This window comes from Oncorhynchus keta, chromosome 2 (assembly GCF_023373465.1).
Source record: "Oncorhynchus keta strain PuntledgeMale-10-30-2019 chromosome 2, Oket_V2, whole genome shotgun sequence".
NCBI lineage: Eukaryota > Metazoa > Chordata > Actinopteri > Salmoniformes > Salmonidae > Oncorhynchus > Oncorhynchus keta.
In genome coordinates, this window is record NC_068422.1 from 2369704 (window position 1) to 2513882 (window position 144179).

At 43.9% G+C, this 144179-nt stretch overlaps 2 protein-coding genes across 5 annotated transcripts; both read left to right on the forward strand.

Annotated features, from left to right (window-relative positions):
* The first annotated feature begins 800 nt into the window (after positions 1-800).
* On the forward strand, positions 801-47813 carry LOC118371530 (forkhead box protein N2-like). 2 transcript variants are annotated; one of them, XM_035756996.2, is made up of 5 exons: positions 801-1017; positions 31421-32013; positions 37919-38108; positions 41198-41269; positions 43474-47813. In XM_035756996.2, exons 2-5 carry the CDS (start codon positions 31435-31437, stop codon positions 43938-43940), a joined length of 1308 nt encoding a protein of 435 aa, XP_035612889.1. In that variant the 5' UTR covers positions 801-1017; positions 31421-31434; the 3' UTR covers positions 43941-47813. The 2 variants fall into 2 exon arrangements, with proteins under 2 accessions (XP_035612889.1, XP_035612891.1); XM_035756998.2 differs by lacking the exon at positions 801-1017 and adding an exon at positions 1042-1224.
* Positions 47814-60780: 12967 nt separating this feature from the next.
* On the forward strand, positions 60781-110794 carry LOC118371531 (F-box only protein 11-like). 3 transcript variants are annotated; one of them, XR_008071057.1, is made up of 21 exons: positions 60781-61112; positions 74501-74631; positions 76871-76952; positions 77271-77415; positions 80797-80926; positions 81270-81353; positions 81978-82110; positions 88470-88576; positions 92258-92369; positions 93185-93291; positions 93394-93531; positions 97726-97943; positions 98140-98320; positions 98546-98668; positions 99018-99103; positions 99678-99754; positions 100029-100283; positions 102807-102914; positions 103086-103136; positions 108592-108690; positions 108987-109136. XR_008071057.1 is itself a non-coding variant. In XM_052470746.1 (21 exons), the coding sequence occupies exons 1-21, from the start codon at positions 61025-61027 to the stop codon at positions 109114-109116; spliced, it is 2643 nt and encodes an 880-aa protein (XP_052326706.1). In that variant the 5' UTR covers positions 60782-61024; the 3' UTR covers positions 109117-110794. The 3 variants fall into 3 exon arrangements, 2 of the variants coding, with proteins under 2 accessions (XP_052326706.1, XP_052326707.1); XM_052470746.1 differs by having other exon boundaries at positions 60782-61112; positions 103086-103194; positions 108987-110794; XM_052470747.1 differs by having other exon boundaries at positions 60783-61112; positions 77274-77415; positions 103086-103194; positions 108987-110794.
* The last annotated feature ends 33385 nt before the right edge of the window (positions 110795-144179 follow it).

Below are 144179 nucleotides of genomic sequence, written 5' to 3' on the forward strand. Positions count from 1 at the left end.
CATGAGGATGGCTGGGGGGTTGTCCAGAGGGGGCTCGGTCTTCCGACCATAAATTGGCGATTTTTGCATTTTTTAAAACACCTTTTTCCTGCAACCTAGAGACATAATCATTATACTTAATTATATGTAAAAATAAAAAAAGTATATTTATCTGCATATCTAAGCATACCTCTTCAACTGTCCGTTCCTCCTGCTTATTTTTTTAGAGAAACAAAATATGTTTCTCTGCTCAAATTTGGGTAAAAGATTAAAAGGAATGTGAGTCTTATTCAGTACATTACAGAAACCTGGCCAACAGACATGTCAGCTAAGATAAAGAAAAGTTAACTACTCTAACTTGATTGACAGCCTGAAAAGGCTTCTTGGTAGCTAGTTATGATGTTGGGAAGCTATCTGAGCTAACTTCATAAAATTGCAAGGTGTCTAGTCATATTACAGAAAAAAACATTTAAAAAAAGGAACATTCTGAAGGGGCACATGCCCCTATTTCCCCTATGGGCATGAGGCCTCTGGCTGGAGTCCCCCGCCAAAGTGAAGCAGAAGCCTTTTCTTTTCCTTTAATCCCCACTTTCACTACCAAATGCTGTGCAGTTTATTCTAACAGTTGGAATTAACTGTATTATTTGGATACATAAACAACTGGTACTGTGCGCTTGTTCAATCTAATTGCGTTTACAATACGCCATATTCTAGTTAGGCTACATAATGAACTCCTGTGAATAAAAAATAAATACAAATTGTGTAGCGGCGACCGCGTGCACAAATCAACGCTGTTCTTCCGAGCTGCGGCCAGATGCCAGAGGGTATGGAAGGGAGGGGTTATGATTGGCTGAAGTGGGTTTGTTGCCTTGGCGACGGAGAGGGGTTTGATAGCGTTGCTGTGCGGCGTGATCTGCGCGTTGCGTGTATGAGGAAGCAGCTGCGGATGTGATCTCCGACACTGTGAGAAACTGAGACAGACACCTGAACACACGATTCCAGCCATACTGCTATTTTACAGGAACCGCGTGCATGATTGTAAGTAGTTGAAAATATATGCTTATTTCATTTCATGGTGTGAGATATCACGGAATGCGTTGTGTTTTCCATGACCGGTGAAAGGCAGCGCGAAGTAAACGAGAGCAGTAACTGATAGCTCGAGCAGCCAGCATGGCAGTTCTATAGCGGACAAACATGTAACGTTACTTCCCCCATTTGTTATCCGAACTCTAGCTTTGCGTTATGGTAAGCTACATAAACAATGTTATATGGAAACGTTTCAATTATTTAGTATGTGTTTTATTATTTTTTTTACTTGAATTGCTCAACTCCACAATATATACTATACTAGAGCTAGAGCCTTGTGCTAAGAAGTTGTTTTGGCGTCTTGTCGTCCATGTGGCATTAGCTATCGAGCTAACTTGTAGCAAACTTCTTTTGTGACCGAGCAGTAGCCAACAAGATACAATTGACCGTGCAATGTTTTTATTCCGATTTGAGCATGCATTAAACACCTTTACAGACGTATATATCAATTGCAACAATGTGTAGCGACGGTGGAAGTAGCTTCACTACTTTCCTAACAGTTTAAGGGTCATATAAAAAATGGCAAGTTTTCGCATGCAGTCATTCGATGAACACGTATCGTTGTCGTTTCTTGAATGTGTTATGTTTACTCCCCGGTTTCATTCGACGTTAGATTGCCATGAGTCATGACACGAGTCTGCCTGCAAATTCAACCATTTGTCAGACACCACATCGATAACTGCCTGAACTTTATTCATGTATTAAATGAGGTCATGCCATCTGTGTAATTTGCAGCATGGAGATTTTTAAAGTAATCTGACATAGTATTTTAAACCTTAGCAAGAACGCTTTTTCATTTGAGGAGAAAATGTAGGACAACTTTGTTGGGCGACAGTTGCAGGGGGTGTTACCATGTTTGACTCTGTAGCCCATTTGCGGTGTTGTCGGTCTATCAAACGGCGATAGTCGCTTTGATAACTTCTTTTTTTTGTGTGAAAATGATGAGTGGATTATTTCTCTGTTATTGATTCCTCATTGAGTGAATTTTCCCGTGACACGTGGTCCAGGGGATATCGAAGAGCTGATCAAGCGAAAGATTGGTTGCTAACCTTTAATTTCTTCAGCTCAACCTCTCTAATGTCCCATGAGTTGGCCTGCACCCAATGCAATATATATCTGGATGGACGTTGAGTCAAATCTTCAATCACTCACATGCATATTGTCCCACGTTGCAATCTTGTCAGTTGAAATGGAGCGTGGTCTTTGACAATGCATTATGGGACAGCGACACAGCTCACTGATGATGGAAGAAGTCAGCACAGCAACTCTGAAGAAGACCCTCCTCATATATTGGAACATATCAGCACATCCCTGGACATTCAATGGATTTAGTGTCAAATTGCCTTTGGAGTAGCTACATGTAACTGCCAAAATAAAGGGAACACCAACGTGGTGTTAAAGGAAAGATTTGGACTGTTGTTTTTGTGCATCTCTAAGCAATGTTCTATCGATTCCTGGTGTCATTTCATGTGTATCTGAGCTATTCAAGTCAAGATATGTGTAATTTAAGAGGTGTCACCTCTTCAGTCTAGGGTGCATTGCTTGGTACCGTTGTGAATGTCAGACTCAACACTCGAGGCACATTGATCTGCAGGTTGAACATGGTGAAATTTCCTGAATTTGTTTGCCGGATTTTTACAGCCATTGTATTGTGGGTTTTGTAGTTGACTTGAGCTGCAACAGATTTCCACAACAATTTTCACATGTTGCTACCAACCTTATTAAAACTATAAAATTAATGATTTGTTGACAAATATTATTCTCATATATAAGTGTTATATAACATGGTAAATTATAGGAATGAGTGGTTCTGGGTGGATTATTCCAATTAATAGGGCATTGGGCCACCATGAGCATCCAGCACATCTTCGTTGCGCCTTGGCATAGATCAGGGATGGGCAACTGTCCCCCCCCCCCTTCAAAAAAAAATACATATATATACACACACACACACTGGGGCTGTGGGTTGCAAAATTCCGGGAACTTACAACTAATTCTGTAATCCTCCAACCAGGAATTCTGGGAATTTATTGAAATTTCCTGGAATTTTGCTACCCACACATTTTTTGGGAACTTAGTCTGGGTCTCACCTTATTGTTGATAGTTATAATAGTAGAATACACAGGGTGACATTTCTATATTTGGTTATCCATCAGTATTTATTTTCTTATCAGTCACTCAATTAGCCGTGTCAGCAAAAAAAAAGTAGATTGGTAAATTATAGATTTTTTTTTAGCATATACATAGCATATCCACAAGATGTTGCTTAGGGCCCCCAACACATTGTTGCTGATGGCCCCCAAAAGGCTAGGGCTGGCTCTGACTGCATGTGTGAGAATGGTTGTGCGTAGCTGATCTGCGAGCCACCACAGCTCCTTATGAGTTCACATTTTGTGGCCCACAACCCTGTCCATGTTGCTGATCCCTGGCATAGATTCTAGAAGTATCTGGGACTCTTGGAGGGATGTGACACCATTCTTCCACAATAAATTCCATTATTGGATGTTTTGTTGATGGTGGTGGAAAGCGCTGTCTCAGTCGCCACTCTAGAAACAACCTTAAGTGTTCAATTGAGTTGAGATCTGGTGATTGAGACACTTACACACACACACACTTTAAACCCCCTATGCTCCTTTGAGACCACTATTTCAAAGTCACTGAGATCTCGTCTACTATGGTAGCCAGAATAATGGCCAACTGGGCATTTTTATACATGAACCTAAGCATGGTGGGATGTTAATTGCTTAATTAACCCAGGAACCACACCTGTATGGAAGCACCTGCTTCCAATACACTTTGTATCCCTCATTTCCTGAAGTGTTTCCTTTATTTCGACAGTGGGACTCTGAATTTGTGAGGGGGGCACTGCCTTGTGCTTGACCTCAACGGTTGATGAAACCAGTTTTTTAAAATGTCTGTAGCAAATTGAGTTATAAAACTATGATTTAACAGCAAAAATCAACCATCTTTCTGAGGACTAAGGTGTCACATTTTTGGGCAAGTGCCATATTTTAAATGGTACATTTTCACCCCAAAGTTATAGTATGGAGTACGCACTAACACTGTGTCTGTGGACATGTCTCATTACGTAACTCTTTCAAGTTCCTGTAAAAACTCGTCAGTTTTTAAATAACGTTTTATTTACCCATCATCTAGATGAGTAGTCTTTAGATGAGCTCAAGTTAAGTTAATTTATTTGCTTATATGCCTTCAGAATGAAGTTATATTCTCAAACACCCCCTTGGCCTTCTCATTATCAAACAGCTTAAATTGTGGAAAAGTCAGATTATTAAAATTGTATTATTATTGATAACTTCATTTGAAATATTTTTTTTTGTTTTCGGCATTGTTTGTTTGACCCAGTCCTTTTCATTAGGGGTAGCGTTGTTTAAAAAAAAAAACATTTAAATATTAATTTGTAATTTTATGGGATTTATGTTAATGAAATTTGGAATGTTTTTAAAATGCGTAATATCTGACCGCAAAACATAATATTTCTGAAATAGATAAGTACATATCCTAATCTCAGAGATTCCAGAGGGCATTTTGAAAGTTGATTATTTATTTTATTTTACCTTTTATTTAACTAGGCAAGTCAGTTAAGAACCAATTCTTATTTTCAATGACTGCCTAGGTACAGTGGGTTAGCTGCCTGTTTTCTGAGAATGACTGCTACACTAAATCCATGAGGTAATGGATTATCACAAGATTGTCTGACTGTTGGTGGCCAATTAATTTTTTTTTGTTCTCCATAGGTGTGGCAGTTGGTGTGATAACATACAATAATAGTATCCCCTCTTGTGTCTGTGTGATCATGTCTCCCCCTTTCTCTTACAAAACAGGATGATGATTTGGATTGAAACGTGTTGCCTACTGTAGTTGTCTTGTTACGCAGGCAAGTGCGTGTGTGAGATTAGGGTGGGGAGGGGCAGTGTTCCTGTTTTGTCAAACAGATGCTGTTTGCTGACAAATGTGCCACAGATAAACAGGCCTGAGACAAAAGTAGGTAAACAGAAGTGATCAACCTGTCATTAGTTTACTGCCAGGAATTCAGGCCCATTGTGTGTGAGCACACTGTACATGATTGGTTTTCTTTGAACCATATGCTCTTAAAAAAGTTTCTACCCTGTACGTTTGCAAGGGAAAAAAATGTATGTACCATAATGTGCACAAGTATACATACTTCTAGAGGAGGGCTGCAGTCAGACGGGTAAGTATCTTAGCTGCCTGAAGTAGTTTGAGACGTTCTCTCTTTCATGGCATTCATGACTATAAATATGCCCTGCCCATAACCCTAGTAATGCTGCTGCTAACCCTGCTATGTAATGGCTATCTCTCAGCACAGGCACGTGGTGGAAAGATTGTCACAAGTGTGTGTGTGCATGCGTGTAGGGGTGTATGTGATGTTGATCATCTTTGCTGCTCAACATAATAAGGTTATTTCAATCGCCGGCATTAGATTCTAGAATCGAAATCCCCCCCCCTTAGTTGCACTCAGCACTATGTTGACAACAACACACTAACCATATTCCACAGTGAAAGAAGACATGCCATTTTAATCAAGAAGTGCAATAGAAAGAGCCCGGTGCTTCCATTTTGGTGAATATTCTGTCCTTGTCTTCTGGGACATGTTGAAGTGTACCAGACTGACATTATCCATCTCACTCTAGAGACTAGGGAATGTACCACTAATGGTTCTGAGACATGTAGGAGGCTATAGGTGCTTTGTTACTCTTAATACATTCATCATGCCTTGCCTATAGGCGATAGTTCTATCATAAACACGTGTTTCACAAGGTAATATGCCAGTTATTCCACTTTCCAAGAAGTAAATACTGTTAGATTGCATGTTCCTCACGTGCATTACATTTACATTTAAGTCATTTAGCAGACGCTCTTATCCAGAGCGACTTACAAATTGGTGCATTCACCTTATGACATCCAGTAGAATAGTCACTTTACAATAGTGCATCTAAATCTTAAGGGGGGGGGGGGGGTGAGAAGGATTACTTATCCTATCCTAGGTATTCCTTAAAGAGGTGGGGTTTCAGGTGTCTCCGGAAGGTGGTGATTAGTGGCATTAGTGTTAAGGACTTATAAGGCTTGTATGTCTGTTACTTTAAGGCCTACCAGTCTGTGAATACAAAGCATTCCCTATTACGTTAACAACAATGCCATGTTATCACAGTGTGATGGACTTCGACCCAGAAAGGTTAGCCTATACCTCTTCAGAACTATAGTAGTGGTCTGTATAGGGGATTGTGTTTTAGCTGGGGCTGTTTAATGGAGGCCATTAGGATTAGCAGCAGTCCTTAAATAAGTTGACATGTCTGGAAGTCTGTTATGGAGACCGAAATAGTTAACTAACCTCTGTCACTCCTATTATTCTATTGACTCCGGTGTGCTAAGGTGCTGCACTCAACACCCTTTATACCCAATTAACATTCAAGGTGTGAAAATAACTGGTGGTCTGATGATGTGTGTAGCGACTGGGCCTATCTGAACATTCTGGAGTAGCGTTTGGGGTTTGAGATGGTGTTAGAATTAGAAAACACACTACCTGTAGGAACAAAAACGGGTGAGTTTTGTGCAGTTCATGTAGTTAACTAAAGTACCAGTCTGATCAACAGCCAGTCTTGAAAAGGTCTGTGATTTAACAATGACCTTCAAACATTGTGTTCTCTATGCGTGGTTGGTTGGTTTATTTTTGTAATTAAACTCGTAATATCATCAACCACGTGTAGTGATCCAACTTCTCCTGCGTTGCATTTAATTGATGCGGTGCCGGTTAATTTCTCATCGAATCACAGCCTACTTCTCCAAATGTGTGAAGATTTCTCAAATCGTTGCACCAATGTGTACCTTGCCATAAACATCAGTACACAAGTATATATTTTTGAACCTGCATATTTAGTTAATATTGCCTGCTACAATTAATTTATTTTAACCTCTCTTGGGTAGTGGGCAGTATTTTCACGTCCGGATGAAAAGCGTGCCCAGAGTAAACTGCCTGTTATTCAGGCCCAGAAGCTGGGATATGCATATAATTGGTAGATTTCGATAGAAAACACTCTAAAGTTTCTAACACTGTTAAAATTATGTCTGAGTATAACAGAACTGACATGGCAGGCAAAACCCTGAGGACAAACCATCCCAAAAATATATAATTTCAGCCTTCCACCGTTTCCAATGGCTTTCATGTTTATTATGAGAAATCCTCCCAGATTGCAGTTCCTAGGGCTTCCACTAGACGTCAACAGTCTTTAGAAAGAGTTAGAAAAATGGAGCAATAGGTTGTAGTTTTTCTAAGTGGCTCCCATTTTGGCTGTAGTGTTTCCATGCGCGTGGGTGAAAGTGCATTCTTTATTTATCTCCAGGTAATGAACATACTATTATCCGCCTTAAATTTTATAGTTAATTTACGTATTAGGGTACCTGAGGTTTGATTATAAACATTGTTTGACTTGTTTGGATAAGTTTATTGGTAACGTTTGGGATTCATTTTGAAGGAGGGAAACCAGTGGACGATTGAATGAACCGTGCCAGCTAAACTGAGTTTTTATGGATATAAAGAAGGACATTGTCGAACAAAAGGACAATTTGTGATGTAACTGAGGCCTTTTGGAGTGCCAACAGAAGAAGATCAAAGGTAAGGCATTTATTATACCGCTATTTCTGACTTTCGTGTCACACCTGCCTGGTTGAATAATGTTTAATGTTTTTTGTATGCGGGGTGCTGTCCTCAGATAATCACATGGCGTGCTTTCGCCGTAAAGCCTTTTTGAATCTGACACAGCGGCTGGATTAACAAGAAGTTAAGCTTTAGTTTGATGTATAATACGTGTATTTTCATGAATGTTAAATATTTATATTTCTGTAATTTGAAATTTGCGCTCTGCAATTTCACCGGATGTTGGCCAGGTGGGACGCTTTTTTTGGTCCTCCAATAACCGGTATCTGCGTTGAAAAATCATAATCGGTCGACCTCTACTTCTGACCCACTGGAATTGTGATACAGTGAAATAGTCTGTCTGTAGACAATTGTTAGAATGCACAAAGTAGATGTCCTAACCGATTTGCCAAAACTATTTTTTTTGTTAACCAGAAATTTGTGAAGTGGTTAAAAAATGTGTTTTAATGACTCCATCCTAAGTGTATGCAAACTTCCGACTTCAACTGTAGACGTAGAGTAATTGATGTGCATATAGGACGTAGAGTAATTGTTTATTGATGGTCTCAGCATGACTCCGTGGCTAAAGGGTTAACTAGTGATTATTTTAAGATTGATAGTTTTTTACAAGGTAACTTTAATGCTAGCTAGCAACTTACCTTGGCTTCTTGCTGCACTCGCGTAACAGGTAGTCAGCCTGCCACGCAGTCTCCTCGCGGAGTGCAATGTAATCGGCCACAATCGTTGTCCAAAAATGCTGATTACCGATTGTTATGAGAACTTGAAATAGGCCTTAATTACTCGGCCATTCCGATTAATCGGTCAACCTCTAGTCAGAAGTTTACATACACTAAAGGTATCCTATCAGAAGCTTCTAAAGCCAATTTACATAATTTGAGTCAATTGGAGGTGTACCTGTGGATGTATTTCAAGGCCTACCTTCAAACTCAGTGCATCTTTACTTGACATCATGGGAAGTTCAAAAGAAATCAGGCAAGACCCCAGAGAACAAATTGTGGACCTCCACAAGTCTGGTTCATCCTTGGGAGTAATTACCAAACGCCTGAAGGTACCATGTTCATCTGTACAAACAATAGTACGTATGTATTTACACAATGGGACCACGCAGCCGTCATACCGCTCAGGAAGGCGACCCGTTCTGTCTCCTAGAGACGAACGTACTTTGGTGCTAAAAGTGCTAATCAAATCAAATGTATATAGCCCTTCGTACATCAGCTGATATCTCAAAGTGCTGTACAGAAACCCAGCCTAAAACCCCAAACAGCAAACAATGCAGGTGTAGAAGCACGGTGGCTAGGAAAAACTCCCTAGAAAGCCCAAAACCTAGGAAGAAACCTAGAGAGGAACCAGGCTATGTGGGGTGGCCAGTCCTCTTCTGGCTGTGCCGGGTGGAGATTATAACAGAACATGGCCAAGATGTTCAAATGTTCATAAATGACCAGCATGGTCCAATAATAATAATCACAGGCAGAACAGTTGAAACTGGAGCAGTAGCACGGCCAGGTGGACTGGGGACAGCAAGGAGTCATCATGCCAGGTAGTCCTGAGGCATGGTCCTAGGGCTCAGGTCCTCCGAGAGAGAGAAAGAAAGAGCGAATTAGAGAGAGCACATTTAAATTCACACAGGACACCGAATAGGACAGGAGAAGTACTCCAGATATAACAAACTGACCCTAGCCCCCCGACACAAACTACTGCAGCATAAATACTGGAGGCTGAGACCGGAGGGGTCAGGAGACACTGTGGCCCCATCCGATGACACCCCCGGACAGGGCCAAACAGGAAGGATATAACCCCACCCACTTTGTCAAAGCACAGCCCCCACCCTATTTCATTGTGGAGATTTTTTACTAGGATTAAATGTCAGGAATTGTGAAACTGAGTTTAAATGTATTTGGTTAAGGTATATGTACTTCTGAATTCAACTGTTTATACACATCAATTAGTCTTCAGTGGAAGAAAGATTACTAAGACAACACTCAATCACATGAAGGCACAGATGACTGGTTTTCATGGACAGACACAGTAGCAAGATGTTCACCACTCTGTTTACTGTTTCTCAGGCGGTCTAGACTTAACCGTTCATGTAGCTTTCGTATTCTGATCTTAGAGTTTTGATCATGGAATTCCCAGTGCGTCATGCATCTGCAACTGCATGTAAATGTGTCCACAGTGTGTCCAGATTACCTTTTCCCGGGCTGTATTCAAATGGAATTGGCCGGTCCGCAAACGAGCAGGCAATGTTAAAGGGATTGCAAATGGGTTAGCTTAACTCTTGGATTTCTAAATATTAGTTAGCTTGCTAGCATTTGAGGCCAGCACACACGTTCCTCACACGCTGGGAATGAATTTCCTCCAACATTATTATGCCTCTGGAGAATTGTGGGAAAAGTGCTGATGATTTCACCCACTGTATGTGCTTTTGGTAGCCTGATTGCGTTCAGACTGAGGAGAAATCCGCACACGATGCATCCCTGACTACCCCCTGATGTGTCAGCTAGATCTGAACACAATCGGACCATAAAGCGACTTGTGCGTTTAGACCCATATTTTCAATGTGATCTTTGTATTAGGATAGCAGAAGTCCCATGTAAGTGTCAAGTATAGACACCACCTCAGTGTTGCATGAAAAAGTGTAACAATTCAACCTGTATTCAACTCAGGCTGTGTGATTTAAAGGTGCGGTATGTGGAAATCGCAGCGCTATTTCCTGGTCGCAAAATTATAATAGTTCGCCAAATTTCAGTTTGTGACAAAAGAAGTATAGAGAATCATTGTCCCTTGTATCTAATCTGCTGTGAAGTATCTTTTAAATAACCAAAAATATGTATAAAACTGAAAGTATGACACAAACAAAACGAAGAACGGGAAGTATAGAACAGATCTAACGCTTCTTAGACTTGCTTTCAATGAGAGAGACAGATCTACTGTCTAAATCACATTTCTATGTGAATTTGGTCAGTCAGCCCAAAAAGTTACATATTGCAGCTTTAAAGGAAGTGAAAGAAGAGCAGAAAAACAACAGCGGTGTGCTGTCTTGGTTCTTTATTTTAGTCTTCCTGATTCATGTCAGGACCAGATCTCCTTCTTGTCTTCTCTGAGAGTTGTCCCCTTTGGGTTAGTAAGCTCTCCTCTTCTCCTGCTCCTCTCTGGCCATATCTGGTGGTTTCTGGTTTATCCCACTGAAGCAGCCAATTTGTCTGTTGCCGCTGCCTCCTCCTCTATCAACCCATCAAGGCTCTTGTCTGTCTGCTGATATGATCTGGCCTTTGTTTGGAGGTTACTGCTTTTAATGACTGCAGCTGCTCACATATTTCATCTCCTGACACACACACACACACACTGCTCAGAGCCACGGACCAGACGTTGTGTACCTTCTGAATGCTTCTCTGATCCTGTCTATTTAAGACTAGTGTGACTTTACTAGTAGTGGAGGAAAAATTGATACAGTTACATACCGTGATATTGTACTGTATAATATTGACAATATCGTAATATTTTTGTGCTAGTTGGCTGTACCTGCACCAAAAATCCAGTTTATTTCATAGCTTAACCGAGTTTATAATGGTGTAGGCCTATGTTCAAAGAATGCACAACGACTCACATTGGTGTCAAATTATTACATTGGTGTCAAGTTATTACATTGGTGTCAAGTTATGACATTGCAATCTATGTCAAGAAAAAAGCTGAGACGAGAGGGTTTCTAGATGAAATAATTATTCTGTTACGTCATTGATTTGAATAGACTAGTATTAACAAGCGTTGCTGAAATTCTCCACGTTTCACCCACATCTTCTGGAATGAGCACATGCATTTTAATTTGTTTCCGAAAGTTGCGTAGTACTACCCTTTTTAATAAATGATTCTGCAGCTTGTGAGTGTTCTGCCACGTAGCTCTGTGTTAGCTGGGGCAATGTTTGCACATCGACTGACTGAACTCTAAATCACATGACCCTTAAGAGAGCCATCGCTGAACACTGATAGTCTGAGTTGTACTTTGGAAGGCCAGAGCTGGCAAGTGTCTTCGCTGACATTTTCAACCTCTCCCTGACCCAGTCTGTAATATGTACATGTTTCAAGCAGACCACCGTAGTCCCTGTGCCCAAGAACGCCAAGGTAACCTGTCTAAAGGACTATTACCCCGTAAAACACTCATCTGTAGTCATGAATTGCTTTGAAATGCTGGTCATGGCTCACATTTTATTTAACCTTTATTTAACTAGGCAAGTCAGTTAAGAAAAAATTCTTATTTTCAATGACTGCCTAGGAACAGTGGGTTAACTGCCTGTTCAGAACGACAGATTTGTACCTTGTCAGCTCGGGGGTTTGAACTTGCAACCTTCCTGTTACTAGTCCAACGCTCTAACCACTAGGCTACCCTGCCGCCCCACATCAACACCATCATCCCAGACACCCTGGACCCACTCCAACTTGCATACTGCCCTAACAGATCCACAGATGACGTAATCTCTATTGCACTCAACACTGCCCTTTCCCACCTGGACAAAAGGAACACCTACGTGAGAATGCTGTTCAGACTACAGCTCAGCGTTCAACAGTATAGTGCCTTCCGAGCTGACAAGGTAAAAATCTGTTGTCTGCCCCTGAGCAAGGCAGTTAACCCACTGTTTCCCACGCGTCGACAATCCCTTTCCTCCTAGCTCATCACTAAGCTCAGGACCCTGGGACTAAACACCTCCCTCTGCAACTGGATCCTGGACTTCCTGACGGGCCATCCCCAGGTGGTGAGGATAGACAACAACACGTGCCATGCTGGATGTGATTTTTACATGTAGAATCACATGAAAATGTCAGCAATCAGACATCAACAGTGCTCTGAACAATCGGTAGACAAATGGAGATCCACATTCCACTGCAACACTTTAGTTTAGCCTACTTTATTCATTTCAAAAAAAAATTTGACCCCCCCCTCTCCCCAATTTCGATCTTGGCTCATCGCTGCAACTCCTTAACTGGCTCGGGAGGCGAAGGTCGAGTCGTGCATCCTCCGAAACGTGACCCTCCAAACCGCACTTCTTAACACCCACTTAACCCGGAGGCCAGTGCACCAATGCGTCGGAGGAAACGCCAACCGATGTCAGCCTGCAAGTGCCCGGCCCGCCACAAGGAGTCGCTAGAGTGCGATGAGCCAAGTAAACCCTCCCCTAACCCGGATGACGCTGGGCCAATTGTGCGCCGACCAATGGGACTCCCGATCATGGCCTGTTGTGATACATCCCGGGATCAAACCCGGGTCTGTTGATGCAGTACCTTAGACTGCTGCACCACTGGGGAGGCCTAGGTTAGGCTATCCATCTCACTCTCTCCACTAGTATGTGAGCTAAAGGACCGTGTTTGTCCTCACCACATACTTTCCCTAACGGACTCGCGCTATATATACCCTGCTCAAAAAAACAAAGGGAACACTAAAATAACACATCCTAGATCTGAATGAATGAAATATTCTTATTAAATACTTTTTTTCTTTACATCGTTGAATGTGCTGACAACAAAATCACAAGAAAATTATCAATGGAGATCAAATTTATCAACCCATGGAGGTCTGGATTTGGAGTCACACTCAAAATTAAAGTGGATAACCACACTACAGGCTGATCCAACTTTGATGTAATGTCCTTAAAACAAGTCAAAATGAGGCTGTGGTGTGTGTGGCCTCCACGTGCCTGTATATAATAATATATGCCATTTAGCAGACGCTTTTATCCAAAGCGACTTACAGTCATGTGTGCATACATTCTACGTATGGGTGGTCCCGGGAATCGAACCCACTACCCTGGCGTTACAAGCGCCATGCTCTACCAACTGAGCTACAGAAGGACCTGTATGACCTCCCAACAACGCCTAGGCATGCTCCTGATGAGGTGGCAGATGGTCTCCTGAGGGATCTCCTCCCAGACCTGGACTAAAGCATCCGCCAACTCCTGGACAGTCTGTGGTGCAACGTGGCGTTGGTGGATGGAGCGAGACATGATGTCCCAGATGTGCTCAATTGGATTCCGGTCTGGGAAACGGGCAGGCCAGTCCATAGCATCAATGCCTTCCTCTTGCAGGAACTGCTGACACACTCCAGCCACATGAGGTCTAGCATTGTCTTGCATTAGGAGGAACCCAGGGCCAACCGCACCAGCATATGGTCTCACAAGGGATCTGAGGATCTCATCTCGGTACCTAATGGCAGTCAGGCTACCTCTGGCGAGCACATGGAGGGCTGTGCGGCCCCCCAAAGAAATGCCACCCTACACCATGACTGACCCACCATCAAACCGGTCATGCTGGAGGATGTTGCAGGCAGCAGAATGTTCTCCACGGCATCTCCAGACTGTCAATTCTGTCACGTGCTCAGTGTGAACCTGCTTGAATCTGTGGAGAGCACAGGGCACCAGTGGCGAATTTGCCAATCTTGGTGTTCTCTGGCAAATGAAAAACGTCCTGCACGGTGTTGGGCTGTAAGCACAACCCCCACCTGTGGACGTCGGGCCCTCATACCACCCTCATGGAGTCTGTTTCTGACCGTTTGAGCAGACACATGCACATTTGTGGCCTGCTGGAGGTCATTTTGCAGGGCTCTGGAAGTGCTCCTCCTGCTCCTCCTTGCACAAAGCCGGAGGTAGCGGTCCTGCTGCTGGGTTGTTGCCCTCCTACGGCCTCCTCCACGTCTCCTGATGTACTGGCCTGTCTCCTGGTAGCGCCTCCATGCTCTGGACACTACGCTGACAGACACAGCAAACCTTCTTGCTCGCATTGATGTGCCATCCTGGATGAGCTGCACTACCTGAGCCACTTGTGTGGGTTGTAAACTCCGTCTCATGCTACCACTAGAGTGAAAGCACCGCCAGCATTCAAAAGTGACCAAAACATCAGCCAGGAAGCATAGGAACTGAGAAGTGGTCTGTGGTCCCCACCTGCAGAACCACCCCTTTATTGGGGGTGTCTTGCTAATTGCCTATAATTTCCACCTGTTGTCTATTCCATTTGCACAATAGCATGTAATTTATTGTCAATCAGTGTTGCTTCCTAAGTGGACAGTTTGATTTCACAGAAGTGTGATTGACTTGGAGTCACATTGTGTTGTTAAGTGTTCCCTTTATTTGTGTGTGTATATATATCTCTCTCTCTCAGTACCAGTCCTACTCATTCCAGGGTTTTTTATTTTTTACTTATATTCTACATTGTGTAATAATAATGACATCAAAATGATGAAATAACACATGGAATCACGTAGTAACCAAAAAAGTGTTAAATCGAAATATATTTAGATTCTTCAAAGTTGCCACCCTTCGCCTTGATGACCGCTTTGCACACTTGGCGTTCTCTCTGGTGCTCATCCTTGTTCTGTCATTTTGTTCTCATCCTCAACTGTGTTTGTATTTCCCCATATGCTTACCATGTGGGGACTGTTTGTCTGACAGTGCATGCTGTGGTAATGGGTACATTCTGTAGACACACACACATAGAGCTTTTGAAAGGGTTATTCTCCTTGAAGTAGGGAACTCCACCTAACCTCCACTCCTGTCACTGGTCAAGTCCACAGTCCCATAGAGGTGTCTCTCTGTGAGTTACTCTGTGTGAGTTGGTCTGTCTTTGTAAATGAACTTCCTCACCAGGCCTGAGGCGTTTCCCCCTTGCTCAGTTCTCTGTTTAGAATACTGTTGGGCTTGTGAAATGTCGCCAGAGCAAAAACAACCGCTCCTTTGTATGAGGAGAAAGCGAGGCTGAATCTAACATCTTTGTTTCAACTCAACTCTGTTTGCTTTCACCTCTAGCACACATTCAACCCCATCCATTTCTCAGTGTCAGAAAATATTCAACCTCAATGAGGAATACTGTAGCATCTCTGACCTCTCATCAGTGGACCTGCCGGTCTACTGCACTCCGACAGACTAGACACACAAACCAGTTTGACCAACAGAGTAAGACACACACTACTCTCTCTTACTACTTGTTTGAATGACAGACCAGGTTGTAAAGTAACCCCCACTCTGACAAGTATCAGCTGAAATCTAACCAACCCTTTGTCATAATGTGTGCTTCAGTATTGTGACACACAGTATCTATTACAGAGGTGTTAGAGGTTTGAGTCAATCGCTTTGATACAGTGTGTGTCTGTTCCTTTATCCACTTCTATCAACTCAAAATGGCATGTTTAGATTTCAATGCATTTGAATTGTAGTGTGGGGGTCATTTAAATTGTTTTAAGGGAGGATCTCATGCTTTCACTGCATTCTCAAATAATGTTTTTTTTCTCTGACAGCTGGGCTGATGTCTCTCTTTCTCTGTCAGTGTATCGTCGTCTTTGTGAGGGAGCTTTGAGGAGAATGCTGGCCTCAGCACTTTGAGTGGAGCGTGTATTGATTTCTCCACATTAGCCTTTCTCCTCATGCCTCGCTCCGCCATAGAGTACAGCACAATCACTTCCCTTTACAGCTAGGCCCTGCTGCCACGGCAACCACTGCAGATCGGGAGATGGAGCAGAAGCCAGTCTCCTCTTCTGTTGTCACTGAGGAAATCGCTCCATAACCTGGGTGGTGTTTAAAGGCACCAAAGCTAAGAAAACCACTGCTTCGACTGTACCCACTAAGGCATCACATTTTTCTGTACATATCTAAAGAGTCATTAAGAGACCACAAACCTAATGCCGCTGTATGTTCTTTTGTCTTTTAAATCAGTGCATTAGTAGGATAAAGTTTCCAAGGGAAATTAGCCTAATATGCCTCTGCACCTGTCTTTTGTCTGTCTGTTACCACATTTATAATGGAGGGGCTGGCCCGATGGAGAGGGTGGTAGTTTTAACTTGCAGGTGAACGATAGGCTACCATCCGGGCCAGCTTCGGTAGCAATTTGCTTAGCGCTGAGAAGTCAACAAGCGAATATCTCTCATTAGCTCTCACTCACACGTGGCCCATTAACCAGCTAGCGGACCCCTCGCTCGCCTTGCCGCATCCCACTTTGATGCCTTTTGATAAGAGCAAGGATAATGATGATACTCAAAACAGCGATGATAATTCACTTCGCAGCGGGGATGTGATAATCAGCTAAGAACACTTCCTTTGTTATTTGGGATGGGTTCCCTTCAGCGGGTGTTTTGGTCTGTTTTATCTAGCATAAATAACACACACACTGCATTCAGAAAGTATTCTGACCCCTTCACCTTTTCCACAATTTAGGTTAAAGCCTTATTCTAAAATGGATAAAATTCATTTGACCCCTGCCCCTCCCATCAATCTACACACACTACCCCATAATGATAAAGCAAAAACAGGTTTTTGCAAATTTAGAAATAAATAGAAATCTGAATCACATTCACATTTTACTCGTTACTTTGAAGCACATTTGGCAGCAACTACAGACTCAAGTCTTGGATTTGATGCAACAAGCATGGCACACCTGTATTTGGAGTTTCTTCCATTCTCTGTAGTTCTTCTCAAGCTCTGTCAGGTTGACTAGGGACCGTCGCTGCACAGCTATTTTCAGGTCTCTCCAGAGATGTTCGATCGGGTTCAAGTCTGGGCTCTGGCTAGGCCACTCAAGGACATTGAGAGACTTGTCCCAAAGCCACTCCTGCATTGTCTTGACTGTGTGCTTTGGGTTGTTGTCCTGTTGAAAGGTGAACCTTTGCCTCAGTTTGAGGTCTTGAGCACTCTGAGCAGGTTTTCATCAAGAATCTCTCTGTGCTTTGCTTCGTTCATCTTTCCCTCGACTGGTCTCCCAGTCCCTGCCGCTCCCAGATGTGACACTTGGAATTCAGGTCAAAGAGTTCAATCTTGGTGTCATCAGACCAGAGAATCTGATTTTTATGTTGGCTAACTCCAAGTGGGCTGTCCTGTGCCTTTTTTACTGAGTGGCGGCAGAGATGGTTGTCCTTTTGGAAGATTCTCCCATCTCCACAGAGGGGCTCGGTCGGAGTGACCATCTGGTTCTTGGTCACCTCCCTGACCAAGGCCCTTCTCCCTGATTGCTCAGTTTGGCTGGCTGGCAAGCTCTAGGAAGAGTCTTGGGGTTCCAAACTTCGTTCATTTAAGAATGATGGAGGCTACTGTATTCTTGGTGACCTTCAATGCTGCAGAAATGTTTTAGTACCCTTCCTCAGATCTGTGCCTCGACACAATCCTGTCGCTGAGCTCTACGGACAATTCCTTCCACCTCATGGCTTGGTTTTTGCACTGACATTCACTGTCAACTATGGAACCATATATAGACAGGTGTGTGCCTTTCCAAATCATCTCCAATCTTACCACAGGTGGGCTCATCAAGTTGAAAAACATCTCAAGGATGATTAATAGAAACAGGATACATCTGAACTCAATTTCTTGTCTCATAGGAAAGGGTCTGAATACTTAATGTAAATAAGGTATTTCTAAAAACCTGTTTTCACTTTGTCATTTTGAGGTATTGTGTGAAGATTGATCAGAAAAAAATGTGTTTAGTCAATTTTATAACTAGGTTGTAATGTGAAAGTCAAGAGGTCTAATACTTTCTGAATACACTATACACAAATAAATTGACCAAAAATATAACAGCGGCTTGCTGATCATGTTGTGAACAATGCCCCATGGTGGCGGTTGGGTTATGGTATGGGCAGGCATAAGCTAAGGACAATGAACACAATTACATTTTATTGATGGAAATTTGAATGCACAGAGATACTGTGATGAGATGCGGAGGCCCATTGTCGTGCCATTCATCCACCGCCACAACCTCATGTGAATTCCATAGATTAGGGCCTAATGGATTTATTTCAATTGAACTGTAACTCAGTGAAATCTTTGAAATGGTTGCCTGTTGCATTTTATATTTTTGTTCAGTATATGTACATGCCCACTAGAACACCATGCACATTAAAAAACACAGACTGTTGATATTTAAATGTGGGGTTTTACCTGAAGGATGTTGGGGGCGTGGGCCCTGGTGGAGCAGAGAGGAGAGGAGGATCTTTGTGCTACTAATTGAGGTTAATCACCACCCGGCCTGTTTGTTGTCCCAGACCTCCACATCATAACACAGAGTGGTTCTAATTGTTGAGTAGCAGCAGCAGATATGCCTCATCAGCCAGCTAGAAGAACTGCATTAGAAGTGAAACATGGGATCAACACTTTACATCATGCGGTTAGATTTAAGTTCAGTGTATTTTTGTTGATTGTCAGTTTTCAAATAACTTATTTAAAGATCGAGCTATATACTTTTCAGATTTTAGTCCTTTACGTTTACACTGAATATTTGACCATCCCCAAAATAATAAATACACATGATGGATTTTTTTCCCCCCAGAGTGGTGGCAATGAATATATATAATATAGAGGAAACACTTCCATCTCTCTCTGTGGCTCGGTCTCTCTCTGTGGCTCGGTCTCTCTCTGTGGCTCGGTCTCTCTCTGTGGCTCGGTCTCTCTCTGTGGCTCGGTCTCCTCTGTGGCTCGGTCTCTCCCTGTGGCTCGGTCTCGCTCCGGTCTCTCTCTCTTGCGCTCTGTTGCTCTCTTTCTCTCTTGCGCTCTGTCGCTCTCTCTCTTGCGCGCGCTCTGTCGCTCTCTCTCTTGCGCGCGCTCTGTCGCTCTCTCTCTCTTGCGCTCTCTCTCTCTCTTGCGTTTTCTGTCGCTCTCTCTCGCTCTGTCGCTCTCTCTCGCACTCACTGTCTCTCGCGCTCTCTGTCTCTCTCGCGCTCTCTGTCTCTCTCTCGCTCTCTGTCTCTCTCTCGCTCTCTGTCTCTCTCGCGCTCTCTCTCTCTCGCGCTCTCTGTCTCTCTCGCGCTCTCTGTTTTCTGCTCTCTGTCTCTCTCTCGCTCTCTGTCTCTCTCGCTCTCTGTCTCTCGCGCGCTCTGTGCTCTCTCGCGCTCTCTCTGTCTCTCTCTCACGCTCTCTCGCGCTCTCTCTCTCTCTCTGCGCTCTCTCGCTCTCTGTCTCTCTCTCGCGCTCTCTGTCTCTCGCTCTCTGCGCTCTCTGCTCTCTCTCGCGCTCTCTGTCGCTCTCTCTCGCTCTCTGTCGCTCTCTCTCTCTCTGTGCTCTCTCTGTCTCTCTCGCTCTCTGTCGCTCTCTCTCGCTCTCTGTCGCTCTCTCTCGCGCTCTCTGTCGCTCTCTCTCGCGCTCTCTGTCGCTCTCTCTGTCGCTCTCTCTGTCGCTCTCTCTGTCGCTCTCTCTGTCGCTCTCTCTCGCGCTCTCTGTCGCTCTCTCTGTCGCTCTCTCTCGCGCTCTCTCGCGCTCTCTGTCGCTCTCTCTCGCGCTCTCTCTCGCGCTCTCTGTCGCTCTCTCTCGCGCTCTCTGTCGCTCTCTCTCGCGCTCTCTGTCGCTCTCTCTCGCGCTCTCTGTCGCTCTCTGTCTCTCTCTCTCGCGCTCTCTGTCGCGCTCTCTCTGTCTGTCGCTCTCTCTCTCTCTCTGTCTGTCGCTCTCTCTCTCTCTGTCTGTCGCTCTCTCTCTCTCTCTCTCTCTCTCTCTCTCTCTCTCTCTCTCTCTCTCTCTCTCTCTCTCTCTCTCTGCGCTTCTCTCTCTGTCGCTCTCTCTCTCTCTGTCTGTCGCTCTGTCTCTCTCTCTGTCTGTCGCTCTCTCTCTCTCTCTCTGTCTGTCTGTCTCTCTCTCTCTCTGTCTGTCGCTCTCTCTCTCTCTCTCTCTCTCTCTCTCTGTCTCTCTCTGTCGCTCTCTCTCTCTCTGTCTGTCGCTCTCTCTCTCTGTCTGTCGCTCTCTCTCTGTCTGTCTCTCTCTCTGTCTGTCTGTCGCTCTCTCTGTCTGCTCTCTCTCTCTGTCTGTCGCTCTCTCTCTCTCTGTCTGTCGCTCTCTCTCTCTCTCTCTCTCTCTCTGTCTGTCGCTCTCTCTCTCTCTCTCTCTCTCTCGCTCTCTCTCGCGCTCTCTCTGTCGCTCTCTCTCTCTGTCTGTCGCTCTCTCTCTCTGTCTGTCGTCTCTCTCTCTGTCTGTCGCTCTCTCTCTCTCTGTCTGTCGCTCTCTCTCTCTCTCTGTCTGTCGCTCTCTCTCTCTCTGTCTGTGCTGTCTCTCTCTCTCTGTCTGTCGCTCTCTCTGTCTGTCGCTCTCTCTCTCTCTCTGTCTGTCGCTCTCTCTGTCTGTCGCTCTCTCTCTCTGTCTGTCGCTCTCTCTCTCTGTCTGTCGCTCTCTCTCTCTGTCTGTCTCTCTCTCTGTCTGTCGCTCTCTCTCTCTGTCTGTCGCTCTCTGTCTGTCGCTCTCTCTCTGTCTGTCTCTGTCGCTCTCTCTCTCTCTGTCGTCTGTCTGTCTGTCGCTCTCTCTCTCTCTGTCTGTCGCTCTCTCTCTCTCTGTCTGTCGCTCTCTCTCTCTCTCTGTCTGTCGCTCTCTCTCTCTCTCTGTCTGTCGCTCTCTCTCTCTCTCTGTCTGTCGCTCTCTCTCTCTCTCTGTCTGTCTGTCGCTCTCTCTCTCTCTCTCTGTCTGTCGCTCTCTCTCTCTCTCTCTGTCTGTCGCTCTCTCTCTCTCTGTCTGTCTGTCTCTCTCTCTGTCGCTCTCTCTCTCTCTCTCTCTGTCTGTCGCTCTCTCTCTCTCTCTGTCTGTCTCTCTCTCTGTCTGTCGCTCTCTCTCTCTCTGTCTGTCGCTCTCTCTCTCTCTGTCTGTCGCCGCTTCTCTCTGTCTGTCGCTCTCTCTCTCTCTCTGTCTGTCGCTCTCTCTCTCTCTCTGTCTGTCGCTCTCTCTCTCTCTCTGTCTGTCGCTCTCTCTCTCTCTCTCTGTCTGTCGCTCTCTCTCTCTCTCTGTCTGTCGCTCTCTCTCTCTCTCTCTCTGTCTCTCTCTCTCTCTCTCGGTCTGTCTCTCTCTCTCTCTCTCGGTCTGTCGCTCTCTCTCTCTCTCTCTCTCGGTCTGTCGCTCTCTCTCTCGGTCTGTCGCTCTCTCTCTCTCTGTCGCTCTCTCTCTCTCTCTCTCTCTCTCTCTCTCTGCTCTCTCTCTCTCTCGCTCTCTCTCTCTGTCTCTCTCTCTCTCTCTCTCTCTCTCTCTCTCTCTCTCTCTCTCGCTCTCTCTCTCTGTCGCTCTCTCTCTCTGTCGCTCTCTCTCTCTCTGCTCTCTCTCTCTCTCTGTCGCTCTCTCTCTCTCTCTCTGTCGCTCTCTCGCGCTCTCTCTCTCTCCGCGCCTCTCTCTCTCTGCCGCGCTCTCGCTTCTCTCTCTCTGTCGCCCTCTCTCTCTCTCTCCTCTCTCTCTCTGTCGCGCTCTCTCTCTCTCTGTCGCTCTCTCTCTCTCTCTGTCGCCTCTCTCTCTCTGTCGCTCCTCTCTCTCTGTCGCCCTCTCTCTCTGTCGCCTCTCTCTCTCTGTCGCCCCTCTCTCTCTCTGTCGCCCTCTCTCTCTCTCTCTCTGTCGCGCTCTCTCTCTGTCTCTCTCTGTCACGCTCTCTCTCTCTCTCTGTCGCGCTCTGTCGCGCTCTCTCTCTCTCTGTCACTCTCTCTCTCTGTCGCTCTCTCTCTGTCGCGCTCTCTCTCTGTCACGCTCTCTCGCTCTCTCTCTCGCGCTCTCTCTCTCTCTGTCGCGCTCTCTCTCTCTGTCGTGCTCTCTCTCTCGCGCTCTCTCTCTCTCTCTCTCGCGCTCTCTCTGGCTGGCTCGCTCTGTGGCTGGCTGGCTGGCTCGCTCTCTGGCTGGCTCGGTCGCTCTCTGGCTGGCTGGCTGGCTTGCTCTCTCAACCCTTTTCTTTCTACTACACTCTGTTTGTAAGGACACTTGCTGTTAGGCTATGTACAAATGTTTTCCTCTTCCTTTGAAAAAAAATCTCTACAGGAGGTTGCCTGTGGCTGACTCCCCCTGTAAACCCTGAAAGTGAATACCCAACTCCAGACCTAGACTGATCCTCTCTCTCTGAGATGTGAGATGCATGTCTAGGGCTGAGGGGTATACTGGTGCACATCACATCCCTGCCCTCTTTTCTGCTCCCTCCATCTCATCACCAGGTCCCCAGAGCCTGCTCTCTCTCTCTCCCACTCTATGCCCTCACTCTCCCGTCTCCCCCCTTTCTCCTGCTTTCTCTGTCAAGAGCAGAGCTTGACCCAATTCCTCTTCAACGACGGCGAAAGGATGGGCCCAGCCATCCTCTATCCCTCTGTGTCCCTCAACCCCCACCCCAAGCATCAGGCTCAGCCCAGACATAACCCAAACAACCCTAGCCCAGCACCAGTCTAGTCACAACCCACCCCAGCATCACTCCAGCACCACCCCAGCCTATACCGGGAAGTTTGGTGGTTCCCCACAGACACTACCCGGTCACTGTAGGGTTTCCTCAAGCTGAATGCTGATTGGTTGTTGGCTACAGTTGACAGACACAGCCCAGCGTAGATGGATTACTTATTTTCCCACTTTCTCTCGTTGGGAGGATTTGTGCCCTTAATTGAAGTTACCGCAGCAGGGTTGTCATGGTGACATGGGACAAAGACTAAAGTTTGTTGTGAGCAGGGAGGAGGAGAGAGGGGGTGTCTCTTGCTGGCTGCGTTCTGTGCTCTTGCTTGATTGTACTATATTTTCCGCTAGTCTTATAAAGTAGCTACTGAATGTGTACAAACATTCCAGAGGAGGAAGTAAATTCCATGTACTGTGAGACTATTTCCTGTGTGTTCTCCTTTAGGCTACTGTGTGAGTCAATGTATTGCTGTTTTGTGGTTCATTCATTGTAAACACACAAAAAGAAATGTATTTCACCTTTTATTTAACCAGGTTAGCTGGGACGCATTTGCAACTGCGACCTGGCCAAGATAAAGCAAAGCAGTTCGACACATACAACGACACAGTTACACATGGGAGTAAAACAAAAATATAAACACAGTCAATAATACAGTAGAAAAATAAGTCTATATACAATGTGAGCAAATGAGGTGAGAAGGGAGATAAGGCAATAAAATAGGCCATAGTGGCGAGGTAATTATGATATAGCAATTAAACACTGGAGTGATAGAAGTGCAGAAGATGGTAGGTGGATGGGCTATTTACAGATGGGTTATGTACAGGTGCTCTGACAGCTGGTGCTTGAAGTTAGTGAGGGAAATATAAGACTCCAGCGATTTTTGCAGTTTGTTCCAGTCATTGGCAGCAGAGAACTGTGAGGAAAGGCGGCCAAAGGAGGAACTGGGGGGGACCAGTGAAGTATACCTGCTGGAGCGCATGCTGCGGGTGGGTGCTGCTATGGTGACCAGTGAACTGAGGTAAGGCGGGGCTTTACCTAGCAAAGACTTGTAGATGACCTGGAGCCAGTGGGTTTGGTGACGAGTATGAAGCAAGGGCCAGCCAACTAGAGTGTACAGGTCGCAGTGGTGGGTAGTATATGGGGCTTTGGTGACAAAATGGATGACACTGTGATAGACTGCATCCAATTTGCTGAGTAGAGTGTTGGAGGGTATTTTGTAAATGCCATCGCCAAAGTAGAGGATCGGTAGGATGGTCAGTTTTACGAGGGTATGTTTGGCATCACTACTCTGGACGGTTCTGACTTAAAATATGTGGACAACTACAAATACCTAGGTGTCTGGTTAGACTGTAAACTCCCCTTCCAGACCCACATTAACTTCTTGCGTCGAGCCAACCCGGATCCGGGATCATGACTACAGCCTCAAGCTCATTACCATAACGCAACGTTAACTATTCATGAAAATCGCAAATGAAGTGAAATCAATATGCTAGCTCTCAAGCTTAGCCTTTTGTTAACACTGTCATCTCAGATTTTCAAAAATATGCTTCTCAACCATAGCAAACTAGCATTTAGCATTAGCATTTAGCGTTAGCATTAGCAGGCAACATTTTCACAAAAACCAGCAAAAACATTCAATAAATCATTTACCTTTGAAGAACTTCGGATGTTTTCAATGAGGAGACTCTCAGTTAGATAGCAAATGTTCAGTTTTCCTGAAAGATTATTTGTGCAGGAGTAATCGGTCCGTTTTCTGCGTCATGTTTGGCTACCAAAGAAACCCGAAAATTCAGTTATAAAAACGCCAAACTTTTTTCAAAATAACTCCATAATATCGGCTGAAACATGGCAAACGTTGTTTAGAATCAATCCTCAAGGTGTTTTTCTACATATCTCTTCAATGTGGTATCGTTCCTGGAAGTGTGCTTCTCCCTCTGTATCGCATGGTAAAATTATTGAGAATTGCGCACCAATTTAGACAAAGGACACCGGGCGGACACCTGGCAAATGTAGTCTCTTATGGCCAATCTTCCAATGATATGCCTACAAATACGTCACAATGCTGCAGACATCTTGGACGAACGGCAGCACGTTCACAGCACATTCACAGCCATATAAGGAGACGATAGTAAAACAGAGCTTCAAAAATTCAGCTCATTTCCTGTTTGAGGTTTCGCCTGTAGCATCAGTTCTGGGGCACTCACAGATAATATCTTTGCAGTTTTGAAAACGTCAGTGTTTTCTTTCCAAAGCTGCCAATTATATGCATAGTCGAGCATCTTTTCGTGACAAAATATTGCGCTTAAAACGGGCATGTTTTTTTAATGCAATAATGACATAGTGCCCCCATAGGTTGAAGAGGTTAAGCATCTCCAATCCAAAATGAAATCTAGAATCGGCTTCATATTTCGCAACATGAAGCCGATTCTAGAGGGAGGTCTAGAACTTAGGGAATTATTTGTACCAAATACAATGCTCTTCAGTTTGAGATTTTCAGGACCTGTTTATAACTGGACACCCATTCCAAAACAGACTGCAAATCTTTTAAGGGTTTCAGTGACTTCATTAGCTGTGGTTGATGATGCGTATATGGTTGAATCATCAGCATACATGGTTTGTTTAATGCCAGTGGAAACGAGTAGAGGGCCTAGAACTGCCCTGCGGTACGGTACACCCCACTTGACTTATTTTGACATTAGAGAAGAAAATAAATGCCCGAGTTCTATTAGATATATAGCTCTGAATCCACAACATGGCAGAGGTTGAAAAGCCATAACACCCACATTTATTTCAACAACAGGTTATGGTCAATAATATTAAAGGCTGCACGGAAATCTAACAGTACAGCTCCCACAATATTCTTATTATCAATATCTTTGTCAGTCATTTGTGTCAGTACGGTGTATGTTGAGTGCCCTTCTCTATAACCATGCCCAAGGTCTGTTGTTAATTTGTTTACAGAGAATTAGCATATTTGGTCAAACACTTTTTTACAACTGTTTGCTAGGAGCTGGCAGAAAGCTGATAGGTCTGCTGTTAGGACTTGGGTAGCGGAATTACTTTGGCCTCCCTCCAGGCCTGAGGATGAAGACTTTCCACGAAGCTCAGATTTAAACATATGACAGATAGCAGTGGCTACAGAGTCGGCTATCATCCTAATTAGCTTTTCATCTAAGTTGTCAGTGCCCGGAGGTTTGTCATTATTGATCGATAACAATTTTTCCACCTCACACACAAACTTCACAAAATTCACAGTTGCAATGCTTTTCTTTCATTATTAGTTTTTTTTTTGTGCATGAATACGATGGCTCACTGTTCATTGTTGGGATTTTCTGCTTAAGTTTGACCACTTTGCTAATGAAGTAATCATTAAAATAATTAACATCAAATGGTTTGTGATGAATAAGTCATTTGATTCGATGAAGGATGGAGTTGAATGTCTTTCTGCCTATACTTTTATTTAAGGTACTCTAAAGGTTTCCCCCCACCATTGACCGCAGCTTCATAATGGTTTATTGTTGTTGAGTTTAGTCACATACTTTCTCAATTTTCAGTAAGTCAATCAGTCAAATGTGCAGCCAGACTTATTAGCCACTCCTTTTGCCCCATGTCTTTCAACCATACTTGTTCAATTCCTCGTTAATCCACAGATCCTTAACAGTCAGATTGCATGTTTAATCAATCATTTGAAGAAGCAATTTCATAAATGCATCAAGTGCAGCGTCTGGATGCTCCTCATTAATCACACCAGACCAACAAATATCATCCACATAAGAATCAAAGCAACATCTTTTGTATGATTTCTTATACACTATTTTAGGCCCAGCGTTGGCTGGCTTTCCTGGATATAGCCACTATATTGTGATCACTGCATCCAATGGGTAAGGATACAGCTTTAGAACAAAGTTCTACAGTGTTAGTAAAAATGTCATCAATGCATGTGGTGATCTTGTTCCTGTAGTGTTTGTAAACAGCCTGGTACATTGATTAAATCATTTGAACCAGATTACAGGCACTGTTTACAGTAAGAAGCTTCCTCTTGAGCGGACAACTTGATGAAAACCAGTCAATATTCAGGTTCCCAAGAAAGTAGACCTCTGTTTACATCACATACAATTTCAAGCATTTCACACATCATTTAGATACTGACTGTTAGCACTTGGTGGCCTATAGCTACACCCCAAAAGAAAAGGCTTTAGATGTGCGAAGTGAACCTGCAACCACAACACTTCAATAACACTTGACATAAGATCTTCTCTAAGCGTTACAGGAACATGGCTCTGAATTTATACAGCAACGCCTCCCCTTAAGCATTTCTGTCTCTTCTATTGAAGAGAGAGCCTTGTTTTGCTACTGCTGTATCATCAAATGAATTATCGGAGTCTCAGAAATGGCTAATATATGAAGGTTATCTGCAAGTTAGCAAGTTAAAGATTTCTTTAACCTGATTTCTAAGACTACGTATTAATATGGGCTGTTTCAGCCCTTTCCTGGGAACTCATCAGAAAGACATAATACTGAACAGAGCAAACAGTCAATAGGTGAGTGCTGCGGGGTTGAAGCTGCTAACCAATAGGCTTGGCTCGCTCATCCCTTAGGCTTCTGGGAGGTTGGACGATGAGCCCGTCACAGCAGATGTAAGTAATGTCCCCACGCGCTCTCTGCCAACTTTCATGGCTGTGTATAAGTTCTTTCCTCTTCTGTCACACAACTTCAGGATAGTCCTTATTGAGGAAGATATACATTCCTCTCAAGTTCTTGGCTCTTTCCAGACCAGCTACCTTGTCCTTGAACCTCTGGAACTTGACAACTATGGGCCTTGGCCTGTCACCTGGGTTTTCCAGTCCTGTGGGTGCGCTCCACCTCAATCTTCCTGTGGTCCATCTTCAATTTCTCAGAAATAATTTCCCTCACTTTGTCCTCAGACTCCGTCCAGGTCTCGTGGAGATTCTGAAATTCCGTCCATGTTCCGCCTTGATTGTCCATCAAGTTGATTTATCTGTCATTGTTATCATGGATTCCCCCACACAATTGATGTCCTCTTTCATTGACTTCCAGATTGCTGTCATCTTGCGGTTCTCCTGTTTCAACTCATCGAGCTGATCCTGGGAGAACAGCAAACTGTTATTCAGGTCCTGGACCACTCTGGTCAGGTTGTCTATTCTTTTATTAGTTGAATCCACCAGTAATTTGGACAAAACACTTGATGCTATTTTCTTGTTGTAACAACTGCTTTGTAAAACAATTTTAGTTTTAAAACATCCTTCACCTGTTATAGAAACACCACTGTCCTCAACGGTACTCTCGACAGCGTTGGTCTTTGTCATGGTAGCTCCTCGCAGTTCCAGACATGGCAGGTAACCGGGAAGATTGAAAACGACAAACAGCAGGGATCGAGACAACCACAAACCCGGGACAATCCGTGGTCCCAGCCGCAATGGCTAATCGCGTCGAGCCCTCAAGAAAACCCTGCCAGCTTACGTGCAGCTAGCTGCATCACCAAATTACTCCTCAGACCCATCTTTGGTCTGAGTACTTATGTAAATTTGATATTTAAACGTTTTTTTGTTTTGTCATTATGGGGTATTGTGTGTAGATTGAGGTGAAAATAACTAATACATTTTAGAATAAGGCTGTAACGTAACAAAATGTGTAAAAAGTGAAGGGGTCTGAATACTTTCTCTGTTTGTACACAGTGGCAAGAAAATGTATGTGAACCCTTTGGAATTACTTAATTACTTCAGATCAAATTTGATCTGCTCTGCATCTAAGTCACAACAATAAACAAACAGTGTTCTTATACTATGAAGTTGAAAAAGTATGTGAACCCACTAGGCTACTGACTTCTCCAAAAGCTAATTGGAGTCAGGAGTCAGCTAACTTGGGGTCTCATCAATGAAATGAGTTTGGAGATGTTGGTTAGAGCTGCCTTGCACAAGAAGCATTGCCTGGTGTGAACCATGTCTCGAACAAACGAGATCTCAGAAGACCTAAAAGGAAGAATTGTTGACTTGCATAAAGCTGGAAAGGGTAACAAAGGTATCCCTAAAAGCCTTGATGTTCGTCAGTCATAAGACAAGATTGTCTAGAAATTGAGAGTTCAGCACTGTTTCTACTCTCCCAACAAGTGGCTGTCCTGCAAAGATCACTGCAAGAGCACAGTGCAGAATGCTCAATGAGGTTAAGAAGAATCCTAGAGTGTCAGTTAAAGACTTACAGAAATCTCTGGAACATGCTAACATCTCTGTTGACGAGTCTACGACACGTAAAACACTAAACAAGAATGGTGTTCATAGGCAAAATATTCTGTGGACAGATGAAACTAAAGCTGAGTTGTTTGGAAGGAACACAACATCGTGTGGAGAAAAAAAGGCACAGCACAGCACACCAACATCAAAACCTCATCCCAACTGTAAAGTATGGGATGGTTTGGGGCTGCTTTGCTGCCTCAGAGCCTGGACAGCTTGCTATCATCGACGGAAAAATGAGTTCCTGTGTTAATCAAGACATTTTGCAGGAGAATTTAAGGCTATCTGTCCGCCATTTGAAGCTCAACAGAAGTTGGGTGATGCAACAGGACAACGACCCAAAACACAGAAGTAAATCAACAACAGAATGGCTTCAACAAAAGAAAATATGCCTTCTGGAGTGGCCCAGTCAGAGTCCTGACCTCAACCTGTTTTGAGATGCTGTGGCATGACCTCAGGAGAGCAATTCACACCAGGCATGCCAAGAATATTGCTAAACTGAAACCGTTTTGTAAAGGGGAATGGTCCAAAATGACTCCTGACCGTTGTGCAGGTCTGATACGCAACTACAGAAAACATTTGGTTATTATTGTTGCCAAAAGGAGGGCAAACCAGTTATTAAATCCAAGGGTTCACATACTTTTTCTACCCTGGACTGTGAATGTTTACACAATGTGTTAAATAAATACATGAAAACATATTTTTTGTGTGTTATTAGTTTTAAGCAGACTGTGTTTGTCTTGTTGTGACCTAAAATGTTATGACCAATTCATGCAGAAATCCCAGTATTTCCAAAGGGTTCACATATTTCTTCTTGCCACTGTATATGCAGGAAGTTCGCTGTTTCCCCCCAAAGAAATCTTTCCCCGTCCCCCAAAATAAATATTTTAATATGGAGGGGGCATACACCCCCCCATATACCCCTCGAGAGGCATAGTAAGTAGTGTCAAACTGTGTAGAAATGCATTTTAAAAGGAAAAAAAAAATAAGGACCCCCGTCTACCGTTCTCCCACCCAGTATCACCCTTGATATATCGACACCAAACTGGATGCCATCTCTCAGCCCAAGCAAAACTTGGCAGCTGCCTAGATGACATCACGTCATGGATGAAAGAGAACTTACTCCAGCTGAACAACTGCAAGATTACGTCAACGCCCTGTTCGTGGGCCTTCCAGTCAAAATCACTGAAGAGGCTGCAACTTCTCCAGAATTATACTTCCAGAGTCCTAATCAGCAAGTCAGTCCACACCACCCCCACCCCTGCAGAACTCCACTGGCTACCGGTTAACTATAGGATTTACTTTAAATTCCTCCTAGTGTTTAAAGGCTTGAATGGATTGAGTCCCACCTACATCAGGGACCTAATTCCTATCACTGCTCTAGCCAATCCCTACTGCGTCAAGTCCCCAAGACACGTCTCCCTGGGGGACTGAGCCTTCTGCTCCCTTGCCCCTCACCTATGGAATGCTCTCCCTGACCATCTGAAAGCCACTCCATGATTATTAACTTTTAAAACGGGACTTAAACCCCATTTCTACAGAATGTCGGTCTTTTCTAGTCCTAATCTTGGAAGTCCCTTTAGAATGTATTATTGCTGTCTCCTACCTTGATTCTAAATGATGCTTATATTGTATTTCTAATCTCCAGTCAAGTGGTATCAGTTGGGTTGTGCCAAGATAAGTGGTAGTCCTGACTCCTAGATGATTGCAGGGCAGGCAGCTCTGTATTTGAGAGCTGTCTACTTAAGGCAGTGTAAGAGGGAAGGATCCTTTCTCTGTCAGCTCTCTCTCATCGTGACAGGGATGGTTTAATGCTCATTGGCATCTAACAAGCAGGTGCGTCTGGTCAGACGAGGTGGGCGGAGAGGAGAGCAGGCTGGAGATTGGAGTTGTCTCAGACTCTTCAGAGGTCCTCATCAAAGGCTCTTGGCTGGAGAGTGAGAGAGGAGGGGAGGGTAGTCTACATGTCAGCCTGCATGTGAAGGAGAGTGGGCAGAGGGAAGGAGGGGAGGGTAGCCCTGCCTGCCCTCGGGGCAACCTTAGTAAAACACATTGAGTGCTTGGTAGAGCACATAATTTCAAATTGTCACATCCATGTATTTCATGTTTCCAGTCGTGTTGGGAAAGCTGCTCTCTGCTGTGATTGTGCATCTGTGTGAAGGAAAGTTCAATGCTACCAACCCTGTTTTTATCTAGCTACTAGTATCCAACTGTTCTAGCCTATGCAACTCCTTTCTCTGTGTAGCCCCCCTGTCAGTTATTTTGGAACCAACTCTAAACCTTTCTTCTCTTCTTTCTCCAGACCTCCCTGGTTTAATGGGTCCAATCATCGGGATGTCGCCGGATAAGAAAGCGGAAACGCCGGGGATGCAGGGGGAAAGGGTGGGACTTAGGGGTTTGTGTGGGGGGGCGGGGACTCTCCCAGAGGCAGAGTGCGGTGCAGCCAGCCCATTGGCCACCAGTCTGGACAGGGGTTCCGTTGGTTCCGGGGGCTCTGAGGATGACGAGCTCACCAACCTCAACTGGCTCCATGAGAACCTGCTCCAGAACTTTACGCTAGGGGGGGCCGGCGAGGCCGGGGCCCAACACAGTGCCAGCCCCCTCTTTGACATTGAGGGCAACACCGGAGCCCCACAGAACCCCCCCTCTTCATCCTCTTCCTCCTTGTCACAGAGGGACTCGTTGAAGTCCAAGCCTCCCTTCTCATTCTCTCTGTTGATCTACATGGCCATAGAGCAGAGCCCCAGTAAGAGCTTGCCAGTGAAGGACATCTATGGTTGGATCGTACAGCACTTCCCATACTTCTCCTCGGCCCCCACTGGCTGGAAGAACAGCGTCAGACACAACCTGTCACTCAACAAGTGTTTCCGTAAGGTGGAGAGGAGCCTGGGAAAGGTAAGGGAACTTTGAGATGCACGTGCACACACACACACACTTTGTTTGTTTACCCTGCAAAGAGTTGGCAGTGCCTAGGTTGTGGGTTCGATTCCTTGCAAGGATAACCAGTTCTCATCTGACTAGGGGTGGCTGTTAGTAATCCAGTACTCGAACGGATGTCAATGCTTGATCTTTAACCATAGATTAAAAATGTAATTCAAATACTGTAATACCATTTGGTGAAATGTGCTTTGTGACAGCCAGAATGGGCAAATAAAATATCTAAATGTTTTGTTTGTCTTGAAGATGACCATTAATTTGCTAGTGTTGTATTTGTATAGTGCATTCGGAAATTATTCAGACCCCTCGACTTTTTACACATTTTGTTACGTTACAGCCTTAGATTAAATATTTTTTTTTGCCCTCAATCTACACACAATGCCACATATCGTCAAATAAAGTTTTTTTCCCCCTGACTATTCTACTGAGGATCCCGAATGGCGCAGTGGTCTAAGGCACTGCATCTCAGTACAAGCGGCGTCACTACAGGCCCTGGTTAGATTCCAGGCTGTATCACATCCGGCTGTGATTGGGAGTCCCATAGGGCAGCGCACAATTGTCCCAGCATCGTCCTGGATTGGCCGGGGTAGGCCAGCATTGTAAATAAGAATTTGTTCTTAACTGACTTGCCTAGTTAAATAAAGGTTAAATAAAGGTGAAATAAATAAAAGTACCAGTCCTTGCCACTGAAAAACATCCCCACAGCATGATGCTGCCACCACCATGCTTCACCGTAGGGATGGTGCCAGGTTTCCTCCAGATGTGATGCTTGTCATTCAGGCCAAAGCATTCAACCTTGGTTTCATCAGACCAGAGAATCTTGTTTCGCATGGTCTGAGATTCTTTAGGTTCCCTTTGGCAATCTCCAAGAGGGTTGTCATGTGCCTTACTGAGGAGTGGCTTCTGTCTGGCCACTCAACAATAAAGGCCTGATTGGTGTGGTGGAGTGCTGCAGAGATGGTTGTCCTTCTGGAAGGTTCTCCCATCTCCACAGAGGACCTTTGGAACTCTGTCAGAGTGACCATCTGGTTCTTGGTTACCTCCCTGACTAAGGCCCATCTCCCCGATTGCTTAGCTTGGCCATGCGGCCGGCTCTGGGAAGAGTCTTGGTGGTTCCAAATGTCTTCCATTTAAGAATGATGGAGGCCGCTGTGTTCTTGGACCTTAAATGGTGCAGTCATTTTTTGGTACCCTTCCCCAGATCTGTGCCTCGACACAGTCCTGTCTCGGAGCTCTACGGACAATTCCTTCAACCTCATGGCGTGGTTTTTGCTCTGACATGCACTGTCAACTGTGGGACCATATATAGGCAGGTGTGGGCCTTTCCAAATCATGTCCAATCAATTGAATTTACCACAGGTAAATCAAGTTGTAGAAACATCTCAAGGATGATCAATGGAAACAATATGCACCTGAGCTCAATTTTGAGTGTCATAGCAAAGGGTCTGAATATTTATGTAAGTAAGGTTGTTTTTATTTTTATTACATTTGAAAACATTTAGGCCTATGGATAAATGCTCACATTTCTTTCCAGTATTGGGTTGAGGTCTGGGCTTTGACTAGGCCATTCCAAGACATGTAAATGTATCCCCTTAAACCACTTGAGTGTTGCTTTAGCAATATGCTTAGGGTCATTCTCCTGCTGGAAGGTGGACCTCTGACCAGTTTCCCAGTTCCCGCCGATGAAAAACGTCCCCACAGCATGATGCTGCCACCACCCTGCTTCACTGGATGGTATTCTCAGGGTGTTGGTGTTGGGTTTGAGCCAGACATAGCGTTTTCCTTGATGGCCAAAAAGCTCAATTTTAGTCTCATCTGACCAGAGTAGCTTCTTCCATGTGTTTGGGGAGTCTCCCACATGCCTTTTGGCGAACACCACATGTATTTGCTTATTTTTTTCTTTAAGCAATGGCTTTTTTCTGGCCACTCTTCTGTAAAGCCCTGCTCTGTGGAGTGTACTGCTTAAAGTGGTTCTATGGACAGATACTCCAATCTCTGCTGTGGAGCTTAGAAGCTCCTTCAGGGTTATCTTTTGTCTCTTTGTTGCCTCTCTGATTAATGCCCTCCTTGCCTGGTCTGTGAGTTTTGGTGGGCGGCCCTCTCTTGGCAGGTTTGTTGTGGTGCCATATTCTTAAAATGTTTTAATAATGGGTTAGAGGTCGACCGATTAATTGGCATGGCCATTTAATTAGGGACGATTTTCATAGCAATCGTTCATCTGCCTTTTTGGACACTGATTATGGCTGATTACATTGCAATCCATGAGGAGACTGTGTGGCAGGCTGACCAACTGTTACGCGAGTGCAGCATCAAAAGGAACTTGTGGCTGCAAGGAGCCAAGGTAAGTTGCTAGCTAGCATTAAACTTATCTTATAAATAAACAATCAATCTTCAGATAATCACTAGTTAACTACACATGTTTTTTTAAATATAAGTTAACTATCTTGTTCTGCGTTGCATATAATCAATGCGGTGCCTGTTAATTTATCATAGAATCACAGCCTACTTCAACTTTGCCAAGCGGGTGATGATTTAACAAATGCGCATTTGCAAAAATCACAATTGTTGCAATAATGTACCTAACGATAAACATCAATCCCTTTCTTAAAATCAATGCACAGTATATATATATTTTTTAACCTGCATATATAGTTAAAAGAAATTCATGTTAGAAGGCAATATTAACTAGGGAAATTGTTACTTCTCTTGCGTTCTGTGCAAGCAGAGTCAGGTTATATGCAGCAGTTTGGGCCACCTGGCTCTTTGTGAACTGTTGAAAGGCCATTTATTCCTAACGAAGACCGTAATTAAATTGCCAGAATTTTACATAACTGACATAACATTGAAGGTTGTACAATGTATTACAGCAATATTTAGACTTACGATTGCCACCCCTTCGATAAAATATAGAAAGGTTCTGTATTTCACTGAAAGAATAAACATTTTCTTTTTGAAATGATAGTTTCTGGATTTGACCATATTAATGACCAAAGGCTCATATTTGTGTGTTTATTATAATTAAGTCTATGATTTGATATTTGATAGAGCAGTCTGACTGAGCAGTGGTAGGCAGCAGCAGGCTCGTAAGCATTCATTCAAACAGCAGCTCTTAGCAATGCTTGCAGCACAGCGCTGTTTATGACTTCAAGCCTATCAACTCCTGAGATTAGGCTGGCAATACTAAAGTAAATATGAAATACAAATGGTATAGAGGGAAATAGTCCTCTAATAACTATAACCTAAAACTTCTTAACTGGGAATATTAAAGACTCGTGTGAAAAGGAACCACCAGCTTTCATATGTTCTGAACAAGGAACTTAAACGTTAGCTTTTTTTACATGGCACATATTGCACTTTTACATTCTTCTCCAACACTTTGTTTTTGCATTTTTAAACCAAATTGAACATGTTTCATTATTTATTTGAGACTAAATAGATTTTATTTATGTATTATATTAAGTTAAAAAGTGTTCATTCAGTATTGTTGTAATTGTCATTTATTGCAAATATATTTATATATATTTATTTATTTATTATTTATTTGGTCCTCCAATAATCGGTATCTGCATTGAAAAATCATAATCGGTCGACCTCCATAATGGATTTAATGGTGCTCCGTGGGATGTTCAAAGTTTCTGATATTGTTTTATAACCCAACCCTGATCAGTACTTCTCCACAACTTTGTCCCTGACCTGTTTGGAGAGCTCCTTGGTCTTCATGGTGCCGCTTGCTTGGTGGTGTTGCAGACTCTGGGGTCTTTCGAACCAAATGTATATATACTGTGATCATGTGACAATTAGATTGCACACAGGTGGACAATATTTAACTAATTATGTGACTTCTGAAGGTAATTGGTTGCACCAGATCTTATTTAGGGGCTTCAAAGTAAAGGGGTTGAATACATATGCACGCACCACTTTTCCATTTTAAATTCTTTCATTTTTTTAAATTTCACTTCACCAATTTGGACTATTTTGTGCCTGTCCATTACATGAAAATTCATTTAAATTACAGGCTGTAATGCAACAAAATGTGAAAAACGCCAAGGGGGGTGAATACTTTTGCAAAGTACTGTATATACCTTATTACATTTGTATACTAAAATAAATCATGTGAGGTACTCGAACTGTCAAAAAACATAAAATGTCAATCTCTAATGCTGAGATTGAGACTATGGACGTCATTCAGTGGGTTTAAAGTTGTCCCTTGTGGCTCAGTTGAGCATGGCTAAGCATGGCGCTGGCAACGCCAGGGTTGTGGGTGCGATTCCCACAGGGGGCCAGTACTGTAAGTCACTCTGGATAAGAGGATCTGCTAAATGTCAAAATATTCAAATATTGTTCAAATTAGCTGATAGTATCCTACCGTGGCTGTGTGAAAGTGTCATGAAGAATCATTGGAGCGCTATACTGATATTCTGCAGTGGCAGAGGCAGTAGTGTAACATTGATAATGTGCTCACTGTATTTGCAGCTCTGTGTTTCACAGCATCAACAGTACTGTGGCACGGTGCATCAACAGTACTGTGGCACGGTGCATCAACAGTACTGTGGCACGGTGCATCAACAGTACTGTGGCACGGTGCATCAACAGTACTGTGGCACGGTGCACCAACAGTACTGTGGCACGGTGCATCAACAGTACTGTGGCACGGTGCACCAACAGTACTGTGGCACGGTGCACCAACAGTACTGTGGCACGGTGCATCAACAGTACTGTGGCACGGTGCATCAACAGTACTGTGGCACGGTGCATCAACAGTACTGTGGCACGGTGCACCAACAGTACTGTGGCACGGTGCATCAACAGTACTGTGGCACGGTGCACCAACAGTACTGTGGCACGGTGCACCAACAGTGCAGGCAGGCTCTCTGGGCTCAATATGCAGGTGCTCAGTGTGAGCACACCTGTCGGCTGAACTGAGCGATCAGCACTGGTTTGAGATGACACACTACCTGGTGGTTTGCGTTGCCATGGTGACATTTCCTCCTTCCTGCCTGTGTGCCGGCTAGTAATCTGAGTCAAGGTTACATCCCTCCTCCCTCCCTTCCTTCTCCTCTCTTCCTCCTCATCTGGGCTGAAAAAGAACACCAGATATAGATGAGAGAACCGTTTACACACTTTCTCTCACAAACACACAAACAGATGTACAAATGTGAACATATTGTTTTACATCATGGAGATGTGTGTTATCTCAGTGGTAGTTAATGAACCTGCATATAGGATATATAACAACATCTTGTCTACAATAGGGAGGTTCTACAAATGCAAGTCGTATGAAAAGGACTTTCCCAGTGCGTATAAAAAGCTAAACTCAGTCCAACCCTGTAATAAGCCATTTAAGGACTGCATGGAATGTTTATCGACAGTTTTCCTCCCATCATGCAGTTCACCCAGCAGGGCCTGGAATGGTAATCACATGCTCAGGTGACTGCATTATGAGTTATTATGGCAGCTAGAGAAACTAAAGCCCTGGTAAGGCTACAGTGAGAGTCAGCCATGCAGGCAAAACAGCTGTCTGCTGCTGCCTATCAAGAGGTCCTGTAAGGCTTAGTTTATAGAGCATGGCACTAGCAACGTCAGGATTGTGGGTTTTTATTCCCGGGCCACCCATACATAAAATGTATGCATGCATGACTAAGTCGCTTTGAATAAAAGCATCTGCAAAATGGTATTTATTATTAGTGTTAAGCTTAGTCATGAAAGCTTTGCCAGAGTCTTGTGGTACTACAATGAGATACTATATGAATGTATCCACTAAGAAATGCTCAGTTGAAACTTTTAGCTACAGTGTTCTCCAACTGAACACCACCCAGGTCACTCTTATTGTATTTTGTAATGTAGTGTGTGATGTTTATTTCAGCTGAATGGTAAGGGTTCTCTGTGGTGTGTGGACCCAGAGTACAGGCCCAACCTGATCCAGGCGCTCAAGAAGCAGCACTTCCCTGCAGCACATGCCTTCTGCACACCGCCTGCCTCCCCACCGCCTGACTCCTCACCGCCTGCCACCTCACCCCATAGACATCTCTTCCTGCCGGGCTGCTCTCTCAAAGGTGAGTCCTACTTAACTTGCAAGAACACTTTTAGCACTCATCTGTTGTTCTTGTGAGGCACCAGTGTGACAGTGGACAAGGAGTAGCTGCAGCGAAAACCAGCGACCCTTTACACAACAACTCTTCAAAAAAACAGGTAGCGAAAACCAGTGACCCTTTACACAACAACTCTTCAAAAAAACAGGTAGCGAAAACCAGTGACCCTTTACACAACAACTCTTCAAAAAAACAGGTAGCGAAAACCAGCGACCCTTTACACAACAACTCTTCAAAAAAACAGGTAGCGAACACCAGTGACCCTTTACACAACAACTCTTCCAAAAAACAGGTAGCGAAAACCAATGACCCTTTACACAACAACTCTTCCAAAAAACAGGTAGCGAACACCAGTGACCCTTTACACAACAACTCTTCAAAAAAACAGGTAGCGAAAACCAATGACCCTTTACACAACAACTCTTCCAAAAACAGGTAGCGAAAACCAGTGACCCTTTACACAACAACTCTTCCAAAAAACAGGTAGCGAACACCAGCGACCCTTTACACAACAACTCTTCAAAAAAACAGGTAGCGAAAACCAGCGACCCTTTACACAACAACTTTTCAAAAAAACAGGTAGCGAAAACCAGTGACCCTTCACACAACAACTCTTCAAAAAAACAGGTAGCGAAAACCAGCGACCCTTTACACAACAACTTTTCAAAAAACAGGTAGCGAAAACCAGCGACCCTTTACACAACAACTTTTCAAAAAAACAGGTAGCGAAAACCAGCGACCCTTTACACAACAACTCTTCAAAAAAACAGGTAGCGAAAACCAGTGACCCTTCACACAACAACTCTTCAAAAAAACAGGTAGCGAAAACCAGCGACCCTTTACACAACAACTCTTCAAAAAAACAGGTAGCGAAAACCAGCGACCCTTTACACAACAACTCTTCAAAAAAACAGGTAGCGAAAACCAGCGACCCTTTACACAACAACTCTTCAAAAAAACAGGTAGCGAAAACCAGCGACCCTTTACACAACAACTCTTCAAAAAAACAGGTAGCGAAAACCAGCGACCCTTTACACAACAACTCTTCAAAAAAACAGGTAGCGAAAACCAGCGACCCTTTACACAACAACTCTTCAAAAAAACAGGTAGCGAAAACCAGCGACCCTTTACACAACAACTCTTCAAAAAAACAGGTAGCGAAAACCAGCGACCCTTTACACAACAACTCTTCAAAAAAACAGGTAGCGAAAACCAGCGACCCTTTACACAACAACTCTTCAAAAAAACAGGTAGCGAAAACCAGCGACCCTTTACACAACAACTCTTCAAAAAAACTGCGCCCTGGCCAAGAAAGTGAAGCAGTGCGACAAAAATAAACAGTTACACATAATCTCTGCTGATGATCACACCTCAGATTCTCTAGAAATGTGATTCATATTAAATTAGATCCAGTTTCAGCTGTCTCGCTGCATGTCATTTCAAATTCACATGGTTGTTGCCTCTGCACATTTTCGTCATGCAACTTTGGCCGACAAGACATTCAACATAACCATCCTCTCATCTTTAATAATTAGAATCCATAGCGACCAGCGAAGGCCTTTAGGTTACTATAGCGACCAGCGAAGTCCTTTAGGTTACTATAGCGGCCGTGAATAGTCTTGTTTTTCGAACAATATTATCTGTGTGAATATCGCAAAATGTACTGCGAACAACCTGTTGTATTTGCGTGGCTTGACAAGGTGAGTGAAATAAGTCAACGACAGATATATATGTATATGTTTGGTGCTGTGAAAGTCCTGTCGTGTCATTGTAACTTGGTTGGTACAGGTGAGCACATCAGCGGTGAAGCTCGAATGATTGCTCTCTGTCTCATGGATAGTTGCAGTGTTTAGCTGTATATATTCTGCTAACTAGTTGGTTGTCTTGATGTGATTCATATGGAAACAGCCCAAGCTGCTTGCTATAGCTAGCTAACTAGTTAGTCTTGTCAGACAAGAAAAGTTGTTTAGTGGTACATTTTGGCAGCGCTCACAAAGCGTCAACCTCAGCTGTCATTTTCACGAGCTAGCGATACAGACAACCAGCTGAAATGAAGGCTAGAGTAATTTGTGTTTATCTATTGGGTTTAGGTTATGGTTTGTTAGGTTGACATTGCCTCATTTTCCTATTATTTGACAGCTTAGCGGTCGTGTTAGGGTAGTGGATGCCGGCGCAGTGGAGCTCATTTGATGAGTTGTATATACGTTTACATAGCCAGCTAACAAGTTGCTTCTTTTGTCCTGTTTTCCTGATGCAATTCATTTGGAAACTAATCAGCTAACATTAGAGAAAGAGATGAACGATCTGAGACACAAGGCAAGAAGGGCATTCTGCCATCAAAAGGAACATAAAATTCAACATACCAATTAGGATCTGGCTAAAAATACTTGAATCAGCTATAGAACCCATTGACCTTTACGGTTGTGAGGTCTGGGGTCCACTCACTAACCAAGAATTCACAAAATGGGACAAACACTAAATTGAGACTGCATGCAGAATTCTGCAAAAGTATCCTCTGTGTACAACGTAAAACACCAAATAATGCATGCAGAGCAGAATTAGGCCGATACCTGCTAATTATCAAAATCCAGAAAAGAGACGTTAAATTCTACAACCACCTAGAGAGAGAAGTAGTTGTAGAATTTTGATAATTAGCAGGTATCGGCCTAATTCTGCTCCGCATGCATTATTTGGTGTTTTGCGTTGCTTTATCTTGAACTCAGTAATCTACAGCAGCATTCTAGAATTCTATTGGGGTCTGAAGGGTTAATTGTCATTTTAGTAATTTGTTTTATTTCAAACCATAGAGGCCTCAATGTAGATTATTCTGATCTGAATCCTCTCCTTTCTCCCCCTACCTTCTTGTTTGGTAACCTTGACTACAGAGGCCCTGCTGATAATTCTCCAATCCTCTCGGTGATTAGAAATCATTTAGAGAACCTGAAGTGTGGTATGGCGAGAATTAGGAGACCTCCCTCTAGCCCCTCCTTGACTGGCCACACACACACACTGGCTATTTCACTGACCACCATGCATGTTCTCTCCTCTTGCAGAGTCTGACATAGATGCTGCCACTGCCATGATGCTCTTAAACGCCGCCCCTGGCCATCACCATGCCAATCCATGTAAGAGACTCCACCCCACACCATGCCCACACCACTTCTCTCTACACCTTCTAACTACTCTCTCTTTCTCAATTTAAGGGCTTTATTGGCATGGTTAACATCGTCAAAGCAAGTGAAGTAGATCATGTTTGTTTATTTCACTTTTGTTTATTAACAGTAAACATTACACTCACAGAAGTTCCAAAAGAATAAAGACATTTCAAATTTCATTATGTCCATTGTCCTATTTGCACATCGTTACAACGCTGTGTTGTAACGATGTGCAAATGGGACAAAAGGGAAAATAAATAAGCATAAATATGGGTTGAATTTACAATGGTGTTTCTTCTTCACTGGTTGCCCTTTTTATTGTGGCAACAGGTCACAAATCTTACTGCTGTGATGGCACATTCTGGTATCTCTCTGGGTCACCCACCCGTTTTCACACTTTCATCTTTCTTTATTGCTTTTGCATCCCTCACCCAGCATCTATCCACCCTTGTAACACATATTTACCTTTATTTAACTATGCAAGTCAGTTAAGAGCAAATTCTTATTTTCAATGACGGCCCTAGGAACAGTGGGTTAACTGCCTGTTATCCCCTCTCCATTGATTCATATATGCACTCAACAGCACAGTTGAAGTCCCACTCACATATTGTCATTCTAAGCCAGACAAGGTTGCATATAGAATTCTCTTCCTGTGAATAACCGGAAGACTTAGAGGGCGAGCACACCATCCACTGCTTCCGAGCATATTACTCGCCAATGTCCAGACAACAAGGTGGACAAAATTAGGGCACGAATTGCCTTCCAGAGAGACATCAGCGATTGTAACCTTCTCTGTTTCATTGAAACATTGCTCACTCAGGATGTGTTGTCAGAGTCGGTACAACCACCCGGTTTCTTCACGCATCACGCCGACAGAAACAAACATCTCTCTGGTAAGAAGAAGGGCTGGGGTGCGTGGTGTGATCATAACAACATACAGGAACTCAAGTCCTTTTGTTCACCTGACCTAGAATTCCTTACAATCAAATGCCGACCGCATTATCTACCAAGAAAATTCTCTTTGATTATTGTCACAGCCATGTATATTCCCCCAAAGCAGACACATCGACAGCCCTGAAAGAACTTCACTGGACTCTATGTAAACTGAAATGGTCCACCCACACAGACAGTGTGGTGAAGAAGGCGCAACAGTGCCCCTTCAACCTCCGGAGTCTGAAGAAATTTGGCTTGTCACCTAACACTCACAAACTTTTACAGATGCACAATCGAGAGCATCCTGTCGGGCTGGTACGGCAACTGCGCCGCCCTAAACCGCAAGGCTCACCAGAGGGTGATGCGGTCTGCACAATGCATCACGAAGGGCAAACTTACCTGCCCTCCATGACACCTACAATACCCGATGTCACAGGAAGGCAAAAAAAGATCAAGGACAATAACCACCCGAGCCACTGCCTGTTCACCCTGCTATCATTCAGAAGGCGAGGTCAGTACAGGTGCATCAAAGCTGGGACCGAGAGACTGAAAAAGCTGGGACCGAGAGACTGAAAAACGGCTATCTCAAGACCATCAGACTGTTAAACAGCCATCACTAACAGACTCAAATCCCTGGCCACTTCAATAAATGGATTTAATAAAGGTGTCACTAGTCACTTTAAATAACGCCACTTTAATGTCTACATATCCTACATTACTCATATACTGTATTCTATACCATCCACTGCATCTTGCCAATGCCGTTCGGCCATCACTCATCCATATATTTATATGTACATATTCTTATTCATCCCTTTACATGTGTGTGTATAAGGTAGTTGTTGTGAATTTGTTAGATTACTTGTTAGATATTACGGCACTGTTGGAACTAGAAGGAAAAGCATTTCGCTACACTCTCATTAACATCTGCTAAACATGTGTATGTGACCAATAAAATGTGATTTGACTTGTTGTATTTTCTCCCATGTCTTCTCATAGTGTTCATTCGACTAGACGCTTCTGCCACTGCTGTTGCCATCAATTGTTATGGATGTTAATTACTGTTGTCTGCTGAACAGAGATACTGCCTAGCCCGCCGCTTATTTGATTAAAAACACTTGTCTTTATCACACAACCCAATCCTACTGCCCTATTGCACCCTGAAACACTCCTTCTTTAGTGTCAGGATGTTCTCCTCCTCCCTCTAAATCTCTATCCTCTTCTTTCCCTCCCTGTCCCAGGTGATCCAGAGAGTCCCTTGGACCTGTCCCGGCCAGACTTGGTCCTGGTGAGCAGCGATCCTAACCAGGACCACAACTACAGCAGTATGGCCCTGCAGCGCTGCTCCTCCCGCTCCTCCTCCTCCTCCTCCCTCGACGATGGAGGCCCCTCCCCTGGCCATGCCCACCACAGGCCCCGTACATGTCGCGCTGGCAGTGAGGGTTTCCATAGTGACGAGGACGACTCTGACCTCGGGGACCGGGATGAGAGAGGCGGCCGCCCCCGGCCTGCTCCTCGCCGCTCCTCCTCCTCCTCTTCTGTGAAGCACCCGGCGGGTAAGAGGGCCCGTAGGGAACTGACAGCCAACCCAGAGCTGGATGAGGAGCTGAAGGAGGCGGCCGGGTCTCTGCTCCACCTGGCTGGGATCCGTACCCCCATGGACCTTAACAAACGGAGTGCCAAGAGCAAAAAACTGAACAGGAAATGAGGTTGTCATACTTTCCTGCCCTTGCCCTCAGACTCCTGTAACCCCTGACCCCTGATCTGATCATGTGTCCTGATTGGTCTTGGTTGTGCCTCCTTTTCTGGTTGCTGATTTTAAGCCTGTTTTTGGTTTGACACATGATGGGATATCCCTCACTATCCAACACAACAAATGGCAATAGTATCATTGACACAGGAGAACAAAGCCATATTGAGACTTTTGAAACTGGGGTGTATCAGGTGGGTGGGTCAGGGTAAAACAGGGGTGTTTGAGGACTACTGAGAATAACCATCACAAAACTGCTTGTTGTTTCTGATGGCTTCGCTGCAGATCCTTACAACACAAATAATGTTTTGAGGGATAAGACTGGAAAAGCTGAAACTTTAAAACTCAAAGCGTTGCATGCTTCCTCAACTTGTATCCTCTTCCAAGTGAACCTATTTCTAAGAGAACGAGTGCATGTCTCTAACAAACTAACCTCTCCTCATGTTGAAGTCAGTTTCTCCATGCTGAAGATACCACTGTTTTTTGATAGGTGACATCCTTGGTCTGGAAAACCTTCCAAAGAGAGATGTAATAACTTAAACCACTTTTTGTATTTTTCCTGGGTTGATGATGGTACTGCTGTTTAAAAACAACAGATTAAAGTAGTGCGGCTGATCGTAAACATCCTTCCACGGAGTGGAACGCTGGACTGGGTCCATGTCAGGGTTTAATAGCAGGGAATGGAAATGTAACCAAGGGAATGTTGGAACTCTGATACTGCCATGGTGGGCAGGGAAATTAAATAAAGGTGTCCGACTGCTAGATCAGGAAGAGTCCACTCTAGTCCTACTCTGAGAGAAACAGAATTACATCTAGATCAGGAAGAGTCCCTCTAGTCCTACTCTGAGAGAAACAGAATTACATCTAGATCAGGAAGAGTCCACTCTAGTCCTACTCTGAGAGAAACAGAATTACATCTAGATCAGGAAGAGTCCACTCTAGTCCTACTCTGAGAGAAACAGAATTACATCTAGATCAGGAAGAGTCCACTCTAGTCCTACTCTGAGAGAAACAGAATTACATCTAGATCAGGAAGAGTCCCTCTAGTCCTACTCTGAGAGAAACAGAATTACATCTAGATCAGGAAGAGTCCACTCTAGTCCTACTCTGAGAGAAACAGAATTACATCTAGATCAGGAAGAGTCCACTCTAGTCCTACTCTGAGAGAAACAGAATTACATCTAGATCAGGAAGAGTCCACTCTAGTCCTACTCTGAGAGAAACAGAATTACATCTAGATCAGGAAGAGTCCCTCTAGTCCTACTCTGAGAGAAACAGAATTACATCTAGATCAGGAAGAGTCCCTCTAGTCCTTCTTTGAGAGAAACAGAATTACATCTTCATTGCATTAGAACCTACTACTCTTCATCGCTCTTCCTCTGCTGACCCCTCTAATTCTGTCATACATTGTGTTTTTAGTGTGTAAACTGAGAAATTACATTTAATATATTCTATCCTGTCTTGTCCTATTATGTCTTGTTCTATCTTATCCTATGCAAGGTGTAGTGTAGACTGATCTGGCTGAAACTGAGCAAATGTTGTTGTAACCATAGTGATACCAAGACAATGCGCTTGGCATGAGGGCACTCACTGGCAGATGTGCTGCTCAGTTTTCAATCATGTAATACTAGTCACACCTACTCGAACGTTAGTATTCAGGCCAAAGGGAAGTTGAAACAAAGATGTTATAATAATGTTGTTGTGAGGTTAGATGGACAATGTTGTGAGAGACTTATTGTACTACTGCCCCTCCTGAATGGTGTTTGCTGACCCTGTGGCAGAGTTCAGAAAGTGGTGACAGAAAGAGGCTTTGCTTCGTCTTGTTCCCCGTTAAGGAAACACTGAGGGCAAAATCAGGAAGTGCACCACTCTTCTCTACACTGTACAGTAATGTGTTTAGGGCCAGTTGATTACATCGAGTTCAGTGACGGAAAGTACAGGATGTGGAAACAGAACTTGTGTAGTGATGAGGCCAGACTGATGCTCTTTGGGGCTTGCATGTATTAACTTGCATTAGTAAGAAAAATGCCAATATGCCCATATGATTAGAATAGCTTTTAGTTGGTGCACTGCAGTACAGTGTACTGTCCTCTGTCATGAACCAACTTAAGTGCAAGTTAGGTTTCCACTTGTGTTGTATCACAGGAAATGTTAAATTAAGTCACGTTAGTAAGTATAGATTGTATGCAGTGCCAAACATGAATTTGTGTCACAGAAGTGGAACTACCAAGGCCATTGCAACCATCTTCCTCTTCTCACAACATTTGTGACTGACAGTAACGTTGTTGCCCCTGTTTTTTAGAAGCCTGCCAACAGGAAATGTAGGAGAACTCTGACCTAGTCTGATATTCAGTTTATTTTGGTTGTTCTGGAATGGGAATCGCCATATTCTTTGAAAGGGGATTTTGTTCTTAGAACTAAACTGCAGTTCTCCTAAATAAGATGGACATGGAATACACTGGTCTTAACTGGCTGTGAATAAACAAAGAACAAATGAATGGTGTCCATCAAATGTATAATTAATTTATAATGGACTATTGAAAGGAACTTCTATCAAATAAAAGGTCATTTGAAGTGAGTGGAAATTACTTCCTCTCTCCCTTCTGGAAAATCCTTTTGAGACTTATTTAGTTTTATTTTCTAAATGATATTTTACTGCCATAGACCACTATTTTCACTGTTATAGTGATAGTGTGTCTGAGAAAGTACTGTATATGGCCAATGTATATTGTCTTTCGAGCGGGTGTTTTTCAATTTAACCATGACTGCCAAGTTTTCCAATGTTTTGTTGTTGGATAAAAGACTATTGATTAACATGGATTCTGAACCATTTGTTTTTGTTGTGCCAACTGTGATGATGTAGTGAGAAGCAAAGGTGGACATTTCAGATGGCATTCCCTATCTTGATAGGGAAAGTTGATTTGATCATCATAAAGGTGTTGAAGTTTATCTGAATTTGTACTGTTTGTTTTCGATAATATTCTGACTGCCCTAAGTAGTCACACCATAGATATTAGTTGTCACCCCCTCTCCATGTTAGGATCCTGCCACCACAGATGTCGCCTACACTTACTGAAATTAAAAACCCACATTTGAGGGTTGCCCTGGTGTTAGTCTTGGTACCACCATGGACTTCTGTTTAAACTTAGATAGTTGAGGACAACTTCCAGTAACTTGTTCATGCTGTTGCTAGAGGAAAGCTCTTATCAGACTCAACATGAAGATGATCCTGAGTCTCTCAGTAAGTTTTTTTTATTTTTATACTGAACAAAAATAATGCAACAAGCATTTTTACTGAGTTTTTTTTATAAGGAAATAAATAAATTAGGCGCTAATCTATGGATTTCACAAGGGTACAGCCATGGGTGAGCCTGGGCACCAGACCCAGCCAATCCGAATGAGTTTCTCCACAAAAAGGGCTTTATTACAGACAGAAATACTCCTCAGCATCTTAGACTAATAAACACGATGAGGCACCCTAGGGGTCTGTATCGTCACCAATAATGTTCACTTGACATGGTGACAGATTATGCTAAACTCAAAGCTGCATACATAGGATGCTTCATTGTTTGAAAATGTGTTGTATTGATTATCCGTTTTTATTTTCTGTTGCAATTTATTGATTATGATAAAGCGTTTAGTCGCATTGAACTAACTAAAGCTGCCGACCCAGTATCCTTCAGTCGTCTGCCATGTCTGTTAGACAGACCTTTTGGTTTTTGTATGCTAACCTCTTAATAAAATGTTTATAAAGTTTATTTTCACCAAAGATATGCAATTTGCATTATATACAGTATTACAAAATAAATAAAATCTTGTTTTATTTTTGGGCCTGTTTGTTTTTCAATTGTTAATGTTTACTTCGATGAAATGGTCAAATTATAAAGACAAATCTCTCTCTCATAGCCTAGTGGTTAGAGCGTTGGACTAGTAACCGGAAGGTTGCAAGTTCAAACCCCCGAGCTGACAAGGTACAAATCTGTCGTTCTGCCCCTGAACTGGCAGTTAACCCACTGTTCCTAGGCCGTCATTGAAAATAAGAATTTGTTTAACTGACTTGCCTGGTTAAATAAAGTTAAATTAAATAAAAGGGTATACTGTATCAAGATAAATCTAATTTCTGCATTACCACTGACCAAAAATCCTTCATGACATTGACATGGGTGCATTTGGGAAAATTATGTATTCAAAAACCTACACATTTGAACAACCAAAAATGTGGGACAAAGTCCTTGGTTATGAAATCCCCAAAGTTCATGCTTTATTAATAAAATGTTGATTAACATCCCCCCCTGCTGTTTAGAGCAGGTAATGACCAACCTTATGAAAGGGAGGTCAGAAGTGACTTGTAATGCAAATAATTATAGGTCCCATTGTCCCAAGGGACAAACGTCTTAGTCTAACATATTTTACTTCAAAGCTTTACCCCATTTGACCACTCAGTGCTAACTATGTGAAAATTGTCCAAATGAATTTCTACAATAAGGAACTCAGCCCTTTCTTGTGATAGTTACACATCAGGCAGTGCACTGCTCATGACTGCCAATTTAAGCCCCCCAAAAAACTTGTTCATGAAATTCTTGACAATTCTAAAATAATAAAGCATATCCTACATCCAAGAGGAAGTCTTACCTGATATGCCATTATAGTCCTAGATAATACAGCGTCCTCTAGTGGTGAACCACTATTACATCAATGAGTTTACTTCTAAGATCAATCTGTTTTTATTAGCAACTAGATAACAGAAAAATGCTGTCTTATCCAGCATTAGGCCCTCGTGTAAAAACGTATTAAGCCTTAAGGCTGAGTTGGTAAAATTGTATTGCAATACTGACACATTGTGTTCTAAGGATGTGTATTGATTGGCTTTGTATTGTGTGTGTGAGAGATCACACACAACCCCAGGAAACATGCAAGGAATGACGGGATGCCATCTCTTACAGTAGCCATTCATGGTTCTACACTACAGCACAGAGCTAAGCTGATGTAAGAAACACAGAGCAGCGATACACATTGACTGGTGGTTGATAGTGTGATGTGCATTTGATAGTAAGTTGACAGTGCTGTTGATGGTGATGCTGTCAAAGAAGGAGCTGACAGACAGGGGAACAGTTAGTAGTCTCTTCCTACAGCTAAGCATGATTGAACAGTTACAAACAATGAATCAGTAGAAGATTTGCATCCATCTGATCTGTCCCTCTTCATTAGAGATGACATCTGATATGAAGAAGAGACACCAAGCTAGTTTTTCTTCCTTTCAATAACTGTACTAGTGCATCAGGGTTGGGGTCAATTCCATTTCAGTATAAGAAGTAAACTGAATTTCAAATTCTCATTCATAAGCAATTGGGATCAGAGGAATTGGTTTCAGTTTCTGAATTCAAATGCAATTTACCCCATGTCTGGGCAATCCTTGGTTTGAGGCAAAGATGGTGGATAATGAAGCTGTCTCATAAAAGCAATTTACTATTGGCAGGGGAGCAACTTGGTTTTAGAAGTGGGGGGGACATAATAGTTATTTTTATCCATTTGGATACACTCCAAACAGCCTACCCAATGCTCAGAGACTACCGTTGCCTTGTTTTGTATCACATTCCAATGACAACTGTCGGGGGCATGTCCCTCCCGTCCCCAGTGAAAGTTGTGCCCCTGACTATTGGACAAAATGGTCAAGTGTGTGTTCCCTCTCTTGCATGAGCATGCTTTCCCATGTGAGCTCACGGTTCCTCCATCTCTGGCATGCTCACTCAAGAGATGGAACTCCCACATACACAGATAGGATGTTTTCAGTGGGAAACTGCTGAAATCAGCCGGCTCTGGTATACTTATCCCCCCCACCCTCAACCATGAAAAGATTTGCTTGTGAGAAGTCTCGCTTTCTCTTCCATCTCTGGTTTGAGGTTTACGTCACCATTAGGCCAAATCCCAACAGATGGTGTCCTTTCCTACATGACATTACTAGTCCTTCATAATGATCCTTCCACCAACTGGACTCAAGGAAAGCAGAGCCTGGTGCCTCAGAGTAGAGTATAGGTCCATCTGTGGGTGAACATTCACCAGACTGGAGTGCATGAATAGATAGACGACCTCCTCTCAGTTAAATGTCTATTACCCATGATGCCATCCAAGGTCCCATACATGATAGCTTCTTCGCTCTATTTCACTGACATGAATCATGAATGAGCTTTGCTCAGCAATTTCACAGATCAATGATCCATACATGAAGGCATTGAACTTCACCCTCTGACTGTCAGTGTTTTTGCCTCAACATAACATGGCTATCTGACTGTCAGTGTTTTTGCCTCAACATAACAGGGCTATCTGACTGTCAGTGTTTTTGCCTCAACATAACAGGGCTATCTGACTGTCAGTGTTTTTGCCTCAACATAACAGGGCTATCTGACTGTCAGTGTTTTTGCCTCAACATAACAGGGCTATCTGACTGTCAGTGTTTTTGCCTCAACATAACAGGGCTATCTGACTGTCAGTGTTTTTGCCTCAACATAACAGGGCTATCTGACTGTCAGTATTTTTGCCTCAACATAACAGGGCTATCTGACTGTCAGTATTTTTGCCTCAACATAACAGGGCTATCACTCAGTATTTTGTATCTGACTGTCAGTTTTTGCCTCAACATAACAGGGCTATCTGACTGTCAGTGTTTTTGCCTCAACATAACAGGGCTATCTGACTGTCAGTATTTTTGCCTCAACATAACAGGGCTATCTGACTCAGTATTTTTGCCTCAACATAACAGGGCTATCTGACTGTCAGTGTTTTTGCCTCAACATAACAGGGCTATCTGACTGTCAGTATTTTTGCATGATAATTGCCAAGTGACTGTGTCCCAAATGACTTTCGGGCCCTGTTCAAAAGTAGTACACTAAATAGGGAATAGGGTGTAATTTGTGACACAGAGAGTGTCTTTTGAGTAAATACACAATCAGTTTGCCACCAACCTCACAACATGGGCTCTATACAGCTGTCAGTCAGGAACTAAGCATCATGACAGCTGAACACAAAGGAGGGGACCTCTGCTGATAAGTTTGTACTTGTGATTGGTAAAGAAGTATGTTTTTATTACACTGATAGCGGAGCTGCGATAAAGGCCATGTACAGGAGTACTGCTGTCTGTAGGATTATTTGACTGGCATTAGCAGATCAACTCATGGTTCAAATCACAGTGACTCTTGGGGTGCCCAACGTGTCTTATGGGTGCCAGATGTCAATATCTTTGAGGGGGGCCGTATTGATATTTCAATTCTCATGCGGGGCCTGTTTTAATTTTTATTTTATTTTACCTTTATTTAACCAGGCAAGTCAGTTAAGAACAAATTCTTATTTTCAATGACGGCCTGGGAACAGTGGGTTAACTGCCTGTTCAGGGGCAGAATGACAGATTTGTACCTTGTCAGCTCGGGGGTTTGAACTCGCAACCTTCCGGTTACTTGTCCAACGCTCTAACCACTAGGCTACCCTGCCGGGTAGCCTAGTGCCCCCTCTAGCTCCCCTGTAAATCCGAACCCTGTACACAATCATGTGTGTCGGGGGAAAGAAAAGGGTCATCCTGTCTATCCTACAGCAGGCAATCGGTTGTGTCAGATATGTCAGGAAGACTGTAATAATAAACCTATGCCATCTTCTACTTCAGACAACACAAAGAAAACACATTGACCAAATATATTTCCCCAATATCAGATGAATTGACAAATTACCTAGATCTACTTTGAAATGGAGTAGGCCTATAGCGCATGGCTTGGGCTTCAAATCAAATCCAATCTTTGTTGCATGCCCCGAATTCAACAGACCTTACAGCGAAATGCTTACTTACCCCTTAACCCTAACCCTACTTACCCCTTAGCCCTTAAGCAACAATGCAGTTAAGAAAAATAATGAAATAAATATAACTAATAATTAAGGAGCAGCAATAAAATAACAGTAGCGAGGCTATATACAGGGGGTTCCGGTACAGAGTCAATGTGCGGGGGCACCGGTTAGTCAAGGTAATTGAGGTAATATGTACATGTAGGTAGAGGTAAAGTGACTATGCATAGATAATAAACAGAGTGTAGTAGCAGTGTAAAAATGGGGTGGGTGGGAACAATGCAAATAGTCCGGGTAGCCATTTGATTAACTGTTCAAGAGTCTTATGGCTTGGGGAAAGAAGCTGTTAAGCCTTTTTGACCTAGACTTGGCACTCCGGTACCACTTTCCGTGCGGTAACAGAGAGAACAGTCTATGACTAGGGTGGCTGGAGTCCTTGGTAATCTTTTGGGCCTTCCTCTGACACTGCCTGGTATAGAGGTCCTGGATGGCAGGAAGCTTGTCCCCAGTGACTTACTAGGCCATATGCACTACCCTCTGTACTGCCTTGCGGTCGAGTCCAAGCAGTTGCCATACCAGGGGGTGATGCAATCAGTCAGGATGTCCTCGATGGTGCAGCTGTAGAACTCTTTGAGGATCTGAGGACCCATACCAAATCTATTGAATCTCCTGAGATTGTGTCCTCTTCACAACTGTTTTGGTGTGTTTGGACCATTATAGTTTGTTGGTGATGTGGACACCAAGGAACTTGAAGCGCTCAACCTGCTCCACTACAGCCCTGCCTATGAGAGTGGGGGTGTGCTCGGTCCTCCTTTTTCTGTAGTCCACAATAATCTCCTGTGTCATAGTTATCCTGGCACCACTGCCAGGTCTCTGACCTTGTCTCTATAGGCATTAACCATATACAGTGGGGTAAAAAAGTATTTAGTCAGCCACCAATTGTGCAAGTTCTCCCACTTAAAAAGATGAGAGAGGCCTGTAATTTTCATCATAGGTACACTTCAACTATGACAGACAAAATTATTTTTTTTTCTCCAGAAAATCACATTGTAGGATTTTTAATGAATTTATTTGCAAATAAGAAAACAAGTATTTGGTCACCTACAAACAAGCAAGATTTCTGGCTCTCACAGACCTGTAGCTTCTTCTTTAAGAGGCTCCTCTGTCCTCCACTCTATACCTGTATTAATGGGACCTGCTGTTTGAACTTGTTATCAGTATAAAAGACACCTGTCCACAACCTCAAACAGTCACACTCCAAACTCCACTATGGCCAAGACCAAAGAGCTGTCAAAGGACACCAGAAACAAAATTGTAGACCTGCACCAGGCTGGGAAGACTGAATCTGCAATAGGTAAACAGCTTGGTTTGAAGAAATCAACTGTGGGAGCAATTATTAGGTAATGGAAGACATACAAGACCACTGATAATCTCCCTCGATCTGGGGCTCCACGCAAGATCTCACCCCGTTTGGTCAAAATGATCACAAGAACAGTGAGCAAAAATCCCAGAACCACACGGGGGGATCAAGTGAATAACCTGCAGAGAGCTGGGACCAAAGTAACAAAGCCTACCATCAGCAACACATTACGCCGCCAGGGACTCAAATCCTGCAGTGCCAGACGTGTCTCCCTGCTTAAGCCAGTACATGTCCAGGCCCGTCTGAAGTTTTCTAGGTTAGCTAGCCAGCTATTGTCGTTCTTTTAACGCAACGTAACGTAAACAACACTGCTAGCTTTCCAGCTAGCCCCCGAATAGCAGCACTGCAGAAACTATTACACTCAACGGAACGACTTGATTAGTGTAGTGTCAACAACGCAGCCACTGCCAGCTCGCCTACTTCAGCAGTACTGTATCATTTTAATCATTTTAGTCAATAAGATTCTTGCTACGTAAGCTTAACTTTCTGAACATTCGAGACGTGTAGTCCACTTGTCATTCCAATCTCCTTTGCATTAGCGTAGCCTCTTCTGTAGCCTGTCAACTATGTGTCTGTCTATCCCTGTTCTCTCCTCTCTGCACAGACCATACAAACGCTCCACACCGCGTGGCCGCGGCCACCCTAATCTGGTGGTCCCAGCGCGCACGACCCACGTGGAGTTCCAGGTCTCCGGTAGCCTCTGGAACTGCCGATCTGCGGCCAACAAGGCAGAGTTCATCTCAGCCTATGCCTCCCTCCAGTCCCTCGACTTCTTGGCACTGACGGAAACATGGATCACCACATACAACACTGCTACTCCTACTGCTCTCTCTTCGTCCGCCCACGTGTTCTCGCACACACCGAGAGCTTCTGGTCAGCGGGGTGGTGGCACCGGGATCCTCATCTCTCCCAAGTGGTCATTCTCTTTTTCTCCCCTTACCCATCTGTCTATCGCCTCCTTTGAATTCCATGCTGTCACAGTTACCAGCCCTTTCAAGCTTAACATCCTTATCATTTATCGCCCTCCAGGTTCCTCGGAGAGTTCATCAATGAGCTTGATATCTTGATAAGCTCCTTTCCTGAGGACGGCTCACCTCTCACAGTGCTGGGCGACTTTAACCTCCCCACGTCTACCTTTGACTCATTCCTCTCTGCCTCCTTCTTTCCACTCCTCTCCTCTTTTGACCTCACCCTCTCACCTTCCCCCCCTACTCACAAGGCAGGCAATACGCTCGACCTCATCTTTACTAGATGCTGTTCTTCCACTAACCTCATTGCAACTCCCCTCCAAGTCTCCGACCACTACCTTGTATCCTTTTCCCTCTCGCTCTCATCTAACACCTCCCACACTGCCCCTACTCGGATGGTATCGCGCCGTCCCAACCTTCGCTCTCTCTCCTCTTCCATCCTATCATCTCTTCCCTCTGCTCAAACCTTCTCCAACCTATCTCCTGATTCTGCCTCCTCAACCCTCCTCTCCTCCCTTTCTGCATCCTTTGACTCTCTATGTCCCCTATCCTCCAGGCCGGCTCGGTCCTCCCCTCCCGCCCCGTGGCTCGACGACTCATTGCGAGCTCACAGAACAGGGCTCCGGGCAGCCGAGCGGAAATGGAGGAAAACTCGCCTCCCTGCGGACCTGGCATCCTTTCACTCCCTCCTCTCTACATTTTCCTCCTCTGTCTCTGCTGCTAAAGCCATTTTCTACCACTCTAAATTCCAAGCATCTGCCTCTAACCCTAGGAAGCTCTTTGCCACCTTCTCCTCCCTCCTGAATCCTCCTCCCCCCCCCCTCCTCCCTCTCTGCAGATGACTTCGTCAACCACTTTGAAAAGAAGGTCGACGACATCCGATCCTCGTTTGCTAAGTCAAACGGCACCGCTGGTTCTGCTCACACTGCCCTACCCTGTGCTCTGACCTCTTTCTCCCCTCTCTCTCCAGATTAAATCTTGCGTCTTGTGACGGCCGGCCGCCCAACAACCTGCCCGCTTGACCCTATCCCCTCCTCTCTTCTCCAGACCATTTCCGGAGACCTTCTCCCTTACCTCACCTCGCTCATCAACTCATCCCTGACCGCTGGCTACGTCCCTTCCGTCTTCAAGAGAGCGAGAGTTGCACCCCTTCTGAAAAAACCTACACTCGATCCCTCCGATGTCAACAACTACAGACCAGTATCCCTTCTTTCTTTTCTCTCCAAAACTCTTGAACGTGCCGTCCTTGGCCAGCTCTCCCGCTATCTCTCTCTGAATGACCTTCTCGATCCAAATCAGTCAGGTTTCAAGACTAGTCATTCAACTGAGACTGCCCTTCTCTGTATCACGGAGGCGCTCCGCACCGCTAAAGCTAACTCTCTCCTCTGCTCTCATCCTTCTAGACCTATCGGCTGCCTTCGATACTGTGAACCATCAGATCCTCCTCTCCACCCTCTCCGAGTTGGGCATCTCCGGCGCGGCCCACGCTTGGATTGCGTCCTACCTGACAGGTCGCTCCTACCAGGTGGCGTGGCGAGAATCTGTCTCCTCACCACGCGCTCTCACCACTGGTGTCCCCCAGGGCTCTGTTCTAGGCCCTCTCCTATTCTCGCTATACACCAAGTCACTTGGCTCTGTCATAACCTCACATGGTCTCTCCTATCATTGCTATGCAGACGACACACAATTAATCTTCTCCTTTCCCCCTTCTGATGACCAGGTGGCGAATCGCATCTCTGCATGTCTGGCAGACATATCAGTGTGGATGACGGATCACCACCTCAAGCTGAACCTCGGCAAGACGGAGCTGCTCTTCCTCCCGGGAAGGACTGCCCATTCCATGATCTCGCCATCACGGTTGACAACTCCATTGTGTCCTCCTCCCAGAGCGCTAAGAACCTTGGCGTGATCCTGGACAACACCCTGTCGTTCTCAACTAACATCAAGGCGGTGGCCCGTTCCTGTAGGTTCATGCTCTACAACATCCGCAGAGTTCGACCCTGCCTCACACAGGAAGCGGCGCAGGTCCTAATCCAGGCACTTGTCATCTCCCCGTCTGGATTACTGCAACTCGCTGTTGGCTGGGCTCCCTTCCTGTGCCATTAAACCCTACAACTCATCCAGAACGCCGCAGCCCGTCTGGTGTTCAACCTTCCCAAGTTCTCTCACGTCACCCCGCTCCTCCGCTCTCTCCACTGGCTTCCAGTTGAAGCTCGCATCCGCTACAAGACCATGGTGCTTGCCTACGGAGCTGTGAGGGGAACGGCACCTCAGTACCTCCAGGCTCTGATCAGGCCCTACACCCAAACAAGGGCACTGCGTTCATCCACCTCTGGCCTGCTCGCCTCCCTACCACTGAGGAAGTACAGTTCCCGCTCAGCCCAGTCAAAACTGTTCGCTGCTCTGGCCCCCCAATGGTGGAACAAACTCCCTCACGACGCCAGGACAGCGGAGTCAATCACCACCTTCCGGAGACACCTGAAACCCCACCTCTTTAAGGAATACCTAGGATAGGATAAGTAATCCTTCTCACCCCCCTTTAAGATTTAGATGCACTATTGTAAAGTGACTGTTCTACTGGATGTCATTAGGTGAATGCACCAATTTGTAAGTCGCTCTGGATAAGAGCGTCTGCTAAATGACTTAAATATAAATGTAAGTTTGCTAGAGAGCATTTGGATGATCCAGAAGAAGATTGGGAGAATGTCATATGGTCAGATAAAACCAAAATATAACTTTTTGGTAAAAACTCAACTCGTCGTGTTTGGAGGACAAAGAATGCTGAGTTGCATCCAAAGAACACCATACCTACTGTGAAGCATGGGGGTGGAAACTTCATGCTTTGGGGCTGTTTTTCTGCAAAGGGACCAGGACGACTGATTTGTGTAAAGGAAAGAATGAAAGGGGCCATGTATCGTGAGATTTTGAGTGAAAACCTCCTTCCATCAGCAAGGGCATTGAAGATGAAATGTGGCTGGGTCTTTCAGCATGACAATGATCCAAAACACACCGCCCGGGCAAATAAATTCATTTAAAATCCTACAATGTGATTTTCAGGATTTTCTTTTCTAATTTTGTCTGTCATAGCTGAAGTGTACCTATGATGAAAATTACAGGCCTCTCTCATCTTTTTACGTGGGAGAACTTAAATTGGTGGCTGACTAAATATTTTTTTGCGCCACTGTAGGCCTATAGGCCATGGCTTGGGCTTCATTAACCATATGTAACAGTATAACTTTAGACCGTCCCCTCGCCCATACCCGGGCGCGAACCAGGGACCCTCTGCACACATCAACAACCGTCACCCACGAAGCATCGTTACCCATCGCTCCACAAAAGCCGCGGCCCTTGCAGAGCAAGGGGAACAACTACTTCAAGGTCTCAGAGCAAGTGACGTCACCGATTGAAACACTATTTAGCGAGCACCACCGCTAACTAAGCTAGCGTTTCACATCTGTTACACATCTAGCCAGATCCAGATAGCAGATGTCCTGAAAGAGCTGCAAAACCTGGACCCGTACAAATCAGCTGGGCTTGACAATCTGGACCCTCTCGTTCTAAAATTATCTTCTGCCCTTGTTGCGACCCCTGGAGGCTGAGACCCCTCCTGTCTCAGCCTCCAGTATTTATGCTGCAGTAGTTTGTGTCGGGGGGCTAGGGTCAGTTTGTTATATCTGGAGTACTTCTCCTGTCCTATTCGGTGTCCTCTGTGAATCTAAGTGTGCGTTCTCTAATTCTCTCCTTCTCTCTTTCTTTCTCTCTCTTGGAGGACCTGAGCCCTAGGACCATGCCCCAGGACTACCTGACATGATGACTCCTTGCTGTCCCCAGTCCATCTGGCCATGCTGCTGCTCCAGTTTCAACTGTTCTGCCTTATTATTATTCGACCATGCTGGTCATTTATGAACATTTGAACATCTTGGACATGTTCTGTTATAATCTCCACCTGGCACAGCCAGAAGAGGACTGGCCACCCCACATATGCTCTCTCTAATTATCTCTTTCTTTCTCTCTCTCGGAGGACCTGAGCCCTAGGACCGTGCCCCAGGACTACGTGACATGATGACTCCTTGATGTCCGCAGTCCACCTGACCGTGCTGCTGCTCCAGTTTCAACTGTTCTGCCTTATTATTATTCGACCATGCTGGTCATTTATGAACATTTGAACATCTTGGCCATGTTCTGTTATAATCTCCACCCGGCACAGCCAGAAGAGGACTGGCCACCCCACATAGCCTGGTTCCTCTCTAGGTTTCTTCCTAGGTTTTGGCCTTTATTGGGAGTTTTTCCTAGCCACCGTGCTTCTACACCTGCATTGCTTGCTGTTTGGGGTTTTAGGCTGGGTTTCTGTACAGCACTTTGAGATATCAGCTGATGTACGAAGGGCTATATAAATACATTTGATTTGATGTTACTAGTCTGTTCAACCTCTCTTTCGTATCGTCAGAGATTCCTAAAGATTGGAAATCTTCCGCGGTCATCTCCCTCTTCAAAGGGGGTGACACTCTAGACCCAAACTGTTACAGACCTATATCCATGCTGCCCTGCCTTTCCAAAGTCTTCGAAAGCCAAGTTAATAAACAAATCACTGACCATTTCGAATCCCACCGTACCTTCCCCGCTGTGCAATCCGGTTTCCGAGCTGGTCACGGATGCACCTCAGCCACACTCAAGGTGCTAAATGATATCCTAGCCGCCATCGATAAAAGATAGTACTGTGCAGCCGTCTTCATCGACCTGGCCAAAGATTTCGACTCTGTCAATCACTGTATTCTTATTGGCAGACTCAACAGCCTTCGTTTCTCTAATGACTGCCTCACCTGGTTCACTAACTACTTTTTTAGAATTCAGTGTGTCAAATCGGAGGGCCTGTTGTCTGGACCTCTGGCAGTCTCTATGGGGGCACCACAGGGTTCAATTCTCGGACCGACTCTTTTCTCTGTATATATCAATGATGTCGCTCTTGCTGCTGGTGATTCCTTGATCCACCTCTGCGCAGACGACACCATTCTGTATACATCTGGCCCTTCTTTGGACACTGTGTTATCTAACCTCCAGACGAGCTTCAATGCCATACAACTCTCCTTCCGTGGCCTCCAACTGCTCTTAAATGCAAGTAAAACTAAGTGCATGCTTTTCAACCGATCGCTGTCCTCACTCGCCCTCCCGACGAGCGTCACTACTCTAGACAGTTCTGACTTAAGTAGAATATGTGGACAACTACAAATACCTAGGTGTCTGGCTTGACTGTAAACTCTCCTTCCAGACTCATATTAACCATCTGTAATCCAAAGTTAGATCTAGAATCGGCTTCCTACTTTGCAACAATGCCTCCTTCACTCACACTGCCAAACATATCCTCGTAAAACTGACTATCCTAGCGATCCTCGACTTCGGCGATGTCATTTACAAAATAGCCTCCAACACTCTACTCAGCAAACTGGATGCAGTCTATCATAGTGCCATACGTTTTTGTCAGCAAAGCCTCATATACCACTGCGACCTGTATGATCTCATCACCAGACCCACTGGCTCCAAGTCATCTATAAGTCTTTGTTAGGTAAAGCTCCGCCTTATCTCAGCTCACTGGTCACCATAACACCCACCCGTAGCAAGCGCTCCAGCAGATATATCTCACTGGTCATCCCCAAAGCCAACATGTCCTTTGGCCGCCTTTCCTTCCAGTTCTCTGCTGCCAATGACTGGAACGCATTGCAAGAATCTCTTAAATTGGAGACTTATATCTCCCTCACTAACTTTAAGCATCAGCTATCTGAGCAGCTCACCAATCGCTGCAGCTGTACACAGCCTAACTACCTACCTCATCCCCAAATAGTTTTTATTTACTTTTTTTGCACACCAGTATTTCTACTTGCACATCTATCACTTCAGTGTTAATTTGCTAAATTGTAATTACTTCACTACTATGGCCTATTTATTGCCTTACCTCCTTACTCCATTTGCGCACACTCTGTATAGATTTTTTTCTATTGTTATTGACTGTACGTTTGTTTATCCCACGTGTAACGGTGTTGTTTTTTGTCGCAATGCTTTGCTTTATCTTGACCAGGTCGCAGTTGTAAATGATAACTTTTTCTCAACTGGCCTACCTGGTTAAATAAAGGTACAGATAAATAAATAAATATAGACCTATAGCCCATGGCTTGGGCTTCATTAACCAAATATAGGCCTATAGACCATGGCTTGGGATTCATTAATCATATATAATCCTATAGACCATGGCTTGGGCTTCATTAACCATATAGGCCTTTGTTCTTCAGTCCTATTGTGGGCTACTAGCTAGCCCCCCCTGCACAGGACACATGCTTTTATGATTCAGTAGACTGGTCTGTACAGGAGACCCACGGGGTGTGCAGGGTTTGGTTCCAGACCAGTACTACTAACACACAGGTAATCGTGATGATTAGGCTACAGTAGGCTAATAATAGCAATAGTTCAGAAGGTAAAGTGAGTCCATAATAGCCTTTCTTGTTTCAGTCTCAGTCAGTCAATTTCAGACATTAGACACACATTCCTATTTGCAGTGGCAGAAAAAAACGGCCTACTTCGATGTGCTATTGGTGGATAGTCTTCCCATGTGATGTTCTTGTTGTCGGACGGTCGCTGTGTGCTAATGGCTCCTCCTGCAACAGTGATACGGAGCTGAGCAAGGGTTGCAGGGGCAACGCAAAAATATATATTTTTCTCGAGCTGCAGGAAAGGGGTGACTTATTGCGCAATGTTTAAGAAAAAAACATTTTAGATTGCGTGCTTAGACGTCGTTCTAACTATAGAGAAGGGTTTGATTTATTTTATTCTAAACACCGCAAATGAACTCCGTCAGAGCAACCAGCAGAAGACCCAGGCGAGTGTCGAGGCCGCGCCCGGTACAGCCGGAAAGGAACAACCAGGAAAGAGGTAATGCATGTAACGTCACCTCTAAGCTAACTGGGCGCATTTGAAACAATTTCAGAAATACGTTGGTTCGGTTACTTGTTGACTCAAGTTATACGTTTGAATATAGCTGTGGCTTTAAAAAAAATGGGTTGAAGACGTCTTTCCCTTTTGGTGGAGACTGTAGGAAACGCCGAGGCTTCTTGTTCTGTCGACAATCTCTTAGGCCGCGCTTTGTTTGGCTTGGTTTGTTCCTAGACCTTAGCGAATCCTTGCTGATCTTGATTAGACTACAGGTCGTAGAAGAATGCCAGATAACTAGCTAGATTGCTCAAACGCACCAACGACTAATAATACACGTCTAATAATGGTTAGCCCACGAGTTTTGTCATGAGGTAGTTTTTTTTTCTATTTGTTGGTAGTCTCGCTAGTGTTTATTAGCATGTAAAGTTAGCCAGCTGGCTAGTACGCTAACGTAACAAGCAAATTGGCAACCCATGATGACGTTATCTGTAGACAACTAGCCAGGAACTACGCCTTTGTTTGAATAGCTCTTAGGAAAGTATCAAAGTGCACATTTACTTGCAATTGTTGTTAAATTAGCACATTGGCGGCACATTTGCCTTTCTTCTAATTACGCATTCACTTGTTATTAACTTAACCAAAGTTGCGTTTGGTCTGGAGACGAGTTGTTTGTGTTGGCTAGCTAATATTAACATTAGCTAAAGCAGTTAGGGAGTTGTTTAGGTGGCTATCTAGTCACGTCACAAATTGTAGAGAATAATATTGGTTATTATATTCAGCATGGATAGTTCAATTAACTACATAGTAGCTGAATAAATCACGTTTTAGTTGTGGTTAACGGTACTCTCGCATAAGCTAAATTAGACAGTTAGCTAAATTAGCTTGACGCATCTAAATTTGCTAGCCAGCTTATCTATTTTGTCTATGTGCCGCGTCTCACCACCGTAAATCACCATCAATGTCTGGCTGTGTTGGGATGGACATCTGACTGTCCGACACCCATTGGCGTTGTGTCCCGAAGCGCACAGTGGGTTAGCAATGTGGTAACCAGGCAATCTTTCGAAAGATAACGTTTCAAAGGTAAACAAATGTTTATGTTCCATGTGCGATAATCTAAAAATAGGCTCACTACCGGTACTTTGCCAACTGATGTTTAGACAAAGATGACTTTCTAAATGCAGGGAAATTTCACCTGAAGGGACCGACCATCACGTCAGCAGAGCTTTTTGTGAGTGCTAACGTTAGGTGATTCAGTGGGCCTGATAAAACTAGGTTTACTACAGTCAATTTGCCAGCTACGTTATTGTAATAACTATAAATGAACGTGACTAGCTAACTAGTAGTAACGTTAGCTGAGGCAGCTTCAACATAGTCAAGGCAGCTGTTCAAATGGTGATCTGAGGCCTCTTTGAATTGCAGAGGTGCATGTAACTTTTGCTAGCTAGGTTATATTGGCTGCGTTTACACAGACAGCCCGATTCTGATATTTTGGGCAATTATGAATTAGTCTGCATCCATTACTCCATACCACTACCACTTTAACTACATGCTGCGGACACTGCCATTAACGACTGCAAGCCAGGACACCGACACAGTGTCCTTCGCCAACGCCTGCGGAGCACTGCTTTCCCAGTTAATTTAATGTTACGGTAAGTGTAGTTGAGTTGGCTACACTAGCTAGCTACTTTGCGCGCAATAAAGTCAAGAGCTGCGGGAAAGCAGTGCTCCCGAGGCGAAGGACAGTGTACCCGTTTCCCTGCTAGTTAGCTACTTACCGTACTGTTAACAGAACTACCTGAAAGCAGTACATGTCGGCGGGGACAAAGGACACTACCTTGCAGCCTTCTCCTGTGGTTATTTTGTTGTTGTTGGGGGGGGCTGTTGGCATCCTTCGTTGATGTATTACCGCCACTTATTGTGCTGGAGTGTGGAGCAGAGACAGCGCTAGTAGCCTCAATAGCAGTGGCCACAGCATGTAGTAACCACAGTCTACAGATAGATATGTTATTGCAATTATTAGCTAAAAAGCTGCTCTGATTGGTAGAAATATACCTCCAATAGTTAGAAAATATTTTCTCCTAATTAGTTATGCTGCGTTTAGACAGGCTCACGATTCTAATATTTTCCCACTAATTGGTCTTTTGACCAATCACATCAGAGATCCGTTCAACAAGAGTAATAGTTATTGAACTTTGACTGACATTAGCGTACTGCCACTAAAAAATAATCAAGTGGCCATGTAGACTTTCAATTGTAGGAATTAAATTTAGTAGGAATTGCCAAATCATTTTCAGTTTGAACATTGTCGCTAAAAACTCAGTAATCCTTACAAAAAGTAGTTTGATGTTTCACTAACGTTTTGGAATGTGTATTCAAATCGTTCAACTGAAATTGTTACTCTGGCAAAATGTTGACTGCAAACAAAAGCCTTGTTAAACTCGCCTCAGATCTTTTCACATCAGATCTTTTTCAAAACTGAAAAAACAATTAGTGAAATAAAGATCTGAATTTGGCTGCTGTCTAAATGCAGTCTTAGGGAAACATATGAAGTTGAATAAGAATGTTTGCGACTGGCATTTGTGAACTGGGCTCGGTCTTCTTCAGATGTGGAACGCATACACTGGAATAGAGATTAGCCCTAGGCTACATTTACAGATTACAGGCCTACATATAGACATTTGCATTCATCGGCCTGAAACACTGTTTTGTTTTCGTTACTACCACCTCTTAAACTATTTACAATCCATGTATCTGGTATTATATTAGATCTTCATTTACTTTTGTACCCTAAAAACCTGAAATGTAATGTAGCTGATGTTGGCAAAATCATAAATGTGCCCCTGTTGCCAATTTCCATTGATCTGTTGGATGATTAACGAGTGGGGCACAGGAACCATGACAGGAACAATGCAGCTTGACCCTGGCTGTCTTTTTAGTAAGTGAACCCAGTTTCTTCCTATCGAGGTCTTTATTCTGTCTACTCCCCACCACCCCCAGGATCCCATCTCTAGTCTTGGTTTGTTCCCCAGTAATGATACATTGATGATGCTATAATGAAGGTGGAGCACAACCCGACACACTACGTGTCCTTTGTAGTGCTGACCCCATTTAGTCGACTGGTCGATTGTTTGGTCGATAGGCTGTTAGTCGACCGAGATTTCTTTAGTTGAGCAGTTGCAATTTTGTCATGGTGCACAAGACACCCATCTGATTCGCGCCTTACTCAAGTGGTCTAAACCATTGCGGAGGCCACAGGGATGGCACAGTCCATCACTCTAATACATGTGATACTGACATTTTATATAGTTCTATTATATAATGATGATGGTGCAACGCTAATAAATAAATAATTTAATAACATGCGCTTTCCTCCGCATTCGCTGCCCACGGTTCTGAAACGTAATCTTCAGTGCGGTGTAGAATTGGCACCTTTTCCAATGTTGCTATGTGCATAATAGCAAAATTAACCAGCATATTGGGATTGAGAACATTGCGGCGGAGGCAGCAGCAGAGACGAGGAAAAAGTCTTTGCCTTAAACCCTATTCTGACGGGATTAGTTTTACTGGCACAAGACACCACAACTATAATTTTTGTCCCGTCCGAATCTGCCATATCAATCATATGTACTTTGCAGAAGAGTTACAAATCCAGCCAGAATAATCTAATGTTTTTCGGCAAACTCCAAGGTCCTCAGATAATACCAGTCCCATGCGAATCAACATCCCTGTATTTTGAGATAAATGTCTGAGTTTTACAGGTGTTGCTCGTGGTTTGAGCAAGAACTAACTGATTGGATACATAGGCCTTCATATATAGGCTACATGTATCAACTCTCACAGTGAATGCTTTTGTTCATATGTTTTGTGTGTATTAATGGAATATTGTCAAATACATCAGTAAAAAATATTGCACATATTTAATGTTACCCTTGCTGTAAATGGATCACAAAGCAGCATACAACTGCCTCAATATTTTGAAATGGAAAGTTCACTTTCGCATCCACAGCCTTAAAACTAATTTTAAGTGCACTGTTTAGCTCACATCTGAAGGCTGGGGGGCATTTAGGACATCTAAAATATCCTAATGATTCTTTTTTAATCAATCTGTTATTTTACCAGGTAAGTTGACTGAGAACATGTTCTCATTTGCAGCAACGACCTGGGGAAAAGTTGCAGGGGAGAGGAGAGGGATGAATGAGCCAATTGTAAACTGGGGATTATTTGGTGACCGTAATGGTTTGAGGGCTAGATTGGGAATTTAGCCAGGACACCGGGGTTAACACCCCTACTCTTACGATAAGTGCCATGGGATCTTTAATGACCTCAGAGTCAGGACACCGGTTTAAGGTCCCATCCAAAAGACGGCACCCTACACAGGGCAGTGTCCCCAATCACTGCCCTGGGGCATTGGGATATTTTTTCTTAGACCAGAGGAAAGAGTGCCTCCTACTGGCCCTCCAACACCACTTCCAGCAGCATCTGGTCTCCCATACAGGAACTGACCAGGACTAACCCTGATTAGCTTCAGAAGCAAGCCAGCAGTGGTATGCAGGCTGGTATTCTGCTGGTGAGGGTGATTATGATCATAATCATACTTCCTCAGTTCAAATGTTTTGGTGACAGTATACCAAAGATGGTTTGGTACGGTTCAGAAACTTGGGAATCAAGCTCTAATTATCAATGTAGCCCAGTTATCGCCTGGGCTCAATTTACAAAAAAAGAAGGAATTTCAGGGGGCAGTTTGGAAAAAAACGAATCACGTCCGAGTCATCCTCTGGAATAACGGAATTATGGGGTAATAATTACATAACCAACATTCTCTAGTATTACTAGTCCTGTGCGACTAGTGCTTAGCCTAGTTGTATAAGAAAATTGAGGATCGAGCAAACCCCAACTTAATTAGGTCTATAAATCAATAGCCTAACTGTTAAATGTGCCTGGCTTTATGTCATCCATATACAGTGCATTTTCATCAGTATTCAGACCCTTTACTCAGTACTTTGTTGAAGCACCTTTGGCAGCGATTACAGCCTTGAGTCTTCGTGGGTATGATGCCACAAGCTCGGAAACACCCGTATTTGGGGAGATTCTCCCCTTCCACTCTGCAGATCCTCTCAAGCTCTCCGTTTGGATGGGGAGCGTCGCTGCACAGCTATTGTCAGGCCTCTCCAGAGATGTTCGATGGGGTTCAAGTTTAGGGTCTGGCTTGGCCACTCGAGGACATTCAGAGACTTGTCCCCAAGCCACTCCTGCGTCGTCCTGTTGGAAGGTGAACCTTTGTCCCAGTAGGAGTGCCTGAGCGCTCTGGAGCAGGGTTTGACCAAGGATCTCTCAACTTTGTTCTGTTAATCTTTCCCTCGATCCTGACTAGTCTCCCAGTCCCTGATGCTGAAACACATCCCACAGCATGATGCTGCCACTGTCATGCTTCACTCTAGGGATAGGTTACCATGGTAATGCAACTCAAGTCTTGTGCCTGTGAGATTGTCTAATAGCTGCGTTGTCTTCTCTTTCCTAGCAGTTGAAACTCAAATGTTGAATAACAACCTAGCTCATGAACAAAACTATGTAAATTAGACCAACTTTTATGCCTGTGCAGAGCGCTTCTAAAAACAAATCTTTAACTCCGCTCTTCACTTGTGCACAGTCCCGAACCAGGCAGTGTTGCAGCTCGACGTGGGATAGGATTCATAGTTCTTTGACTTTGCACAATTCATTTACCAGCTATGAAACAAAATGGCAGAAATACTTTGTAAAATAAATGCTCCAATATACTTGACTATTTTTATTAATGAATACAAGTGAAGTGCTCACTCTGTGGCATCCTGACCACCCGCCAAAGAGCTGGTGAAATAGACATCTTATCCGCCAATGCCAAAATCTACCCGCAGGTGGCGGGTGTCAATTTTAGGCCCTACGTGCAACTATAGCTTTCCTCAACAGAAAATTCAGTAGTGCAACACATTTGGCAGAAAATAGCTTAATTTTCATCAGATGACAACAGAAGTGCAACATTATTTGACTAGCAGCCACACAAGTAAATGAGCTTACAATGAAAAAGCAAGGTATTTTTCGCAAGTGATGCATGGCCATCACATTTCTAATGTTAATCATAGAATGTAGCCAGCTACATTTCCTAATGTTTTTATTTAAGTTAATCTTGCATTTTACCGGACAAAAGTATGCTACACTATGCTGATAGAATGCCAGTTTGTGAATTCTCATCCAAGTGGAGAATTGCAACTGAAGCACAAAATTATTCTGATGCCGACTAGAAATTACAATAATAAGCATTTTAGATCTTAAGCAGTTTATATTTCTTCTTTGAGAAAACAAAGAATTGTGCGTTAACGCGACCCTGTAGAACACTGCTGTGCATACGCCTATACGCTTTGCACTATGATAGACACTAGAAGGCTCTGTGCAACATTGCTAGAAGGCTGAACTTTAATCTGTTGTATCTCTCCCAACTTTTGTCATAGGATTCATTCCCTCAGGAAACAGCAGAATGTCTCAATGATGATATATATGTGTGTGTGTATGTATGCATACTCATTTTATCAGGTACACCCCTCTGATAATGGCTCAGGGGCCTCCTTTGTCTACAGAACAGCCTGAATTATCTGGGGCATGGAAACATTGCTCCAATGGTATCAAGGGACCTAACATGTGCCAGAAACTTGCCCCACACCATTACACTGTTGACACCAGGTAGGATGGGACTATGGCCTCATGCTACTTACGCTAAGTTGGACCAGGTGCTGTTTTTCCACTCAATTGTCCAGTGGTTTGATCGCGTGCCCATTGGAGCTGCTGCTTCTTGTTTTTATCTGATTGGAGTGGAGCCAGGGTGGTTGTCGGCTGTAATAGCTCATCCGTGACGAGAACTAATGAGTTGTGCTCCGAGATGCCGTTCTGCATGCCGTTATTCGCCAGTTTGAGGCCCACCTGTTAGCTTGCACGATCCTTGCCATTGTCCTTTTGAAATCTCTCATCAACAAGCTGTTTTGCCCCACCGCGCTGCTGACTGGATGTTTGTTTGTTTGACGCACCATTCTCGGTAAAGCCTAAACACTGTCATGCGTGGAAAGCCCAGGAGGCCGTTTCTGAGTTACTGGTGCCTGGCACCGAGGATAATACCACGCTCAGTTGTTTAGGTCACTCATTTAGCCCATTCTTACTTTCAATCTACACAGTAACTGAATGCCTCAATTCCTGTCTGCCTGCTTTATGTAGCAAACCACAGCCTTGTGACTGTCTGTAGGAGCAAACCATTTTCTTGAACGGGTTTACCTAATAAACTTGCCACAGTGTATATTGGCCCAGAGCTATATATATATATACCTCTTGATAGGCCTATCATGTGATGTAGCCTATGGTTAGGCTTGATACAAACTGACAGGGAAGGTTTCACAGGGTCTGTCTGTGTGACACATACATAGACGTTCTGACCCTGATGCCCTGAGGGGTAGCCTAGTTCACTAAGCCAGCTGATTTGCCATATCTTGTTTGTACAACTGACTGTTCAGGCTATTATCATTGTCATGTTGTGAATCGTTTGTACCATGTCTTCCAGGCAAAAGACGTGGCTTTTTCCGGTGAAATTCTGACCTGCTGCCTCTGAAACTATGATGTGGTTTTGATGATGTAATGGTCTTTGGACCTAGTGAAGGTCACGGATTAGAAGTTTAGTAGTGGGAAGGACTGGTCTGGAATCATTGCTGTTCTTGATTTTTTTCCCCGTTGCCATTAGCCTACGCCCCCAAACAACTCAACTCTTTATTGCGGATCGGCCTGCTCCTGTTCGTCAAGCCTGGAATCTGATCCCTTCTCAGAGTTCAATAGTCATGAACAGGGCCTAAATTCACTTTTTGTTATATTCAACCATGCTGGCAGGCAGATGAAAAAAATCTATCAGCCACTCAGATTGTTAACCAGCCAAAACCCCCCCATAATTACATAAACTGATGACCATTCCTTGTATTGTTTCCAGAACAAGAAATGTATTAGTAAGAAGTAATGTGGCATATTGCTCAATTTCATTGGTTATTTTAACCCAAATATCAGGTGAGAAAAAATGTTCAGCAGCTCCTTTAAGGGCGGGAGGTTACCGTGGTAATGTGGCCACGAGGTGTGTGAGAATGTGACTGAGCAGTTGACAGCTTCTCTTCGCCATCAGTGGAAGCAGCACATTCAAACTAACAATAAACAAAACAATGTAAATAGCCAAGAAACATGCACAAAAAACAGCCATAACAATGACACTTTGCTGACTTGAGTAAATTAGACCAATGTTTGTCTGTGCCAGCGCCTCCAAAAATGAATCTCAGTGTTTCACTCAGTATGCAAAGCTGTTGCTGCGCAAGGTGGAATGTAGGATATGTATTTATTTGTGCTATAAGCAGCTATGAAACAAAACAGCAGAAATACTTTGAAAACAGATACTTTAGCGTTTTTCTGCTAGAAATCGCAACTCGCACATATGCCCATACTTGACTATTCACAAATGCGAATGCCAACGTGGCTGTTGAAGTAGACATTCTTACCCGTCAATACCTAAATCCTACCCGACAATTTTATGCCCTGGTCATGAAGCTGATGCTTGCAAATGCTTGCAAATACATGATAGGATAGAGGATGGTTTTGTTGTTGCTACCCTCTAGGGAGATCTTTGTAACTGATCTAAGTATATTTAGTCTGTGGCATGCAATATTCTGAAAGGCCTCTCAGCCATGTGTAATTTGTGTAGTTTGCTTCCCAGACACACCAAGCCCCGCCCCCTGTCACTCGAGCAGTGGTTCTTCCTCACTGTTATATTCACGAGAAATTTCCATGCTGTTCCATTAGGTCAAATACAGTCAACAGATTGTTCCAAACAAGAACAATGCTTCTTTCCACTTACTATAAATCTTTCCAATTCGTGAGAAGGCTTTTTCCCCCCTTCTAGTAATTCTATGATCAGCACACATCACCATCCATGGGTCTCTGGTCATGCTATCCTGGTCCCCTGGGTTCTATCACCTGCTCTGTTCAGCACAATTGTTGATACTCAATAGACTGGGTCACGTTCAGTTGGCAGGACATGTCCTATGAGACCTCTAAGGGGAGGTTCATGGTTTTACCCAGACAGAATCATGAAAGCCACCATCGCAAGTAATAAACCATGGAAGTGATATTTTCTATTGGTTACTTTTGTTAGGTAGCATAAATAGGTAGGCTGCTAGCATTGTGATCACTGGTCTGTGTGAATGAAGCCAGATGGTAAAATGTTCATTTCATTCAGATATTTGCACATGCATATTTTGTATTTTTGTATGTACATTTAAAAATAATAATAATAATAATGGAATATCTACATAGGCGTACAGATGCCCATTATCAACAACTATCACTCCAGTGTTCCAATTGCACGTTGTGATAGCTAATTCACGTTTATCATTTTAAAAGGCTAATTGATTGTTAGAAAACCCTTTTGAAGTGAAGAGGTGTCTCTAGGATGCTGGCCTTCTAGGCAGAGTTGCAAAGAAAAACCCATATCGCAGACTGGCCAATGAAAAGAAAAGATTAAGATGGGCAAAAGAACACAGACACTGGACAGAGGAATTCTGCCTAGAAGGCCAGCATCCCAGAGTCGCCTCTTCACTGTTGACGTTGAGACTGGTGTTTTGCGGGTACTATTTAATGAAGCTGTGAATGGGAACTCAAGTGCCATCAGGCGCAGGGAAGTCAAATTACTCACTGCTTCATGTATGGATCCACAGCAGGGACTCCTAGCTTGACTGCAGATGAATGGAATGTGGCCAAATACTCTGCTGTCAGTCATAGAGATCTGAGAAGCAGGCTGACTTATTGAACCCCTCTCTGTTAAAGATTTTGGAGCTGTGCAAAGGAAATGTGGCTCGCTGCATTGCAGCCGTAGTCTGGCATTTCTACTAGTCATAGCCTATGCAGAGTTCTCAGGACTAGCCTCAATTTTATTCTAGCCTTGTCCTCTTATTTACCTGTTCTCTTCTATAAACAAGGCTACTTCACACATTGTCACAGGAAAAATGTTATTGAATTGACTGTGAATGGTTTACTATCATCATGTCATTGTTATGGCTTTTTTTCAAGTGTGTGTGGCAGTCAGTGGCGTTTTTAGATGAGGGACGATGATAAAAAATGCTTCATGAGGATGGCCTTATTTCTATCACAGCATATTGGTTGACTGTCATTCATATTCCCTTCACCCAGCTCAATAAAACATCGCTAGGTTTAGGCCTACTACTTGATACACACATTTCCCTGTAGCCATCTTTAGGTTGCTACAATCTAGCCTATGAATGAAACTATACAGGGTGTCATGGTCGAGAAATTTTTGTGATCAAGGTGACAGTGACACATTCAATACCTGCTTTGCACAATCTTGCTTGCATCTAGCTGATCTAGGGTGTAATTGTTAGTCCAACAGTTTCTGTTGAACAAATTCAGGTATGTTTATCCCCATTCTGTTTGCTTCCGTTTAAGAAACATTTTCCAACAGAATCGGGGGAATGAATACATTCCTGAGCACACGCAAAGTTCATTTTCATATCAGTCACATAAAAACAGCACAAATCACTCCGCTCATTGTGTGTATACAATTCCTTCTCGCATTCATCAACTCGCTCTCCTCACCTTTTCCTATCGCTTGTGGACCTCAGTGCAAAAATGTACCTTTTATGATAAAGCATTCCATGCATCATTGCATTTGCAGACTTATATAAGATGGCCTACTATTCCGGATCTTCACAATTTAGACTAATAAAATAACCCAATCACTGTTTGCAAAAAAGACTGCATGGCTAACACACCTGACTCCAATAACCAACTAATAGTGGTCTTCAGTTTAGATAGCAATTAGTTTCGTCAGCTGTGTTTGCTAGGGATGGGGGTGAAAAGTGACACCACTCCGGCCCCCGAAGACTGGAGTTGCCCATTCCTCCTATAGGTTATATAAGATACGCTTCTTGGCCTTTTTATAAACACATTTCATGCAATTCTATGACTTTATTTTACTGGAGACAGTAGCAGGGTCTTTTTTACAGGGTAGACTACTCTGCTGACACTGACAAACAGATCAATAAAAACAATGTTGTCTGATCCATAGAATAGGCCTACGAGAAGGTGAGCCGCAAATTGCCTACAATATGACATCCATCTAACCTGGAGGAGGAAATTATTGTCCAAAAGCGAACTTTCAAGTGCCACTGACCCAACAATGATAGTGAATATGTGCACACACTGGGGATATGAGCCAATAAGATGGGCTATATCAAGGGTACTCAATTTACCCTACGAGATCTGGAGCCTGCTGGTTTTCTTTACTACCGTAAAATGATTTGCACACACCTGATTTTCCAGGCTTAAATTGGTGCCTGATTTAGAGGGGAGCAATGAAAAAATGCAATGGAATTGGCTTCGAGGTCCAGAGTTGCCTTAGCAGGGCTTATGCTGTTCAATCAATTAAGTAGAGAATTTTTGCTAACTATAAAATACAGATTAGTCTTTTCATTGTCTTCTCTTTACAGTAATAGCCATTTGCTTTCCAAACTATGATGTTATATTGCGAAATGCCTGGCTGGGTCTCTACTTTTCATTGATGGTCGCAACTCAACAATAATCTTTGGTATTTGCCGTGCGTGCTACCCAAATTGTGTGTCCTTCCGACTGCATGCTATGCGATTGAAGAAAAAAAAACAAAAAAACATTTATAGCTTTTTCTTTTAAAAGAAGCTAATGATCATCTGTGGCCAAAGCATGCTTTCTGATGTCAGCCTATTTTGAATGATTTTATTTACTTCTGTATAGATAGGAGTAGGTGACTGTTATTCAATTTACCACCTGTGTCTGTATCACACTTCAACACAAATGACCACTGGATTGATACAAATACCTGCCAGGCAGAGGCTACTTTGTAGTTAACTTTTAGTTTCATTTCCATCTACCAGAAGACGTTAGGCTGTCATTGGCATCGCTAACGGCTACACAGCGGTAGACATATGCCCTACACGCACACGGGCATTCCCCTGTCTTTGTATTTTTTTAAATGTGTGTTGCACTGCCAAGTCAAACGGTTGCAAAAGCAATGTTTTGGTCACAATATCGAAAACTGAGATATGGATGTTTTAGGGTTGTTTTGACTCTCCTCTCTTCCTCTCCAGATGAGGACGTCCCTGCAGATAGGGTTGTTTTGACTCTCCTCTCTTCTTCTCCAGATGAGGACGTCCCTGCAGATAGGGGTGTTTTGACTATCCTCTCTTCTTCTCCAGATGAGGACGTCCCTGCAGATAGGGGTGTTTTGACTATCCTCTCTTCTTCTCCAGATGAGGACGTCCCTGCAGATAGGGTTGTTTTGACTATCCTCTCTTCTTCTCCAGATGAGGACGTCCCTGCAGATAGGGGTGTTTTGACTATCCTCTCTTCTTCTCCAGATGAGGACGTCCCTGCAGATAGGGTTGTTTTGACTATCCTCTCTTCCTCTCCAGATGAGGACGTCCCTGCAGATAGGGTTGTTCTGACTATCCTCTCTTCCTCTCCAGATGAGGACGTCCCTGCAGATAGGGTTGTTCTGACTATCCTCTCTTCCTCTCCAGATGAGGACGTCCCTGCAGATAGGGTTGTTCTGACTATCCTCTCTTCTTCTCCAGATGAGGACGTCCCTGCAGATAGGGTTGTTCTGACTATCCTCTCTTCTTCTCCAGATGAGGACGTCCCTGCAGATAGGGTTGTTCTGACTATCCTCTCTTCCTCTCCAGATGAGGACGTCCCTGCAGATAGGGTTGTTCTGACTCTCCTCTCTTCTTCTCCAGATGAGGATGTCCCTGCAGATAGGTTTGTTCTGACTCTCCTCTCTTCCTCTCCAGATGAGGACGTCCCTGCAGATAGGGTTGTTCTGACTATCCTCTCTTCTTCTCCAGATGAGGATGTCCCTGCAGATAGGTTTGTTCTGACTCTCCTCTCTTCCTCTCCAGATGAGGACGTCCCTGCAGATAGGGTTGTTCTGACTATCCTCTCTTCTTCTCCAGATAGGGTTGTTTTGACTATCCTCTCTTCCTCTCCAGATGAGGACGTCCCTGCAGATAGGGTTGTTTTGACTATCCTCTCTTCCTCTCCAGATGAGGATGTCCCTGCAGATAGGGTTGTTCTGACTCTCCTCTCTTCCTCTCCAGATGAGGACGTCCCTGCAGATAGGGTTGTTCTGACTATCCTCTCTTCTTCTCCAGATAGGGTTGTTTTGACTATCCTCTCTTCCTCTCCAGATGAGGACGTCCCTGCAGATAGGGTTGTTTTGACTATCCTCTCTTCCTCTCCAGATGAGGATGTCCCTGCAGATAGGGTTGTTCTGACTATCCTCTCTTCCTCTCCAGATGAGGACGTCCCTGCAGATATGGTTGCAGAAGAATCCGGTCCAGGAGCTCAGAATAGTCCTTACCAACTTCGAAGAAAGTCTCTACTACCCAAGAGAACAGCAGCGTGTCCAGCAAAGACTAACATGGAGGTGAGTCATAAGCATGGGATGTATTCCAAATGTACAGTGCCTTGCGAAAGTATTCGGCCCCCTTGAACTTTGCGACCTTTTGCCACATTTCAGGCTTCAAACATAAAGATATAACACTGTATTTTTTTGTGAAGAATCAACAACAAGTGGAGTGGAACGACATTTATTGGATATTTCAAACTTTTTTTAACAAATCAAAAACTGAAAAATTGGGCGTGCAAAATTATTCAGCCCCCTTAAGTTAATACTTTGTAGCGCCACCTTTTGCTGCTATTACAGCTGTAAGTCGCTTGGGGTATGTCTCTATCAGTTTTGCACATCGAGAGACTGAATTTTTTCCCATTCCTCCTTGCAAAACAGCTCGAGCTCAGTGAGGTTGGATGGAGAGCATTTGTGAACAGCAGTTTTCAGTTCTTTCCACAGATTCTCGATTGGATTCAGGTCTGGACTTTGACTTGGCCATTCTAACACCTGGATATGTTTATTTTTGAACCGTTCCATTGTAGATTTTGCTTTATGTTTTGGATCATTGTCTGGTAGGAAGACAAATCTCTGTCCCAGTCTCAGGTCTTTTGCAGACTCCATCAGGTTTTCTTCCAGAATGGTCCTGTATTTGGCTCCATCCATCTTCCCATCAATTTTAACCATCTTCCCTGTCCCTGCTGAAGAAAAGCAGGCCCAAACCATGATGCTGCCACCACCATGTTTGACAGTGGGGATAGTGTGTTCAGGGTGATGAGCTGTGTTGCTTTTACGCCAAACATAACGTTTTGCATTGTTGCCAAAAAGTTCAATTTTGGTTTCATCTGACCAGAGCACCTTCTTCCACATGTTTGGTGTGTCTCCCAGGTGGCTTGTGGAAAACTTTAAAACAACACTTTTTATGGATATCTTTAAGAAATGGCTTTCTTCTTGCCACTCTTCCATAAAGGCCAGATTTGTGCAATATACGACTGATTGTTGTCCTATGGACAGAGTCTCCCACCTCAGCTGTAGATCTCTGCAATTCATCCAGAGTGATCATGGGCCTCTTGGCTGCATCTCTGATCAGTCTTCTCCTTGTAAGAGCTGAAAGTTTAGAGGGACGGCCAGGTCTTGGTAGATTTGCAGTGGTCTGATACTCCTTCCATTTCAATATTATCACTTGCACAGTGCTCCTTGGGATGTTTAAAGCTTGGGAAATCTTTTTGTAACTTCTTCACAACAGTATCTCGGACCTGCCTGGTGTGTTCCTTGTTCTTCATGATGCTCTCTGCGCTTTTAACGGACCTCTGAGACTATCACAGTGCAGGTGCATTTATACGGAGACTTGATTACACACAGGTGGATTGTATATATCATCATTAGTCATTTAGGTCAACATTGGATCATTCAGAGATCCTCACTGAACTTCTGGAGAGAGTTTGCTGCACTGAAAGTAAAGGGGCTGAATAATTTTGCACGCCCAATTTTTCAGATTTTGATTTGTTAAAAAAGTTTGAAATATCCAATAAATGTCGTTCCACTTCATGATTGTGTCCCACTTGTTGATGATTCTTCACAAAAAAAATGCAGTTTTATATCTTTATGTTTGAAGCCTGAAATGTGGCAAAAGGTCGCAAAGTTCAAGGGGGCCGAATACTTTCGCAAGGCACTGTATTTGGAAAGACGGCAAACAATATTTAAGTGGCTACATGCCTGAGTCACCGAGAGGTGGTGGGTCATTCTGTGTCCTCGGGTAGGGTCCTGGGTAAAAGGGGCTTCTGCTGCACCTTCAACTAGCCACATCATTGTGGAATGTTCAGATAGAAATCTGTTATGTAGAATAAACATATGATGCGTCTCTGACATAGAATAATGTATCATATCAGCTCTACTCATTACATATCTATTTGTTTGCCTGCTGAAAATGGATCAGCTCACCTAACCTGGACTGAGTGCTGCTGGTTATAAATAAATATTGCAAAAAGCTGTACTCTGACCTAGACTAGTGAGCAATATCAGCATTCCACCCACAATGGTGTCTTCTTAAGCATGAGGCTCCCTTTTACCCATGGGCTGAATTTGAGAATTAATCTTTCCTCTTTGCATAATTGATAAGTATTTCGCTAGCGGTGGTGATTAATTGAAGAACTTGATTTATTAAAAACAATGCTGAAATATTAATACGGTTGTTTTTAAGCAGATGATCATGGTCTGTTCCATCAAAACGTGTCAGCTGTCAAGGCTTATAACAATCTATTTTTCTTTCTATACGCAGGGTGCTTCCACTTCAGCCACAGAAGACTTTGGCCATCGGGCAAAGCGTGCCAGAGTGTCAGGAAAGTCTCAAGATTTAACAGGTAAAATAATACTTTCTAACATTATGTTTTTGTTTAATTTTTATTTATTAGAATCTCTTTCAGCCCATCCCAGGATAATCTTCCAAATGTCTGTAAAAGACAACAATGACGTACACACTACAGTAAAACCAAGGAAAAATATTTTGGTGAATAACATGAGAGAATTATGAGGTTGAAAATGATTTATGAGAATTGGAGGTTGAAAATGCCCCTACTCTCTGTATTGGACCTTGTTTCTGTCCATCTCCTGTTATTATTTTGGATGTGTGAATACCTTCTCCATTAATAAAGTTTCCCTATGGTTGTGTTCATCACTAGCAGCTCCCGCAGAGCACTACCTCCAGGAGAAGCTGCCAGACGAGGTGGTTCTGAAGATCTTCTCCTACCTGCTGGAGCAGGACCTGTGTCGCGCAGCATGTGTCTGCAAACGCTTCAGCGAACTGGCCAATGACCCCATCCTCTGGTGAGTGGCTGGTTGGCTGTCTGCTGGACTGAGCTGGTTGGCTGTCTGCTGGACTGGGTTGGTTGGCTGTCTGCTGGACTGGGTTGGTTGGCTGTCTGCTGGACTGGGCTGGTTGGCTGTTCTTGCCTGGGCTGGTTGGCTGTCTGCTGGACTGGGTTGGTTGGCTGTCTGCTGGACTGGGTTGGTTGGCTGTCTGCTGGACTGGGTTGGTTGGCTGTCTGCTGGACTGGGTTGGTTGGCTGTCTGCTGGACTGGGTTGGTTGGCTGTCTGCTGGACTGGGTTGGTTGGCTGTCTGCTTTGACTGGGTTGGTTGGCTGTCTGCTTTGACTGGGTTGGTTGGCTGTCTGCTTTGACTGGGTTGGTTGGCTGTCTGCTTTGACTGGGTTGGTTGGCTGTCTGCTTTGACTGGGTTGGTTGGCTGTCTGCTTTGACTGGGCTGGTTGGCTGTCTGCTGGACTGGGTTGGTTGGCTGTCTGCTGGACTGGGTTGGTTGGCTGTCTGCTGGACTGGGTTGGTTGGCTGTCTGCTGGACTGGGTTGGTTGGCTGTCTGCTGGACTGGGCTGGTTGGCTGTCTGCTGGACTGGGTTGGTTGGCTGTCTGCTGGACTGGGTTGGTTGGCTGTCTGCTGGACTGGGTTGGTTGGCTGTCTGCTGGACTGGGTTGGTTGGCTGTCTGCTGGACTGGGTTGGTTGGCTGTCTGCTGGACTGGGTTGGTTGGCTGTCTGCTGGACTGGGTTGGTTGGCTGTCTGCTTTGACTGGGTTGGTTGGCTGTCTGCTTTGACTGGGTTGGTTGGCTGTCTGCTTTGACTGGGTTGGTTGGCTGTCTGCTTTGACTGGTATGGTTGGCTGTCTGCTTTGACTGGGTTGGTTGGCTGTCTGCTTGGTTGGTTTGCTGGTTGGCTGTCTGCTTGGTTGGTTTGCTGGTTGGCTGTCTGCTTGGTTGGTTGGTTTGCTGGTTGGCTGTCTGCTTGGTTGGTTGGTTTGCTGGTTGGCTGTCTGCTTGGTTGGTTGGCTGGTTGGTTGGTTGGCTGTCTCCTTGGTTGGTTGTCTGCTTGGCCGGTTGGTGGGTTGGCTGGCTGGCTACCTGCTTGGCTTGTTGGTTGGCTGGCTGTCTGCTTGGCTTGTTGGTTGGCTGGCTGACTGCTTGGCTGGTTGGTTGGCTTTCTGCTTGGGTGGTTGGCTGTCTGCTTGGGTGGTTGGCTGTCAGGTTGGCTGTCTCCTTGGTTTGTTGTCTGCTTGGCTGGCTCTCTGCTTGGATGGTTGCTTGGCTGGCTCTCTGCTTGGGTGGTTGCTTGGCTGGCTGTCTGGTTAGTTGGTTGCTTGGCTGGTTGGTTGGCTGTCTGCTCGGCTGGTTGGTTGGCTGTCTGCTCGGCTGGTTGGTTGGCTGTCTGCTCGGCTGGTTGGTTGGCTGTCTGCTCGGCTGGTTGGTTGGCTGTCTGCTCGGCTGGCTGGTTGGTTGTCTGTCTGCTCGGCTGGTTGGTTGGCTGTCTGCTCGGCTGGCTGGTTGGTTGTCTGTCTGCTCGGCTGGTTGGTTGGTTGTCTGTCTGCTCGGCTGGTTAGTTGGTTGGCTGTCTGCTTGTCTGGTTGGTTGTCTCCTTGGTTGGTTGTCTGCTTGGCTGGTTGGTTAATTGGCTGGCTCTACTTGGATGGTTGCTTGGCTGGCTCTCTGCTTGGTTGGTTGCTTGGCTGGCTGTCTAGTTGGTTGCTTAGCTGGTTGGTTGCTTGTCTGGCTGTCTGTCTGCTCGGCTGGCTGGTTGGCTGGCTGTCTGCTCGGCTGATTGATTGGCTGGCTGGTTGGCTGTCTGCTCGGCTGGTGTGTTGGCTGTCTGCTCGACTGGTTGGTTGGCTGTCTGTCTGATTGGCTGACTGGTTGGCTGTCTGCTCGGCTGGTTGGCTGTCTGCTTGGCTCATTGAATGGCTGTCTGGTTGGTTTGCTGGCTGGTTGGTTGGTTGGCTGGTTGGTTGGCTGGCTAGTTGGTTGGCTGGCTGGCTAGTTGGTTGGCTGGCTGTCTAGTTGGTTGCTTAGCTGTTTGGTTGCTTGTCTGCTTGGCTGGATGGTTGGCTGTCTGCTCAGCTGGTTGATTGGCTGGCTGGTTGGCTGTCTGCTCTGCTGGTGTGTTGGCTGTCTGCTCGACTGGTTGGTTGGCTGTCTGATTGGCTGGCTGGTTGGCTGTCTGATTGGCTGGCTGGTTGGCTGTCTGCTCGGCTGGTTGGCTGTCTGCTCGGTTGGTTGGTTGGTTGGCTGTCTGCTCGGCTGGTTGGCTGTCTGCTTGGCTCATTGAATGGCTGTCTGGTTGGTTTGCTGGCTGGCTGGTTGGCTGGCTGGTTGGTTGGCTGGCTAGTTGGTTGGCTGGCTGGCTTGCTGGCTAGTTGGCTGGCTAGTTGGTTGGCTGGCTGGCTTGCTGGCTAGTTGGCTGGCTAGTTGGTTGGCTGGCTGGCTTGCTGGCTAGTTGGCTGGCTAGTTGGTTGGCTGGCTGGCTTGCTGGCTAGTTGGCTGGCAGGCTGGCTGACCGCTAGTTGGCTGGTTGGCAGGCTAGTTGGCTGGTTGGCAGGCTAGTTGGCTAGCTGGCTGGCTGGCTGGCCTTTTGGTTGGGTGGTTGGTTGGCTGGCTGGCCGGCCTTTTGGTTGTTTGGCTGGCTGGCCTTTTGGTTGGTTGGCTGGCTGGCCTTTTGGTTGGTTGGCTGGCAGGCTAGTTGGCTGGTTGGCTGGCTGGTTGGCAGGCTAGTTGGCTGGTTGGCAGGCTAGTTGGCTAGCCGGCTGGATAGTTAGCTAGCTGGCTGGCTGGCTGGCCTTTTGGTTGGTTGGCTGGCTGGCCTTTTGGTTGGTTGGCTGGCTGGCTGGTTTGCAGGCTAGTTGGCTGGTTGGCAGGCTAGTTGGCTGGTTGGCAGGCTAGTTGGCTAGCCGGCTGGATAGTTAGCTAGCTGGCTGGCTGGCTGGCCTTTTGGTTGGTTGGCTGGCTGGCTGGCCGGCCTTTTGGTTGGTTGGCTGGCTGGCCGGCCTCTTGGTTGGACTGTTAGCTGTCTGCTTGGTTGGTTGGTTGGCAGGCTATTCCTAGTGTACCCATAGGTGCAAAGCGAGGTTGAAGATAAAAGGTTAAGAGGAGGATTCTAATGTCCCGTAATGCTTTAAATAAATTAGGAAGAATTGTAAAAAATGGGACCCGCAATGCTAGTTAGCACTGAACACACGACTGTTTATTTTCAAAAGTTTCCGCATGGAATTGTTCGGTTGTCCTAATTTGGGCATCTTCAACCAAATGTAATGGATCCAATCTGGAACACACACTGTCTTTCCCCTCCTGCGCCCCCCAGTGTGTTATCGCTTGAAGTTCCCTGTCTTATGGTGTCCTGTCTGGCTGTGCCTTCTTTTGCTTCACAGGAAGAGGCTGTACATGGAGGTGTTTGAGTACACGCGTCCCATGATGCATCCTGAGGCGGGGAAATTCTTCCAGATTAACCCAGACGAGTACGAGCAGCCCAACCCGTGGAAGGAGAGCTTTCAGCAGCTGGTAGGACAACGACCCCATGACCTCTTTTCCCACACTGCCCTTACTGTTACTCACTCACCTCTGACCTATGGAAACCCTCACTGTCACTCAACCATATAGATACTCCTACTGCTGCTAAAACAGTCAACAGCTTGTACAGACATATCAATGCAAGAACACTGTGGAGTCCCAGTAATTCTATTTGTTTATTTATTTTATTATTTAACCTTTATTTAACTTGGCAAGTGAAGTTCCAGTGGAGTGACATCTTGATTGCTGTGATTCTAGAAGCAATCCCACCATTAGTATTACTGTGCTATAATAATGGCCAGATTCATTGATGTTTTTTTGCTTTTGTTTGCAGTATAAAGGAGCACATGTGAAGCCAGGCTTCGCAGAACACTTCTACAGTAATCCTTCCAGATACAAAGGAAGAGAGAACATGCTTGTAAGTGTGTTTGTTTGAGAGAGTTTAAGGGCCAGTTTCCTTGACACCGATTTAAGCCTAGTCCTGGACTAAAATGTACACTGAATGAAGAATCTCCATTGCCTAAGCTTTAAAGTAATGGGAGTGCTTGTTGAGAGGACGACTGGATACTATTCTGAACTCTTTGTATGGTGAGCTTTCTGGCAACCAGAGCTGCTGAGGCGTCACCCAAGTGGTGATACACAGAGTGAAGGGGGAGAAGTCCAGTGGCTATGAATCAAGTTGGTTCCCAGACTAACCCTCTAAAAGATCAGCAGCAGACTCCATCACCATCCTCTGACCAGCATTCTCCACTCAAGACATTAACTGACCCTCTCCATCTTCAGAAGATGCATCTTTCAAAGACCTGGCCTCTACTGGTTGACCTGTCGTGATATATTGCTTGTTTGTTTTTTGCTCTTGAAGCACTTCGGGATTCTATGAAAAGCGCTATAGAACTGTAATTTATTATTTGTATTTATATAGGCCTAACTTTTTAGTTCAGGACTATGCTTTTTAATCTGTGGGTTGTTATTGGGTGATTGGTCATCATGAGTTCACTGTGACTTCGCTGTAACACACTTCTCTATGGTGCCTCTTCCTCAGTACTATGACACCATCGAGGATGCCCTGGGAGGTGTTCAGGAGGCCCACTTTGACGGCCTCATATTCGTACACTCTGGGGTCTACACTGATGAGTGGATTTACATCGAATCGCCCATCACAATGATAGGAGCTGGTACGTATTAATTCTGTTCATTGTTTTCTGTACCGTACACCATCTGTTCCCCGTCTATCTACTACAGGTCGACCGATTATGATTATTGGAAGACCAAAAAAAAGCCGATACCCGATTAATCGGCTGATTTCTTCTTTTTTTTAATGTTTTTTATAAATTAAAATTTAACAATGTTTTAAGTTGCATATTTTTATTTATTTATAATAATGACAATTACAGCAATACTGTATGAACACTTATTTTAACTTAATATAACACATCAATAAAATCTATTTAGCCTCAAATAATGAAACATGCATTATTTAAACCAAATTGAACAAAAACAATGTTGGAGAAGAAAGTAAAAGTGCAATATGCGCCATGTAAAAAAGCTAACGTTAAGTTCCTTGCTCAGAACATGAGAGGATATGAAAGCGGGTGGTTCCTTTTAACATGAGTCGTCAATATTATTATTATATTATTATTATTATTATATTATTCCCAGGTAATAAGTTTTAGGTTTTAGTTATTATAGGAATTATAGGACTATTTCTCTCTACCATTTGTATTTCATATACCTTTGACTATTGGATGTTCTTATAGGCACTTTAGTATTGCCAGTGTAACAGTATAGCTTCCGTCCCTCTCCTCGCCCCTACCTGGGCTCGAACCAGGAACACATCGACAACAGCCACCCTCGAGCATCGTTACCCATCGCTCCACAAAAGCCGCGGCTTTTGGGGAACAACTACTTCGAGGTCTCCGAGCGAGTGACATCACCGATTTGAAACGCTATTAGCGCGCACCCCGCTAACTTGCTAGCCATTTCACATCGGTTACACCAGCCTAATCTCGGGAGTTGATAGGCTTGAAGTCAAACAGCTCAATGCTTGAAGCACAACGAAGAGCTGCTGACAAACGCACAAAAGTGCTGTTTGAATGAATGCGTACGAGCCTGCTGCTGCCTACCACCGCTCAGACTGCTCTATCAAATATCAAATCATAGACTTAATTATAACATAATAACACACAGAAATATGAGCCTTAGGTCATTAACCGGTTGCGAATCTAGGGACAGTATTTTAATTTTTTTTTTTTAAACGTTTGTTTTAAATGGGATATTTTGTCAGGACAAGATGCTAGAATATGCATATAATTGACAGTTTTGGATAGAAAACATTTTAACGTTTCCAAAAGTGTAAAGATATTGTCTGAGTATAACAGAACTGATGTTGCAGGCGAAAGCCTGAGAAAAATCCACTCCGGAAGTGCCCCATATTTTGAAAGCGCTGCAATGCCAATGAGTCCCCATTGAGCTGTGAATGTGCTATGAACCAGCTTACGCTTTCTACGTATTCCCCAAGATGTCTACAGCATTGTGACATAGTTTTACGCATTTATGTTGAAGAATACCCGTAGGGGGCTACATTGCGCAAGTGGTCACATGATGCTCCCGGAGAAAATCTTGCGTAAAGTACAGATGTAGCCCTTATTCCAATTGCTTCTACTGAGAAACCAATTGTCCTGGTGGATATATTATCGAATAGATATTTGAAAAACACCTTGAGGATTGATTCTAAACAACGTTTGCCATGTTTCTGTCGATATTATGGAGCTAATTTGGAATATTTTTTGTTGTCGTGACTGCAATTTCCGGTCGATTTCTCAGCCAAACATGAACAAACGGAGCTATTTCGCCTACAAAAATAATATTTTGGGGGAAAAAATGAACTTTGGCTATCTACCTGGGAGTCTCGTGAGTGAAAACATCCGAAGTTCATCAAAGGTAAACGATTTAATTTGATTAGCTTTTTTGATTTTCGTGACAAGGTTGCCTGCTGCTAGCAAGGCATAATGCTATGCTAGGCTATCGATAAACTTACACAAATGCTTGTCTAGCTTTGGCTGTAAAGCATATTTTGAAAATCTGAGATGAATAGGTGATTAACAAAAGGCTAAGCTGTGTTCCAATATATTTCACTTGTGATTTTCATGAATAGGAATATTTTCTAGGAAGATTTATGTCCGATGCGATATGCTAATTAGTGTCAGATGATGACAACGGTCCCGTTCACGGGATGGGGTGTCACTAGAGGTTAACCTCTCTTGGATAGGGGGCAGTATTTTCACGTCTGGATGAAAAGCGTGCCCAAAGTAAACTGCCTGTTATTCAGGCCCAGAAGCTAGGATATGCATATAATTGATAGATTTGGATAGAAACCACTCTAAAGTGTCCTAACACTGTTAAAATGATGTCTGAGTATAACAACTGATATGGCAGGCGAAACACCTCGGACAAACCCCCCCCAACAAAAGAAAATTCAGCCTACCACTGTTTTCAATGGCTGTCACTTTTATTATAAGGCAAAATCCTCCCAGATTGCAATTCCTAGGGCTTCCACTAGATGTCAACAGTATTTAGAAAGAGTTTCATGCTGTTTTTTGGGGAAAAAAATAGCCAGGAATTGTAGTTTTTCTAGGTGCTTGGAAGAGAGGGCGTTCTTTGGTATTTTTCTCCGATAAAGACAATAAGAATTCTCCGTCTTAAATTGTATCCTTTATTTACGTATTAGGGTACCTATGGTTTGATTATGAATGTTGTTTGACTTGTTTGGAAAAGTTCATTAGTAATGTTTAGGATTAATTTTGTATGCATTTTGATGGAGGGAAACTGGGTGGATTATTGACTGAAGCGCGCCAGCTAAACTGAGTTTTTATGGATATAAAGAAGGACCATTTTGTGATGTAACTGGGATCTTTTGGAGTGCCAACAGAAGAAGAACATCAAAGGTAAGGCATTTATTATATCGCTATTTCTGACTTTTGTGGCGCACCTGCCTGGTTGAAATATGTTTTTAATGCTTTTGTAGGCAGGACGCTGTCCTCAGATAATCGAATGGTGTGCTTTTGCCGTAAAGCCTTTTTGAAATCTGACACAGAGGCTGGATTAACAAGAAGTTAAGCTTTATTTTGATGTATTACACTTGTGATTTTATGAAAGTTAAATATTTATAATTCTGTAGTTTGAATTACGCGCTCTGCAATTTCACCAGATGTTGGCCAGGTGGGACGCCACCGTCCCGCCTGCCCTTAAGAAGTTAATATGGTCAAATCCGAAAACTACACTGTTCAAAAAAATAAAGGGAACACTTAAACAACACAATGTAACTCCAAGTCAATCACACTTCTGTGAAATCAATTGTCCACTTAGGAAGCAACACTGATTGACAATAAATTTCACATGCTGTTGTGCAAATGGAATAGACAACAGGTAGAAATTATAGGCAATTAGCAAGAAACACCCAATAAAGGAGTGGTTCTGCAGGTGGTGACCACAGACCATTTCTCAGTTCCTATGCTTCCTGGCTGATGTTTTGGTCACTTTTGAATGCTGGCGGTGCTTTCACTCTAGTGGTAGCACGAGACGGTGTCTACAACCCACACAAGTGGCCCAGGTAGTGCAGCTCATCCAGGATGGCACATCAATGCGAGCTGTGGCAAGAAGGTTTGCTGTGTCTGTCAGCGTAGTGTCCAGAGCATGGAGGCGCTACCAGGAGACAGGCCAGTACATCAGGAGACGTGGAGGAGGCCGTAGGAGGGCAACAACCCAGAAGCAGGACCGCTACCTCCGCCTTTGTGCAAGGAGGAGCAGGAGGAGCACTGCCAGAGCCCTGAAAAATGACCTCCAGCAGGCCACAAATGTGCATGTGTCTGCTCAAACGGTCAGAAACAGACTCCATGAGGGTGGTATGAGGGCCCGACGTCCACAGGTGGGGGTTCTGCTTACAGCCCAACACCGTGCAGGACTTTTGTTGTTTGCCAGAGAACACCAAGATTGGCAAATTCGCCACTGGTGCCCTGTGCTCTTCACAGATGAAAGCAGGTTCACACTGTGAGCACGTGTGACAGACTTGACAGAGTCTGGAGACGCCGTGGAGAATGTTCTGCTGCCTGCAACATCCTCCAGCATGACCGGTATGGCGGTGGGTCAGTCATGGTGTGGGGTGGCATTTCTTTGGGGGGCCGCACAGCCCTCCATGTGCTCGCCAGAGGTAGCCTGACTGCCGTTAGGTACCGAGGTGAGATCCTCAGACCCCTTGTGAGACCATATGCTGGTGCGGTTGGCCCTGGGTTCCTCCTAATGCAAGACAATGCTAGACCTCATGTGGCTGGAGTGTGTCAGCAGTTCCTGCAAGAGGAAGGCATTGATGCTATGGACTGGCCCGCCCGTTCCCCAGACCTGAATCCAATTGAGCACATCTGGGACATCATGTCTCGCTCCATCCACCAACACCACGTTGCACCACAGACTGTCCAGGAGTTGGCGGATGCTTTAGTCCAGGTCTGGGAGGAGATCCCTCGGGAGACCATCCACCACCTCATCAGGAGCATGCCCAGGCATTGTAGGGAGGTCATACAGGCACGTGGAGGCCACACACACTACTGAGCCTCATTTTGACTTGTTTAACCAGTTGGATTTAGGGGGTGCTATTTTAAATTTTGGATGAAAAACGTTCATGTTTTAAACAAGATATTTTGTCACGAAAAGATGCTCGACTATGCATATAATTGACAGCTTTGGAAAGAAGACACTCTGACGTTTCCAAAACTGCAAAGATATTGTATTTTGAGTGCCACAGAACTGATGTTACAGGCGCCACAGGTGCCACATTTTTTGAAACCGCCTCATGCCAATGACTCCTTATATGGCTGTGAATGAGCTATGAATGAGCTTACATTTTACACGTTTTCCCCAAGGTGTCTACAGAATTGTGACGTCTTTTTAGGTATTTCCCTTGAAGAATGGCTGTAAGGGACCATATGGCATGTGGTCACATGGTGTCTCCCGCAGAAAACCTTGCGTAAAATACTGAGGTAGCCATTTTTCCAATCGCTTCTTATGAGAAACCAACTGTCTCGACGGATATATTATCGAATATATTTGTTAAAAACACCTTGAGGATGGATCCTAAACAACGTTTGCCGTGTTTCCTACGATACTATGTAGCTAATTTTTCAAAAAGTTTGGCGTTGTAGCATTTCTTTCGGTTGATTTCTCAGCCAAGCATGGCTTTTTCGCCTACAAAAATAATATCTTTGGAAAAAAGGAACATTTGCTATCTAACTGGGAGTCTCCTGAGTGAAAGCATCTGAAGTTCTTCAAAGGTAAATTATTTAATTTGGTTGCTTTTCTTATTTTTGTGAAAATGTTGCCTGCTGCCAGCAGAGCCTAGCATAGCATTATGCCATGATAAACTTACACAAATGCTTGAAAATCTGAGATGACAGTGTTGTTAAAAGGCTAAGCTTGTGTTTGAATATATTTATTTCATTTCATTTGCGATTTTCATGAATAGGAAAAGTTTCTATGGGTATTTATGTCCGTTGCGTTATGCTAATGCCTTTGAGGCTATGATTACACTCACGGATACGGGTTTGCTCGTCGCAAAAGGACATTACATCAAAGTTGGATCAGCCTGTATGTAGTGTGGTTTTCCACTTTCATTTTGAGTGTGACTCCAAATACAGACCTCCATGGGTTGATAAATTCGATTTCCATTGATCATTTTTGTGTGATTTTGTTGTCAGCACATTCAACTATGTAAAGAAAAAAGTATTTAATAAGAATATTTAATTCATTCAGATCTAGGATGTGTTATTTTAGTGTTCCCTTTATTTTTTTGAGTAGTGTATAATTTCGATAACAAAACGTTTATTTTTTCAGCGAAATACGGAACCTTTCTGTATTTTATCTAACGGGTGGCATCCCATAGTCTACATATTGCTGTTACATTGTACAATCTTCAATGTTATGTCATAATTTTATGTACAATTCTGGCAAATTAATTTCGGTCTTTTTGTTAGAAATAAATGGTCTTCACACAGTTCGCAACAAGCCAGGCGGCCCAAACTGCTGCATATACCCTGACTCTGTTACACAGAACGCAAGAGAAGTGACACAGTTTCCCTAGTTAAAATAAATTAATGTTAGCAGGCAATATTAACTAAATATGTAGGTTAAAAAATATATACTTGAGTATATATATATTTTTTATATATTTGTGCAACGACAGTGCTTTTTTCGCGAATGCGCTTGTTAAATCATCACACGTTTGGAAAAAGTAGGCTGTGATTCGATTACTGAATTGCCTACTTAAATCAAATAAAAAAAATAATAAAAAAATTAATTTAAATGTCCAAAAATACAGATTTGTTATGAAAACTTGAAATCGGCCATTCCGATTCATCGGTCGACCTCTACTATCTACCCACTTGACCTTGCAACATGGTTCATTGACTATCTTTGCTGGACACTTGTAGCCCAGTGTTGTCTTTTGCCCTGCCCTTTTAAACCCCAATACTGTGTTTTTTTTCAACAGCATCTGGTAAAGTAGCAGACAAAGTGATCATTGAGAACACCAGAGACTCAACGTTTGTCTTCATGGAGGGCTCAGAGGATGCATACGTTGGCTACATGACCATCAAGGTGAGGTCTTATCCATGACTTACATAATATGGGCCTAGCTGACTGTTGGTGTATGCCTGGACTCAACAGTGGTCCAAATCATATTTACTCTGTATAGTGGTCCTCATCATCATATTGACTCTGTATAGTGGGCCTCATCATCATATTGACTCTGTATAGTGGGCCTCATCATCATATTGACTCTGTATAGTGGGCCTCATCGTCATATTGACTCTGTATAGTGGGCCTCATCATATTCACCCTGTACAGTGGTCCTCATCGTCATATTGACTCTGTATAGTGGGCCTCATCGTTATATTGACTCTGTATAGTGGGCCTCATCGTCATATTGACTCTGTATAGTGGGCCTCATCATCATATTGACTCTGTATAGTGGGCCTCATCATCATATTGACTCTGTATAGTGGGCCTCATCATCATATTGACTCTGTATAGTGGGCCTCATCATCATATTGACTCTGTATAGTGGGCCTCATCGTCATATTGACTCTGTATAGTAGGCCTCATCGTCATATTGACTCTGTATAGTGGGCCTCATCGTTATATTGACTCTGTATAGTGGGCCTCATCGTCATATTGACTCTGTATAGTGGGCCTCATCGTCATATTGACTCTGTATAGTAGGCCTCATCGTCATATTGACTCTGTATAGTGGGCCTCATCGTTATATTGACTCTGTATAGTGGGCCTCATCGTCATATTGACTCTGTATAGTGGGCCTCATCGTCATATTGACTCTGTATAGTGGGCCTCATCGTCATATTGACTCTGTACAGTGGGCCTCATCGTCATATTGACTCTGTACAGTGGGCCTCATCGTCATATTGACTCTGTACAGTGGGCCTCATCGTCATATTGACTCTGTACAGTGGGCCTCATCGTCATATTGACTCTGTACAGTGGGCCTCATCGTCATATTGACTCTGTATAGTGGGCCTCATCGTCATATTGACTCTGTACAGTGGGCCTCATCGTCATATTGACTCTGTACAGTGGGCCTCATCGTCATATTGACTCTGTACAGTGGGCCTCATCGTCATATTGACTCTGTACAGTGGGCCTCATCGTCATATTGACTCTGTACAGTGGGCCTCATCGTCATATTGACTCTGTACAGTGGGCCTCATCGTCATATTGACTCTGTACAGTGGGCCTCGTCATATTGACTCTGTACAGTGGTCCTTGTCCTATTGGCTCTATATAGTGATCCTCATGTTGTCATATTGGCTCTGTACAGTGGTCCTCATGTTGTCATATTGGCTCTGTACAGTGGTCCTCGTCCTATTGACTGTGCGGTGGTCCTCGTCATATTGGCTCTATATAGTGGTCCTCATCATATTGGCTCTATATAGTGGTCCTCGTTATGTTGTCATATTGGCTCTGTACAGTGGTCCTCATCATGTTGTCATATTGACTCTGTACTGTGGTCCTCGTCCTACTGACTCTGTACGGTGGTCCTCATCATATTGGCTCTGTACAGTGGTCCTTGTCCTATTGGCTCTGTACGGTGGTCCTCATCATATTGTGACATATTGACTCTGTACGGTGGTCCTCATAATCAAATCAACTGTATTAGTCACATGCACTGAATACAACGGGTGTAGACTTTACAGTGAAATGCTTACTTACGAGCACTTAACCAATAATGCAGTTTCAAAAAAATACTGATAAGAATAAGAGATGAAAGTAACAAGTAATTAAAGAGCAGCAGTAAAATAACAATAGCGAGACTTTGTACAAGGGGGTATTGATACAGAGTCAATGTGCGGGGGCACCGGTTAGTTGAGGTAGTATGTCCATGTATGTAGAGTTATTAAAGTGACTAAGCATAGATGACAACAGAGAGTAGCAGTGGTGTGGAGAGGGGGAGGGTGCAATGCAAATAGTCCAGGAAGCCATTTGACTAGATGTTCAGGAGTCTTATGGCTTGGGGGTAGAAGCTGTTTAGAAGCCTCTTGGACCTAGACGTGGAGCTCCGGTACCGCTTGCCATGTGGTAGCAGAGAGAACAGTCTGACTGGGGTGGCTGGAGTCTGACAATCTTTAGGGCCTTCCTCTGACACCGCCTGGTATAGAGGTCTTGGATGGCAGGAAGCTTGGCCCCAGTGACGTACTGGGCCATACGCACTACCCTCTGTACTGCCTTGCGGTCTGAGGCCAAGCAGTTGCCATACCAGGCAGTGATGCAACAGTCAGGATGGTGCAGCTGTAAAACCCTTTGAGGATCTGATGACCCAGGCCAAATATTTTCAGTCTCCTGAGGGGGAATAGATTTTGTCATGCGCTCTTCATGATTGTCTTGGTGTGCTTGGACCATGATAGTTTGTTGGTGGTGTGGAGATCAAGGAACTTTAAGTTCTCCACTGAAGCCCCATCGATGAGAATGGGGGCATGCTCGGTCCTCTTTTTCCTGTAGTCCACAATCATCTCCTTTGTCTTGATCACGTTGTGGGCGAGGTTGATGTCTTGGCACCACACGACCAGGTCTCTGACCTTCCTATAGGCTGTCTCGTTGTTGTCGGTGATCAGGCCTACTACCACTGTTGTGTCATCGCTAAATATAATGATGGTGTTGGAGTCGTACCCGGCCGTGTTGTCATGAGTGAACAGGGAGCACAGGAGGGGACTGAGCACCCACCCCTGAGGGGCCCCTGTGTTGAGGATCAGCGTGGCGGATGTGTTGTTACCTACCCTTGCCACCTGGGGGCGGTCATATTGACTCTGTATAATGGGCCTCATCGTCATATTGACTGTATAGTGGGCCTCATCCTCATTGACTCTGTATAGTGGGCCTCATTGTCATATTGACTCTGTACAGTGGTCCTCATCATATTGTCATATTGACTCTGTACAGTGGTCCTCATCATATTGTCATATCGACTCTGTACAGTGGTCCTCGTCATATTGTCATATTGATTCTGGACAGTGGGCCTCATCGTCATATTGACTCTGGACAGTGGGCCTCATCGTCATATTGACCTTGGACAGTGGGCCTCATCGTCATATTGACCTTGTACAGTGGGCCTCATCGTCATATTGACCTTGGACAGTGGGCTTCATCGTCATATTGACCTTGTACTGTGGGCCTCATCATATTGGCTCTGAACAATGGCCCTCATCGTCATATTGGCTCTGTACAGTGATCCTCATCATGTTGTCATATTCACTCTGTATGGTGGGCCTCATCGTCATATTGACTCTGTAGGGGGCCTCATCGTCATATTGGCTCTGTACAGGGGTTCTCTTCATGTTGTCATATTGACTCTGTACTGTGGTCCTCATCATATTGTCATATTGACTCTGTACTGTGGTCCTCATAATGTCATATTGACTCTGTACTGTGGTCCTCATCATAATGTCATATTGCTCTGTACAGTGGTCCTCATAATGTCATATTGGCTCTGTACAGGGGTCCTCATCATGTTGTCATATTGACTCTGTACTGTGGTCCTCATCATAATGTCATATTGGCTCTGTACAGGGGTCCTCATCATGTTGTCATATTGACTCTGTACTGTGGTCCTCATCATAATGTCATATTGACTCTGTACAGTGGTCCTCATCATACCAAGGGAACTGTTGACATGATATCAGTTGTGGATGTTAGTCATATGTTATGAATGACTCCTTTCTTAGTCCTATATAATAAACTAACTCCCTTGTGTTTGTCTGCCTCTCTTAGTTTAATCCTGATGATAAGTCTGCCCAGCACCACAATGCCCACCACTGTCTGGAGATTACAGTCAACTGCAGTCCCATCATTGACCACTGTATCATACGCAGCACTTGCACAGGTACCTTACAACACAATGTCTCCATCTCTCCACAGACCTACCGGCCTTTCACTAAGCATAGTTTTAGCATCTCAGACCTACCTGCCTTTCACTAAGCATAGTTTTAGCATCTCAGACCTACCGGCCTTTCACTAAGCATAGTTTTAGCATCTCAGCCCTACCGGCCTTTCACCATAGTTTTAGCATTCACCGGCCTTTCACTAAGCATAGTTTTAGCATCTCAGACCTACCGGCCTTTCACTAAGCATAGTTTTAGCATCTCAGACCTACCTGCCTTTCACTAAGCATAGTTTTAGCATCTCAGACCTACCGGCCTTTCACTAAGCATAGTTTTAGCATCTCAGCCCTACCGGCCTTTCACTAAGCATAGCTTTAGCATCTCAGCCCTACCGGCATTTCACTAAGCATAGTTTTAGCATCTCAGCCCTACCGGCCTTTCACTAAGCATAGCTTTAGCATCTCAGCCCTACCGGCATTTCACTAAGCATAGTTTTAGCATCTCAGCCCTACCGGCCTTTCACTAAGCATAGTTTTAGCATCTCAGACGTACCTGCTTTTCACAAAGCATAGTTTTAGCATCTCAGACCTACCTGCCTTTCACTAAGCAAAGTTTTAGCATCTCAGACCTACCAAGTGCAATCTAATTTTCATGACACCTAAATGTATTATAATGATCATAGCTCATAGGGCAATATTTTGACAGTGTCTTCCACACATGGAATTGAGACAGTGGGTGGGTATCTGTCTGAGAAGTGTAGTGGATACACCGGGCTCTACCATGCTCACCTGGCTGGCTCTACACCTGTTGGTTTCAGTGGGCTCAGCGGTCTGTGTGAGCGGCCAGGGCGCTTGTCCCACCATCAAACACTGCAACATCAGCGACTGTGAGAACGTGGGGCTTTACATCACTGACCATGCACAGGTAGGTAACGCACACCACTTTTCCATATGGCACTTGATTACTCAAATCATCCCATTTCCAAGACTGTGCTGTGAAACTCTGCAACTCATTCTTCATTCCCAGGGAATCTATGAGGACAATGAGATCTCCAACAACGCTCTGGCAGGGATCTGGGTGAAAAACCATGGCAACCCTATCATCAGACGGAACCACATCCACCACGGCAGAGACGTGGGCGTCTTCACCTTCGACCACGGCATGGTGAGATGACACCATTGTTCTGGTCTGGCTACCACTGAGATGATGCTCCATTAAGGTTGCAAAGGGTCGGGAATTTGGGGAATTTTGCTTATAGCAGTGAACCTTTTTTCGTGGGATACACAAGGTAATTCTGGGTCTTGTGGCATATTTTGGTTAACTTCTTGCGTCGAGCCAACCCGGATCCGGTATCATGACTACAGCCTCAAGCCCATTACCATAACGCAACGTTAACTATTCATGAAAATCGCAAATGAAATGAAATCAATATGCTAGCTCTCATGCTTAGCCTTTTCTTAACACTGTCATCTCAGATTTTCAAAAATATGCTTCTCTACCATTAGCAAACTACCATTTAGCGTTAGCATTTAGCATTAGCATTTAGCGTTAGCATTAGCAGACAACATTTTCACAAAAACCAGCAAAAACATTCAATAAATCATTTACCTTTGAAGAACTTTGGATGTTTTCAATGAGGAGACTCTCAGTTAGATAGCAAATGTTCAGTTTTTCCTGAAATATTTTTTTGGGCTGGAGAAATCGGTCCGTTTGGTGCGTCACGTTTGGCTACCAAAACAAAAACGAAAATTCAGTTAGCCAAACGGCAAACTTTTTTCCAAATTAACTCCATAATATCGACTGAAACATGGCAAACGTTGTTTAGAACCAATCCTCAAGGTGTTTTTCACATATCTCTTCAATGATGTATCGTTCCTGGAAGTATGAGTCTCCTTCTGTATCGCATGGTAAAATAATTGCCACTGGGAATTACGCACCAAATTAGACAAAGGACACCGGACGGCCCCCTGGCAAATGTCGTCTCTTATGGCCAATCTTCCAATGATATGCCTACAAATACGTCACAATGCTGCAGACATCTTGGACGAACGGCAGAGCGCATAAGCTCGTTCACAGCATATCCACAGCCATATAAGGAGACCAGAGTAAAACAGAGCGTCAAAAATCCTGCTCATTTCCTGTTTGAAGTTTCATCTTGGTTTCGCCTGTAAAATCAGTTCTGGGGCACTCACAGATAATATCTTTGCAGTTTTGAAAACGTCAGTGTTTTCTTTCCAAAGCTGGCAATTATATGCATAGTCGAGCATCTTTTCGTGACAAAATATTGGGCTTAAAACGGGCACGTTTTTTTATCCAATAATGACATAGCGCCCCCATAGGTTGAAGAGGTTAAACTATCCCCAATTCAATGAAATTGTAACCCTCTGCATGCACAGTGCATTTTCCATCACATGTATAGCTGATTCTCAAGATCTTGCACACTAATGAGATGCTATTGAGCCTACACTACTACACTGAGCCAAGGACTACATGCTTTCTTGTAAGTTTTGATTACACTACTGGGTGGGGTGAATATATTTTATGACCTACATTATTTTTTTTGTTAATTAGCAAATAGTAGCCTACAGAAAAGTGTGTTTTTAAATCATTTCTAACTTGTTACCAGTTTCTGCTAGTTAGTTTTTGCTACCATGTGGGTTTTAGCTTGCTTGCCTGCTAACTGAGGTGTGTTAATTCACCTGTTTCCATACATGTTTAATTTAAAAATAGTTGTCTTACAAAGGAGTTGGTTAACCTAACTGCTTAACTATTTATCTGTACATGGAATTGTATTTTTTATATATATTTTTTAACTATTGTTTCTGATCTTTACAGGAAAATGCCATGGGCACTATCTGATGTGTGGAGACATTTCACTGCAGCTAATGTAGAAGGAAAAGCTGTGTACATTTGCAAATGCTGTGCCAAATCATATGTGAAGAATGCAACAAAGATGCAGAATCATCTGGTCAAGTGCATAAAGTTCCCTCAGCGCTCAGGTATTTTCACTGGTGACAGACAATGCTGCAAACATGAAGTCTGCTTGGTCTAAAGTGGAGGATTCCTACCCTCACATCACACCCATTGGCTATGCTGCTCATGCGTTGAATCTGTTCCTCAAGGACACCATGGCACTGAAAACAATGGATACACTCTACAAGAGAGCCAAGGAAATGGTTAGGTAGGTGAAGGGTCATCAAGTTATAGCAGCAATCTACCTCACCAAGCAAAGTGAGAAGAATAAGAGCACCACATTGAAGCTGCCCAGAAACACCCGTTGGGGTGGTGTTGTCATCATCATCGATGCCATCCATGTCTCCTGGATGGCATCGAGTCTATCCAAGAAATGGCCATATCACAGTCTGCCGATATGGACAGCCCCATCAAGAGGATCCTCCTGGATGATGTATTTTGGGAGAGATTAAGCAGCCTGAAACCTATAGCAGTATCCATTGCACGGATTGAGGGAGACAATGCCATCCTGTCTGATGTTCAGACTCTGCTTGCAGATGTAAGAGAAGAAATCCGTACTGCCCTGCCCACTTTACTGTTGCTCCAAGCAGAGGAACTGCAGTTCTGAAATACATCAAAAAGCGTGAAGACTTCTGCCTGAAGCCCATACACGCCGCAGCGTACATGTTGAACCCCAAGTATGCTGGCAAGAGCATCTTGTCTGGTGCAGAGATCAACACGGCCTATGGTGTCATCACTACCGTGTCTTGCCACCTTGGCCTGGATGAGGGCAAGGTTCTTGGCAGTCAGGCGAAGTACACTTCCAAGTAAGGGCTTTGGGATAGAGATGCAATATGGCAGTTGTGCCAAAATATCTCATCAGCCACCTGGTGGAAGGGACTTTTTCCCCCTGTTGCCTCCATCCTCCAAATCCCACCAACAACAGCCGCCTCAGAGCGCAACTGGTCCTTGTTTGGGAACACACACCAAAGCACGCAACATGCTGACCAATACAAGGGTTGACAAATTGGTGGACATCCGGGCATATTTTAGGCTTTTTGAGCCTGACAACGAAACACCCTCAACAAGCTTGGAAAGTTACAGTGAAGATGAGGCCTCAGTCTGATGTTCAAGAAGTGGACATTGAGGAAGTCTGGAGAGAAGACATGGATGGACGCCTGAGAGGAAGACAACCAAAGCTTTCTAGACTATCATTTTACAGATGTATGTTGAAAATGTCTTTGCGATGGATCATTGGAGATCGTTCAGTGAAATCATCCCATGTGAAGAGCCAACTCATTTAATTAAAGTTCAATTTGTAACTAAATCGTTTTTTAAATTTCTAATTGGAAGGATTTAGTCATTTGCAATTATGTCTACTTATAAGATAAAAAGGTTCATGTTTCTGTTTCCATATATGGTAAATATATCCAATGCAAAAAAAACATTTAAATGGTATTAATATTAATTTGCATATATTTCCATTCATTTCCATATATTCCCTTCAATTCCCACGGAAGGTTTCCACCACTGAATATTCCCCAAAATGTGCTACCCTATGCTCAATATTGGTCTGGTCTGGCTACCCCTGAGAGATGACGCTCCATATTGGTCTGGCCTGGCTACTCCTGAGAGATGCCGCTCCATATTGGTCTGGCCTGGCTACTCCTGAGAGATGACGCTCCATATTGGTCTGGCCTGGCTACTCCTGAGAGATGACGCTCCATATTGGTCTGGCCTGGCTGCCCCTGAGAGATGACGCTCCATATTGGTCTGGTCTGGCTGCCCCTGAGAGATGATGCTCCATTTTGATCTGGACTACAGTTGTGACTAGAGGCTCTTTCTCATTCTTCCTCCATCCCTTGCATCCTCTCGCTTCCTTCTCTATCGTATTGTAGGAGAATGTCTAAGGTCCCTCTCATCTGACATTCTTCAATGCGTTTTGAGGAGCGTATGCAAGGTAATGAGGAAAGAATTGAGGAAGAACCTTGGTTTCTACCGTAGCTGGCGAAAAACGTGCTGTAATTACTCAGTCTGTAGCCGTTCTTGTTCTTAAAGAGAAGTGTTGCCTCCCGGTTTCATCCGACTGTAGGTTTTGAAGACCCACCACTGGTTTTAGTTACATAAACCTTAATCCACAGCTTCTAAAAACATGGAAATCTATTCCTAATTTTGGTTACACAAGATCGGATTGAGGTCATTTTCTAAATAGGAAATGAAAGTTGTTTTTAACACCTTGCTCTTATCAACCTTATTTTGGAGAGAGTCTATGGTTTCTTTCCTCTGAAGTTCTTATCCAATGCTTCTGAAAAGGAGGAGTGATGATCGGATGAATCGAGCAACGATTAATTGAGAAATAGCCATGGTATTCTGATTTATTACTGACGCGAAGGTCTCCTCCTGCAGGGATACTTTGAGAGCTGCAACATCCACAGGAACCGCATAGCTGGCTTTGAGGTGAAGGCGTACGCCAACCCCACGGTGGTGCGCTGTGAGATCCACCACGGACAGACGGGAGGGATCTACGTGCACGAGAAGGGCCGAGGACAGTTCATCGAGAACAAGATCTATGCAAACAACTTTGCTGGAGTGTGGGTCACCTCCAATAGCGATCCTACAATAAGGTCAGTGGGGTTTCGGGTCAAATACATTCTCTTTCTCTCTCACTTTAAAAAAAAAAAATCCTCTTTCGTGCTCGCTCTCTCTTTCGCTGTCTCATCTCTCCCTTTGTCCATTATGCAATCTATATTACAATGTATTGATGCTGATGTGTAAATGGATAGTCAATGGTGCCATTTTTCCACGGTGTGTCAATCACAGGGGCAACGCCATCTTCAACGGTAACCAGGGTGGCGTTTACATATTCGGTGACGGCCGAGGCCTCATTGAGGGGAATGATATCTACGGTAACGCCTTGGCAGGGATCCAGATCAGGACGAACAGCTGCCCAATCGTACGACACAACAAGATCCACGACGGACAGCACGGGGGCATCTATGTGGTAAGTAGAGCTTTCTAGAACCTTTTTAAAATTGTATTTAAAGAAAGCACATAATCACATGTTTAGTACTTATGAAGCTCATAGCTGTGGTTTATCTGCAACCCTTTAGCATATTTAACCACTATTAGCCTGCCATATTAGTGTTAAATAAACCTTCATACAGTAGGCAACAGACTGACAGAGGATAAGGATGTTAGTAATGTAATTCATGTGTCTCCCCTGTAGCATGAAAAGGGACAGGGAGTGATTGAGGAGAATGAGGTCTACAGCAACACGCTGGCAGGAGTCTGGGTGACCACAGGAAGCACACCTGTCCTCAGGAGGAACAGGATACACAGTGGGAAACAGGTATGGACATAGAGGGAGAGTTGCATTTATTTGGGATCCCTCTTCCTGGGGCCCAAACACACCAAAGCATCCACATTACATATAAAACAGTAAACTGTTTGTACTGAATGAGCTAAATATAACAGTACATCATATAACATCCCCACACCACCACATATCCACAACATGTTCAATACCACCATACAACAATATCACAATGTGTGTGTATGCATTCACCTTTGTGTGTCTGGAGTGGGGGGGGTGGCACACAAAGTCAGTTCAGTTGGCTCCATGGGCCACTCATCTCCCACGGATGGATGGATGAATGCAAACTAAACACTCCCACCCTCTTGTCTTGTGGGTCATACAGGTTGGTGTTTACTTCTACGACAACGGCCATGGAGTGTTGGAGGACAATGATATCTACAACCACATGTACTCTGGAGTTCAAATCAGGTCAGTGAAAGGGCTGGAACTCAAAATCAATAGACAACCACGCGGTGGGACCCACTGACAACCACGCGGTGGGACCCACTGACAACCACGCGTTGGGACCCACTGACAACCACGCGGTGGGACCCACTGACAACCACGCGGTGGGACCCACTGACAACCCCACTGACAACCACGCGGTGGGACCCACTGACAACCACGCGGTGGGACCACGCGGTGGGACCCACTGACAACCCCACTGACAACCACACGTTGGGGACAACCCCACTGACAACCACGCGGTGGGACCCACTGACAACCACGCGGTGGGACCCACTGACAACCCCACTGACAACCACGCGTTGGGACCCACTGACAACCCCACTGACAACCACGCGGTGGGACCCACTGACAACCCCACTGACAACCACGCGGTGGGACCCACTGACAACCTGTGTAAATAATGTAGTGCATGTTTCTGTTTTAATAAAGGCATTTAACAGATGATTTATCACATTGCTATGCACGTTTTGTCATACTATTGATTTTAATTATATGCATTGATTGATTTGTTGGTTAATGTTTCCCACTGTAACAGAACTGGAAGCAATCCCAAAATCAGACGGAACAAGATCTGGGGAGGTCAAAATGGAGGCATTCTGGTTTACAACTCAGGTGAGAAACCAACTGTTAGTCTCTATCCATCCTCTGTCTCCTCTCAGCTTGATTTTGTCGGCAGAGGGGTGAAGCAAGCACATATTTTCTTCAGAAAGTGTACCTTTTCCACATGAAATTCATGATGCAGAACAGTTAAGACACCCTGGATTCACAGGTTCTGAGTGGAGTGGCTCCATCACATTCCTGTGTCACTCAGATGCTCCCTCATGAACTCTATAACCATGATACATGAAAGGGGGACCTCTTGGCTGATATCCTGACTCTGTTTCAGGTTTGGGCTTCATCGAGGACAATGAGATCTTTGACAACGCCATGGCGGGGGTGTGGATAAAGACTGACAGCAACCCCACCCTCCGGAGGAATAAGATCCACGACGGGCGAGACGGAGGGATCTGTATATTCAACGGAGGACGGGGTTTACTGGAGGAGAACGATATCTTCAGGAACGCCCAGGCAGGGGTCCTCATCAGCACCAACAGCCACCCCATCCTGAGGAAGAACAGGATATTTGACGGCTTCGCTGCAGGTGGGCGACACTATGCTAGAAAGCAGAGTTCAGTCCAGAGTTGTGTTCATTAGGAACCATATGAAGGAAAGCAGACTGAAAGGGGTAGGGACTACCTGGATTGGTCTAATAACAAATGCCGCAAAAAATGTATTTGACTGTGTGCGTATTACGCATGACCAGGCAGTATTTAGCTTTGACTCCATGTGATTAATAGGTAGACGCTAACCCTATCAGTCTCGAGACTCCAGCTAAAATCGGCTTTTTGTTTATTTGACTTAAATTTTTCTGCATGTCCAGCCCTTATATTTAGCCTTTTTTTTTTACCATTTTATTTTCAGGGCGGGGCTGAACACAAAACAATTTCACAATTTCACATTTTAAAAAACTATTTCACATAAACAGTTGCATTCATGAGTTTAATAGACTGAAAATAAATGTCCTCAAGCAAAATCCTGATCAAAATTAATTCGTATGAATGCTGTAAGTACAGAAATGGTTTCCTCCCTGGGAAATGAATATCCACCTAGTCAGTAACAACTGTGTGGATTTTGTGACGGCAACTATGTGAGCGTATCACAGTATTATAGACACTATGTAGAAGAAACTCTTACCTTTTAACGGTTCTTGTGTAGCTTGTTAGCGACAGAGCAAAACATGTCACATGCGTTTTCGTGAGAGTCCCAGCTTTTCATAGATAACTTGTAGCTCAAACCATCGACTCTACAGACGTAAAAAGACCCAGGATACACCCATGTCTCACAAAACAGCTCAAACACAATGTTTAAATGGGGTTAGAATTCCAAATTGCGCCAGCGTTGCAGTGGGTGAGACTCATTGGGTTAATTGAAGAGGTGGGACCCAATCCCAAATGGACACGTATATGGACATCTGCTCGTCGAACATCTCAGTCCAAAAGCATAGGCATTAATATCGAGTTGCTCCCCCCCTTTGCTGCAATAACAGCCTCCACTCTTCTGGGAAGGCTTTCCACTAGATGGTGGAACATTGCTGTTGGGACTTGCTTCCATATTAGTGAGGTTGGGCACTGATGATTAGGCCTGGCTCAGTCAGCGTTCAAATTCATCCCAAAGGGGGTTGAAGTCAGGACTCTGTGGAGACTAGTCAAGTTCTACCACACCGATCTCGACAATCCATTTCTGTATGAACCTTGCTTTGTGCACGGGTGCATTGTCATGCAGGAAAGGGCCTTCCCCAAACTGTTACCACAAAGTTGCAAGCGGAATTGTCTAGAATGTAATTTGTATGTAGAATGTATGTTGTAGCATTAAGATTTTCTTTCACTGGAACTACATTTATTTTATTATTTAACCTTTATTTAAGTCAGTTAAGAACAAATTCTTATTTACAATTACGGCCTACCGGGGAACAGTGGGTTAACTGCCTTCTTCAAGGACAGAAAGACACACACCTGTCTATATAAGGTGCATGTCAGAGCAAAAACCAAGCCATGAGGTCGAAGGAATTGTCTGTAGGTACCAAAAAATGGAATGTCCCCAAGAACACAGTGGCCTCCATTCTTAAATGGATGAAGTTTGAAACCACCAAGACTCTTTATAGAGCTGGATGCCCGGCCAAACTGAGCAATCGGGGGAGAAGGGCCTTGGTCAGGAAGGTGACCAAGAACCCCATAGTCACTCTGACAGAGCTCCATAATTCCTCTGTGGAGATTGGAGAGTTTGCCAGAAGGCACCTTCAGAAATAAGATTAGCTGTTCTGATAAAACCAAGATTGAACTCTTTGGCCTGAATGGCAAGCATCACATCTGGAAGAAACATGGCACCATCCCTACTGTGAAGCATGGTAGTCGCAGCATCATGCTGTGGGGGTGTTTCTCAGCTGCAGGGTCTAGTCAGGATCGAAGCATTTACAGAGAGGTCCTTGATGAAAACCTGCTCCAGAGTGCTCAGGACCTCATACTGGGGTGAAGGTTCACCTTCCAAAAGGACCACGACCCCAAGCACACAGCCAAGACAACGCAGGAGTGGCTTCGGGTCAAGTCTCTGAATGTCCTGGAGTGGCTCGGACTTGAACCCGATCGAACATCTCCGGGGAGACCTGAAAATAACTGTGCAGCAACACTTCCCATCCAACCTGACAGAGCTTGAGAGGATCTTCAGAGAATGGGAGAAACTTCCCAGATACAGGTGTGCCAAGCTTATAGCGTCATACCCAAGAAGACTCAAGGCTGTATTTTCTGCCAAAGGTGCTTCAACAAAGTAAAGGGTCTTTCTAGAAACCTGTTTTTGCTTTGTCATTATGGTGTATTGTGTGTAGATTTTGATTTTTTACATATACTATTTTGTAAAAGTCTTTAACCTAACGTGGAAAAGGTCAAGGGGTCTGAATACTTTTTGAAAACACTATAGTGTGTCTCCACCTTGTCGTCTGATAGTTTGTTTAGGTGGAAGTGTAACTATATTAAACTAATGAAATTCTCGATCTCCACAGGTGCTTAGGGGGTCCTGAATCTCCACTTCCCCCATGCTGATCCTGACCTGTCTCCGTTTCTATGTCCACCAGGTATTGAGATAACCAATCATGCCACGGCAACCCTGGAGGGCAATCAGATCTTCAACAACCGCTTTGGAGGGTTGTTTCTCGCATCGGGTGTCAACGTTACAATGAAAGGTAAAAGAGAACGTATTGTTACTAGAATCTAACATTATAGGAACTACTTATGGTGAGTCTCTTTGGCAAAATGGTGGTTTTGAATTCTCTGAAATTGCCTCTAAATTACTTTTTCTTATCTGTACCTGTTCTGATCCAACCCCCCTCCCGTTCTCCTGTATTCCCCCCCAGATAACAAAATAATGAACAATCAAGATGCCATTGAAAAAGCTGTGAGCAGAGGTCAGTGCCTGTACAAGATTTCCAGTTACACCAGCTATCCAATGCACGATTTTTACAGGTAATAATTTCTTACCCTGTGTGTATAGATATCTCTACACATATCTGGATATATAGAGAGAGAGTGTTAGAGATATCTTTACACATCTGGATATATATATATATATATATATATATATATATATATATATATATATATATATATATATATATATATATATATATATATATATATATATATATATATATATATATATATATATATATATATATATGAGCGAGATCTCTACACATCTGGATATATAGATGGAGAGATCTCTACACATATCTGGACATATAGAGGGAGAGATCTCCACACATATCTGGACATATAGATGGAGAGATCTCTACACATATCTGGACATATAGATGGAGAGATCTCCACACATATCTGGACATATAGAGGGAGAGATCTCCACACATATCTGGACATATAGAGGGAGAGATCTCCACACATATCTGGATATATAGATGGAGAGATCTCCACACATATCTGGATATATAGAGGGAGAGATCTCCACACATATCTGGATATATAGATGGAGAGATCTCCACACATATCTGGACATATAGATGGAGAGATCTCTACACATATCTGGACATATAGAGGGAGAGATCTCCACACATATCTGGACATATAGATGGAGAGATCTCCACACATATCTGGATATATAGAGGGAGAGATCTCCACACATATCTGGACATATAGAGGGAGAGATCTCCACACATATCTGGACATATAGATGGAGAGATCTCTACACATATCTGGATATATAGAGGGAGAGATCTCCACACATCTCTACACATCTGGATATATAGATGGAGAGATCTCTACACATATCTGGACATATAGAGGGAGAGATCTCCACACATATCTGGACATATAGAGGGAGAGATCTCCACACATATCTGGACATATAGATGGAGAGATCTCTACACATATCTGGACATATAGAGGGAGAGATCTCCACACATATCTGGATATATAGATGGAGAGATCACCACACATATCTGGATATATAGAGGAGAGATCTCCACACATATCTGGATATATAGAGGGAGAGATCACCACACATCTGGATATATAGAGGGAGAGATCTCCACACATCTGGATATATAGAGGGAGAGATCTCCACACATATCTCCACACATCTGGATATATATAGGGAGAGATCACCACACATCTGGATATATAGAGAGAGATCACCACACATCTGGATATATAGAGGGAGAGATCACCACACATCTGGATATATAGAGGGAGAGATCACCACACATATCTGGATATATAGAGGGAGAGATCTCCACACATATCTGGATATATAGAGGGAGAGATCTCCACACATATCTGGATATATAGAGGGAGAGATCTCCACACATCTGGATATATAGAGGGAGAGATCACCACACATCTGGATATATAGAGGGAGAGATCACCACACATATCTGTATATATAGAGGGAGAGATCTCCACACATCTGGATATATAGATCTCCACACATCTGGATATATAGAGGGAGAGATCTCCACACATCTGGATATATAGAGGGAGAGATCTCCACACATCTGGATATATAGAGGGAGAGATCTCCACACATATCTGGATATATAGAGGGAGAGATCACCACACATATCTGGATATATAGATGGAGAGATCTCCACACATATCTGGATATATAGAGGGAGAGATCACCACACATATCTGGATATATAGAGGGAGAGATCACACACATCTGGATATATCTGGATATATAGAGGAGAGATATCTGGATATATAGAGGGAGAGATCACCACACATATCTGGATATATAGAGGGAGAGATCACCACACATATCTGGATATATAGATGGAGAGATCTCCACACATATCTGGATATATAGAGGGAGAGATCTCCACACATCTGGATATATAGAGGGAGAGATCTCCACACATATCTGGATATATAGAGGGAGAGATCACCACACATATCTGGATATATAGAGGGAGAGATCTCCACACATCTGGATATATAGATGGAGAGATCTCCACACATATCTGGATATATAGAGGGAGAGATCTCCACACATATCTGGATATATAGAGGGAGAGATCACCACACATATCTGGATATATAGAGGGAGAGATCACCACACATATCTGGATATATAGATGGAGAGATCTCCACACATCTGGATATATAGATGGAGAGATCTCCACACATATCTGGATATATAGATGGAGAGATCTCCACACATATCTGGATATATAGAGGAGAGATCTCCACACATATCTGGATATATAGAGGGAGATCTCCACACATCTGGATATATAGAAGGAGAGATCCACACATCTGGATATATAGAGGGAGAGATCTCCACACATATCTGGATATATAGAGGGAGAGATCACCACACATATCTGGATATATAGATGGAGAGATCTCCACACATATCTGGATATATAGAGGGAGAGATCACCACACATATCTGGATATATAGAGGGAGAGATCACCACACATATCTGGATATATAGAGGGAGAGATCACCACACATATCTGGATATATAGATGGAGAGATCTCCACACATATCTGGATATATAGAGGGAGAGATCTCCACACATCTGGATATATAGATGGAGAGATCTCCACACATATCTGGATATATAGAGGGAGAGATCACCACACATATCTGGATATATAGAGGGAGAGATCACCACACATATCTGGATATATAGATCTCCACATCATATATAGATGGAGAGATCACCACACATATCTGGATATATAGAGGGAGAGATCTCCACACATATCTGGATATATAGAGGGAGAGATCACCACACATATCTGGATATATAGAGGGAGAGATCTCCACACATATCTGGATATATAGATGGAGAGATCTCCACACATATCTGGATATATAGATGGAGAGATCTCCACACATATCTGGATATATAGATGGAGAGATCTCCACACATATCTGGATATATAGAGGGAGATCTAAACACATATCTGGATATATAGAGGGAGAGATCTCCACACATCTGGATATATAGAGGGAGAGATCTCCACACATATCTGGATATATAGAGGGAGAGATCTCCACATATATCTGGATATATAGATGGAGAGATCTCCACACATATCTGGATATATAGAGGGAGAGATCTCCACACATATCTGGATATATAGATGGAGAGATCTCCACACATATCTGGATATATAGAGGGAGAGATCTCCACACATATCTGAGATCTCCACACATATCTATAGAGAGGAGAGATCTCCACACATATCTGGATATATAGAGGGAGAGATCTCCACACATATCTGGATATATAGAGGGAGAGATCATCTCCACATATCTGGATATATAGAGGGAGAGATCACCACACATATCTGGATATATAGAGGGAGAGATCTCACATATCACACATATCTGGATATATAGAGGGAGAGATCTCCACACATATCTGGATATATAGAGGAGAGATCTCCACACATATGGATCTCCACACATATCTGGATATATAGAGGAGAGATCTCCACACATATCTGGATATATAGAGGGAGAGATCTCCACATATCTGGATATATAGAGGAGAGATCATATCTGGATATATAGAGGAGAGATCTCCACACATATCTGGATATATAGAGGGAGAGATCTCCACACATATCTGGATATATAGAGGGAGAGATCTCCACACATATCTGGATATATAGAGGGAGAGATCTCCACACATATCTGGATATATAGAGGAGAGATCTCCACACATATCTGGATATATAGAGGGAGAGATCTCCACATATCTGGATATCTGAGATCTCACACATATATAGAGGAGAGATCTCCACACATATCTGGATATATAGAGGGAGATCTCCACACATAGATCTCTCCACACATATCTGGATATATAGAGGGAGAGATCTCCACACATATCTGGATATATAGAGGGAGAGATCTCCACACATATCTGGATATATAGAGGGAGAGATCTCCACACATATCTGGATATATAGAGGGAGAGATCTCCACACATATCTGGATATATAGAGGGAGAGATCTCCACACATATCTGGATATATAGAGGGAGAGATCTCCACACATATCTGGATATATAGAGGGAGAGATCTCCACACATATCTGGATATATAGAGGGAGAGATCTCCACACATATCTGGATATATAGAGGGAGAGATCACCACACATATCTGGATATATAGAGGGAGAGATCTCCACACATATCTGGATATATAGAGGGAGAGATCTCCACACATATCTGGATATATAGAGGGAGATCTCCACACATATCTGGATATATAGAGGAGAGATCTCTCACACATATCTGGATATATAGAGGAGAGATCTCCACACATATCTGGATATATAGAGATCTCCACACATATCTGGGAGAGATCTCCACACATATCTGGATATATAGAGGAGAGGAGAGATCTCCACACATATCTGGATATATAGAGGGGAGATCTCCACACATATCTGGATATATAGAGGGAGAGATCTCCACACATATCTGGATATATAGAGGGAGAGATCTCCACACATATCTGGATATATAGAGGGAGAGATCTCCACACATATCTGGATATATAGATGGAGAGATCTCCACACATATCTGGATATATAGAGGAGAGATCTCTGGATATATAGATGGAGAGATCACACATATCTGGATATATAGATGGAGAGATCTCCACACATATCTGGATATATAGAGGGAGAGATCTCCACACATATCTGGATATATAGAGGGAGAGATCTCCACACATATCTGGATATATAGAGGGAGAGATCTCCACACATATCTGGATATATAGAGGGAGAGATCTCCACACATATCTGGATATATAGATGGAGAGATCTCCACACATATCTGGATATATAGAGGGAGATCTTCACACATATCTGGATATATAGAGGGAGAGATCTCCACACATATCTGGATATATAGAGGGAGAGATCTCCACACATATCTGGATATATAGAGGGAGAGATCTCCACACATATCTGGATATATAGATGGAGAGATCTCCACACATATCTGGATATATAGAGGGAGATCTTCACACATATCTGGATATATAGAGGGAGAGATCTCCACACATATCTGGATATATAGAGGGAGAGATCTCCACACATATCTGGATATATAGAGGGAGCGCGTCATCCAGTGGGGTATTCCAGAAAGCAGGATTATGAAGTTTGTCGGCTAACTTTGATAAACAGCCACATACAACTCTTGATTTTCTGATTTATTGAGAATGCTACTTTTGTAAATGTTAAGTCTGTATTTCTCAAAAAGATTAAGTTATTTTAAGCAATGTTGGATTCATTGATCCATCTGTCCACTTTAATGGATGAAACTCATTTGGCTCGTCACCTGTTTCTTTGTTCTGTCCCTCCGTGTGGTCAGGTGTCACACCTGTAACACAACAGACCGCAACGCCATCTGCGTGAACTGCATCAAGAAGTGCCACCAGGGGCACGACGTTGAGTTCATTAGGCATGATAGGTACGTTACTGTTCTGTTTAATGCCTTTTTAATGACAGTGATATTTCACTAAGTTACTTTTAATTATATCTGGTTTTATATTGCACAATCGTGTGCAGAACCTCTCCCTCCTGTGCCAAATGATAGCTCACATACAAATCTGTTTGTGTACAGTAATTGACTTTAAGAAATGTGAGAAATCCGAAGAGCTGACTGGAGATGTGCTAGTATTTCAGTGGCTACTTGATCAGTTGATATTTCCTCCCGTTCTTCCACTTCAGTCATTTTCAATATTATAATCCGTACCTTCTCTGTAGATTCTTCTGTGACTGTGGAGCCGGAACCTTGTCAAACCCCTGCACGCTAGCCGGAGAGCCTACGCATGACACGGACACACTGTACGACTCCGCCCCTCCTATAGAGTCCAATACGCTGCAACACAACTGAGCTGGACCTCCCACCTCCGGACCTATTCCCTATATAGTGCACTACTTTTGACTAGGACCCTATGCTGGCCAGGTCAAAAGTGGTCCACTATGTGGGGAATAGGGTGCCATTTTGGACCGACACAGAAACTCCTCTTTGTTCAGCTAACTTGTCCACTAATGCATGGGAAGGAGGAAAAATACAAAACAAACTGTTATAAATATTTCAATTGTTTCACACATGAAAATATGTAAAAATGGATGTTGTGGTGGATAAAGACAAGCTGAAAGGAGACATACATTTATATATTGAAAAATGTTCTGCTGTGGATGCACCGCTCCCCCCTTGTTTTCCTTCCCAGCAATGTATTGGCGGAGAGGAGAGGACCTGGTCGAATGTAGTGCCCTATGAAGGGAATAGGATGCCATTTCGGACTCGGAGATATTGACTCAGGTTGAAGGAGAATGAATGGGAAGCATTGCAGTTTTATAACGGAGCTGGGGAGAGGTGGATGGGCGCTAGCCATCTTCATGCCCCCCGCCGCCTTTGCGAAGTGGTCAAGTCAGACTGCAGTTATTGTACAGGGCCATGAATGATGGCAGGACGGCACAGCAACGCTCAGAGCCATAAAAGGAACCAGTTCCTCGCCACACACTGCCTATGTCTCCGGGCAGCAAACCCCTGTGGCGTTGGTATGGATACAACAAATGAAATATTAATGACCTAGCACTTCCGCTTTTAATTTTTTGGGTGAAAACAACGTTTTTGATTTTAAATGGTTTTTTCCCCTGTAGCTTTGTATTTTCATGCAAAAATGTTACTGTACTTGAATGTCTTATTTTATTAAATATAATAGTTTTTTTTGGTTATTCAACCATAGACTTGCTGTAAGTGTACTCATGTCGCAGTATCTACGTTCTTTCTGTGAAAGAGAACAAAAAAAAAAAAACATTTTCCCCAGCAATGTTGACTTTCAAATGTGAGACTTTTAGAATTGATCGTGGCTGTTTCGAGTCTGGACACCTTTTCTTTTTGTCTGCAATATGGAGTTCAAGGAGCCATGAATGCTTCTCTACATATTTCCTATTTGGACCATACTGCAGGTAACCTCAGTATAATTGTCAAAGTATAAGCGCTGGATTCAATTCGTATTGTGGGAAATCTGACCTAAATTTAGGGTCATTTCGATTGAGCCGACACATGCGAGTTTCACTGAATGCAGTCTCCGAAAGCAGGAACATTGATTTAAAGGCATTTTATAACGCAGATCTTTTGTAATATGGATTGAATCCAGCCCTCAGTCTTGTGAAATCACAGCTGTCTTCATTTATGCTCCAGGGTCCAAGGTGTACTGTAGTGCTTTCCTAGTCTGGTCCCAGATCAGTTTGTGCCGTTCCCCATAATGACCACTGGATTTGTCAACGCCACACGAACAGATCTGGGACTGACTAGGAGATTAAAACATTGCTGGAGCTTTTTTTTTTGTAACACTAGAGCTCTACTGAATGAGACTAAGTATCCACACAGAGGTAAATGGTTTATTACGTTCCCCTCCACCCCATCTATGTGTATTGGTGACTGTGGGCTCTCAAACAGCTTGAATTGTATGCATGTACCATAACACCCAGACTTAATATATTGTGGAGTATTCAATAACCATTATGTAGATGCTAGTGAATTAAAAGGGTTTACTTTCCTAGATAGAGAAAAATGGTCATTTTTTTAAATGAACTTTGTTAGATGATAATACATTAGTGACTTGTGGAAAAGAGCAGGAAAGGTGTGTATTCAGGGATGGGAAAGGTTTAATGTTGCAGATAGAATGAATACGTTGACAAATGTATTGTGTTGAACACAGTATCTGAACGTTTTGTAAAGTTGTGTCCTAAACAGGCCCCAACAAAACGGTGCATTTTCACAGGTTGCTGATCCTCTGGAGAGCAAGTCAAACTGTATGCCAGCTGCTTTGGGGTCTTCAGCATACAAACACAGCTTCCCGTGGAACAAAAACGTGTAGAAAAATGCATTTACTCCGCAGTCATGTGTGGGGGACTACCTTAATATTTGCTCATGGGTAGAACAGCTCTTCAAGTGTACAAAACATTAAGGACAGACTGACCAGGTGAATCCAGATTAAAGCTGTGTTAATTTATTGATGTCACCTGTTAAATCCACTTCAATCAGTGTAGATGATGTGGAGGAGACAGGTTAAAGGATTTTTAAGCCTCGAGACGGATTGTGTCAACCACAACGCTGCAGAGTTTAATGCTCAACAGTTTCCTGTGTGTATCAAGAATGGTCCACCACCCAAAGGACGTCCAGCCAATTTGACAACTGAGTAGCTTTGGAGACAACATGGGGCAGCATCCCCATGTTCAGGGGGGTCGCGTAACTCAATATTAGGAATGTGTTCTTAATGTTCGGCTTACTCTGTACGTTGGTTATGTAACGGATGTGAAACGGCTAGCTTAGTTAGCGGTGTGCGCTAAATAGCGTTTCAATCGGTTACGTCACTTGCTCTGAGACCTTGAAGTACTAGTTCCCCTTGCTCTGCAAGGGCCGCGGCTTTTGTGGAGCGATGGGTAACGATGCTTCGAGGGTGACTGTTGTCGTTGTGCGCAGAAGGTCCCTGGTTCGCGCCCGGGTATGGGCGAGGGGACGGTTTAAAATTATACTGTTACAGTTACATCAAATATGGAGTTTAGCTGAGCAACTATCGTCATTACGGCTGGTGTGTGCTTCCAATTTTTGTTTTTACAAGCAACTGAAAAAAATCATTTTTGGCACCTCCGATGTATTGTGCAGTCGTAGACTTGACCTGTGGCAGTGATTTACATTGGGAGGTGCCGAATAGGCATGTTTTCGGTTGCTTGTACATTTCTAGTTGGACTTTTTTTTAAAGCATATAACAGCAGAAACGGGAGTAAAAGAGACAGCTCTGCAAGCATTATGTTGAACAACTAACGCAGACCTGCTAAACGTGAATAATGTTTTAGTACCACTTCAGCGTGACGGCGCGCATGCGATCGCCACACTGCTCAAACCATTGGCTAAACATGTTGCATTTGCCTAACGTTGGCAGAAGACTGCCTCTGCAGGAATGGAAGGCTATAGACTTATGGATACTTAGTAATAATTGGCTGCTCTTCAGTAGCTAACTTGAAACAAGTTTAAATGTACAACCAGGGCTCTCCCTTGTATTTTCTTACAAGGTGGTGCTGATGTAGTCAACTTCCCCCTCCAGGAAGTTGGAGCATTTTTGAGAAACATGTTACTCATTTCCAGAAATGATATCAAACAATGTAGCCAACACAGCATTCTGGTTTTGGATCCTAAATTAAATTGAGATGCTTCTAGGTTAAATTTAGGAGTAATGATTATTTGGTGTCTTTATTTGGATATTCTAGTGAAAATATAAACTGGCTTCATTTTTACGGGGGAGAAAATTCAGAATCATTCATTTACTGGATGCAATGTAGTAGTCATCTTTTTATTTAACTAGGAAAGTCAGTTAAGAACGTCTGCTAAATTACGTAAATGTAATGTAAATGTACAATGACAGCCTACCGGGGAACAGTGGGTTAACTGCTTTTTTTCAGGAGCAGAACAGATTATTACCTTGTTAGCTCTGGGATTCGATCCAGCAACCTTTAGGTTACTAGCCCAACACTCTAATCTCTAGGCTACCTGCAGCCCTGCTATGGAATATGAAACAAGTAAATTAGGCCTATGACCTTATCCATTCACCATGCCTTGTCTTGGTGAATGGATGAGGACACCCCCAGATAGGGCCAAACGGGAAGGATATAACCCCACCCACTTTGCCAAAGCACATCCCCCACACCACTAGAGGGATATCTTCAACCACCAACTTACCATCCTGAGACAAGGCTGAGTATAGCCCACAAAGATCTCCGCCACGGCACAACCCAAGGGGGGGCGCCAACTCAGACAAGATGACCACATCAGTGAATCAACCCACTCAGGTGACGCACCCCTTCCAGGGACGGCATGAGAGAGCCCCAGTAAGCCAGTGACTCAGCCCCTGTAATAGGTTTAGAGGCAGAGAATCCCAGTGGAAAGAGGGGAACTGGCCAGGTAGAGACAGCAAGGGCGGTTCGTTGCTCCAGAGCCTTTCCGTTCACCTTCCCACTCCTGGGCCAGACTACACTCAATCATATGACCCACTGAAGAGATAAGTCTTCAGTAAAGACTTAAAGGTTGAGACCGAGTTTGCGTCTCTGACATGGGTAGGCAGACCGTTCCATAAAAATGTAGCTCTATAGGAGAAAGCCCTGCCTCCAGCTGTTTGCTTAGAAATTCTAGGGACAATTAGGAGGCCTGCGACGTGTGACCGTAGCGTACGTGTAGGTATGTACGGCAGGACCAAATCTGAGAGATAGGTAGGAGCAAGCCCATGTAATGCTTTGTAGGTTAGCAGTAAAACCTTGAAATCAGCCCTTGCTTTGACGCTTTGACAGGAAGCCAGTATAGAGAGGCTAGCACTGGAGTAATATGATCAAATTTTTTGGTTCTAGTCAGGATTCTAGCAGCCGTATTTAGCACCAACTGAAGTTTATTTAGTGCTTTATCCGGGTAGTCGGAAAGTAGAGCATTGCAGTAGTCTAACCTAGAAGTGACAAAAGCATGGATTCATTTTTCTGCATCATTTTGGACAGAAAGTTTCTGATTTTTGCAATGTTAGGTAGATGGAAAAAAGCTGTCCTTGAAATGGTCTTGATATGTTCTTCAAAAGAGAGATCAGGGTCCAGAGTAACGCCAAGGTCCTTCACAGTTTTATTTGAGACGACTGTACAACCATTAAGATTAATTGTCAGATTCAACAGAAGATCTCTTTGTTTCTTGGGACATAGAACAAGCATCTCTGTTTTGTCCGAGTTTAAAAGTAGAAAGTTTGCAGCCATCCACTTCCTTATGTCTGAAACACAGGCTTCTAGCAAGAGCAATTTTGGGGCTTCACCATGTTTCATTGAAATGTACAGCTGTGTGTCATCCGCATAGCAGTGAAAGTTAACATTGTTTTCGAATAACATCCCCAAGATGTAAATTATATAGTGAAAACAATAGTGGTCCTAAAACGGAACCTTGAGGAACACTGAAATTTACAGTTGATTTGTCAGAGGACAAACCATTCACAGAGACAAACTGATATCTTTCCGACAGATAAGATCTAAACCAGGCCAGAACTTGAAGAACTGAAGATTCTATCCACCGGAGTGAAGACCAGGCTCTCAGCAGGAACATAGCAACCCAACTGGGCCAGAATCACCACCTGACCACACTGCAGGAGGCTAGAACAAGTACAGAGTGAATTGGATGTAAGGACAAAGTAGACAGGAGAACTAGAAATCAGTACAAAAACACAGGCTCAACGGTTGAACTAGTAAAATACAACTGGTAGGCTTGGGCAGTATACGGGATGTTTTTCTCAATACCATTGAAACTATTTATTTGGAATATTTGTAGCTACTTTAAGTAAATGCCTGCAGTCAATTTGTGCAATATGTTAGGATATGAAGCAGATTGCGTTCATTTCACCTGACACATTATGAAGCTTACCGGTAGTCGCCAGTCACATTTGTTTACAAGCACACAACGAGATGCCTTGTGAGTCACTCACTGTTGTGCAGCACGCGCCAGGTGACCTAGTTACATCATGGATTTCACAACTGTTTGCCAGCTATATTAACTATTAAGTTAACTGTCTCAACTGTGTTAAATGCTTTGGTTTGCTAACTTACAGTAGCACTCAAAAGTTGCCACTTACTCATTCCAGGGTTTCTTCATTTGTACTATTTTCTACATTATGGAATCATGTAGTGATCAAAATTTATTTTATATTCTTCGAAGTAGCCACCCTTTGCCTTGATGACAGCTTTGGGCATTCTCTCAACCAGCTTCACCTGGAATGCTTTTCCAACAGTCTTGAAGGAGTTCCCACATATGCTGAGCACTTGGCTGCTTTTCCTTCAATTTGCGGGCCAAACCTTCTCAATTGGGTTGAGGTCGGGTGATTGTGGAGGCCAGGTGATCTGATGCAGCATTCCATCATTCTCCTTCTTGGTCAAATAGCCCTTACACAGCCTGGATGTGTGTTTGGTCATTGTCCAGCTGAAAAACAAATGATAGTCCCACAAAGCGCAAACCAGATGGGATAGTGCTGCAGAATTCTGTGGAAGCCATGCTGGGTTATTTTTCCCTAGAATTCTAAATAAATCAATGACAGTGTCACCAGCCAAATCAAAGCAATGTAAATAGTCTGGGTAGCCATTTGATTAGATGTTCAGGAGTCTTATGGCTTGGGGGTGGAAGCTGTTGGAAGCCTCTTGGACCTAGACTTGGCGCTCCTGTACTGCTTGCCATGCCTTAGCAGAGAGAACAGTCTATGACTAGGGTGGCTGGAGTCCTTGGCCATCTGTCTGGCCTTGTGAATGTTGACCTGTTTTAAAAGGTCTTACTCACGTTGGCTGCGGAGAGCGTGATCATCCGGAACAGCTGGTGCTCTCATGCATGTTTCAGTGTTACTTGCCTCGATGCGAGCATAGAAGTAATTTAGCTCGTCTTGTAGGCTCGAGTCACTGGGCAGCTCTCGGCTGTGCTTCCCTTCGTTGTCTGTAGTAGTTTGCAAGCCCTGCCACATCCAATGAGCATCGGAGCACGATTTGATCTTAGTCCTGTATTGACGCTTTGCCTGTTTGATGGTTCGTTGGAGAGCATAGCTGGATTTCTTAAGCTGCCGGGTTAGAGTCCCGCTCCTTGAAAGCGGCAGCTCTATCCTTTAGCTCAATGCGGATGTTTCCTGTAATCTATGGCTTCTGGTTGGGGTATGTACGTTCGGCCACTGGGGACGACGTCATTGATAAAGCCAGTGACTGATGTGGTATACTCCTCAATGCCATCTGAAGAATCCCGGAACATATTCCAGTCTGTGCTAGCAAAATAGTCCTGTAGCTTAGCATCTTCTTCATCTGACCACTTGTTTATTGACCAAGTTTAATTTTTGCTTGTAAGCAGGAATCGGGAGGATAGAATTATGGTCAGATTTGTCAAATGGAAGGCGAAGGAGAGCTTTGTATGCATCTCTGTGTGTGGAGTAAAGTTTTTTTCCCCTCTGGTAGCACACTTAACATGCTGGTAGAAATTTGGTAAAATGAATGAGTATCCCTGCATTGAAGTCCACGGCCACTAGGAGCGCCGCCTCTGGATGAGCGTTTAACTGTTTGCTTATGGCGGTATACAGCCCATTGAGTGCAGTCTTAGTGCCAGCATCGGTCTGTGGTGGTATGTAGACAGCTACGAAAAATACAGAAAAGCACCATCTACCTAGAGTTTATCTTAAGGTACTCTACCTCAGGTGAGCAAAACCTTTAGATTTCCTTAGATATCGTGCACCAGCTGTTGTTTACAAATAAAGACCGCCACCCCTCGTCTTACCAGAGGCTGCTGTTCTATCCTGCCGATACAGTGTATAACCCGCCGTTCAGCCACGACACAAACATAAGATATTACAGTTCAAATGTCCCGATGGTAGTTTATTTTCCAATGGTTGCATGTTGGCCAAATGAACAGATGGTAGTGGGGTTTTACTCGCTCGCTTATGAATTCTCAGAACGCAGCCGACCTCAGCCCCCTTTTTCTCTTTTGCACTCATAATTGTATGGGCCTGTTCCCGGGAAAGTAGTATAACATTCACGTCGGACTCATTAAAGAAAAAAGCTTCTTCCAGTTTGTGGTGAGTAATCGCTGTTCTGATGTCCAGAAGTTATTTTCTGTCAAAAGAGACTGTAGCAGCAACATTATGTACTCAATAAGTTAAGGCACCCCTACACCATCACTCCATGGTTCACGGTGGGAACCACACATCCGGAAATCATCAGTTCACCTTCTCTGTGTCTCACAGTGGTTGGAACCAAAAATCATTACATTTGGACAGATTTCCACCAGTCTAGTTTCCATTGCTCATGTTTCTTGGCCCAAGCAGGTCTCTTGTTCTTATTGGTGTCCTTTTAGTAGTGGTTTCTTTGCAGCAACTCAACCATGAAGGCCAATGATGAACCAGACTTGTGGAGGTCTACAATTTTTTTTTCTGAGGTCTTTGCTGATTTCTCTTGATTTTCCCATGATGTCAAGCAAAGAGGCACCAAGTTTGAAGGTAGACCTTGAAATACATCCACAGGTACACCTCCAATTGACTCAAATTATGTCAATTAGCCTAACAGAAGCTTCTGTAATTTTCCAAGCTGTTTAAAGGCACAGTCAACTTAGTGTTTGAACTTCTGACCCACTGGAATTGTGATACAATGAATGAATCTGTCTGTAAGCAATTGTTGGAAAAATTACTTGTCATGCACAAAGTAGTTGTCCTAACCGATTTGCCAAAACTATAGTTTGTTAACAAGAAATTTGTGGAGTGGTTGAAAAACAAGTTTTAATGACTCCAACCTAAGTGTAAGTAAACTTCTGACTTCAAGTGTGTGTGTGTGTGTGTGTGTGTGTGTGTGTGTGTGTGAGAGAGAGAGATGGCAGGGTATGGCGCAGAACAGTTGACATAACAGGTGCAGGAACTGTATTCAAGGCAACCAGCACCTGGCTACAGCAATCTTTATCTAACACAATTCAGCTCAATGCAACTATGAGTGCAATAGGGAAGTTTGAGCAATGTCAGTTTGTGGAATTCATTAATTCATATCAAATCAAAGTTTATTTGTCACGTGTGCTGAATACAACAGGTGTAGAATACAACAGTGAAATGCTTATTTACAGGCTCTAACCAATAGTGCAAAAAAGGTATTTGGTGAACAGTAGGTAAGTAAAGAAATAAAACAACTGTAAAAAGACGGGCTATATACAGTAGCGAGGCTATAAAGGTAGGGAGGATACATACAGACACCGGTTAGTCAGGCTGATTGAGGTAGTATGTACATGTAGATATGGTTAAAGTGACTATGCATATATGATGAACAGAGAGTAGCAGTAGCGTAAAAGAGGGGTTGGGTGGCAGGACACAATGCTGATAGCCTGGTTAGCCAATGCGCGGGAGCACTGGTTTGTCGGCCCAATTGATATGATGATGGGTTTTGAATAACTATTGCTTATTGGGTAATAGTGCTGACTGCACAAGCTCCCCACAATTGTATGGGATAAAGAAAGTAATTTGAATTCACCATGCTTACCTAGCACAGCCATGCACTCCACCCCAGTCTGCGTGTCCCTGTAGTTCTTATCAAAGTTGAAGAAGAGTCTTCTCATGCAGTCCTTCAGAGCTGTGTCTCTCTTCTCCTCAAGACTCTGGAGCTTTGAGAACTGATGCTCCATCTCCCTCGTCCAGTAGCACATCTTTGTGGACTTCACCTGAGAGTTTAAAAAACGTTATTTACAGTTTTTTTCGATTGCTAAACGACAGTGGACACAACTGGAGTCACATGTGCAAAACTCTAACTACAGTCTGCACAGCAGCAGTTCATGTGGACCAAATTCTAGTTCGTTTTTCATTGCTTGAACACAGTTTTCAAAACTCTACACACTTATCCCATGACTTTAACCACAACCTGCACAACACTGTGGATTTACAGCACTTTGTTCAAATGCTAACACACTGCTGTCAAAACTGTAAACCACACATTCAAAACGGAATAGATTTCAGCCTTGTGCCTTTCAAACACTGCTGATTGCAATTGCAGCTGAAAGGCTAAGCAGGTGTCTTGTTTTAGACTTGTTAGTGAACACACACACATATTACAGTATATATAGGTAGAGCTCAGAAAGACTCATTTTGGAAATGGAACAAGGAAGATGGGTTCGTGGAGGGAGAAGGGTGGCAGGGAGAGGGTGGATGCGTGGAGGAAGACAAAGAAGACAAAGAGCTGTTATTCCAGATGAAATAAGGGCTACACTCATAGACCATGTCGTGAACCATGGTCTCTCATTTAGAGAGGCAGGGTTGAGGGTGCAACCCAATGTGCAAAGATCCACAGTGGCATCTGTAATGCAAATTTTCCATCATGCAAACAGGTGAGAGTTACATCCTTACAGTAAATGAAAACATTACAGGAATCTATTTTGTATTGCAATTATAGAATATTTACACAGATATATATTACAGTAAGTTTGACTGTAAAATATATTTTTACAACAGGACCCAAAGGCTGCCCCCAACAGGGGGAAGAGGAAAAATATTTTCAGATGTGCAGGAAAATGCTATTGTTGACATGGTTGTTGTCAACAATGCAATAAAACTGCAGGAGATTCAAGCACAACAACTATTGCTCGAGTCCTAAAGAAACACCAAGTTACAATGAAACAGTTATACACTGTACCGTTCGAGAGAAACAGTGAACGGGTAAAAGAGCAAAGATACCAATATGTCAGGGTAAGACATCTGAGGTTACGTACACAGCTATACAAAATATTTACAGTAAAAAAAAAAAAAACGAGCATTTCTACAGTAAAACTGTGCACTTACTGTTTTTCAGAGAGTAATGGAGGTGGAAGCACTGGAAAGACCACATTCATTTGTATTTATCGATGAAGCTGGATTTAATCTAGCCAAAACACGGCACAGAGGAAGGAATGTTATAGGTCAAAGGGCCACTGTGGAGGTTCCAGGCCAAAGGGGGGGAAATATCACCATGTGTGCTGCAATGGCCAATGATGGTTTGCTTCTCAACACACCATTCATTGGCCCATACAACACAGAAAGGCTTATAGCTTTCCTAGAACAGCTCTATGCTCAGCTAGTGCCAGCAGAACAGGGGGAGCCAGTAAGAAACCCCCAAGTTTTTGTCATAGTTTGCGATAACGTTGCTTTTCACCACTCTGCAGCTGTCACAGATTGGTTTGCAGCACATCACAGATTTATGGTTTTGTACCTGCCTGCATTATTCACCCTTCCTCAACCCAATAGAGGAGTTTTTCTCTGCCTGGAGGTGGAAAGTGTTTGGTCACCACCCACATGACCAAATGTCTCTTTTGGAAGCCATGCGTGCCGGATGTGAGGACAGGAGTCCAAAGGACTGCCAGGGATGGATAAGGCACTCCAGAAGGTTCTTCCCCAGGTTCATGGCAAGAGAAAACATTAGATGTGATGTTGAAGAAAACCTGTGGCCTGATGCTAGAGAGAGGCAGGATTAGCCCCTCAATTATTTGTTCGAATTACAGTATGTACTTTTAGTTTCTACCTTTTTTTTCTCATTACTGTAATTCCGTAAATTACTACAGACTATTGAAGCAAACTGCTAATTTTCATTTACCTTAAAGAATTGTTATGTTCTAAAAAATTTAATAAATCATGTGAAAGAATGTCACTCTTTTCTTTGAAGAAAATATTACTTTGTATGAAGTCACTGAAATTGTTCAAACTGTAAAGATGAAAAGTTAGTATTTTCTGTATTGGTGTTTGATGCCAGTGTTTTTACTCTCAGTGTGTTCTGAGTGACAGTGTGTGTTATCTCAGTGAGGGTTGTGCATAGTGTTTGGCTGCACTGAGCGTGTTTTGAGCCATGTGTTAAGAGTTGTGTTGCTTGGAATGAGTTTTGCAGGTGATGTGAACTGTTTAGCTCAGGTGACTGTTGGTAGTGCAGACTGTAGTTAGAGTTTTGCACATGTGACTCCAGTTGTGCCCACTGTCGTTTAGCAATCGGAAAAAACTGTAACTCTCATTCCACCATATTGAACAAGATGTACTACAGATTGAAAACCACATTGTGGAACACTCACTATTGTAATTCTTATATTTTGTTGTTGCATTGTCGAGAAAGAACTGCAAGTAATAATTTAGTTGGACGATGTATTCCATGCGTATCCCCTACATACAACTAATACAACTTGAAATTCAGATGATTTTATCCAAAGCAACTTACAACTGACTGCATAGCCTATATTTTCGTGGTGGTTGCAGCAGGAATCGAACCGCTGACCCTAGCGTTGCCACCTTCACCGCGTACTCCTCAGGAATGTTCCTCTCTGAGACGCTGTCTAGTACTTCCATCTGGAAGTGGTTCCATCCCGTTCCCCAGTAGGTCAGGTTCCTGCAGCCCAGCCTTTTCTTCTGCCTGGAAACATTCAACTTGGTTAGATTTAAACCCCCTGTAGGCCTAAGCCCTTAGATCACAATATCTACTAAGATAACATATGGAATGGTTTTAAAATGTTCATGAAATGTATAATTTAGCTATTTGTTTGGGAATTTTAGGACCTCTGTAGGTATGAAAATAATTAAAGTAAAAAATAATTTGATGATAATTGGCCCACCAGTTGAAATGATCTAGAGCCGCCACTGTTTGGAGTCACATTTCATCATGATACAGGCCTTCTATGTTATGTGATAGCCACATATTACCAGCAGAGAGCAGTAGTGTTACTTATGTAGTTGAGACTGAGAACGTGTGTAAATTTACTCCAGGGTTTCCCAAACTCGGTCCTTGGGACACCAGGGGGTGCATGTTTTGGTTTTTGCCCTAGCTCTACAAAGCTGATTCAAATAATGAACAAATCATCAAGCTTTGATCATTTGAATCAGCTGTGTAGTGTTAGGGCAAAACCAAAATGTCCACCCCTTGGGGACCGAAGACCATGTTTGGGAAACGCTGCAAGTACGGTGCAATCGTCATAGATACCTTTGGAATTCACCCTGCGAGTTGTTAATGCCGTTTCACAAACTGTGAGTTTGCCCAATATTTGTATTTACCATTCTAACATGACCACAGTCACAACCAGATTTATCACTAGAATTTTACTCTCGTCCTGCCCAAACTCCCCCACGGGAGAATCTGCACCCTCAAACTCCTCCGCCAGATAGATTGCATCTCCTTCCTGAGCTGTATGACGGCTGCGTGGTCCCCAGATCGAACACATCTCCTTCCTGAGCTGTATGACGGCTGCGTGGTCCCCAGATCGAACACGTCTCCTTCCTGAGCTGTATGACGGCTGCGTGGTCCCCAGGTCGAACACATCTCCTTCCTGAGCTGTATGACGGCTGCGTGGTCCCCAGATCGAACACATCTCCTTCCTGAGCTGTATGACGGCTGCGTGGTCCCCAGGTCGAACACGTCTCCTTCCTGAGCTGTATGACGGCTGCGTGGTCCCCAGATCGAACACATCTCCTTCCTGAGCTGTATGACGGCTGCGTGGTCCCCAGGTCGAACACATCTCCTTCCTGAGCTGTATGACGGCTGCGTGGTCCCCAGATCGAACACGTCTCCTTCCTGAGCTGTATGACGGCTGCGTGGTCCCCAGATCGAACACATCTCCTTCCTGAGCTGTATGACGGCTGCGTGGTCCCCAGATCGAACACGTCTCCTTCCTGAGCTGTATGACGGCTGCGTGGTCCCCAGATCGAACACGTCTCCTTCCTGAGCTGTATGACGGCTGCGTGGTCCCCAGATCGAACACATCTCCTTCCTGAGCTGTATGACGGCTGCGTGGTCCCCAGATCGAACACATCTCCTTCCTGAGCTGTATGACGGCTGCGTGGTCCCCAGATCGAACACATCTCTCCTGAGCTTCCTGAACAGCTCCTATGACGGCTGCGTGGTCCCCAGATCGAACACGTCTCCTTCCTGAGCTGTATGACGGCTGCGTGGTCCCCAGATCGAACACATCTCCTTCCTGAGCTGTATGACGGCTGCGTGGTCCCCAGGTCGAACACGTCTCCTTCCTGAGCTGTATGACGGCTGCGTGGTCCCCAGATCGAACACATCTCCTTCCTGAGCTGTATGATCTCCTTCCGAGCTGACGTGGTCCCCAGATCGAACACGTCTCCTTCCTGAGCTGTATGACGGCTGCGTGGTCCCCAGATCGAACACGTCTCCTTCCTGAGCTGTATGACGGCTGCGTGGTCCCCAGATCGAACACGTCTCCTTCCTGAGCTGTATGACGGCTGCGTGGTCCCCAGATCGAACACGTCTCCTTCCTGAGCTGTATGACGGCTGCGTGGTCCCCAGTCTCCTTCCTGAGCTGTAACACGTCTCCTTCCTGAGCTGTATGACGGCTGCGTGGTCCCCAGATCGAACACGTCTCCTTCCTGAGCTGTATGACGGCTGTCCCCGTGGTCCCCAGATCGAACACGTCTCCTTCCTGAGCGGTATGACGGCTGCGTGGTCCCCAGATCGAACACATCTCCTTCCTGAGCGGTATGACGGCTGCGTGGTCCCCAGATCGAACACGTCTCCTTCCTGAGCGGTTCCTGTCCCCAGATCGAACACGTCTCCTTCCTGAGTGGTATGACGGCTGCGTGGTCCCCAGATCGAACACGTCTCCTTCCTGAGCTGTATGACGGCTGCGTGGTCCCCAGATCGAACACGTCTCCTTCCTGAGCGGTATGACGGCTGCGTGGTCCCCAGATCGAACACGTCTCCTTCCTGAGCGGTATGACGGCTGCGTGGTCCCCAGATCGAACACGTCTCCTTCCTGAGCTGTATGACGGCTGCGTGGTCCCCAGATCGAACACGTCTCCTTCCTGAGCTGTATGACGGCTTCGTGGTCCCCAGATCGAACACGTCTCCTTCCTGAGCTGTATGACGGCTGCGTGGTCCCCAGATCGAACACGTCTCCTTCCTGAGCTGTATGACGGCTTCGTGGTCCCCAGATCGAACACGTCTCCTTCCTGAGCGGTATAACAGCTGCGTGGTCCCCAGGTCGGGACCCTCCTTTCCCGATCTACCTGTTGGAGACCCCTAGTGTAAACTAACCAACCACAAAGCAAAATGTCTATGTTTCATCAGCACTTTTCAACATCAGCACTGTTTTGTAAAACATCTCACATCTTACTCACATAGAAATCTAACATCACTCCTCTCCTCTTTCTCTTGCTGAAAGTTCTCTCTCTTCTTTCTCCCTATAAATAAAATCTTATTTAAAGTGCCTGTCCTCTATTTCAATCCCCCTGGGCGTTGTGTTCTGTGCACCACTCCAGTAGACAGCTGTCAGCGACCGCAATGGTTCTCCAACTTGGGTGAAAGTCACCCAGTAAAATACTACTTGAGTAAGTCAAAGTATTTGGTTTTACATATGTAAAAGTATACATCTTTTTAAATTACTTATATTAAGCAAATCATAAGGCAGCATTTTCTTGTTTTTTCAATGTATGGATTGCCAGGGGCACACACCAACACTCAGACATAATTTAGTTTTTTTGTGAGTCAGCAAGATCAGAGGCAGTAAGGATGACCTGTCCTGCTAAGCATTTAAAACGTAATCACTACTTTTGAGGGCCAGGGAAAATGTACAGAGTAAAAAGTACATGATTTTCTTTAGGAATGTAGTAAAGTAAAAGTTGTCAAAAATTTCAATGGTAAAGTACAGATAGCCCCCCCCCCAAAAAACTACTTATGTAGTACTTTAAAGCAGGATTTTCGAAACTCGTTCCTGGGGCCCCACCTGGGTGCACGTTTTGTTTTTAGCCCTAGCACGACACAGCTGATTCAAATAATCAAAGCATGATGATGAGTTGGTTATTTTAACCAGCTGTGTAGTGCTATGGGAAGAATCATGGGAGGAGGCAGGACTGAGTTTGGGAAAGCTTTTTAAGTATTTTTACTTAAGTACTTTACGATACTGAATAACCTGAATGGGAAAAATACTTTAATACGTATTTTAATAGGTCACAACATAGGCCTATACCAGTTGTATTTTATGTTTGTACCTTTACGATCGATCGGGTTACTAACAGCCCCTGAGGTCGTGCATTGCAGGGAGGACATATGATGCTGTTTTCTCTGGACTCCAGAGAAAACATGATATCCCGTGTCGATATTGACTGAGAAGATGAAATACTTTCAGCTCAAAATACAGAAATAAACTGCATTTTACACCTGCATCTTGTGAAAATGCATCACCATTTATGGCTGTATTATGACAGGCTACATTTGCGCAGCAACTGCGCTCAAATGTCATTTTATTGGTCACATACACATGATTATCAGATGTTATTGCGGGTGCCGACAGTGCAGTAAAATCTGAACAAATAATATCTAACAAATTACACAACATATACCCAATCCACACAAATCTAAGTATTAATGAATTAAGACTATGTACACACAGAAGATCAATGTCAGAGCAGAACGGACTAACAGTATAAACATATGAGATGAGTAATGCAAGATACAATTGAAGTCGGAAGTTTACATAAACTTTAGGTTGTAGTCATTAAAATTTGTTTTTCAACCACTTGACAAATTTATTGTTAACAAACTGTAGTTTTGGCAAGTCAGTTACTTTGTGCATGACACAAGTCATTTTCCAACAATTGTTTATAGACAGATTATTTAACTTATAATTCACTGTATCACAATTCCAGTAGGTCAGAGCTTTACATACACTAAGTTCACTGTGTCTTTAAACAGTTTGGAAAATTCCAGAAAATGATGTCATGGCTTTAGAAGCTTTGATTGACTCAATTTATGTCAATTAGCCTATTGGAGGTGTACCTACCTTCAAACGCAGTTCCTCTTTGCTTGACATCATAGGAAAATCAAAAGAAATAAGCCAAGACCTCGAAAAAAATTGTAGACAAATCAAATTTATTTATATAGCCCTTCGTACATCAGCTGATATCTCAAAGTGCTGTACAGAAACCCAGCCTAAAACCCCAAACGGCAAGCAATGCAGGTGTTGAAGCACGTTGGCTAGGAAAAACTCATCAGAAAGGCCAAAACCTAGGAAGAAACCTAGAGAGGAACCAGGCTATGAGGAGTGGCCAGTCCTCTTCTGGCTGTGCCGGGTGGAGATTATAACAGAACATGGCCAAGATGTTCAAATGTTCATAAATGACCAGCATGGTCAAATAATAGGTCTGGGACAGGTAGCACGTTCGGTGAACAGGTCAGGATTCCATAGCTGAAGGCAGAACAGTTGAAACTGGAGCAGCAGCACAGCCAGGTGGACTGGGGACAGCAAGGAGTCATCATGCCAGGGAGTCCTGAGGCATGGTCCTAGGGCTCAGGTCCTCCGAGAGAGAGAAAGAAAGAGGGAATTAAAGAGGGCATACTTGAATTCACACAGGACACCGGATAAGACAGGAGAAGTACTCCAGATATAACAAACTGACCCTAGCCCCCCGACACATAAACTACTGCAGCATAAATACTGGAGGCTGAGACAGGAGGGGTCAGGAGACACTGTGGCCCCATCCGATGATACCCCCGGACAGGGCCAAACAGGAAGGATATAACCCTACCCACTTTACCAAAGCTCAGCCCCCACAGCACGAGAGGGATATCGTCAACCACCAACTTACCATCCTGAGACAAGGCCGAGTATAGCCCACAAAGATCTCCACCACGGCACAACCCAAGGGGGGGCCGCCAACCCAGACAGGAAGATCACATCAGTGACTCAACCCACTCAAGTGACGCACCCCTCCTAGGGACGGCATGAAAGAGCACCAGTAAGCCAGTGACTCAGCCCCAGTAATAGAGTTCGAGGCAGAGAATCCCAGTGGATAGAGGGGAACCGCCCAGGCAGAGACAGCAAGGGCGGTTCGTTGCTCCAGAGCCTTTCCATTCACCTTCACACTCCTGGGCCAGACGACACTCAATCATATGACCCACTGAAGAGATGAGTCTTCAGTAAAGACTTAAAGGTTGAGACAGAGTCTGCATCTCACATGGCTAGGCAGACCGTTCCATAAAAATGAAGCTCTATAGGAGAAAGCCCTGCCTCCAGCTGTTTGCTTAGATATTCTATGGTCAATTGGGAGGCCTGCGTCTTGTGACCGTAGCGTGGTATGTACGGCAGGACCAAATCAGAGAGATAGGTAGGAGCAAGCCCGTGTAATGCTTTGTAGGTTAGAGGTAAAACCTTGACCTCAGCCCTTGCCTTGACAGGAAGCCAATGTAGGGAGGCTAGCACTGGAGTAATATGATCACATTTTTTGGTTCTCGTCAGGATTCTAGCAGCCGTATTTAGCACTAACTGAAGTTTATTTAGTGCTTTATCCGGGTAGCCGGAAAGTAGAGCATTGCAGTAGTCTAACCTAGAAGTAACAAAAGCATGGATTAATTTTTCTGCATCATTTTTGGACAGAAAGTTTCAGATTTTTGCAATGTTACGTAGATTGAAAAAAGCTGTCCTTGAAACAGTCTTGATATGTTCGTCCAAAGAGAGATCAGGGTCCAGAGTTACGCCGAGGTCCTTCACAGTTTTATTTGAGATGACTGTACAACCATTAAGATTGTCAGATTCAACAAAAGATCTCTTTTGTTTCTTGGGACCTAGAACAAGCGTCTCTGTTTTGTCCGAGTTTAAAAGTAGAAAGTTTGCAGCCATCCACTTCCTTATGTCTGAAACACAGGCTTCTAGCGAGGGCAATTTTGGGGCTTCACCATGTTTCATTGAAATGTACAGCTGTGTGTCATCCGCATAGCGGTGAAAGATAACATTATGTTTTTGAATGACATTCCCAAGAGTTAAAATATATAGTGAAAACAACAGTGGTCCTAAAACCGAACACCAAAATTTACAGTTGATTTGTCAGAGGACAAACCATTCACAGAGACAAACTGATATCTTTCTGACAGATAAGATCTAAACCAGGCCAAAACTTGTCTGTGTAGACCAATTTTGGTTGACAATCTCTCCAAAAGAATGTGGTGATCGATGGTTTCAAAAGCAGCACTAAGATCTAGGAGTACGAGGAAAGATGCAGAGCCTCGGTCTGATGCCATTAAAAGGTCATTTTCCACCTTCACAAGTGCAGTCTCAGTGCTATGATGGAGTCTAAAACCAGACTGAAGCATTTCGTATATATTGTTTGTCTTCAGGAAGGCAGTGAGTTGCTGCACAATAGCCTTTTCTAACATTTTTGAGAGGAATGGAAGATTCGATATAGGCCGATTCGTTTTTTATATTTTCTCGGTCAAAGGTTTGGTTTTTTCAAGAGAACCTTTATCACTGCCACTTTTAGTGAGTTTGGTACACATTCGGTGGATAGAGATCCGTTTATTATGTTCAACATAGGAGGGCCAAGCACAGGAAACAGCTTTTTCAGTAGTTTTGTTGGAATAGGGTCCAGTATGCAGCTTGAAGGTTTAGAGGTCATGATTATTTTCATCATTGTGTCAAGAGATATAGTACTAAAACACTTGAGTTTCTCTCTTGATCCTAGGTCCTGGCAGAGTTGTGCAGACTCAGGACAACTGAGCTTTAAAGGAATACACAGATTTAAAGAGGAGTCCGTAATTTGCTTTCTAATAATCATGATCTTTTCTTCAAAGAAGTTCATGAATTTATTACTGCCTGAGTGAAAGCCATCCTCACTTGGGGAATGCTGCTTTTTAGTTAGCTTTGCGACAGTATCAAAAATACATTTCAGATTGTTCTTATTTTCCTCAATTAAGTTGGAAAAATAGGATGATCGAGCAGCAGTGAGGGCTCTTCGATACTGCACGGTACTGTCTTTCCAAGCTATTCAGAAGACTTTCAGTTTGGTGTGGCGCCATTTCCGTTCCAATTTTCTGGAAGCTTGCTTCAGAGCACGGGTATTTTCTGTATCCCAGGGAGCTAGTTTCTTATGAGAAATGTTTTTAGTTTTTAGGGGTGCTACTGCATCTAGGCTATAGCGCAAGGTTAAATTGAGTTCCTCAGTTAGGTGGTTAACTGATTTTTGTCCTCTGACGTCCTTGGGTAGTCAGAGGGAGTCTGGAAGGAATCTTTGTGTTGTCTGTGAATTTATAGCATGACTTTTGATGCCCCTTGGTTGGGGTCTGGGCAGATTATTTGTTGCGATTGCAAACATAATAAAATGGTGGTCCGATAGTCCAGGATTATGAGGGAAAACATTAAGATCCACAACATTTATTCCATGGGACAAAACTAGGTCCAGAGTATGACTGTGACAGTGAGTAGGTCCAGAGACATGTTGGACAAAACCCACTGAGTCGATGATGGCTCCGAAAGCCTTTTGGAGTGGGTCTGTGGACTTTTCCATGTGAATCTTAAAATCACCAAAAATTTGAATATTATCTGCTATGACTACAAGGTCCGATAGGAATTCAGGGAACTCAATGAGGAACACTGTATACGGCCCAGGAGGCCTGTAAACAGAAGCTATAAAAAGTGATTGAGTCGGCTGCATAGATTTCATGACTCGAAGCTCAAAAGACAAAAACATATATATTTTTTGGAAATTGAAATTTGCTTTCGTAAATGTTAGCAACACCTCCGGCTTTGTGGGATGCATGGGGAATATGGTCACTAGTGTAACCAGGAGGTGAGGCCTCATTTAACACAGTAAATTCATCAGGCTTAAGCCATGTTTCAGTCAGGCCAAGCACATCAAGATTATGATCAGTGATTAGTTCATCGACTATAATTGCCTTTGAAGTAAGGGATCTAACATTAAGTAGCCCTATTTTGAGATGTGAGGTATCACGATCTCTTTCAATAATGACAGGAATGGAGGAGGTCTTTAACCTAGTGAGATTGCTAAGGCTAACACCACCATGTTTAGTTTTGCCCAACCTTGATCGAGGCATAGACACGGTCTCAATGGGGATAGCTGAGCTGACTACACTGACTGTGCTAGTGGCAGACTCCACTAAGCTGGCAGGCTGGCTAACAACCTGCTGCCTGGCCTGCACCCTATTTCATTGTGGATCTAGGGGAGATAGAGCCCTGTCTATGTTCGTAGATAAGATGAGAGCACCCCTCCAGCTAGGATTGAGTCTGTCACTCCTCACCAGGCCAGGCTTGGTCCTGTTTGTGGGTGAGTCCCAGAAAGAGGGCCAATTATCATTATCAATTATTATAATTAAAACAGTTTTCAACCAGCGATTGAGTTGTGAGACTCTGCTGTAGATCTCATCACTCCCCCTAACTGGGAGGGGGCCAGAGACAATAACTCCATGCCGACGCTTCTTTTTAGCTGATTTACACGCTGAAGCTATGTTGCACTTGGTGACCTCTGACTGTTTCATCCTAACATCGTTGCTGCCGACGTGGATGACAATATCTCAAAACTCTCTCCACTCGCCAGTTTTAGCTTTAGCCAGCACCATATTCAGATTAGCCTTAACGTCGGTAGCCCTGCCCCCTGGTAAACAGTATATGAATGCTGGATGATTCGTTTGAAGTCTAATACTGCGGGTAATGGAGTCGCCAATGACCAGGGTTTTCAATTTGTCAGAGCTATGGTGGGAAGCTTCGGCGTCTCAGACCCCGTAACGGGAGGAGTAGAGGCAAGAGAAGGCTCGGCCTCAGACTCCAACTCGCTGCTTAATGGGGAAAACCGGTTGAAAGTTTCTGTCGGCTGAATTGAGCTACACCGGTTGAGGATTCCTACAGCATTTCCCTCCAGAAACCATGAGAAAGTTGTCCGGCTGCGGGGACCGTGTGAGGGGATTTATACTAACGTTACTATCTGTACTTATTGGTGGCACAGGCGCTGTTTCATCCTTTCCTACACTGAAATTATCCTAGACCTCAACAAGTCTGGTTCATCCTTGGGAGCAATTTCTAACGCTGTCGTCATACCGCTCAGGAAGGAGATGCGTTCTGTCTCCTAGAGATGAACGTACTTTGGTGCAAAAAGTGCAAATCGATTCCAGAACAACAGCAAAGGACCCTGTGAAAATGCTGGTTAGAGTCCCGCACCTTTTTTTCCCCCTCTGGTTGCACATTTAACATGTTGATAGAGATTTGGTAGAAGATATCCCGCTATGCCCTGCGACAAACCATCAAACAGGCAAAGCGTCAATACAGGGCTCAGATTGAATCGTACTACACAGGTTCCGACGCTCGTCAGATTTTTATTTTTTCTACTAGGCAAGAAATTCTTATTTTCAATGACGGCCTAGGAACAGTAGGTTAACTGCCTGTTCAGGGGTAGAACGACAGATTTGTACCTTGTCAGCTTGTGGGTTTGAAATTGCAACCTTTCGGTTACTAGTCCAACGCTCTAACCACTAGGCCACCCTGCCGCCAGATCAGATTGCCGCCACAGCAAACTATTACAGACTACAAAGGGAAGCACAGCCGCGAGCTGCCCAGTGACACGAACCTACCAGATGAGCTAAATCACTTCTACGCTCACTTTGAGGCAAGGAACACTGAGGCATGCATGAGAGCATGAGAGCATCAGCTGTTTTGATCCACTCTCCCCACTGTCAAACGGTGATGCCAGGAGGGATGTCCGTTTGACACAGTTCCAAATTAGGCGAGAGACTCTCCAGTTGGAGATGTGTAAAATTGAGGCAGAAAGAGGACAACGGCATTTGGAGATGTGTCAAATTGAGGCAGAAAAAGAACAGCGGCAGTTGGAGATGTCTAAAATTGAGGCAGACAGAGAACAAAGGCAGTTGGAGTTTAAAATGCGCCAGATGGAACTGGAGGCAGAGACAGCAAGGCTAGCCTTCGTTCCTACTGTGCCTGTTAGTGAGCCGTCCTCACCAGCTGTGTCCTCAAACATGTTTGACATTAGTCGGCAGATTGCCTTAGTACCTTTGTTCAGAGAGTCGGAGGTTGACTCCTATTTTTGTGTATTTGAATGTATAGCTGTTGCATTAAAATGGCCTGAAGACATATGTTGCTTCAGTGTAAATTAACTGGTAAAGCCCAAGAGATTTAGTCAGCGCTACCTCTGGAGGACAGTTTGAATTATGAAGTGGTCAAAGCTACTGTTCTTCGCACCTATGAGCTTGTGCCTGAGGCATAGCGACAGAGATTTAGGTCTCATAGAAAGTCTTCTAGTAAGACTTATGTGGAATTTGCTAGAGACAAGGGAAATCTGTTTGATAAATGGCATGCTGCTAGTAAGGTAACTGATTTCAACTCTCTCCGGGAGTTAATCTTGTTGGAAGAGTTAAAAAATTGCTTACCCAAACGCATTGTAGTTTACCTAAACGAACAGAAAGTATCCTCCCTGTCAGAAGTGTTGGCAGACGAGTTTGTGTTGATGCACAAGAGTGTGTTTTCGGCATACTGAGAGTAGAACCACTGAGTTGCCTACTTTTAGCCCTAGTCGGCCAGGAGTATATTAAGCAAGCCGGAAGAATGAGCGTCCCTGTTTCTATTGTCATAAAGTGGGACATATGATGAATGATTGCTTCCTGCTTAAACGCAAACAAGGGATGCCTCTTCGTGCCAAGCCACCAACAGGTGTTGGTCTAATTCATACGGTTGTGAGGTCTGCAACAAAACAGGTGCCTCAGGGTAACTGCAGTTTGAAAGTCTCAGTCCCCGACCGCAGTTATGAACCGTTCATTTTCGAGGGGCTTGTGTCCCTAACGAATGACGACGCGTCTCAGCGTCCGGTTAAAATCCTTAGAGATACTGGTGCGGCACAGTCGTTTATATTGTCTGATGTGTTGCCCTTATCTGACGATACATACTGTGGTTCCAGTGTGTTAGTGCAGGGTATTGAAATGGGTTTTGTGCCATTGCACTTTGTGAAAGTACACTCTGAGTTAATCAGTGGAATATTCAGAGTGGGAGTACGTCCGATGTTGCCAGTGAAAGGTGTGACCTTTATAATGGGTAATGATATTGCCGGAGGAAAGGTAGTACCTGTATTGGAAGTATTGGATAAACGTGACCACTCTCTCTCTAATGAGCTGGCACAGAGTTATCCACATGTGTTCCCCGCTTGTGCTGTCACTCGTGCTCAGGCACGACAAGAGGGTGACGAGATAGATTTGTTGAACACTGTTCTGTTCAAAGAGGTTGATCCAGAGGATGGGTTGTGTGATACCTCTGGGAAGCTGATCACCTCTGACAAACAACCCCGGAAAGAATTGAAGAATGTTGAACTTATTGCTGATGCAATACAGTTACCAGTCACTCGTGAGCAGCTGATTGCTAACCAAAAGGTTGATAGCAAACTTGCTAAATGTTTTTCGAGTGTTGTCTCATTGGAAGATGTAAAGAAGAAGAACGTGGCTTACTTCATTGATGGTAATCTCCTCATGCATAAATGGAAAACCCATGTTGACGCGTGTGGAAATTGGAATGCTGTTTACCAAATAGTGATTCCTGCAGCCTTTCGACAAAATGTGTTATCCCTTGCTAATGATCACCAGTGGTCTGGTCATTTAGGAATCACAAAGACTTATGATCGGATCCTTCAACATTTCTTTTGGCCGGGTTTAAAACAAGATGTGGCTCAGTTCTGTCGGACATGCCACACCTGTCAGATAACAGGAAAACCAAATCAGGTTATTCCTCCCGCTCCTCTTTGTCCAATACCTGTCATAGGTGAACCATTCGAACATGTGGTGGTTGATTGCGTTGGACCGTTACCGAAGACGAAATCGGGTAACCAGTTTTTGTTAACGATTATGTGTATGGCTGCAAGATACCCCGAGGCCATTCCTCTGAGAAGGATTACAGCTCCGATAGTGAGTAAAACCTTAATTAAATTCTTCACGACATTCGGGTTACCGAAGGTGGTACAAAGTGAACAAGGTACCAATTTCCTATCCAAGCTCTTCAAGCAGGTGTTAAAATCCTTGTCAATTACGCACCGTGTGGCAAGCGCATATCACCCAGAGTCTCAGGGTGCGCTTGAAGATGGCATCAGACACTGAAGTCTATGCTACGTAAATATTGTTTGGAATCTGAGAAAGATTGGGATGAGGGAGTTCCTCTAGTTTTGTTTGCTGCTCGTGAAACTGTGCAGGAGTCCCTAGGTTTCAGCCCGGCTGAACTAGTGTTTGGTCACACAGTGAGAGGACCAATGAAAGTCCTTAAAGAACAGTTCTTGTCCCAAGAGTTGTGTACAGGAGATGAGAATGTGTTGGAATACGGGGCTGTAGTGGAGCAGGTTGAGAGCTTCAAATTCCTTGGTGTCCACATCACCAACAAACTACAATGGTCCAAACACACCAAGACAGTTGTGAAGAGGGCACAGCAAAGCCTATTCCCCCTCAGGAAACTAAAAAGATTTGGCATTGTTCCTGAGATTCTCAAAAGGTTCTACAGCTGCAATATCGAGAGTATTGCATCACTGCCTGGTACGGCAATTACTCGGCCTCTGACCGCAAGGCACTTCAGAGGGTAGTGTGTACGGCCCAGTACATCAATGGGGCTAAGCTGCCTGCCATCCAGGACCTTTACACCAGGCAGTGTCAGAGGAAGGCCATAAAAATGGTCAAAGACCCCAGCCACCCCAGTCCATAGACTGTTCTCTCTACTACCGCATGGCAAGTGGTACCGGAGTGCCAAGTCTAGGACAAAAAGGCTTCTCAACAGTTTTTACCCCCAAGCCATAATACTCCTGAACAGGTAACCAAATGGCTACCCGAACTATTTGCATTGTGTGCCTCCTCCCAACCGCTCTTTTACGCTGCTGCTACTCTCTGTTTATCTTATATGCATAGTCACTTTAACTATACATTCATGTACATACTACCTCAATTGGCCCGACCAACCAATGCTCCCAAACATTGGCTAACCAGGCTATCTGCATTGTGTCCCACCACCCGCCAACCCCTCTTTTTACGCTACTGCTACTCTCTGTTCATCATATATGCATAGTCACTTTAACCATACCTACATGTACATGCTACCTAAATAAGCCTGACTAACCGGTGTCTGTATATAGCCTTGCTACTATTATTTTCAAATGTCTTTTTACTGTTGTTTTATTTCTTTACTTACCTACACACACACACACAACTTTTTTCTTCGCAGTATTGGTTAGAGCCTGTAAGTAAGCATTTCACTGTAAGGTCTACTACACCTGTTTTATTCGGCACACGTGACAAATAAACTTTGATTTGATTTTTAAAGTGACTAGTGTTCCATTCCTTAGTGGCCAGTGATTTCTAGGCAATGCCTCTAGGCAGCAGCCTCTAATGTGCTAGTGATGTCTGTTTAACAGTCTGATGACCTTGAGAGAGAACCTGTTTTTCAGTCTCTCGGTCCCAGCTTTGATGTACCTTTACTGACCTCACCTTCTGGATGATAGCGGGGTGAACAGGCAGTGACTCAGGTGGTTGATGTTCTTGATGTTTTTGGTCTTCCTGTGACATCGGGTGCTGTAGGTGTCCTGGAGGGTGGGTAGTTTGCCCCCGGTAATGCGTTGGGCAGACCGCACCACCCTCTGGAGAGCCTTGTGGTTGCGGGCAATGCAGTTGCCGTACCAGGCGGGGATACAGCACCGACAGGATGCTTTCAATTGTGCATGTAACATTTTGTGAGGGTTTAAGGTGACAAGCCAAATTTCTTTAGCCTTCTGAGGTTGAAGAGGCTCTGTTGAGCCTTCTTCACCACATTGTCTGTGTGGGTGGTCCATTTCAGTGTTCCCATATACGTGTGTGGGGGTCGCAAGCTTTGAACCACTGCTATTTGGGGGTCAAAGGTCATTACAGAAAATGCAGTAATTAGCTTTCTCTTGGTAGGCATAACTTCCCACTTTCTTCTCTCCTTTGTCTCTCCCACTCTCTTTCTGTTCTTCTCTCCCTCCTGAAAAATAATTGAAGCACTGTGGCTCGTTCTCTCCCTATTTTTAGGTTCTAGGTCTTTCTCAATTTCTCACTATTTATAGTTTCTTTGTTACAATGCTCCCTACCTCTGCTGTTGAGCGATGGTGATTTCCAAACCTTCCTACTAAGTCTGGTTTCACTCTGATTTAGTTTATTTGGCTGCTCCATAGAGCATGTGTGTTTAGCTTGATTATGTATTACATGATTTTAGAAGCTCTTACTGATTGCATGATAATTGAAGCTCTGCTATGCATGCATAAAATTGAGTGGAATGGAATGTATTTACATTTTTCTGTAAACCCCTATACCTGGGAGGGATGATCGCCCATACCATTTCTTGTGGAATTTGAACTTATTTTTGTTTCATCAGACCAGAGGACATTTCTCCAAAAAGTACAATCTTTGTCCCCATGTGCAGTTGCAAACCGTAGTCTGGATTTTTTATGGTGGTTTTGGAGCAATGGCTTCTTCCTTGCTGAGCGGCCTTTCAGGTTATGTCGATATAGGACTCGTTTTACTGTGGATATAGATACTTTTGTACCTGTTTCCTCCAGTATCTTCACAAGGTCATTTGCTGCTGTTCTGGGATTGATTTGCACTTTTCGTACCAAAGTATGTTCATCTCTAGGAGACAAAACGAGTCTCCTTATTCTTGTGTATTTTATTTTACTATCTTTTCTATTTTATTATAATCTTTTATCTCTGCATCGTTGGGAAGAGCTTGTAAGCAAGCATGAATATACATGAATATATTTGGCACATGCGACAAATAAGATTTGATTTGATATGATGGATTTGATTTGAGAATTGGGTGCGATTTGGGACTCAACTTCAGACCAAAATAATTCTCACAATTAACATTTCTGCCAGAAGGGGCTCATAGCGTTCTGAATGTATATTTCTCTTTGATAATTACACTTAATTAGATCCAACCAAAGCCTGAATGCATGGATAGCAGCTCCCTTGTCCCTGGAGTACAGTGCATACAGTGCATAAAACCAGACCTGGGTTCAAATACATATTTGAAATACTTTAGGTGTGCTCAATTGAGCTTGCCTGTTGCAAGGAAACCAATAGAAACGCCCTAAAAGTGCAAACCCGACCAACCTGTCACTTCAGGTAGGCTAAACCAAATCATCAAAGTCTTTTAAAGATTTCAAATAGTGTTTGAATCACAGTAGGTTAGTAGCACCTTAATTGGGGAGGACCTTCTCATGGTAATGACTTGAGTGGAATGGTATAAAATAGATCAAACGCGTTTGCAATTCCATTCTCTTCGTTCAAGACATTATTACGAGCCATCCTCCCCTAATAAGCCTCCTGTGATTGTAACCCAGATCTGCATGAAACTAACTACGCCAACTTTGTAATGAGTCACCCTCATCACCTCAATTGAACAATGACTCATGAATACAATATATCTCTCTAACGTATAAAATATAACGTGTAAATACCTGTTGTTAAATGGGAAACAGCACGTTAGTTGTGCAGGGCTTAACAGTATTGATGGCTGTCGATGGCAAAATCTGGAGCATGAAGACAACTGTGTAAGCAGTGGTTTATGTGACCATTACATCGGTGTATGCTCGCTAACACACTTATTTACAGCAATCATATGCCAAAGCACATCCCAGAAAGCCCCTCAATCCCTAACAGGTACCATATACCCACACATGTATAAATCAGTAACGTACAGCAAACTTGTACACATTGTAAAATAGAAAACAGTATTCAGAACGTGACCTACCCCTTGCATCACATTTTCATACTGGGAAGACCTGACGTTCTCAATCTGCAAGCGGGGCCAATCACAACACACCTTATTGTCATCAGAGTTGAACTAACCAATAAGAATGCTTGAACATTAAATACACATTTCTTTAGAGGCAAGTGGAAAAATAACCAACCCTGTTACACATGGAGGAGGAGGTGTGATGGTGTAGGTGTGCTTCACTGGTGAAACTGTCAGTGATTTGTTTAGAATTCAAAGCACACTTAACATAGCACTGAGACTGCACTTGTGAAGGTGGTAACTGACCTTTTAATGGCATCAGACCGAGGCTTTGCATCTGTCCTCGTGCTCCCAGACCTTAGTACTGCTTTTGATACTATCGATCACCACAATCTTTTGGAAAGATTGGAAACCCAAATTGGTCTACATGTACAAATTCTGGCCTGGTTTAGATCTTATCTGTCGGAAAGATATCAGTTTGTCTCTGTGAATGGTTTGCCCTCTGACAAATCAACTGTAAATTTCGGTGTTCCTCAAGGTTCCGTTTTAGGACCACTATTGTTTTCATTATATATTTTACCTCTTGGGGATGTCATTCGAAAACATAATGTTATCTTTCACTGTTATGCGGATGACACACAGCTGTACATATCAATGAAACATTGTGAAGCCCCAAAATTGCCCTCGCTAGAAGCATGTGTTTCAGACATAAGGAAGTGGATGGCTGCAAACGTTCTACTTTTAAACTCGGACAAAACAGAGACGCTTGTTCTAGGTCCCAAGAAACAAAGAGATCTTTTGTTGAATCTGACAATTAATCTTAATGTTTGTACAGTCGTCTCAAATAACACTGTGAAGGACCTCTGCGTTAATCTGGACCCTGATCTCTCTTTTGACGAACATATCAAGACTGTTTCAAGGACATTTTTTTCATCTACGTAACATTGCAAAAATCAGAAACTTTCTGTCCAAAAATGATGCAGAAAAATTAATTCATGCTTTTGTTACTTCTAGGTTGGACTACTGCAATGCTCTACTTTCCAGCCGACTCAATCACTTTTTATAGCTTCTGTTTACAGGCCTCCTGGGCCGTATACAGTGTTCCTCATTGAGTTCCCTGAATTCCTATCGGACCTTGTAGTCATAGCAGATAATATTCAAATTTTTGGTGATTTTAAGATTCACATGGAAAAGTCCACAGACCCACTCCAAAAGGCTTTCGGAGCCATCATCGACTCAGTGGGTTTTGTCCAACATGTCTCTGGACCTACTCACTGTCACAGTCATACTCTGGACCTAGTTTTGTCCCATGGAATAAATGTTGTGGATCTTAATGTTTTTCCCTCATAATCCTGGACTATCGGACCACCATTTTATTATGTTTGCAATCGCAACAAATAATCTGCCCAGACCCCAACCAAGGGGCATCAAAAGTCATGCTATAAATTCACAGACAACACAAAGATTCCTTCCAGACTCCCTCTGACTACCCAAGGACGTCAGAGGACAAAAATCAGTTAACCACCTAACTGAGGAACTCAATTTAACCTTGCGCTATAGCCTAGATGCAGTAGCACCCCTAAAAACTAAAAACATTTCTCATAAGAAACTAGCTCCCTGGGATACAGAAAATACCCGTGCTCTGAAGCAAGCTTCCAGAAAATTGGAACGGAAATGGCGCCACACCAAACTGAAAGTCTTCCGAATAGCTTGGAAAGACAGTACCGTGCAGTATCGAAGAGCCCTCACTGCTGCTCGATCATCCTATTTTTCCAACTTAATTGAGGAAAATAAGAACAATCTGAAATGTATTTTTGATACTGTCGCAAAGCTAACTAAAAAGCAGCATTCCCCAAGTGAGGATGGCTTTCACTCAGGCAGTAATAAATTCATGAACTTCTTTGAAGAAAAGATCATGATTATTAGAAAGCAAATTACGGACTCCTCTTTAAATCTGTGTATTCCTTTAAAGCTCAGTTGTCCTGAGTCTGCACAACTCTGCCAGGACCTAGGATCAAGAGAGAAACTCAAGTGTTTTAGTACTATATCTCTTGACACAATGATGAAAATAATCATGACCTCTAAACCTTCAAGCTGCATACTGGACCCTATTCCAACAAAACTACTGAAAAAGCTGTTTCCTGTGCTTGGCCCTCCTATGTTGAACATAATAAACGGATCTCTATCCACCGAATGTGTACCAAACTCACTAAAAGTGGCAGTGATAAAGGTTCTCTTGAAAAAACCAAACCTTTGACCGAGAAAATATAAAAAACGAATCGGCCTATATCGAATCTTCCATTCCTCTCAAAAATGTTAGAAAAGGCTATTGTGCAGCAACTCACTGCCTTCCTGAAGACAAACAATATATACGAAATGCTTCAGTCTGGTTTTAGACTCCATCATAGCACTGAGACTGCACTTGTGAAGGTGGAAAATGACCTTTTAATGGCATCAGACCGAGGCTCTGCATCTTTCCTCGTACTCCTAGATCTTAGTGCTGCTTTTGAAACCATCGATCACCACATTCTTTTGGAGAGATTGTCAACCAAAATTGGTCTACACGGACAAGTTTTGGCCTGGTTTAGATCTTATCTGTCAGAAAGATATCAGTTTGTCTCTGTGAATGGTTTGTCCTCTGACAAATCAACTGTAAATTTTGGTGTTCGGTTTTAGGACCACTGTTGTTTTCACTATATATTTTAACTCTTGGGAATGTCATTCAAAAACATAATGTTATCTTTCACCGCTATGCGGATGACACACAGCTGTACATTTCAATGAAACATGGTGAAGCCCCAAAATTGCCCTCGCTAGAAGCCTGTGTTTCAGACATAAGGAAGTGGATGGCTGCAAACTTTCTACTTTTAAACTCGGACAAAACAGAGACGCTTGTTCTAGGTCCCAAGAAACAAAAGAGATCTTTTGTTGAATCTGACAATCTTAATGGTTGTACAGTCATCTCAAATAAAACTGTGAAGGACCTCGGCGTAACTCTGGACCCTGATCTCTCTTTGGACGAACATATCAAGACTGTTTCAAGGACAGCTTTTTTCAATCTACGTAACATTGCAAAAATCAGAAACTTTCTGTCCAAAAATGATGCAGAAAAATTAATTCATGCTTTTGTTACTTCTAGGTTGGACTACTGCAATGCTCTACTTTCCGGCTACCCGGATAAAGCACTAAATAAACTTCAGTTAGTGCTAAATACGGCTGCTAGAATCCTGACGAGAACCAAAAAATGTGATCATATTACTCCAGTGCTAGCCTCCCTACACTGGCTTTCTGTCAAGGCAAGGGCTGATTTCAAGGTTTTACTGCTGACCTACAAAACATTACATGGGCTTGCTCCTACCTATCGCTCTGATTTGTTCCTGCCGTACATACCTACACGTACACTACAGTCACAAGACACAGGCCTCCTAATTGTCCCTAGAATTTCTAAGCAAACAGCTGGAGGCAGGGCTTTCTGCCATAAAGCTCAATTTTTATGGAATGGTCTGCCTACCCATGTGAGAGACGCAAACTCGGGCTCAACCTTTAAGTCTTCACTGAAGACTCATCTCTTCAGTGGGTCATATGATTGAGTGTAGTCTGGCCCAGGAGTGTGAAGGTGAACGGAAAGGCTCTGGAGCAACGAACCGCCCTTGCTGTCTCTGCCTGGCCGGTTCCCCTCTTTCCATTGGGATTCTCTGCCTCAAACTCTAATACTGGGGCTGAGTCACTGGCTTACTGGTGCTCTTTCATGCCGTCACTAGGAGGGGTGCGTCACTTGAGTGGGTTGAGTCACTGATGTGATTTTCCTGTCTGGGTTGGCGCCCCCCCCTTGGGTTGTGCCGTAGCGGAGATCTTTGTGGGCTATACTCGGTCTTGTCTCAGGATGGTAAGTTGGTGGTTGACGATATCCCTCTAGTGGTGTGGGGGCTGTTCTTTGGCAAAGTGGGTGGGGTTATATCCTTCCTGTTTGGCCCTGTCCGGGGGTATCATCGGATGGGGCCACAGTGTCTCCTGACCCCTCCTGTCGCAGCCTCCAGTATTTATGCTGCAGTAGTTTATGTGTCGGGGGCTAGGGTCAGTTTGTTATATCTGGAGTACTTCTCCTGTCTTATCCGGTGTCCTGTGTGAATTTAAGTATGCTCTCTCTTTCTTTCTCTCTCTCGGAGGACCTGAGCCCTAGGACCATGCTTCAGGACTACCTGGCATGATGACTCCTTGCTGTCCCCAGTCCAACTGGCCATGCTGCTGCTTCAGTTTCAACTGTTCTGCCTGTGATTATTATTATTTGACCATGCTGGTCATTTATGAACATTTGAACATCTTGGCCATGTTCTGTTATAATCTCCACCCGACACAGCCAGAAGAGGACTGGCCACCCCTCATTGCCTGGTTCCTCTCTTGGTTTCTTCCTAGGTTTTGGCCTTTCTAGGGAGTTTTTCCTAGCCACCGTGCTTCTACACCTGCATTGCTTGCTGTTTGGGGTTTTAGGCTGGGTTGCTGTACAGCACTTTGAGATATCAGCTGATGTACGAAGGGCTATATAAATAAATTTGATTTGATTTAACCAGCATGGCTACCATAGCATCCTGCAGCAATATGCCATCCCATCTGGCTTGTGCTTAGTGGGACTATCATTTGTTTTTAAACAGGACAATTAAAAATATATGTATTTTTTAAGTACATTTATTTTCAATGATGGCCTAGGAACAGTGGGTTAACTGCCTTGTTCAGGGACAAAATTACAGATTTTTACCTTGTCTGCTCAGGGATTCAATCTTGCAACCTTTCGTTTACTAGTCCAACGCTCTAACCACTAGGCTACCTGCCATCCCAATGACCCAAAACACACCTCCAGGCTGTGGAAGGGTTACTTGACCAAGAAGGAGAGCGATGGATTGCTACATCAGATGACCTGGCCTCCACAATCACCCGACCTCAACCCAATTGAGATGGTTTGGGATTAGTTGGACCGCAGAGTGAAGGAAAAGCATCCAACAAGTGCTCAGCATATGTGGGAACTCCTTCAAGTCTGTTGGAAAAGCATTCCTCATAAAGCTGGTTGAGAGAATGCCAAGAGTGTGCAAAGCTGTCATTACGGCAAAGAGTGGCTACTTTGAAGAATCTAAAATATATATATACTTTTTTTGGTTACTACATGATTCCATGTGTTATTTCATAGTTTTGAAGTCTTCACTATTATTCTAGAACGTAGAGAATAGTAAAAATAAAGAAAAACCCTTGAATTTCTTATTTTTTATTTTTTATTTCACCTTTATTAAACCAGGTAGGCCAGTTGAGAACAAGTTCTCATTCACAACTGCGACCTGGCCAAGATAAAGCATAGCAGTGTGAACAGACAACACAGAGTTACACATGGAGTAAACAATTAACAAGTCAACAACACAGTAGAAAAAAAAGAGAGTCTATATACATTGTGTGCAAAAGGCATGAGGAGGTAGGTGAATAATTACAATTTTGCAGATTAACACTGGAGTGATAAATGATCAGATAGTCATGTACAGGTAGAGATACTGGTGTGCAAAAGAGCAGAAAAGTAAATAAATATAAACAGTATGGGGATGAGGTAGGTTAATTGGGTGGGCTATTTACTGATAGACTATGTACAGCTGCAGCGATCGGTTAGCTGCTCAGATAGCAGATGTTTAAAGTTGGTGAGGGAGATAAAAGTCTCCAACTTCAGCGACTTTTGCAATTCGTTCCAGTCACAGGCAGCAGAGAACTGGAACGAAAGGCGGCCAAATGAGGTGTTGGCTTTAGGGATGATCAGTGAGATACACCTGCTGGAGCGCGTGCTACTGATGGTTGTTGCCATCGTGACCAATGAACTGAGATAAGGCGGAGCTTTACCTAGCATGGACTTGTAGATGACCTGGAGCCAGTGGGTCTGGCGACGAATATGTAGCGAGGGCCAGCCGACTAGAGCATACAAGTCGCAGTGGTGGGTGGTATAAGGTGCTTTAGTGACAAAACGGATAGCACTGTGATAAACTGCATCCAGTTTGCTGAGTAGAGTGTTGGAAGCAATTTTGTAGATGACATCGCCAAAGTCGAGGATCGGTAGGATAGTCAGTTTTACTAGGGTAAGTTTGGCGGCGTGAGTGAAGGAGGCTTTGTTGCGGAATAGAAAGCCGACTCTTGATTTGATATTCGATTGGAGATGTTTGATATGAGTCTGGAAGGAGAGTTTACAGTCTAGCCAGACACCTAGGTACTTATAGATGTCCACATATTCAAGGTCGGAACCATCCAGGGTGGTGATGCTGGTCAGGCGTGCGGGTGCAGGCAGCGAACGGTTGAAAAGCATGCATTTGGTTTTACTAGCGTTTAAGAGCAGTTGGAGGCCACGGAAGGAGTGTTGTATGGCATTGAAGCTCGTTTGGAGGTTAGATAGCACAGTGTCCAAGAACGGGCCGGAAGTATATAGAATGGTGTCGTCTGCGTAGAGGTGGATCAGGGAATCGCCCGCAGCAAGAGCAACATCATTGATATATACAGAGAAAGGAGTCGGCCCGAGAATTGAACCCTGTGGCACCCCCATAGAGACTGCCAGAGGACCGGCCCTCCGATTTGACACACTGAACTCTGTCTGCAAAGTAACTGGTGAACCAGGCAAGGCAGTCATCTGAAAAACCGAGGCAACTGAGTCTGTCGATAAGAATATGGTGATTGACAGAGTCGATCCCTTGGCAAGGTCGATGAAGACGGCTGCACAGTACTGTCTTTTATCGATGGTGGTTATGATATCGTTTAGTACCTTGAGCGTGGCTGAGGTGCACCCGTGACCGGCTCGGAAACCAGATTGCACAGCGGAGAAGGTACGGTGGGATTCGAGATGGTCAGTGACCTGTTCATTGACTTGGCTTTCGAAGACCTTAGATAGGCATGGAAGG

What these genes read in the sequence shown, in the direction of transcription:
- LOC118371531 (XM_052470746.1), top strand. Translation starts at nt 61,025, where the DNA reads ATGAACTCCGTCAGAGCAACCAGCAGAAGACCCAGGCGAGTGTCGAGG. An exon ending in AAGGAACAACCAGGAAAGAG is followed by an intron (nt 61,113 to 74,500) that starts GTAATGCATGTA and finishes CTTCCTCTCCAG; the next exon opens with ATGAGGACGTCCCTGCAGAT. An exon ending in ATTTGACGGCTTCGCTGCAG is followed by an intron (nt 100,284 to 102,806) that starts GTGGGCGACACT and finishes TATGTCCACCAG; the next exon opens with GTATTGAGATAACCAATCAT.
- LOC118371530 (XM_035756996.2), top strand. Translation starts at nt 31,435, where the DNA reads ATGGGTCCAATCATCGGGATGTCGCCGGATAAGAAAGCGGAAACGCCG. An exon ending in TGGAGAGGAGCCTGGGAAAG is followed by an intron (nt 32,014 to 37,918) that starts GTAAGGGAACTT and finishes TGTTTATTTCAG; the next exon opens with CTGAATGGTAAGGGTTCTCT. An exon ending in GCCGGGCTGCTCTCTCAAAG is followed by an intron (nt 38,109 to 41,197) that starts GTGAGTCCTACT and finishes CTCCTCTTGCAG; the next exon opens with AGTCTGACATAGATGCTGCC.